Source organism: Bos mutus, chromosome 7 (assembly GCF_027580195.1).
Source record: "Bos mutus isolate GX-2022 chromosome 7, NWIPB_WYAK_1.1, whole genome shotgun sequence".
Lineage (NCBI taxonomy): Eukaryota > Metazoa > Chordata > Mammalia > Artiodactyla > Bovidae > Bos > Bos mutus.
Genome location: NC_091623.1, coordinates 100,638,165 through 100,782,343, shown reverse-complemented (window position 1 = coordinate 100,782,343; position 144,179 = coordinate 100,638,165). Strand labels below are relative to the sequence as shown.

Sequence of the window (144,179 nt, the reverse complement as noted above, 5' to 3'; positions counted from 1 at the left end):
TGATCCTTACAACAAATGCTCATTCTCCAAGGCCCAACCAAGCATCTACTTCTCCAGGAAACACTTTTTAATTGCCTCCAGCTGAGAAGTCTCCCCTCTTCAGCCTTACAGGTCACAAGATTGTGGTTCTTTTAGGCTTGGTTGTTATTCTCTGTCCCTAAGAATGGTGACCAAGGCTTTTTACCCCCAATGTCAGGCACTATGCCTGGTTCACTCTGTAAAAAGTTTGTGAGCACCACTGCTTACACTTGGTTCCTGGGAAGAAAATAAGGATTAGAAATCAGGGTTCTTCACTCCAGTTCCTCACTGTAAGATTTTTTCCTACTACACTTGTTTTAAGCTCAGACAGTTCAAGTCACTAGAGCCCTGTCTGGTGTTAATGATGCTAAAAATGAAGAGATGAGTGGATAGATGGGAGGAAGGAAGAAAGGATGGATGGATGGATGGATGGATGGACAGACAGTAGGATGAATGGTTGAATGAAAGAAGAAAGAAAGGATAACTGGATGGATAGATGAAATGAAGGAAAGAAAGAAATATAGATACATGATTGGATAGAAAGTGATAATGCAAGTATGGGAGGAAAAAGAAGGGGAGAAAGAAAAAAGGCAGGAGGATGAAGAAAGAGGAAACAGGAGAAAGTAGGGATGGAGGAATAGAAGGTAGGAAGGAGAGAGAAGGAAGAGAACTGTGACTTGGGTGAATAGGAAATTCAGGATTGATTTATTTAGAACCTCACTCGAAATCACACACCCCTCAGAAGATCAAGCATGGAAGACCTTCTCCACTGAGATTTTGCATTCCAGCCAGTAACCAATATTTCACATGCTGGATTAACCAAGGGCTCAGAGAAGTGAAAAGTTTATTCTTACAACCAAGAATTAAGTTCATCTAGACAGTCAAACTGGATACTCGGGACTCCAAGGCTAAATCTCTAAAGGACAATAAAATCAATCTTTAAAGAAGCATTTGCTTTCTAATCTATAGAAGAGACAAAGTTATAGGAGGCACAGAAGGTCAGTAAGGAAACAGAAGTCTTGCAATAAGCCAGGTAGACCTAATAAATACCTTTGTTATAAACCAGCTAGACCTAATAAACACCCATTTGAGTTAAGCAAACAGGATCAATTTTTGTTAAACTTATGTGCTTGGCCTTGGGACTTTCCCTCCCTGATGCTCTTGAAATGCTTGTACTAGGGCTTCTGAGACTCTTTCTGAGAGAGGAAAACACACTGGGGTGATCACGGCCCAGCCTAGAGCTGCTGCTCAGACCTGGACCATCTGTTTCCCTGAGTCCCTCTGGGTCTCCCCACCCCTGGGACACAGCCTTGGTTGCAAAAGCCCAGAACTGATCAGGCATTAAGTTCAAATGGAGACTGACTGTCACCAATTTGCAGCTACTGCCTCAGAGTGATGGTTGGGGGGGCGGGGGGTGGGGAGGTCCCCACTATCCTGGAGGCTGTGCAGATGGTAGGGGCCCAGCTCCAGCTCCTGGCCCAGAGGGCCCCCACTGCCCCAAGACAAGCCTTAAGACACAGGAAGCCCTGCCCTTGGTTCTGGGGACACAGAGATGAACCAGATGTGGGACTGTGTTTTCAGAGCTTCTAGACTATGTGGGGAGATGAAGCCAACAAACACTACAAAGTAGTGTGAAAAGTGACCAGAGCCATGTGAGGGTGTGATGGGGAGGGTCCGTGGGATCTCCAAGGAAAAGGAGTTGTTTCTAGCTGGGACTGGGTAAGGGAGTGTCCTAGAGATGGAGACTTGGAACTAGAGCTGGGCCTTAAATGTTTGGAAGGATTTTACCAAGCTAACAGAATAGCAAGAGCAAGGGCACCTGGTCCACAGGCCCACAGCAGAGGATGGATACATGTATATGTATGGCTGAGCACCTTTGCTGTCCCCCTGAAACTATCACAACATTGTTAATCAGCTATACTCCACTATAAAATTTAAAAACTTTTTAAAAAGGTCCATAGCAAATTTGGGTGCCAGGAACTTTCCAGAAGGGCTGCAGTGGGTGGTGAGTGAGGTGGGAGGAGGGAGATGGGGCTGGCGGGGCAGGAGAACTGAAGTCCAGCATGGCTTACTCAAGAGCTTGGCTTTAGGGTGAAGTGTGGGAAGACTTCGCAGGCTTTTGAGCAGATATCATCTGCATATATAATCTCTGTGTTTCCTTTGTACACTGGCTTGATGATCAAACTCCTCTGGAGGGCTTGGTAAAATGCAGATCCCCAGACCCAAATGCAGGCAATTTTGATCTAGTCTTTCTGGGAAGTGTGGGGGTATGGAGAAGGACAAGCGTGGTTTTGATCAGTACCTCAGATCAGAGCTCAGCCTCATGTCTTTCCAAGTCCTCTGTTTACCTCGTGTTAAAAACCTCTAGCCTTCAGTTGTGTCAGGGATTGGGGCAGTAGATAAACAAAGCATGGGGATATTTCCTATGGTGTGATGTGTGGGACGATCAACGGAGCAATATCTCCCATCCCAGTGACATCAACCCCAGTGAACCTGGCCCAACACTCACAGGGCTGCGATCAACCCCTCTCCCCCGCCACAGCCTCATGGGTGTTGGAGGGAGGCAGCCTGGCCAAACGGCACGAACTTTGGCCTGGTGTTGTTATCACTTTTCCTGAGAAACTCAAAAGTGGCCAAGCAATTCAAAGGTCTGTTATGACCTAGAGGACAAAAGTCAGCTCCAACCATTAGCCATTAATTACTCCTTACCACACCTTGGATGAGATCCTTGTCTCAGTTTTACAGACAGTGTTAGGGTTATTCTAACAGATATGATGTCTTAACATCCTCCCAGGTAGGCTTGTTCAGAGAGAGAAGGCTTCTAAACTCACAACCACTGAAGTTGTGAGTGCTCAGGTTGGAAGGGGTGCTCAAGGTCTCGACCAGCAGAGGGAAGATTTACACTTAAAACCAGGATCTCCATAACAACAACAAAATAGTAATTATGTGAGGTGAAGGATATGTTAACTGCGGTATTGTGGTGACATTTCACAATAATTACATGTATCAAATCATCACATTGTACATGTTAAATTTATACAATGTTATATGTCAATCCTGTATCAATAAAGCTGGTAATCAATAGTAAATCAAACCAATATTCTTCCTCTCCTGGCTATAACAATCAATATCAAAAACTTTTTAAAAGCTCTAGATTCTTTGTTTCAGCTATTCCAATTCTAGAGTCTCTCTCAAGGAATTAGTCCTCAGCACGGACAAGCCTTCAGACACAGAGGTGTTCATTGTAGAACTGTTCATGAGAGCCAAAAAACTAGATCAACCATGTCTATGCTGCTGCTGCTGCTTCTGCTAAGTCGCTTCAGTCGTGTCCGACTCTATGTGACCCCATAGATGGCAGCCCACCAGGCTCCGCCATCCCTGGGATTCTCCAGGCAAGAACACTGGAGTGGGTTGCCATTTCCTTCTCCAATGCATGAGAGTGAAAAGTGAAAGTGGGCTAGCCATAGATGAATTATTAACATTTACTGCATTGAGCTGTTGGCAAAGCATTTCACTAGCATTATCTTGCTGAATCCTAGCAGGAACCCTGTAAGGCAAATACTGATATTTAGCCCATTTTGTAGATAAGGAACAGAGAAGGCAATGGCACCCCACTCCAGTACTCTTGCCTGGAAAATCCCATGGACGGAGGAGCCTGGTGGGCTACAGTTCACGGGGTCGCTAAGAGTCGGACACAACTGAGCGACTTCACTTTCACTTTTCACTTTCATGCATTGGAGAAGGAAATGGCAACCCACTCCAGTGTTCTTGCCTTGAGAATCCCAGGGACGGGGGAGCCTGGTGGGCTGCCGTCTATGGAGTCGCACCGAGTTGGACACGACTGAAGCAACTTAGCAGCAGCAGCATCACCTCAGAAGTGTGAACAGAACAACAGAGCAGAAAAGCCACGACTGGGAAAGACTCAGAAAACAAATCTCAGAACAAAATTTCTAAATTGTTGGTCCCAGACCATGGCACAGACCAGGGAGGTTTTCCAACAAGTCTGGAGACAGGGAGGCTGGAGGTGTCTTTGTTTTCCTGTCCCCTCTGCAGGGTGGGGACAGGCAGCCAAACATTGAGTTCTCCCCACTGTCGCCATACAGGGGGACAGGGAGGGTGGTCCTGGAGCTGGCTCACTCCTTCATCTCCATCAGTTTCCCCCAACACCTGCATATCCCCTTCTTTAAAATGGACGGTTTAAAAAGGGACAATTAATGTTTGCTCAAAGGCAATGGCACCCCACTCCAGTACTCTTGCCTGGAAAATCCCATGGATGGAGGAGCCTGGTAGGCTGCAGTCCATGGGGTCTCGAAGAGTCGGACACGACTGAGCGACTTGACTTTCACTTTTCACTTTATGCATTGGAGAAGGAAATGGCAACCCACTCCAGTATTCTTGCCTGGAGAATCCCAGGGATGGGGGAGCCTAGTGGGCTGCCCTCCTTGGGCAGAGTTGGACATGACTGGAGCCACTTAGCAGCAGCAGTAGCAGCAACCTAACAAAGCATGAATAAAAAATTCTTTGGAAAACATTGTTTTTATTTGACTATAGCATACTATTTGTTCTTTAGTCACTAAGTCATGTTTGACCCTTTGTGACCTCATGTACAATAGCCCTCCAGTCTCCTCTGTCCATGGGATTTCCCAGGCAAGAACACTGGAGTGGGTTGCCATTTCCTTCTCCAGAGGTCTTTCTGACCCAGGGATCAAACCCACCTCTCCTGCATTGGCAGGCGGATTCTTTACCACGAACCACCAGGGAAGCCCATAGCATACTATTAGCATACTGTCAAAGTAAAAATCTTGTGCTTATTGGACAAATATACCTTCCAAAGAACCCCCATGTTCCTCCTAGAGAGGAATCTGAAGCACCTTGCTCTCTGCTGTGTCCTAATTCCACCAGTGAGTCCCAAGGGTTAAGGAGACCAAGATGGGGACTGGTGAACAGTTTGCCAGGCAGGAAAGGCCATCTGAGGGCAGCGGGAAAGGCCAGGCCCAGGGTCTGAGCCAAGGAGGCTGCAGAGAGTAGGGCCAGAGGGAAGGGTCCAAGGGCTGCTCGGAGGTCAAGGTCAGGTCAGCACTGCTTCATCAGCAGCTTGAAACTGGCAGCTTTATGTTGAAAAACTCAGTTAATTACAGACCTTTTCCAACATGGAATAATAGATGTCATTATAGAAAATTCAGAGGAGAAAAAAGGAAACGGGATGTTAAAAAACAAATGACCCTTTCTCTGATGCCTTTGTTTTACTGAAAAATATTTTATTGTAAGTATATTTTCCCTTTGAAAGTAAGCTAGGAGTACTCTGTGTATACTTTAAAGATTTCTGTGTTGTTTGAATATTTTTTTAAAATATCTGTCTAATTTATGTTAAGTAATGTCTGTTAATTTAGTAAATATAAAATAGGGCAGAAACTAATGAGTGTTTTTTAACCTAAATATTTTTTTTATTCTATGTTTCAGAAACTTTGTTTTTATGACATAAAGCAGGTATGCAGGAAAAAATATATATATCTTTGAAAATCCAGCTACCACATTCAAAAAGTACAGAGAGCAATTGTTATTGCTGTTGTTTAGTTACTAAGTCGTGTCCAACTCTTTTCCGACCCCATGGACTGTACCCTGCCAGGCTCCTCTGTCCATGGGATATCCACTCCAGGCAAGAATACTAGAGTGGGTTGCCATTTCCTTCTCCAGGGGATCTTCCTGACCCAGGGATCAAACCTGCATCTCCTGCACTGGCAGGTGGATTCTCTACCAATAAGCCACCAGGGAAGCCCCAGCTCCAGTTAATAACACTGTATTGTATAACCAACAAGGACCTACTGCGTAGTACAGGGATCTATACTCAATATCTTATAATAACCTATAATGGAAAAGAATCTAATACATAACATATTATATATGTGCGTATTTGAATATATATAATGTATATAACTGAATCTCTTTGTTGTACACCTGAAACTAACACAACATTGTAAATTAACTATCATATATTTCAATAAAAAATTTAAAAATAATCCTATATTGCATATTTGAAAGTTGCTAAGAGTGTAGAACCTAGAAGTTCTCAGGACAAGAGAAAAATATTTGTACTATATATGGTAATGGATGTTAACTAAACTTACTGTGGTAATTACTTCACATTATACACAAATATAAAATCATTATGCTATACACCTGAAATTAATATTATATGTCAATTACATCCCAATGAAAAATGTTTAGTTTTGATGAACTTCAATTTATTTTTTCTTTTGTTGCTTGTACTCAAGGTCATGAAGACTTACCCCCATGATTTCTTTTTTTAGGAGTTTCATAGTTTTAACTCTGTTATTTAGATCTTTCTTCCAATTTGAATTAACTTTTGTATATGCTGTGAGGTGGTGGTCCAACTTCATCCTTTGCATGTAGACATCCAGTTGTCCCAGCATCATTTGCTGAAGAGATTGTTCTTTCCCTCATTGAATGGTCTTAGCACCCTTGTTGAAAACCAACTGAAGATGCATAGATTTATTTCTGGACTCTCAATTCAATTCCATTTATCTAAATGTAGGTAATATTTATGCCAATAACATTGTTTTGATTACTGCAGCTTTGTGGTAAATTTTGAAATCAAGAAGTGTGAGTCTTCATACTTGTTTTTCTTTTTCAAGATTGTTTCAGCTTCTTGGAATTCCTTGAAATTTCATATGAACTTCATAATCAGCTTTTCCACTTCTAAAAACAGAATTTGTGGGATTTGAAGTTTTTTTTAGGGATTTCATTGTATCTGTAGATCGCTTTAGGGAGTACTATCATCTTAACAACATTATGTCTTCAACCCACAAATATAGATGTCCATTTATTTAGACTTCCTTTAATTTCTTTCAGCAATATTTTGTAGTTTTATTATACAAGTCTTGCATCTTTGTGGTTAAACTTACTCCTACATATTTTATTCTTTTTTGGTGCTATTGCACACAATTTTTTTCCAATTATTTTTATTATGGTAAAATACATGTAAAACTTATCACCTCATACATTTAACTGCACAGTTCAGTGGTATTAAATACATTCATAATGTTGTGATACCATCATCATCATCCAATTCCAGAACTCTTTTTATCTTATAAAACTGAAACTATATATTCATTAAATCATAACGCCTCATTCTCCCCTCCCCCACAGCCCCTGGCAGCCACTATCCTGCTTTATAATTGTATAATTTTGATTACTCTAGTTCAGTTCAGTTCAGTTCAGTCACTCAGTTGTGTCCGACTCTTTGCGACCCCATGAATTGCAGCACGCCAGGCCTCCCTGTCCATCACCAACTAACTCCCGGAGTTCACCCAAACTCATGTCCATCGAGTCAGTGATGCCATTCAGCCATCTCATCCTCTGTCGTCCCCTTCTCCTCTTGCCCCCAATCCCTCCCAGCATCAGAGTCTTTTCCAATGAGTCAACTCTTCACATGAGGTGGCCAAAGTACTGGAGTTTCAGCTTCAGCATCAGTCCTTCCAATGAACACCTAGGACTGATCTCCTTTAGGATGGACTGGTTGGATCTCCTTGCAGTCCAAGGAACTCTCAAGAGTCTTCTCCAACACCACAGTTCAAAAGCATCAATTCTTCAGCATTCAGCTTTCTTCAGAGTCCAACTCTCACATCCATACATGACCGCTGGAAAAACCATAGCCTTGACTAGACGGACCTTTGTTGGCAAAGTAATGTCTCTGCTTTTGAATATGCTATCTAGGTTGATCATAACTTTTCTTCCAAGGAATAAGCATCTTTTCATTTCATGGCTGCAATCACCATCTGCAGTGATTTTGGAGCCCCCCAAAATAAAGTCTGACACTGTTTCCACGGTTTCCCCATCTATTTCCCATAAAGTGATGGGACCAGATGCCATGATCTTCGTTTTCTGAATGTTGAGCTTTAAGCCAACTTTGTCACTCTCCTCTTTCACTTTCATCAAGAGGCTTTTTAGTTCCTCTTCACTTTCTGCCATAAGGGTGGTGTCATCTGCATATCTGAGGTTATTGATATTTCTCCCGGCAATCTTGACTCCAGCTTGTGCTTCTTCCAGTCCAGCATTTCTCATGATGTACTCTGCATATAAGTTAAATAAGCATGGTGACAATATACAGCCTTGACATACTCCTTTTCCTATTTGGAACCAGTCTGTTGTTCCATGTCCAGTTCTACCTGTTGCTTCCTGACCTACACATAGGTTTCTCAAGAGGCAGGTCAAGTGGTCTGGTATTCCCATCTCTTTCAGAATTTTCCACAGTTTATTGTGATCCACACAGTCAAAGGCTTTGGCATAGTCAATAAAGCAGAAATAGATGTTTTTCTGGAACTCTCTTATTTTTCCATGGTCTAGCAGATGTTGGCAATTTGATCTCTGGTTCCTCTGCCTTTTCTAAAACCAGCTTGAACATCTGGAAGTTCACAGTTCACATATTGCTGAAGCTTGGCTTGGAGAATTTTGAGCATTAGTTTACTAGTGTGTGATTACTCTAAATGACTCATATAAGCAGAATCACACAGTATTTGGTTACTGGCTTATTTCATTTGAACTTCCCTGGTGGCTCAGATGGTAAAGAATCTGCCTGCAGTGCAGGAGACCTGGGTTCAATCCCTGGGAAGGTAAGATCCACTGGAGAAGGTAATGGCTACCCACTCCAGTATTCTTGCCTGGAGAATTCCATGGACAGAGGAGTCCATGGACTTGTAGAGAGTCCATGGGGTCCCAAAGTGTCAGACACAACTGGGCAACTAACATTTTCACTAATTTCATTTAGTGGAATGTCCTCCAGGTTGTTGCATATGTCAGAATTTCTTTCCTTTTTAAGGCTGAATAATATCCCTTTTGCTTATCCATTTATCTGTCAACAGACACTTGGGCTGCATTCACGTGTTATCTGTTGTGAATAATGCTGCTATGAACATGGGTATACCAATACTTCTTGGAGACCTTGTTTTCAATTCTTTGGGGTATGTATCCAGAAGTGAGATTGCTAGATCATATAATAATAGTTCTCTTTTTAACTGTTTAAGGAACTGTCAAACTGTTTTCTGTAGCGGCTGCATCATTTTATGCTTCCATCAACAATACACAAACTTCATAATTTCTCTAACACAACTTATTGAATCAAAAATTTTTAACTTAACATGGACCTCTTTTCATGTTAATGGTATAGAGGACTACCTTATCACTTATGGCACTTTATGGATATATATAATATGTTTCAATAATCCCTTAATATCGGCTATCTTCTTAAAGCGCTAATGAATTTTGCAAATTGTCCTCCAAAAATGTCAGAACTCTGAACAGCAGTGGGTGAGGAGCCTGTTCCTTACGCAAGATCCAGATCGTTTTTCCCCAGTGTCACTTCCAGAGGAGCAGAATGGGGACCTTCACATACTCCTTCACAAGGCAGAAGCCCTGAACACATCAGAAACAGTACCATTCAATAGAAAGGTCTTCCTCTAGACCTAGAAGGGCCCTCAGCACATCTTTATTAGAATTTTTATTGTAAAGACAATTTGTCTGATTTTTGTTTTCATCTGTTACTTCCTCTAGACTGTAAGCTGCATGTGGCATGGGACTGTGTCTGGCTTGTTCGCTGTGAGTGCCAACGTCTTGCACAGTGCCTGGCACAGGGGAGGTGTCAGAAAAGGTTACTTATTATTAGGATGGGGTAGAAGACAGATTACCACAAGCTGAAATTCCCTGAGAATAGGAACAGTGACTATCACTGACTTTTGTGCCTCCAGGGCTGCCACAGCCTCTGGCACGGAGTGGCAAGTGCAGGGTTATTTGTCAAATGAATAAAAGAAAGTGCCTGGCTCTAGAGCGTCAATGGTAATAGCAGATCTGAAGATTTCCTAACCCAGCACTGTCTCTGCACTCTGCACCCTCTTACTTTTACTTGAATGTTTGTACTAGATTTCTGTCTTTATGGTCCCTTGGTTTCTATGCTTCAGCACAACAGCCGTATTTCTGCTGCCAAACAGACAAGCATGGGACATCACCTGTCAGCAGTTCTGAAGTTCCATCTCGCACTCTCAAATGATTTTTCAGTGGTGAGGACCAGGGCGGGAATTTCCCCATGTGTGCCCAGCCCTGGCCCATCTGTGCCCCCTTTGCTTGGATGATGTTCTGCGGGCTGGAGTCAGCATGAAAGCTATTTTTGACTAAGTGGCTACCTAATCTTACATAACCCTCAGCGATTCAGGCCAAGGTCATTCGGCTTAGTACATGAAAGACACATCACAGAGAGTGATTCCCCCTTCCCCAGAGCCCCTCCAGAGCTTGGGAGCTGCGAGGGTATTGCTAGTGGTTCTAGGTCTTCATTGAGGAGCCCAGCTAGGACCTCCTGAGCACAGCCCAACTTTGCTAAAAATCCAAGGGAAATCTTCCCCAATAACTGGTTTCCCGGTCTCTTTGGCACATGTGTGGAATTACAGAACTCAGGATGCAGGAAGTTTGAATACTCCCTCCCCCCGACCACCCAGTTCCTTCCCTAATGGGGGGATGCCTGAGCTGAAGACACTTGAGAAGCCCCATGAGTGGGGAAGATCTTTGTCTCACCTAGGGGAGAAGGGATAAATTCACACCCACATTTTAAATTTGTGCTATTGGAAAAGAGATAGAACAACAACATTCAAAGTCCTCTGGAATCTAATCCCAAATAGCTTTTCTATCTCATCAGCAAACCCTTAGCCAGAAGTCTGACCTGTCATAGATGCTCCCTAAATGCTTAGCGAGTGGAATTCACTGGCTGCTCCCTGAGACTTCCTGCTACACCCAATTCCCTGCCTCCTGCAGGTCGTACTGGTGGACTCTGCACTTTGTATGTGCTGTTTCCTTCACCCCATAAGCCCTTTGCTTCATGTTCCACCTTCCTGGCCCAGTACAAAGCCCAGTGCCTCCATACCACCATCAAGATCCTTCTACACAGAATGTGTTGTTCTTTGGTCTATATTTTCCTAGCTTGCCATGGACACTTCTGTTTTAAGCTTCTTATAACTGGTCAGGCATTCATCTGTTTCTTCTGCCAGACTGTGAGATCCTTGAGGGCAGGGTCTGGTCCTTAGTCATCACGGCATCTCCAGCACATATTGCTGGCTGGCACCCATTGGGCTTCCTGTAAATATTCATTTGTTGGATGGATGGATGACTGGAGAGGTGAATGAGGTCTGCAGTTCACAGAATTCTTTGCTTTTCAAATCCCCATGAGCTGGCTGAAGGAGAGAGCCATGAATGACAACATCCCAAGTCAATGTTCTGCACTCACAGAACCAATTATAACTTTTCTCTTTTCAAAAAATTAAATATAAGAAACGATTGGTGTCCACTGTAGAAAACACAGCACAAGTGCAAGAAAATCACTTTTAACATTTTAGAATATCTTTTCAGACATTTTTACTCCTATGTTTTTACAGAAATGGAGCCTCACTATGCTTACTGTTTTGTTATCCATTTCCATCACCAGTAGGTAGAGGATCACTGAGACTGCTGGTCCAGTTCCCTTTCCTGGGAAATGATGTTTTTCGTTTAATTCAGGAGCTTTCATTATGTCAAAGAGACCCCTCCCCAGTCTTAGTGGATTGGTCCAGAGGCAGGTCTTGATCCAGCTGGGCCAATCACAGTGCCTAGCTGCCCTGCCCACAATTGATTGGCTGTGATTTGAGCACTTGACCTAAGGTAGCCAATATATTCTTTGCTTGGGGTTCCTGGATTGAAGGTTAGAAACAGCTTCAGGTAGACTCTTGTGTTCCAAACCTTGCTCCCTGCTGTCTGGTCTGTAGTGAGAAAGTCAGTCTTGTACACAGGGAGAAGCAAACGTGGCAGATGAAGAGTGAGTCCTGGAGCTGAAACTGGATTCCATTTCTTAAGATCTGGCTACACTGTGGTCCTTCCCAAATCTTGAATGTTCAACTCTCCTTTGGATTCCATGGGCCAACAAATCCTCCCTGTGCCTTTCCCATTTTGAGATGGATTTCTGTCACTTTCCATTTTTTCACTGTGATAAGTAATGCTACAGTGAACATCCTCACAAATTCATCTTCCATGCATTATTTTATCAAAATGAGTTCCTCAATGTGGAATTGCTATAGCAAAAGGTTTTCATATTTGTTAAGCCTTTGTGGCACAGCTTTTGAGCCTCTTGACATTTTCTGACTATTGCTTCTTCCAGTGACACTGTCCACACCATCATTGGACGCCTTCATGGGATTATATTATCTTGGACTGAGTTGGTCCCAGTGAGTTTGACCTTCATTGCTCATTGGTGTGGAGGAGGGGGAGAAGGGGTATCCAAGTTTTGGCTCCAATCTGCCTATAAACCATATCCAAGTACTCTGCTGAAAAAGTAGGTGTGGAGTCAGTCAGGGGCTGGAGCAGTTTCAGAGGATTTTGTAAAGCCATGGACAAGTCCCTGAGGGCACAGTGGACACCTGGAGTGTAGACCAAAGAATGTCCAGCTTCAAGGTCACTGGTTGGGTCCCGAGGGTTTATTCCAGAAGGCCAGGGAAGAACATGGCTGTGAGGATGTCTGGCATCCAATGTCAGGGGACAGGGCACAGTCCTCAGTCTGGGAGGCCATGGAACAGATTTGTCAATGGTCCCTGTGCTGAGTTCTGGGCTCAAGAGCCAGGTACTCAAGCAGACAGGACCCGAGGCCAGGCTAAATGGCCTGTGCTGAGAACTCTTCCCTAAGTGCAATGGGAGCTTAGGAGGGGACAGCATGGCAAGATGCAAATCATTTCCCTCCGGGGGAAGAAGGGACAGATTGAATGAAGAAGTAACAGTGTGTTTCTGCCCCTGTGGCCTGTCCCAGTGGCCCACACTGGTGGAAACCTTCTCTGCCCATTACAGTGGGGCTTCCGACACCTGAACTCAGCCCTCCTGCAGTGTGAGCCAAATCCAGGGCCTCAAGCAGCCCTCTTGCTTTGGCTGATGCCCTTGTGTGTCACCCAGGCTCCCGGCCCAGAGCCTCCTCTCTGAGTGGATAAATATAGCACGTTCACGGAACAGCACACGCCTGAGTACATCCCTACTTTCCACATAAAGAAACAACATCCCCCCCGCCCCACCCCCACCTTGCCTCCCATACAGACAGGAATCTTTGTCATGAAATCAAATGGAATGAGATAATGGAACTGAAAGTGCTTTAAAAGGAAAGAGGACTAGAATGGGGGCTTTCAGTTTTGTTTTGTTATTTTTTTTCCTCTTAAGCAGCAGATTCTTTTTCAAATAAAATCTTACTGTACATCCGTTTATCCATCTGCTCCCGTGATGCAGCCTTTGGGGATATCTCACATTTCACGTGTCCAAAACTACTATCCTCTTTAAATCTGCTCCTCCCCTACCTTCTCATCTTCGTTCTGGTACTTCTTCTCACCCACGTGTTCATGCTGGAAGCTGGGGTCGGGGGCAGCCACGATGCCCCACACACTCTCACAAGCTGCCAGTCCCTCCCTATCACCACCCCTCCTGTGGGCTCTTCCCCAACATGTCCCTAATTCATTCTGAGCTCTCCATCCCTCCGCCATCCCTCTGGACCAACCACTACTTGCCTGGCCAAGCTCTACCTTGTCTCCCTCAGACTGCAATGCCCACTTTCTAGTCCAACCTTCATTGCTCATTGCGGGAGTGTGGCAGAGGGGGAGAAGGAGTATCTAAGTTTTGGCTCCAATTTGCCCATAAACCATATCCAAGTACTCTGCTGGAAAAAGTAGGTGTGGAGTCAGTCAGGGGCTAGAGCAGTTTCAGAGGATTTTGTAAAGACAAGGACAAGTGCCTGAGGGCACAGTGGACACCTGAGGTGTGGACAAAAGTATGTCCAGCTTCAAGGTCACTGGTTGGGTCCCAAGGGTTTATTCCAGAAGACCAGGGAAGAACATGGCTGTGAGGATGTCTGGCATCCAACATCAGGGGGCAAGGCATACTCACATAATGGCCATAGTGGAATATACACAGAGAGTCATGCATAAATTATAACCGTTAAGTTTGATGAATTTGCCTAAACTGTACACACCTGTGCAACCAACACCCAGCTCAAGAAACAGAACATCACCTGTACCCAGAAGTCCCCATATGCCCCTCCCCTTCAGTTCACTTCAGTTCAGTTCAGTTGCTTAGTCATATCCGACTCTTTTCGACCCATGGACTGCAGCACGCCAGGCCTCCCAGTCGTGATGCCCTTCCCTAGTCACCCCCATTACTCTCGCAGGACAATTACCATCCTTATTTCTAATATCATAGATTCATTTTGCCCCTTTTGGAACTTTATATACAAGAATCAATACAATGTGTATTTTATACCACTGTGTTTGAGAGATCCACCCACACTGTTCTCTATATAGTTACAGTTTGTTTGTGTTCGTTGCTGTATAGTATTCCATTGCTTAAATTATCATTATTTGTTCAGTCAAGCACTGAGAGACATTTGAGTGGTTTATAGTTTGAGACTTTCACAAAGTGATGCTGTCAATATTTTTGTCTTTGATGTATGTAAGTATGTATTTGTGTTGGGTATCAACTTAGGAATAGAATTGCCCCATCATAGATTATATGTATGTTCAAAGAGTGATATCTTTATAGCATAAGCAGATGGCAGCATTCCTTCACTTAAATCCTCCATGGCTTCCCGATGGCTTTAGAACAATGTCCCAATTTTTTATGTCAACTCACTTGGGCTTTGCATGCTCCACCTGCTCACTTCTCCCTCCCTGCCTCAAATCCTGCTCTTATACAAGGTGTTTTTCCACCAGACAGATGTTCTAGTCCATTCTTCCACCTTGCCAAGCTTCTTCCTCTGCCAAAGGGCCAACTTGTCTGATGTGCTGCAGTTGCCAACTGGTCAGTTCTTACTCATTCTTTATGTTGCTGGTCAGATAGAATATCCTCAGAAAGGCCTCTCCTGATTCACTAACGTAACTGAGCAATCACTGTTATTGTTTCTCATTGCCCAGCTCATAATTACCCAGAACTGGATGTGAAACTGTCTCATTGTTAATGACTGCCCACCCAGCAGACTAGGCAACAAGGGACTGGGATTTTCATGTTCAATGTTAGATCCTCAACACCTTGCACTAGGTAGGAACATAGTAAGGGGTCAATAAGTAACAATACTTATTGGGACTTTCCTGGTGGTCCAGTGGCTAAGACTCAGTGCTTCCAATGCAGGGGGCCTGGGTTCATGCTCTGATCAGGGAACTAGATCCCACATGCCGTAACTAAGAGTTCACATGCTGCAACTAAAGATCCCACATGCTGCAATGAACACTGAAGATCCCACGCGCAGCAACTAAGACTCAGCACAGCCAAATAATATTTAAAAATTAAAAATAAATAAATAGGAGCTTCCTTGGTGGCTCAGTGGTAAAGAATCCACCTGCCAATGCAGGAAACATTGGTTTGATCCCTGATCTGGGAAGATCCTACATGCCTCGAAACAACTAAGCTCATGAACCTGTATTGAGCCTGTGCTCTAGAGCCTGGGAGCCACAGCTACTGAGCCCATGTGCTGCAACTACTGAAGCCCGTGCACCCTAGAGCCCATGCTCCCTAAGAGAAGCCACCACAATGAGAAGCCCATGCACTGCAACTAGAGAATAGCCCCCACTCTCCATAACTATAGAAAAGCCCATGCAGCAACAAAGCCCCAGCACAGCCAAAAATAAAAATTAATAAATAAAAATTTTAAGATAAATAAATAAAAAATAACAACACTCTTACCTGCTCTGTAGAACTGAGGCCTGGTAGTCACACAGGGACCAGGGTGCAAATTTTGGCTCCATTACTCACTACTGTTGTACTGTTAGGCAAGTTACCTAGGTTCCCTGGGCCTCCATTTCCTCCTCTGGAAAACAGGAATAGTCTTGTAGCTTGAGAATGTATGTGAGTACATCACCTAACACAGTGTCGGCCACGTGGTGCTAATTAAACAGCGGCTTTCTATGCACCAGCTCTTTGAAGTCTCACCACAATCCCAGGGGCAGGAACTATTTTAAATCCCCATCTCATAGATGAGGAAACTGAGAAACTAAGGCCCAGGGAGGTTAAATACTTTGTCTAATCATTCTGGCTCCAGGCCCTAAGCCCTCCTTCATGACAGGGTGGGTGGTAGCATGTGAAAGATAATAAAAACAGAGGAGAGGGGCAGAGGGGAGCTCCAAATAGCCAACCCCACTCACTCCCACCCCTTTGACATCCATTCATCCCCATGAAACCCAAAGGTTAGGACCGCAGCATGGAAACCACTGGGTTACACAAACATCCGTGATTATTAATAGCTATGAAGGAAAAAATAGAAAGATCTGATTACAGAAAAAAATTCAAAGTTCTATATAACAAAAGACATCACAAACAAGGTCAAAAGAGAAATGAGCCTGTGGGAGAAAATATCTAAACTTCATACAACAAAGGTTTACTCTGCCTGTTATGAACATACTCCTGCAAATAAACTGGAAAAATACAAATGATCCAATGGAAAAATAGGCAAAGAATATGAACACAAGAGGAAATGACAGTGGTCAACAAACAATGTGTAAGCAGAGAAATGAAAATTAAATAATGTGCTCCTGCTTGTCTCCTAATATTAGCAAAAATGAAAAATATTGGTAACATTCATGCTGATGAGGGCATAAGAAAACTAACACTACAATACCCATCATTCAGCTGTAAAAATATTGGAACTTTTAGGAAACATTTTCTAAAATATTATGAGACAAGTAATATGCAACAACTTTCAGAAATTAAAGCAATAATCGATGGTGATATAAATAGATACAAGAATAGTCATTTCAACATTTCTGTAATAACAAGAACCAAGAAACACCTCAGTTGCATCAATAAAGTTATATATTACATAGCTATTAAGTGAGATAGATCCATACATGCCAACTTAAAATTATCTCTAAAATGAATAAAGTAAAAAAGAATGTCAAGGAATAATATCTATGGCTTTAATCTGTTTCACAGAAAATGAAAATCACCCCAAACACTTCTTAAAGCAGTTACTCAGTGTTCTGTGGTGACTTAAATGGGAAGGAAATCCAAGGAAGAGAGGATATATGTATACACGTAGCTGATTCACTTTGATGGACAGCAGAAATTAACACAGTATTACAAATCACCTATACTCCAATTTAAAAAAAAATAAGCGGAGAAAAAGAGTAGGAAAATCAAATTTCTAATTACGGTGTGTCAAAGGAGTCAGACTGGAGGGTTTTGGCTTAAGATATATCTTTAAGTCTAAATTGTTGCAATGAGCATAAATTTTATTAAAAATTAATTAATAAGCCCTGCTCATTAATAATGACTCAAGAAATACTGCCTGCCTGTCTATTCTTATAAAATCTTTCATGATTTAACATTTACTTTGCTTCAATTCCTACAAATAAGCTGCTGGATTGGAGAAGGTGTTAATTGTCTTCTGAACAACTTCCTCTGATTAACCTTTTGGCTTGCTCTGCTGCCCAGGCTCTCGGGAAAAAGAAACCTGATATCATTATTATTCTAAAAAGAAATCTATGTTCTGAACATACAGTACATGCACGCAGTAGAAAATTCAAAATGAACAAAAGAATATATAGTAAAAAGTGAGTCTTTTTCTCTCCCTAGTACCCAGCCACCCAGTTCTACACCATTTTCTTACATATCTTTTCAGAGATATTCTAGGCATATTCCAGAATGTACATGCATATAGTCTATTTTTTAGAACACTAATGCTGTACATAATGTCTATATACATGGATACATTTTGTGATTTCTTCTAGCCAGAGCCTGATTAGTTCCAAGGCTGCACTTCTTTCCTGCTTGAGAAGTCAAATTTCCATAGCAGTGGCGGTTTATCCATCCATTCATCCATCCATCAGTCTATCTGCCCATCCACCATTCACCCAATAGCATCCATTGACAAGGGTTTGGTGGCCACTCACTCTGCCAGGCACTAGGTTAGAAGCTGGAGATAAAGTGATGAAAAGATAAGGTCCTTGCTCTAACCCAGCTGGCCTTCTGTAAAAGTAACAAATTGTGTAGAAGACGACAAATAATAAAAGAAAACTAACATATTTCAGACAATGGAACATGCCTTGGAGAGACTCATTCTCAGTTAAGAGAGGACAGAAGGAGGAAAGCTAAAAAGGAGAAGGGAGTGAGAAACAGGGCTTATTATAGGTGGATGGCCAGAGAAGATCTCCCTTGTAAGGTGATGTTTAAGCTAAGAACTGAGTGACAAGAAGGAGCAAATGTTGCTGGTTTCCCTGCTTGATGACTTTAGCATGAGTGATTCCACAGGCAGAGTTTCAGCCTCATCTGAGTGGTGATGAGGGTGGGCTCTGAAGACCTGGTGGCATTCACTCGAACCCCAGCTCTGCCACTAAAAGCCAGGGAAGCCTTGGGCAAAATGCTTAAGCTCTCTGTCCCTCAGTTTCCTCACCTGTAATACAAGGTCATATAAAAGTAGTACCAGCTTAAAGGATCACTGTGAAAATTAAGCAGGTTAAGCAATGTGGGCTTCTCAGGCTGGCACAAAGAAAGTGATCAAAATATGATAAACTTAAAAAAAATTATGTTAGGTATAGCTCTCAGATGACAAGTCAAAAGCATGCTCTGTAAAAGAAGAAAGTCATAAAAGTTTTATGAAAATTAGAAATATTTGCTCTGTGAAAGACATTGTTAGGAGAATGAACAAAGAAGTTGCAACCTGGAAGAAAATGTTTGCAAATCACCTATTGGACAAAAGGCTTATATCCAGAATATACGAAGAACTCTCAAAACTTAGTAAGAAAACAATCCAATTAAGAAATGGACCAAAGACGTGACCAGACACTCCACCAAAGAGGATGCATTATGCAAAAACATATGAAAAGACATTTAACAGCGTTAGCCTTTCTGACGGGGAAGGCAATGGCACCCCACTCCAGTACTCTTGCCTGGGAAATCCCATGGATGGAGGAGCCTGGTAGGCTGCAGTCCATGGGGTCGCTAAGAGTCGGACACGACTAGGCGACTTCACTTTCACTTTTCACTTTCATGCATTGGAGAAGGAAATGGCAACCCACTCCAGTGTTCTTGCCTGGAGAATCCCAGGGACGGGGGAGCCTGGTGGGCTGCCGTCTACGGGGTCGCACAGAGTCGGACACAACTGAAGCAACTTAGCAGCAGCAGCAGCCTTTCTGAAAATGCAAAATAAAACCATGATGAGATACCACTACACACCTATTAGAACGGCTTAAGAAGATTCTGATGGGATTTCCCTGGTGGTCCAGTAACTAAGACTCTGTGCTCCCAGTGCAGGGGGTCTGGGTTCAATCCCTACTCGGAAACTAGATCCCACATACCACAACGAAAGAGCCTGCAAGCTGCAACTAAGACCCAGGTGCAGCCAAATAAAAAATAGTTGTTTTTTTTAAGAATCTGACCTTACCAAAATTAACAACAACAAAAAAGAATCCGACAATACCACGTGCTGACAAGATACAGAGAAACTACAGTCCTCATGTATTGTTGGTGGGAGTCCAAAGTGGTACAGCCACTCTGGGAAACAGTTTGGCAGTTTCTTATAAAGTTAAGCCTTTACTTTACATATGCTCATTCCTAGGTGATTACCCTAGAGAAGTGAAAACTTTTATTCACATACAGACCTATACACAAATAAGCAGCTCTATTCATAATCCTCAAAAACTACAAGTAACCCAAATGTCCATTAAGGGATGAACAGATAAATATACTGTGGTACGTCCATACTACTAGAGAGCTAAAAAAAACACTACGAACTCCTGATACATGCAACAGCTGAATGAACAGGAAAGGAGCCAGTCTCACACGGTTACGTACTACGTGATCCCTTTTATATGACATTCTTGAAAAGACAAAGCCTTGGAGAGCAATGGAGAGCAGATCAGTGTTGTCAGGGGCAGGTGTGGGGAGGAATGTGACTACAGAGGGACAACTCAAGTGGTCTAGGGCTGATGGAACTTACATGCATCCTGATTATGCTGATGGTTACACAAACCTCATGCACGTCAAAATTCATATAATTATACACCAAGTCAATTTCATCACATGTTAATTTTTTTAAATAAGAAAAATAAAAAATGATTAATGATACTGTCATTCTAACTCAGTCACACACTCATTTCCAATCTCTCCTCCCTCCTTTCTTCTCATTTTCTGTAGCCAGAAACTTCTTCAGGAAGAGGCACTTCTGTCCTCTAAATATTTTAAGACATCCTTAATAACTTAGGCTTCCCCCTGGTGGCTCAGGTGGTAAAGAATCCGCCTGCAATGCAGAAGACCCAGGTTTGATCCCTGGATTGGGTAGATCCCCTGGAGAAGGAAATGGCAACCCACTCCACTATTCTTGCCCGAAGAATCCCATGGACAGAGGAGTCTGCCAGTCTGCAGCCCATGGGGTGGCAAAGAGTTGGACACAACCAAGCCACTAACGATAACCTGGCTTTGTTTCTCTGCATACAAAACTAATACATTTTTCTTGGAAAGAAAAGAAAAAGGAAGGGAGAGAGGGAGGGAGTCAGGAAGAATTCAATCATTACAGAAATGTATGACGTAGAAAGCAAAAGGCATCAGGAATCCTGCCCTGCAGAATTAACCCCTGGGAGGAGCTTCTGCCAGAACCATTTCAAAGTGATTTTATACGGTTGTTTCCTTACAAGGTTCAGAACCCATATGGTGGAATTTCATTTGATTGATTGATTGTTCAGGGCCCTGGGGAGAATGACCTTGAAAGGTCAACATCCAGTCCATTCTCATACCAAGTCAAGCCTTTTCATAGCTGGATGAAGTCTAGGGTGATCTAGTTCATTAAAGGTCATCCAGTCCCTTCCTGTCCCTCTCTGCTATGACTCCTACAAGACTCCACCATGTCTCTCACGGCAGCCTGCTCCCCTCACCTTGAGCTCTCCCTCGTGCCCAGGCTACCTCATCCCTCTCACCCAGCTCCATTTGCAATCACTGTTTGGATCATCCAGTCAACGTGCAACAGATCACTCACTATCTGTTCCTTCCTCCCTTCTTTCAAAGATACTTGCTGAGCACATGGTATGTGTACTGTGCTGAGGCATAGGGATACCTCAGGAACAAGACCCACACAATTCCCACTCTCCCAGAGCCTCCATTCTAGTCACAGAGACGGCAGCTAACCACAAAATGATTCTAACACGTATTCAATAAGCATGTGCTAAAGCCTGGAAAATGCAAATACATGACATGGTGGAACAATCCCACCCAGGGCAGGCTTCCCTGAGGAAGGGCAGTTAAGCTGAGACCTGCAGGAGGAGCAGGAGTTGGCCAGGTTCACAGCAGAGGGAAGGAAATTGCTAATGCAAAAACCGAGAGGTCAGGGTGGATCCCGTGCGCCTTGGGGACCAGCAGGTGCTAGGGTCACAGCAGTGGAGAGGGCACAATGATTGCTCTCCAGGGAAATGTTTTGAGGACATTTGCCACTGGCTTTGTGGCCTTCCTTGCCCTTTCCTTCCCTTAAAGTCCTGCATCTGAAACAGAACGTTCCCTATAGGGCTTAGGGCATGGGATTTGGAATCGGGTCTAGGCTCCATCACTCCCTACACATGGACAAACAAGCAACAGCTTACTCTCTGTAAGAGTAAGCTCATTTCCCCCCACCTGTAAAATGTGTATGAAGCTGTAACATGGGAGGACTTAATGAGATAACCCACACAGAGTCATATAAAGTCATGACCACAGTGCTTGGTACCTAGGTTGATAGTAGCTAGTGTTATCATTATATTATTAGAGGCCCTGGCTTCTCTGGTGGCTCAGACAGTAAAGAATCTCCCTGCAATGCAAGAGACCCAGGTTTGACCCCTGGGTGGAGAAGCTCCCCTGGAGAAGGAAATAGCCAGCAATCCAAGTATTCTTGCCTGGAGAATTCCATTGACAGAGGAGCCTGGGGGGCTACAGTCCATGGGGTCACAAAGAATTGGATATAACTGAGCGACAAACACTTTCACTTTTCATTAGAGGCACCGTGGTGCCTGACCTTGGAGGTGCAGTCTATATAGTCTAACTCTATTCAACTCTATATAGTCAGAGTTCATACAGAGCCAGGGAGGGGCTCCCAGCCTCTGGATTCCTATAGAACCAAAGTCCAAGTAATGATCCCTTTGGAATGAAATTCTGTGAATCCATCAAGCATGTTTTGGGAGTGGACTTGCCTTTGGCTGGAGAGTAGAGGACAGGGAAGACCCAGAAATGTTCCTTAGATGACAAATGTGTGCCGCCAGTTGACATCAACCCACCCCCTTCTCCTCCTGCCCTGAAGGCTGACCTCTCATCCAAAGGATTCCAACAATGCCACTGGTAATGAGAGCCTCAAGAAGTCCTCTCTGGGCCGAGGAGTCACGGGTTCTGCCTTCCCAGAAAAGCACCTTTGCTCCAGCAGAAGCATGCCTTTGGACTGATAAAGACTTGCCGTGTCCAGTTATGGGTAGGAATATTGCAAGGGGGTGAAGCTATTTTTTGCCACATGCTCTATCTCTCCAGCAGGCATAGTGACATTGCTTGGGATCCAAATATCCTCAGCTGTAGAAGGTCACGGAGCTGAAGGCTAGAAGGTCTGGACCTCAAATAGCCAGGCTGGGGGTTGGGGATTATTTGCATCACTGGTTGGAGGGTCCTAGGACCTTGAGCTGTCATCCTTCCATCCTCTGGCCCAGCCCCAACCACTACCCACAGGACTTCTGTTGAACCAATTCCCCTGGGCCCAGAGTCTGGTGGCAACTGTTTATTTTTAGCCTGTGATTCCCTGAGAATGCGGGTGGGCCCCTTGGAGCAGGGGGAGGGAGAAGGGAGGAGGAAAAGTAACTTCAGGGCCTGGAGGACCAGGGAAGACACAGCCCACTCCAAGCCCTTAGCTCAGCTCTGTGACCGGCAGTCCTCTCTTGGTCCACCCCAGCTGAGGATCAGGTTGGACTCATGCCCCCGCGTTCCCCTTTTTCTCTTCCCTGAAGGCCCTAGAGACTCTGAGCTTTCCGTTCCTTTTTAGAGTCACGCTCCCCACATTGCAAGCCCTTGGTCCTTTGGGGTTCCCTTGCTCAACCACAGTGGGTGTGATACAGGACTCCTCAACACCTCCCTTCCTCCTGCCTCTGAAGAGAGGTCTCAGGCCCGTCTCCTTGGGCCAGCCTGGCACCAGTCAGTGTTTAATAAATATGGGTAAAAAATAAATGAATAAATTCGGGTAGACTGAAGGATGGGTTTCAGGGCTCCTCCATACAAGCAAAGGCCTGAGTAATGGAAAAACAAATAAGGGGAAGTTAGAGGGGATTAGAAACTTACAAAAGCCTTAAGTCATTGTCTCTGGCTCTAGTTCCTTTCTCCTTTCTGAGAAGTTCCCTGGAGCCCCTGGGCCCCATCTTTGTCTTGTAACCTAGAGGGAAATGCATCTACCCCTTCTTCCTCTTCACTCTACCTTCAGTCATCCCTGACAAAAGAGACACTGATGAGCTGACCTCAATCCTGGCACACACTTGCCCTGAGACCCAGGGCAAGAAGCCCTGCCCCCTGCAAGAAACTACAAAGCACTCTTGTGGGACTGTTGTGAAAACTAGTGAGGGTATGCGTAAAACAGCTGGCGTGTAGTTGGTGCTTAATAAATGGTGATTGTTGTATTATCATTAAATAAATGGTGCAGGACACCAAGCCTTTTTTTTTTTTTAATATCTTCTTTCATGGTATACCTGATCATTCTTCTTTATAGGGTACATTAATATTTTATAAGGCACTTTCACATCCATTAGCTCTTCTGATCCCCATACAACCCCTTGAAAAGGGCCAAGTTATTATTCCATGATTATTATTCCCATTATACAGATAAAACCACTCTCATTCCAGAAAACACAGATAACATCATCGCATTGTCAGTGTCTAATGCAGAGCCTGGCACAGAGTAGGTTCTCAAAACAAAACAAAGCAAAATCCTTCTGAAGGAATGGCCTATAGAATGTAACCCTATAGGCCATTTTGCCTTTCCTCATCTGTAAAATAGGGACTCATGCTGAAGGATAGCACAGGAAATTCAAAGTCTACGATTCAGGGACTTCCCTGGTGGTCTTGTGGCTAAGACTCTGCATTCCCATTGCAGAGGGTCTCGGTTCCATCCCTGGTTGGGGAACTAGATCCTGCCTGCCACAAAGATTATCAGAGATCCCACATGCTGCAGCTAAAGACCCAGCGCAGTCAAATAAATAAATATTTTAAAACAAAACAAAGTCTAGGATTCAGCTCCAAAGCAGGGCTTGGTCTTTTTAACAGGCAGAAGGGAGTGAGGTAGGTGTGGCACGTCTCTCCCAGAGGAGGTACTCACTTTTTAAGTTTTGGGAGAATAATTGAGAACAGCCTCAAACAGGGAGATGGTTATAGCTCATTCGTGGGAGAGCATCAGAACAGATTCCCCACGTCCCCATGTCCTGGGACTTCAGGTTCTCCAGCTGGAAGCTGAATTTTAGAAAGGAGATGGGCCTATGTGCCTATAGTCATGGGGAGCAAATCCCAGAGGAAGTAGGAAGGATTCTGGGGTAGAAGTTAAAATTTCCTCTAACATTGACACCATGGGGAAAAGAGTCTGCCACATTTGGAAGAGATGGGGTGAGGTGGATGAAAACATAGGAGAGAACTTACATATGCACCTTTTTAGGTCAAAAATCATTTTACTGATTTGGGGACCTAAAAATGTATTATGCATAAGTTGATTTTTGCTGCAAAGGATCATAATCAGTATATTACATTTCAAAGTATAATCTTTGTGGTCAGGCAATAACTATAAACCTGTGGCTTATTTTTAATTTATTTAATAAAAAAATTAATGGACATATAGCTGTTAAATTCTAGGGGATCTCTTCAGTTTGCCCATTAAGGAGAAGCAGAAGTCACTCACACTGAATTTCAAGAAAGCCTTTAATGTGTGGGAGCTTATGGTTTAAAAGAGATCACACAACTTTAAGAAAATTACCAAGACTGTGCAGGAAGAGAAAAACTCAACTCACTGATAACAGCACAGTTTCTCTTGAAACTGACCTCATCACTATGTGTATATTTTATTTTCTAGTGACTGCGAATCACATTTTTTTCCCCTCAGAATAATTAACAATGCTTTTAGATTCTTGAAATCGGAAATAAAGCTGATGCTTATTGAGCATCTACTATGTGGTAGATAATGTTGTGATGATTTTCCATGCATTTAAATTAATTTAATCCTTATCACAGCCCTGTGACAGAGGTACTATGATTATCCCCATTTTATAGATGAGAAAAGAAAGTTCAAGGAAGCAAAGTAATTTGTCTTAAGGTCCCATTGCTACCAAGGGGTAGAACAAAGATTTGAACCTAGGTTGGGAGTAAAGTGGCAAATAGATCAGCATGAACATTAGGCCCCAGTCAGCCCTTTCATTCAATCAAGTTACCTCCTCGCAGTGAACTTGGGCAAACTACCCACCTCTAGCTTCACCATCGCATGTAACCACATGAACACTCTTCTCCCCAGATCCTGCCCCAACAGGAACATTTGTGATTTAGGGAGCTGAGGAAAACATACCAATGCTCTTTAAATACTGCTTTTTAATTTTTTTTTAACTCAGAGCAATTTTTAACTCTTTAAATCTTTGTCTTAAAAGGATTCTTTCTTTAATCCCTTTTATGAGGTCACGTGCGTGATTAGTTGCTCAGTCATTTGTGACCCCATGGACTGCAGGCTCATCCGTCCATGAGGATTCTCCAGGCTAGAATACTGGAGTGGGTTGCCATGCCTTCCTCCCAACCCAGGGATCAAACCCAGTCTCCCACATTGCAGACAGAGTCTTTACTGTCTGAGCCACCAGGGAAACCCTTATGAGGTCGCAGGGATGAGAAAAAGCCTATTTCTAATTCCCTCCCAGCTCCCGACTTCTGTCGCTCTCACTGATCTGTGTGAGGAAGCAGAAAGTAGGATCCCATTTCCATTCCTTCGTTCCTTTAAAACTTACTAATGGAGTGCTAAACCCTATCCCAGGTGGGGAAGAACACAGATGGCTCTGCCCTCACCCAGTGAACCTTCTCGTGGGTGAAAACTGACAGTAAACAAGGGCACAAAGAGATGGACTAAATTACAGTGACCGTGTCTGTGCTGTGCAGGAAATCTCCTGTGGTTTGCCCTGGCAATGTCAGTGCCCAGTCAAGTTCACAGTCACCACCAGGGAATGGGTGGGGGCACATCCACCACCAAGACTGAAAGTTTCTAAGAGGAAGCCCCAAGCGAGGGGGCACAGACTTCCCTGTCTTGCAACACCAGCAATTTCTGGGTCCCAGAGGAGCTGTTTCCCCTCGTTGACCCACACTCGGGTCACCCTGCCCTCAGTGCCCGGGGACTGCCCAGAGACCACACCAGACACAGCTTTGCCTTCAAAACCTCCCTGTGGCTCAAGTTTCAGACATCCCTTCAGGATAGCAAAGCCTACCTGATAGTCTTTGGACAACTGATCTTAAGTGTTTTATTTGGGGGATTTTTTTTTTCCAGATTGGTTTCTTTGAAGAGCCGAAGAGGTCCCTGAAATAAAATGACATTTAATCGAAGCTCACACCTCTAACTCCTACCTTCCAGACGAGACCCAGTGGGAGGAACAGGGCGGAGGTCGCCACCTTTTCTAAGCCTGATAAGAGGACTGTCCTGAGAGCCAGCCCCCATTGGCCGGCACCTCGGAGTCCTGGAACATTTTTCCTCTCCGAGATGTGATGTCGGAGAAGGCAATGGCACCCCACTCCAGTACTCTTGCCTGGAAAATCCCATGGATGGAGGAGCCTGGTAGGTTGCAGTCCGTGGGGTCGCTAAGAGTCAGACACGACTGAGCAACTTCACTTTCACTTTTCACTTTCATGCATTGGAGAAGGAAATGGCAACCCACTCCAGTGTTCTTGCCTGGAGAATCCCAGGGACAGCAGGGCCTGCTTGGGCTGCCACCTATGGGGTCGCACAGAGTCGGACACGACTGAAGCGACTTAGCAGCAAGATGTGATGTTAAGCAATCCACACAACACCTGGGAGGGGGAGGACAGAGGCCCTCATCCCCATTTTCAGGAGCAGAGCAGGTCATTTGCTGACATCTGATTTCATGGTTCTAAACCCAGCACTCTTTTTATCATCACAGTGTTTCCCGACTTCCATCACTCAAGTCCTTCCTCTGACTTTTGCCAAATCCCTATATCACCTGGATACCCTGATTAATACATTTCTCAAAGCTGCCTGCTTTTCCCCTTTGGCTTAAATGCCTTTGTTTAAAAACAAAGCTTGCTATCACTGTTCTAATTGGAAATCTGGTTTCACTTACCGTAAATGGAAGGCAGCCATAAATACAAATGCAAGGAAATGTTAGCAAACCCCAGCTAGACTCTGTGGCCGGCTGAAGGCTCTGAGCCTGAGGTCTGCTCTCTCTTTATAAAACAGGGAGGGCAGCAAGCGTCAGAGGTGTTAAAGACAGGCTAGCTCCCAACTGAGGCTTTCTCCTGGAAGGATGAGGGAGAATTGAGAAAGTGATGAACTTTCTCGCCATGTGAGCCAGCGGACACTAGGCCGTGCCTATCTTGAACGCTGGCCACCGGGAGCACTTGCCTCGCCCCTGGGAAAGCCTGTGGTGCAGCACCCCTTCTTGGGGAAGAGAAGTGGCTCCCTTGCCTTGGCGCCCCTCAGTTTGTTTCCCCCGAGTGCCACCCCCAGCCACCCTGACCTGTCTGGGAGGCCATCTTTGCAAACCCTTTCATCTCTCTGCCTCCCCAGTGTGAGCTCTGTCCTAGGCCCCATCCCTGCCTACTCGTGTCCCAGCACAAGGTCTCTTCTCTCACCCATACCCTCACCAGGGGCCAGAACTTGGCAGAAGTGCTGCAACCCCTTTCGAAACACTCCCTTTTGCTTCCCAGACTCTCCACTGCAATGTGCCTGCCAAGCCAGCCTAGGGGCCTTTCTAAAGCTCAGCCAGACCTGTGGTGCTGCTTCCCTGCTAAAAGCCACTTTGTGTCTCCCACTACCCTCGGGATCAGGTCCTTCCTCCCTCACTCTTCCCCACTTCCCTACCCCAGTTCTAGGAATTCACCATGTTGGACTTCTTCATTTCCTTAGCAGTCTCTTCCTTGACTTGGGAATTTCATAAACAACATTCCCTCTGCTTCACCCACACATTCCTCCCATCTCCGATTCAACGTCACTCTCTCAAGGCAGCTGCTCCTGGTCTCCCTCCAGGCAGACCCCGCCCCTTTGATGACCCGTGTTTCTCCCCTGGCTCCCTTGAGCTCATGAGCAATTGGAATTACCTGTGTCTGTTTGCCTTTCTAGCCCAGAGTCTAGCAAAGTCTAGCATTATGTGGAGCCACATAAATGCTTGTTGATTGAATAGAAGGTTATTATTAATTCCCTGCACCTGTCAATCCCCACTCCCACTTTCTACCTGCCCTGCCTTTGTCTTCACCTAAGTTCTCCTTCTCCCAGCCTTGATATTCCAGGTCAATTCCCACCTCCCAGGAAGCCACCCTTACTGCTCTAGCCCAGACAAAATTTGCCTTCTATAGAAGCCCTAGCATTTCCTTTGTTGAATGAATGAATGAGACATATTATAAAAAAGGAGCAGTTTGAGAAATGGATGTCATTTAAAACTCACACTCATGGGAATGACTTCTATTTTTTAAGAGGGAAGGCATAATTTCTGTCAATGGAAGAATAAATTTCTAATGATTTCATTGGAGAGGCTGGTGGGAGACAGAGACAACAGGCTCAAATCACAAAGCCTTTTTTGGTTTTTCTTTGCAGTAAAGGTGAATTCTAAGAAGAAAGTCTCGCTCAAAATGTTACTTGTTTTTTTGGAAATAAATAACAATTTGCACATGGTACAAAATTCATGGACATGAACTTGGGCAAACTCCGGGAGATGGTGAGGGACAGGAAAGCCTGGTGTGCTGCAGTCCATTGGATCTCAAAGAGTCAGATACTACTTGGTGACTAAACAACAACAATTACAAAATTTAAAAAGCAGGTGGCCTTTCCTCAGCACGCCACATTAATGAATCTGAATGTTCGAGGAGATCAGCATACATATGCTATGCTATACTAAGTCACTTCAGTCGTGTCCGACTCTGTGTGACCCCATAGATGGTAGCCTACCAGGCTCCCCCATCCCTGGGATTCTCCAGGCAAGAACACTGGAGTGGGTTGCCATTTCCTTCTCCAATGCATGAAAGTGAAAAGTGAAAGTGAAGTCGCCTAGTCGTGTCCGACTCTTAGCGACCCCATGGACTGCAGCCTACTAGGCTCCTCCGTCCATGGGATTTTCCAGGCAAGAGTACTGGAGTGGGGTGCCATTGCCTTCTCCATCAGCATACATAGAGGTAGAGAATCCACTGTTCCTAATGACACAGTGATAGAAACTGTATTCCTAGGGGAGCCCCAAAAGGTGGAAAAGTGGACTCTAAGGGCAAGGGAGCAAGCACGCAAATATGGTTCTAGGGTCTGTGAATGGGGGTGGCCAGAGAGGAGATCTCAGGGTGGGTGGCCTAAGGACCTCCAGGCCCAGGGCTGGCCAGCGGTTAAGTCACCTTTGCTGCCTTATCGGCTACCAGACCTTTGGCCCTCAGATCCCTGGAGGGACAGTTCAGGGGGCAAACAAGGAAAGATGGATCTAGTCACCCTGAAATCAAACAGGCTCAGAGAGAGCAGGAACCCAGGGAAGACAACTACCCTGGGGACTTGCGGAAACCTTAGGAGGGCATCAGCCTTCCCACTGAGGAGGAATAGGGCTCCAGTCAATGGTATTTTCGGAGAAGGCGATGGCACCCCACTCCAGTACTCTTGCCTGGAAAATCCATGGACAGAGGAGCCTGGTGGGCTGCAGTCCATGGGGTCACTAAAAGTTGGACACAACTGAGCAACTTCACTTTCACTTTTCACTTTCATGCATTGGAGAAGGAAATGCCACTCCAGTGTTCTTGCCTGGAGTAATCCCAGGGACGGCACAGAGTTGGACACGACTGAAGCGACGCAGCAGCAGCAGCAGCAATGGTATTTTATCTCAAAGGACACATGACCTCAGCTCACACTGGAGTTATAAGCAGCCTTACTTTATATTATTATCTTTCTTGTTTATTGACACCAGGATCTCTGAGGCCAGAGAATGGGTCTCTTTTCCTCTGGTTCCAAGTCCCATTCCCCTCGCCAATAACAGTGAGCCCAGCACTGAATCCATTTTGGTGGCCACCTGTGACATTCTCATTGAGAGAGGACTGTGATTGTGATTCATATCAACCCCCAAACACACACACACACACACATCACCTGGAAACAGCCCAGGGAAGGGCAGAGGCACTGCTGGGCTGCCAGGAGCCCTGGTCCTAGCCTGGCCCCCACTACCGGTGTGCCACTTTGGGCAGTCCCAGGGCAAAGCCCAGGACTAATCAGCTCTTGTTGTCCACACCCTCCAATCAACAGCTCAAGGAAACACAAAGCCATTCTTATGGCTGCTGTCCTGGCTGGATTGTGGGAAGGACAAATAAGGCCATTTCTAAAGAATTCCCAACCTGTTCAGATATGAAGGTTATAACAGCCAGCGATTGGCATGAGTGGGGAAGTCCAGGAAAAGCCAGATTGCCAGGGCCCTTTGTAACTGCTTCTGCAGCTGTACTGATCAGGAACCAGCTCCAAGTCAAATATGTGTACAAAGAGGAGGCTTGAACCGCTTCTCTCAGCCCGGGCCTGGCCGTCTTGCTGCCTCCACTGGAGAGATAAGAAAGCAAAGACTCAGGAAAGTTAACACAGTCATGTGAACATCAACAGGGTAGTCAAGAATTAACTCTATTAGGCCAATACTCATTCCAGACTTCTGAAAGGCTCCAGGTGACTGAATTTCTGCCAAACTGAGGTTCTCATTACTTTCCAGGGAAAAACATTCTCCAAGTGATATCAGCATTATAATAATAGCGTGGGAAGGTTGGGGGCTTATGGGCAGATGAGCTAGCCATCAGCTTGGGATTCTAAATTCTTGACATGGCTCAATTCAAAGTTTTGGTTTTAATTATTTTGAAGTGAACCAGAATGCTCATGGCATGCACTGGTGTCATTTTGTTGTGCCCAAATTTAAATCATAGTTCCAGGAGGCTGGTGTCCTGGAAAATTAACAGTAAGTAAGCCCAGCCTGCTGCCCAGCGGCTACATTTCAACATTGCTTTGTTGTTGTCACATGTCATACACCCTGGAATTCTCAGGAGGTTATGTAAAGAAAAAAAAATTTTTTTGACTTTTTATAAAATGTGGTTTCTTGAAAAATAAGCCAAAATGTCGTGGTGATAGAAGGGAGGATTAAAAGAAGTAAACATTCCTGTTGTTTCTTAAGCCAGAAAGCAGAAGTTTTGGCTAAATTCAGAATAGGAGATTGGAACCAGCGGGAGTTCAGATCCTAAAACTGATAAATTCACCTTTTTCTCTAAACAGTAATTTTTTTTTTTAAAGCAACTTATAAAACCATTTCAAGTGATCAATGGCAATAGCAATAGCAACAGCAACAAAAACAACTCTTTGATGAGCAAAAGAAGAAACTTTTGAGAAGCTGAAAAGCATTTGATGTGTAGCGTGGAGATATAACCCTTCCCACAGAAGGCTCTGTACCCAAGAACTGTCCTGTCTTGTTTAAATGGAAGATCAAAGACTTCCCTGGTGGTACAGTGGATAGGAATCCATCTGCCAATGCAGAGGACACAGGTTTGATCCCTGGTCCGGGAGGATTCTACAAACTGAGGAGCAACTAAGCCCATGCACCACAAGTACTGAGTCCTGAGAGTTCCAGGGCCTGTGAGCCACAACTACTGAGCCTGAGTGCCACAACTACTGAAGCACCCAGAGCCCGGGCTCCACAACAAGAGGAGTCACCACAATGAGAGGCCCTCACACCACAACGAACAGTAGTCCCTGCTGACAGCAACTAGAGAAAGCCCAAGCAGCAACATCTTTTTAATTATCAAAATAAATAAATAAAAATAGAGGAGAATTAATTTTACACACACACACACAAAACATGTAACCCTTGTTGGAAATGGGATTCTGCAGGAAGGCAATGACCCGAGCAAAGTTTTCCAAACACACAGGTTTAGGGCTCATGAAGGTCTCCAGGTCTTAGTCTGGAGAAGACTGGAAGCCACTAAGGAGTCTTGCCTCACCATCAACTTGCTCATGCTTCCATTTTACCCCCACTCCCAGCCCATTCCAATCAGGATGTCATGGTGGCATGTCATCTAGTGGTTGAAATGATCACTGCAAGTAACTGCCTCAGGTTTCCTGTTTCGATTTTACTACACCTTATTTATTTATTTATTTAATGGATTGTTATGGGGTGCCAAATGCTGAGACTATAATAGAGAATATAGACATGGGCTTTCCTTTAGGAACCTTATAGTCTCCTGAGGGATCAGACACATAAAATAAAATACAAAAATAGGATCATGATATATGATAGGGAGCTACAGAACACTGAGGATGGGACACCTAAACTAGATCTACTTCCCAAAGGAAGTACCACCAACACTGGGACCTAAAGAATGAGTAGAAATTCATTAAACAAAGGAGGAGAAGGAAAGAGCCTTCCAGGCAAAGGGAACAGTTTGCCTAAAAGCCAAGTGTCAAGATTTCAGTTTCAGTTCAGTTGCTCAGTCGTATCCGACTCTTTGCAATCCCATGAATTGCAGCACACTAGGCCTCCCTGTCCATCACCAACTCCCGGAGTTCACCCAAACCCATGTGCATCAAGTTGGTGATGCCATCCAGCCATCTCATCCTCTGTCATCCCTTTCTCCTCCTGCCCCCAATCCCTACCAGCATCAGAGTCTTTTCCAATGAGTCAACTCTTAGCATGAGGTGGCCAAAGTAGTGGACTTTCAGCCTCAGCATCAGTCCTTCCAATGAACACCTAGGACTGATCTCCTTTAGAATGGACTGGTTGGATCTCCTTGCAGTCCAAGGGACTCTCAAGAGTCTTCTCCAACACCACAGTTCAAAAGCATCAATTCTTCAGCACTCAGCCTTCTTCACAGTCCAACTCTCACATCCATACATGACCATGGAAAAACCATAGCCTTGACTAGACGGACCTTTGTTGGCAAAGTAATATCTCTGCTTTGGAATATGCTATCTAGGTTGGTCCTAACTTTTCTTCCAAGGAATAAGCGTCTTTTAATTTCATGGCTGCAATCACCATCTGTAGTGATTTTGGAGCCCCCAAAAATAAAGGCTGACACTGTTTCCACGGTTTCCCCATCTATTTCCCATAAAGTGATGGGACCAGATGCCATGATCTTAGTTTTCTGAATGTTGAGCTTTAAGCCAACTTTTTCACTCTCCTCTTTCACTTTCATCAAGAGGCTTTTTAGTTCCTCTTCACTTTCTGCCATAAGGGTGGTGTCATCTGCATATCTGAGGTTATTGATATTTCTCCCGGCAATCTTAATTCCAGCCTGTGCTTCCTCCAGCCCAGGGTTTCTCATGATGTACTCTGCATATAAGTTAAATAAGCAGGGTGACAACATACAGCCTTGACGTACTCCTTTTCCTATTTGGAACCAGTCTGTTGTTCCATGTCCGGTTCTGACTGTTGCTTCCTGACCTGCATATAGGTTTCTCAAGAGGCAGGTCAGGTGGTCTGGTATTCTCATCTCTTTCAGAATTTTCCACAGCTTATTGTGATCCACACAAAGACTTTGGCATAGTCAATAAAGCAGAAGTAGATGTTTTTCTGGAACTCCATTGCTTTTTCGATGATCCAGAGGATGTTGGCAATTTGATCTCTGGTTCCTCTGCCTTTTCTAAATCCAGCTTGAACATCTGGAAGTTCACAGTTCATATACTCTTGAAGCCTGACTTGGAGAATTTTGACCATTACTCTGCTAGCATGTGAGATGAGTGCAATTGTGCAACAGTTTGAACATTCCTTGGCATTGCCTTTCTTTGGGATTGGAATGAAAACACCTTTTCCAGTCCTGTGGTCACTGCTGAGTGTTCCAAATTTGCTGGCATATTGAGTGCAGCACTTTCACAGCATCATCTTTTAGGATTTGAAATAGCTCACCTGGAATTCCACTAGCTTTGTCTGAAGCTTCCTAAGGCCCACTTGACTTCGCATTCCGAGATGTCTGACTCTCGGTAAGTGATCACACCATCATGGTTATCTGGGTCATGAAAATCTTTTTTGTATAGTTCTTCTGTGTGTTCTTGCCACCTCTTCTTAATATTTTCTGCTTCTGTTAGGTTGATACCATTTCTGTCCTTTATTGAGCCCATCTTTACATGAAATGTTACCTTGGTGTCTCCAATTTTCTTGAAGAGATCTCTAGTATTTCCCATTCTATTGTTTTCCTCTATTTCTTTGCATTGATCACTAAGGAAGGCTTTCTTATCTCTCTTTGCTGTTCTTTGGAACTCTGCATTCAGATGGGTATATCTTTCCTTTTCTCCTTTGCTTTTCACTTCTCTTCTTGTCACAGCTATTTGTAAGGCCTCCTCAGACAACCATTTTGCCTTTTTGCATTTGTTTTTCTTGGGGATGGTCTTGATCCCTGTCTTCTGTACAATGTCATGAACCTCCATCCATAGTTCTTCAGACACTCTGTCTATCAGATCTAATCCCTTGAATCTATTTGTCACTTCCACTGTACAATCATAAGGGATTTGATTCAGGTCATACCTGAATGGTCTAGTGGTTTTCCCTACCTTCTTCAATTTAAGTCTGAATTTGGCAATAAGGTGTTCATGATCTGAGCCACAGTCAGCTCCTGGTCTTCTTTTTGCTGACTGTATAGAGCTTCTCCATCTTTGGCTACAAAGATTATAATCAATCTGATTTCGGTATTGACCATCTGGTGATGTCCATGTATAGAGTCTTTTCTTGTGTTGTTGGAAGAGGGTGTTTGCTATGACCAGTGCGTTCTCTTGGCAAAATTCTATTAGCCTTTACCCCGCTTCATTCTGTATACTCCAAGGCCAAATTTGCCTGTTACTCCAGGTATTTCTTGACTTCCTACTTTTGCATTCAAGTCCCCTATAATGAAAAGGACATCTTTTGGTGGTGTTAGTTCTAGAAGGTCTTGTAGGTCTTCATAGAACCATTCAACTTCAGCTTCTTCAGCATTACTGGTCGGGGCATAAACTTGGATTACTGTGATATTGAATGGTTTGCCTTGGAAACGAACAGAGATCATTCTGTCGTTTTTGAGATTGCATCTAAGCACTGCATTTTGGACTCTTCTGTTGACTATAATGGCTACTCCATTTCTTCTAAGGGATTCTTCTTGCCCATGGTAGTAGATACAGTTCCAATTTGCCTTGATTCACGGACCTAACATTCCAGGTTCCTATGCAATATTGCTCTTTACAGCATTGGACTTTACTTCCATCACCAGTCACATCCACAACTGGGTGTTTTGTTTTTGTTTTTGTTTTTGGCTTTGGCCCCGTCTCTTCATTCTTTATGGAGTTATTTCTCCAATGATCTCCAGTAGCATATTGGTTGCCTACCAACCTGGGGGGCTCATCTTTCAGTGTCCTATCTTTTTGCCTTTTCATACTGTTCATGGGGTTCTCAAGGCAAGAATACTGAAGTGGTTTGCCATTCCCTTCTCCAGCGGACCACGTTTTGTCAGAACTCTCCACCATGACCCACCCATCTTGGGTGGCCCTACACGGCATGGCTTATAGTTTCATTGAGTTAGACAAGGCTGTGGTCCATGTGATCAGATTGGTTAGTTTTCTGTGATTGTGGTTTTCATGCTGTCTGCCCTCTGATGGAGAAGGATAAGAGGCTTATGGAAGCTTCCTAATGGGAAAGACTGACTGAGGGGGAAACTGGGTCTTGTTCTGATGGGTGGGGCCATGCTCAGTAAATCTTTAATCCAGTTTTCTGTTGTGTTCCCTCCCTGTTATTTGACCTGAGGCCAAACTATGGTGGAGGTAATGAAGATAATGGCGACCTCCTTCAAAGGGTTCCAGGCAAGCACTGCTGCACACAGTGCCCCCAACCCTGCAGCAGGCCACCGCCAACCCACGCCTCCACCGGAGACTCCTACCCTCACCCTAACCCCTAGTCTTAACCCCAAAGAATGCCATGAAGTTATTCTTTACTTTTTTTCTTCCGAGGCATGAGTTGCTCATCTCACATGACCTTGAGGTCTCTTTTCCTTCTGTCAGCAAAGAAGTTTTATAATCATTCTTAAGCAAGGGAAGAAATTCAGATCCTGCACAAATAAATAGGTCTGGGAATGCCAAACTCCTTTCTAAGCACAAAGTCCTTGATGAGGAATCATGGCCACTCTGAGGGTGAGGTCCTGGGAAATTGTGCATCTGCAGCCTCTGGGCATTTGTCGAAGAGGTAGCTTCCCAGATCCCACCTCAGGCCTTCTCAGTCCTCACTCAGAAGAGGCCAGCTGTGGAATGGTCACCGGTACCCCATGTGACCTGCTTACCTACCTATTCAGGTAGGAATTACAGGTACAGGGATCAAGTGCACCAACCTTGGGGTCAGTTCCCTCCACGGTTCAGTCTCAGTTCTGCCTCAACCTGCAAGTGGCTCAGCTGTTTGACCTTATGCCAACAACTTCATCTCCCCAAACACTGCATCCTCTTCTTCAAAAGGAGAATAAAAATCACAAAACCTACCTGATAGGATTATGGAGAGAAGTAGATGAGGTTGTAGATGCATGTAATTCACTTGGCACAGGGTCTGGCATACAAGAAGTACTCAATAAAGATTAAAAAACAAAGTCATGTCTTAGACCCCAAAGCAAAGGGCTTAAGGCAGCAGGCCTGGATAATCAGGAACTGGAATCTAAGATTAAACACACCCAGAGGAGTGGGTTGGTGCTGGGGACAAAGCAGGGGCCTCATGGCATCAGACATGTGACTCTGAGAGGAGGGTGAGAACCAGCAGTCCAGATGGGCAGTTCTCCTCTGGGCAGCTGGGAAAGGGCTAAGACAGGGGCCCAAGTGCACAGCAAACAGGGTAGAAATGAAATCTCTATGGAATAGTCAGAGAATCTGATAGTCTGATAGGAGGCTTGGCTCTGCCAGCTCTGAGTAGGAGTCACAATTCTTGCCACTACAAACCAGCCTAAGCTCACTTAATCTTGGGGTAGCTGAATCTAGTTTAAACAAAGTCATCAACCAGTCTCCAGTTCTCAGCTCTGCTTCCTTCTATGTTAGCTTTGTTGTCAAGCAGCCTTGCTCTTTGGGTTTTCCCAGGTAGCACAGTGGTAAAGAATCCACCTGCCAATGCAGGAGATGCAAGAGACACGAGTTCAATCTCTGGGTTGGGAAGATCGCCTGGAATAGGAAATGGCAACCCACTCCAGTATTCTTCCCTGTAGAATCTTATGGACAGAGGAGCCTGGCAGGCTACAGTCCATGGAGCCGCAAAGAGTCAGAGAAGACTGAGCTCGTGAGCATCTTAGGCTTGCTCTTTATCTTGACTTAAAAGTCAACCAGCAGTTCCACATGTATCTCCGCATGCAACCCCAGCAGAGAGACAACACCTCTTCTGCCATAACTCCAGCAAAAATCAAAGGTGACATTCATTAGCTTGACCTGGGTCACATGCCCATCTCTGAACCAATTACCATGAGCAGGAAAATGGAGTATTCTGATTGGCCAAGCATGAATCATACATTCAATCTGGAACCCAAACTACTGATACATGAACATAAAAAAGGATTCCCTAAATAAAACAGGGGCCTTGATTCTGGAAGAAGGTGTCAACCTAAAAACAAAACCATGAGAGTTTAGTTCAGAGACAAGGTATTTAATTAGGACCAAAGAACTGCAATTCGGGGTACACAGATTTAGATAGAAAAAAAATTAGTGTCCTCATGATAGCAAAGGGTCTCAGGATGTTTATGGGGAAAAACAGAGGTAGATGAGGTAAGCTGTTTTTTAAGAAGAGTTCACTGGTGCAAGTCAAGGTAATTCATCAGGTGAAGTGTTCATTGATAAAAGATGAGGTAAATCCAGATTTGTATTACTACTTCACTGGTCAGGTGAAGCAGTCACCAGGTAAAAGTTCACTGATGGATCGTTTCAACAGGACATTCTGGTTCTTCTGCTGATTTGGAATGTTGGTGGTTTTGTCCAGTTCAGAAGTACAGAAAACAGGACATGAAAGGCAGTTCTTCTGGAATGACTGCTTCAGCTTTATTTTACATGGCTCCAACTCATGTCATCTTTCATAGAGAAATGAGGACAAGAGGTGACCTTGTTTTGTCCCTGTGTGAGACACCCCTGTGGCCAGATGTCCCTGGAACTAAGGTACTCGGTCCCCTGAGCATCTGTCCAGTTCTGCAGCAGCCCCCACAGCTTGGTCCTCGGGCAGAGGATTCCAGCTGTGCTGGACAGCAGAGGGGAAGAGTCTCTCCCCCCAGAGAGCTATGACACCACAGATGGCACTTGCTGAGAAAGCAGTGCTGGGGAGAATGAGGCACAGCTGGCTTGCACAAGCCCTCAGCTAGATCCCCCAAGCGTCCTTCAAGAGAGTCTGTAAAGGACAAAAAATGAGGAATCTTATCGGGCGAGGGAAGTGGGGAGATGCTAAAATGCCTCTAGCACTCCAGAAAGCTAGGACTTCTCAACCACAGTGCCCAAAGCCCCCGGGTTGCTGGCAGCCTTGGACTGGGAGGGCACTAGGGATGATGCTCCTGTTCAGACACTCTTGCTCTTGTCCCTCCCTCCTTCCCTGGCTATCCTCCGCCCCCACCCCACTACCTTATGAACTGTGCAGGCCTGTCAGTGCACTGTCTCTCTCCTGACACTCGCCTCCTGGGCCTTTGTATTCATTAGGTGGCTCAGCGCCCATTGTGGGCCACATTCTGCACCAACTGCTGCAGTGAGTCCCTAGATGTAGCCCACAACTTCTAGGAACACACAGTTCTAGAAAGCGTGCATTCTTTACTTTTAACTGCACAAGTTAACATGACAAGTCAAGTTAGCTTGACTCTTGACTCCACCTTCCTCAGCCACTTGTCTTCACTCTCCCCAGCCAGTCACTCCCTCCAAGAAGCCTCAGTTATACATTTGATGTCTATCTGTTGAAACATTTTTCTACATATATACATCATAATATGTTTACTTGCAGAAGCATAAGCTAAGCCAGAAGTTAGTTTTTTTGTTTTGGTGACTGCTAAAAATTAGGTTCAGGAATGTCCCTGGTGGTCCAGTGGCTAAGACTCCGCACTCCCAACGCAGGGGACCTGGGTTCAATCCCTGGTCAGGGAACTAGATTCCACATGCCACATCTAAGAGTTTGCATGCTGCAACTAAACTCCCCTACACCAAAACGAAGCTCAAAGACCCCAAGTGCCACAGCTGAAAGAAAAAAAGCTTTGGCAAAGCCAAAGAAATAAATATTAGGGGAGAAAAAAGGTTTAAAAGGGTTTACCATGAAAGGCTTCCCTCCAACCCCATCCCTCAGCCAGGGATGAGCAATCCCCTTTCGAAGCAGCCAGCCAGGTCATCGGTTTCCAGTGCCTCCTCCCAGATAAGCTAGGCCGGAAGTTGACAAATCTTGTCTGGAAAGGACCAGATGATAAATATTTTAGATTTGGTGAGCTTATGGTCTCTGTCACAACTACCCAACTCTGTCAGTGTATTGAGAAAGCAACCATAGACAATACACTAATTCATGAGCATGGTGTGTGCCAATAAAGCTTTGTCTGTGAACATTGAAACTTGAATTTCATATCTTTTTTGTATTAATACTTCACTGGTCAGGTGAAGCAATCACTAAAATCAGTAAAAGTTCACTGATGGATCGTTTCAACAGAAGAAATAATACAAGAACACTGGAGTAGGTTGCCATTTCCTACTCCAATGCATGAAAGTGAAAAGTGAAAGGGAAGTCGCTCAGTCGTGTCCGACTTTTAGCGACCCCATGGACTGCAGCCCACCAGGCTCCTCCATCCATGGGATTTGCCAGGCAAGAGTACTGGAGTCTATTCACAGAAAAAACCACAAGTACCCATAAACATTCTTTCTCCTCTTTTTTCCATAAGGGGACATGCTATACACACTGTTCCGTATATTGATTTTCTCACTTGGTGATACATCATTTTTTAAAAAACAACTTTATTTATTTATTTATCAGCTGCTGGGTTTTTGTTGCTGTGAGGACTTTTCTAGTTTCGAGCAGGGGCTACTCTCTGGTTACAGGACTTAGGCTCCTCACTGCAGTGGCTTCTCCTTTTGTGGGGCACAGGCTCTAGAGCACAGGCTCAGCAGTTGTGGCATGTGGGATCTTCCTGTATCAGGGATCAAGCCTGTGGCTCCTGCACTGGCAGGCAGATTCTTTACCACTGCACTAAAGAGAAGTCCCATTATACATCTTAAAGATCATGCCATGTCAGTTCATACAGAACTTCATTTTTGCCTTTGGCATAGTATTACATTTTATTCCATGGTGGTACATTTACAATAACGTACTTATTGATGCATATTTAGGTTTTCTTTTGCTATTTTAGACAAAATTTCATTCAAAAAATTTGTATTTATTTGTATGTGTGGGCATTTTGAGCTTTATTGAGATACAATCCACACATCATACAACTCATCCATTTTAAGTGTACAATTAAATGGCTTTTAGTATATTTACAGAGCTGTGCACACAGCAGTGCATTCAATTTTAGAACCTTGCCATTACCCTCAAATAAATCCCTTACTCTTTAGCTGTCATCCCCTACAAAGTCCTAGGCAACCACTTAACTACTTTCTGTCTCTCTGGATTTGCCTATTTGGACTATTTATATGGAGTCATAAAATATTGATCTTTTGTGACTTAGCACAAAGTTTTCAAGGTTAATCCATGTTTTAGCATGTTATTGCTATTTCATTGCTATTTATGGCAGAATAATATTCTATTGTATGGCTATACCACATTTTATTTATCCATTCATCAGCTTTCGAGTGTTTCAATTGTTTCCACTTTGGGACTATTATGAACAATGCTGCTATGAACATTTGTGTACACATTTTTTTGTGAATATTTGCTTCCATTTGGGCCTCCTAGTTTTTACCACTAGAGTGCTAGTGGTAAAAACCCACCTGCCAATGCAGGAGATGCGAGAGACACGGGTTCGATCCCTGGGTCAGGAAGATCCCCTGGAGAAGGAAATGGCAACCTACTCCAGGACGCATGCCTGGAAAATTGCATGGACAGAGGAGCCTGGTGGGCTACCATCCATGGGAGCACCATTTTATATTCCCACCAGCAGCGCCTGAATTGCCAACATTTGCCATTATCTGCTTTTTTATTATAGCTATCCCAGTGGATATGAAGCAGTATCTTATTGTATTGCATACATTTTTTTAAGCCAAGTATATTGTTCTGAGATTTTAAAAATGTATTTCTATATCTTGGGCTTCCCACCCCACCCCTGCCCCATATATACATGTAGATCTTCTTTGTGGTTCTTAAATGCTAGGTAGTATGCCAGAGAAAAACTGGAGCCCAGCTCAGTCGTTCCCTCCTGATGGCTATCTAGGCTGTTTCCAACTTTTTATCAGTACAAACAGCATAGCGATGCACATTCTTGTTTTACATCCTTGTGCAGAGAGTAAGCATTTCTTGAGGACAGTCTTTGAAGTGGAATTGCTGGATGAAGAAATATGCACATGTGAATTTTTTTTAATGTCACAAACTATCCTCTGGAAAAACTCTACCAATTAACATTCTACCAATAGTGTATGAAAGTGTTCATTTCACTACGTCCATGCCAGCCCTGGATATTACCCCTTTCACTGGTGCTGCACCTAGTTTTCATTTGCATTTCCCTCATCAATGTGAGGTTGACTACAGGGCCATATCCCAACTGTGCTTCTCCTCCTCTTGGGCACCAGAGTGCTGCCCATTCATCTCTGTCTTCCATACTGCCAGCCCAGAGGTAAAAGAAGCACCTACTGATAAATGTTGGAGTCAGGCACTGTGACTTTTGCAGTCCTATCTGACAAAAATGTGTTCTGAGACCATACAAAATTTTACAGTGTTTTAGTTCTCCAAGATTTCATTGCAGATTTTAGAGCTTCTATCTGAGCTGCGCTGTCTTCTAAGCCTTAAAGAAATCAGGAATCCTTGACTCCTGGTCTAGAGTGCAATTTTTTAGTGAACAGCAGAACAACTTGAATACCTGGTCAGGCTGGAACACGGGAGTATTTCAAAACAGGTCCTAGGATCCTGAGGAACAAGAAAACTCTTTGGCTAGAAACCTCCTGATACCATCATTCAAATGGAATGGAAAAAAACCTTAGGGGTCATTTAAAGCTATCTTATTTGTATAAATCAGGAGACCAAGGCCCCAGCTAGAGAAGTGATTTGCTGCAGGTCACATAACTAGTCAAGAACAGAGCTGTGAGTGCAGCCAGGATTCTGATTCCAGGCCAGTGCTCTTTCCTCAAAACATGTGGAGTCAGAGAATTCACATCTAAACCCCTTCCAAAGCTCCTCTGCACCTAATTGGAGAGCATGACCTTTCTCAAAGCAGCACAGAGTGGGGATTAAGGGCCCTGTTTTTTGAACCAGACAGTTATACATTTAAATCCCAGCACAGCCACCAAGGTTTAGTAACTTTGCTCTTTGATCCTTAGTGTCTTCTTCTTTAACAGTTAATACTACCTACTTCAAGGATTATATTTGTAGTTATTATTATCTACCTTACAGGACTACATCAGATTTTGTTGTTCCATTGCTCAGTTATGTCTGACTCTGTTACCCCATGGATTGCAGCATGCCAGGCTTCCCTATCCTTCTCCAACTCCCAGAGGTTGCTCAAACTATGTCCATAGTGTCAGTGATGTCATCCAACCATCTCATCCTCTGTCATCCCCTTCTCCTCCTACCTTCAATCTTTCCCAGCTTTTTCTAATGAGTTGGCTCTTTGCATCACGTGGCCAAAGTATTGGTGCTTCAGCTTCAGCATCAGTCCTTCCAATGAATATTCAGGACTGACTTCCTTTAGGATTGACTGGTTTGATCTCCTTGCAGTCCAAGGGACTCTCAAGAGTCTTCTCCAACACCGCAACTCAAAAGCATCATTTCTTTGATGCTCAGCTTTCTTTATGATCCAACTCTCACATCCCTACATGACTTCTGGAAAAACCAAAGCTTTGACTAGACATACCTTTGTTGGCAAAGTAATGTCTCTGCTTTTGAATAAACTGTTTAGGTTAGTCATAACTTTTCTTCCAAGGAGCAAGCATCTTTTAATTTCATGGCTGTAGTCACCATCTGCAGTGATTTTGGAGCCCCCCAAAATAAAGTCTGTCACTGTTTCCATTGTTTCCCCATCTATTTGCCATGGAGTGATGGGACTGGATGCCATGATCTTAATTTTCTGAATGTTGAGTTTTAAGCCAGCTTTTTCATTCTCCTCTTTCACCTTCATCAAGAAGCTCTTTAGTTCCTCTTCACTTTCTGCCATAAGGGTGGTGTCATCTGCATATCTGAGGTTATTGATATTTCTCCCAGAAAGCTTAATTCCAGCTTGTGCTTCATTCAGCCCGGCATTTTGCATGATGTACTCTGCATATAAGTTAAATAAGCAGGATGACAATATACAGCCTTGATGTACTCCTTTCCAAATTTGGAACCAGTCCATTGTTCCATGTCCAGTTCTACCTATTGCTTCTTAACCTGCATACAGGTTTCTCAGGAGGCAAGTAAGGTGGTCTGGTATTCCCATCTCTTTAATAATTTTCCACAGCTTGTTGTGATCCACACAGTCAAAGGCTTTGGCATAGTCGATAAAGCAGAAGTAGATGTTTTTCTGGAATTCTCTTGCTTTTTCTATGATCCAACGGATGTTGGCAATTTGATCTCTGGTTCCTTTGCCTTTTCTAAATCCAGTTTGAACATCTGGAAGTTCTCGCTCATATACTGTTGAAGCCTGGCTTGGAGAATTTTGAGCATTACTTTGCTAGCATGTGAAATGAGTGCAATTTAAATGAGCCTAATTCAGTAAGCACTCATTAAACTGTGCCTTTAATTTTTCCCCTCTAACTGCCTCCTCTCTTGGGTGATTCAGCTATGAGGATATAAAGATTAATTTATCATAGCATAAAGAATTCCTGGTTCAGACTGCATGCAGTTGTTGGATCATGTGTCCCCCACTTTGTTATTTCACCTGGGTTGGCTTGAGTTGCCACCCCCCAAGTCATTCCTTTATTAAACCAACATTCACAGCAGAGGGACTGTCCACATCCTTGTTTATCTCCACTGTATAAATTAGAAGGAGCTGAGAACAGTGGTTTGGTTTGGTTTTGATCTCAGTGGTTCTATCAACCTTCACTGCTGTTAGAATCATTTGGGAGCATTACAAAAGCACCAGAGATGGACCCCATTCCTTCACTTACCCCTTTATCCTGATCAGATTGCTTAAAAGTTCCCCTGATGATTCTCACTGAAGTCAGGCTGGAGAGCTACTGTTCTACATGAGTGCTTCTCAACTTTAACATCCATCTGAGTCACCTATAGAGCTGGGCCCCTTCCAGTCAGTAGGTCTGGAGTGGAGTCTATGATTTGCAGTTCTTACAAGTTTCCATGTAATGTGGATGCTACCAATCTGGGGAACAGTGCTTTTTATTTTTTATTAAGTATTTGTTTATTTTTGGCTGTGCTCAGTCTTCACTGCTGCAAGGGCTTTTCTCTAGTCATGGTGAGCAGGGGCTACTCTTCGTTGCAGAGCATGGGCTTCTCATTGCAGTGGCTCTCATTACAGAGCACTGGCTCTAGTGTGTATGGGCTTTGGTAGATGTGGCCCATGGGCTCAATAGTTGTGGTTCTTGGGCTCTAGAGCACATGTTCAATAGCTGTGGTGCACAAGCTCAGTTGCTCCACAGCATGTCTCATCTTCTCAGACCAGGGACTGAACCCATGTCTCCTGCACTGGCAAGTGGATTCTTTACCACTGAGCCACCAGGGAGGCCCTGGGGAACACTCTTTGATAACCGCTGATATAGGTGAACCTGAGTGGACCTTTGGGTTTTTTTCCTTCCCAGCATCATTTTCCACTCTGGTAAGAGCTCGTGACTTGCCTTTAGTGAACTATGCATCCTCATATCTTAGGCCACAGATGTAAGTGGCCTCCCAACTTCAGAGGCAAGAACATGACCAATTCTGGCCAGTAAACAGAATCTGCACCCTGGCTCCAGCGAGTGATTGGTTCAGCAATGGGCATGTCACTTAACAGTCAAGTGAGAGTCAGCCCTGGTACTTTTGGTGGAACTCTTGGGAAGAAGCGCTAAGCTGGTAAGATGGAAGCCTGGGGCTGCTTGGGAAGAACCTGCCCAAGGATGAAGCAGGCAAAGGAGAGCAGAGGAGACTAGAAGAGACCAAGTCCTGATGATAACCTTCTTATCTCCTGGATCCAGCCAAGCCTGAATTCAGACCTAAATATTGCAGTTATCTGGGTCAATAAATTCCCTTTTGGTACATCACAGGGACTATAACCAACATTTTATAATACCTTTCAGTGGAGTATAATATATAAAAATATCAAATCACTATGTTGTGTATCTGAAATGAATATAACATTGTAAATCTACATTTCAACAAATAAATTCTCTTTTTAGCTTAGGCCAGTTTGAGGTAGGTTTTGTCATGTGCAGTTCAAGAAGTGCTGGGAATTACCTGGTGGTCCAGTGGTTAGGACTCTGTGCTTTCACTGCCAAGGGCCTAGTTTTGATTCCTGGTTGGGGAACTAAGATCCCGAAAGCCATGCCACTTAGCAAATAAAAGAAAGAGTGCTGCCTACATGGAATATCTAAAGTGCCTTCCCACCCAGAGACTGGGTGGGACTCCAGGTTCTATCCTGGTTGCTGCTCCCATTAGGCAATGATCTTCCAAAAGCCCCCAGAACGGAGCCGCAGAACTCCTAGAGGTCATTTAGTGCCATTCTCCTCCTTGTTTCTGTGGGGAGACCTGGGCCACAAGGAGGGGCGAGGTCGTGTCCTGAGTCATGCATACAACAAAGCCGAAAGGATATCAGATCTTGGCTCTGTCAATAAATCCACCCAAACCAGTGGGTGATAACAGCCACCAGTGCGATGCCAAAACACTGACAAGTCTCCTTCTCAAGGACACCCACGGAGGGACGGAGGCTCCCTCCTTCAGCATGAGAAACAGTGTTTCTGTGTCTCAGTTTCTCTAATTGCAGTTGAACAAACACAGAGGTAAATTCTATTGTTCTTAATAAAATGGAGTTTATGGAAATAGGGAAATTTTTTTTCAGGGGACAAATATGAGCAAAAAGAGGAAAATAAAACCCCCAGTAATCTCACCACTTGTGCCAACATTGACAACATTTGAGGAGCGTGTTCCTTTGTGTTTGTTTGCTTTATCTATAAAGATTTACATCAGGTAAGGTGGAGACTGGCCCTGAGAGACCCAAACTACCTTCAATCAGGAATGAATTGGGGTGAGTCTTAGAAGTGAAAGAGGAGGAGATTTCTTCCAGTCTTGGGGGTTGTATCAGACAGGGTTCTTCGTGCAAGCACCAGAAATGAGAGAGGAGGGGATTCTTTTGGAAGACCAATGGGAGCTTACATAATTGATAAAAGACTAGAAGAGCAGACTTGGGTCAGCAGGAGTTAAGGAAACTCTGAGGGTCAAGAAGAAGAAAGTAGGAAAACCGTCATTCACTTGATAGGGACATAGGTCAGGATGCTATCCGTGATCCACCATGGCTATTGCCACAAAGAGAATGACCAGAAACCATTCCTCTGTCCTTGCCAGAGTGAAAGTCTTGAGGAAAGAGCATTTGAGACCACATGTTCCCCGCTAGTTCATCCAGGTAAAAAGAAGAGGGACCTGATCTCTTTGACTTCAACTGGAGGAGGCCAGCCGTGGAAGGAAGGATTCAAGAAGTACTGCTCCCTCAAAATAGTCAGGGAGGGACAATTTTCCTTAATGAAACTAGGGTGCCCTGAGGAGGGGGATGGGTGGGGTACAGCCTCAAACCAAGAGTTACCTTCTAGAGAGCTAGAGAGGGGAAGAGCTTCAGGGCTGCTGCTTCTAGGGCCAGTTTATCACTGATGCTGCATATCAGTCTCAACCCACTACCCCAGCACACTGTTGACACACCTAGGAAATAAAGCAACCATTTTTGAGTGTAAGTGGAAATAAAGAGCCATAACATTGGGTGTCCAGGCTATGTGTCATAGGGTGTGTGCAAGAAAAGTTTCTTCCTTTTCCCAAATCCCCCTGGGAAGCACCTGCAGGACCAGTGAGATGGAATTTGCCTCCATCAATGAAGTGGTTTCCTTAGAGGGCAGGGGCTGTACCTGGTGCTGGGTATTGTTGACTGTGTGTCCCCAGGCTCTGGAGATGTGTTAGAGGAGCACTGACTGAGGGCAACCCAGCTGCCCGTTTTTAACAGTGTCCCCATGTGGCAGAATTCAGCAACTGCAGGATACACACCTGTCAGGCTTCCAGGTTTTTCTCCTTCAGGAGATGACAACGAGAACTGCCCCTTTGGACTAAGTAACTGCTCTGAGAAGGCAATAGCACCCCACTCCAGTACTCTTGCCTGGAAAATCCCATGGACGGAGGAGCCTGGTGGGCTACAGTCCATGGGGTCGCTGAGGGTCGGACACGACTGAGCAACTTCACTTTCACTTTTCACTTTCATGCGTTGGAGAAGGAAATGGCAAGCCGCTCCAGTGTTCTTGCCTGGAGAATCCCAGGGACGGGGGAGCCTGGTGGGCTGCCATCTATGGGGTCGCATAGAGTCGGACATGACTGAAGTGACTTAGCAGCAGCAGCAACTGCTCTGAGAGTTATCCTGGAAGGGAGGACCCCATGTTGGGGAGAGAGTCATTCTCAGAAGAGATGAGATGGGAACTCAAGTCATTCAATTTCAGTAGTAAAAATCACATGACATAGCATCCTTCTACACAAAACCCAATTCACCAAGATCCTTCTGGTACTGATCTCCTACTGGCTACAATCTATCCAGCTCTCCTTGAATCTGTCTCACAGTTTTCCATCATACATAACCATGGGAATAGCATGCATCTGCTTGTCCACTGTCTTGCTCAAATTTAGACGTACGTGCTAACTTGCTTCAGTCATGTCCAACTCTTGGCAACCCCATGGACTATAGCCCGCCAGGCTCCTCTATCTATGGGATTCTCCAGGCAAGAATGCTGGAGTGGGTTGCCATTTCCTTCTCTAGGGGATCTTCCCAACCCAGAAATCAAGCCTGCATCTTGTACGTCTCCTGCATTGGCAGGCAGGTTCTTTACCACTAGTGCCACCTGGGAAACCTATGTTGCTGTCATTTCCTTGTCAAAGAGGGACTTAAGGGGCTTACTGAAGGGAAGTGAAGGTACTGAATCCCTGACATTCAACGTCCCCTTAATTTCTGTGGGTAGTTTGTTGGAGACTCACATTGCACTGGAAGTTTGGAGTCTTGATCCTCGTCTCTAGCTCGTCCATTAACTTGCTGTGTGATCTTGAGCAAGTTGCTGGAGCTTTCTGAACTCCACATCCTTCCACATTGTCCACTTTAGGGGCTGTTCATTGGTTTGAAAGAAGTTAACATTGCAGAAACCTAGAAAAGACAAAACAAATAATTATTAACAACAAGTAATACGGGGAGATTTTCTGCTGCAGTACTGGCTTTTCTGTGTCTGCAGAGCTAAGGAAACAGGAAATAGGATTTTGGTTCAGAAAAACAGCTGTTAAGGGATATTTCTGTGTGTTGGTGTACATGTATTTGAATGTCCCTCCGATTCATATTTCTCTCTGGGTGTTCCTCTGTGTCTCTCTCTCTCCCCTTCCCCTACTCCTTCCGGACCTTTTCCCAGTCTTACCCCGGCCAGAGCCGAAGTGTTATCATGAGCGATAGTCCCCTTAAATCAGGTCTGCCCTGCCCTAATGGTTGCAGTAGGCAAGATCAGGCCAAGTCAAAACAGTCTCTGGGCTTTTCTGGCTCCAGACTTGAAAGACAGAGCTTTTCAGTCTCTTGCAAGTCCTAGTTAAACAGGACCTCAGTGTCAGATCAGGGCCGAGGAACTCCAGGCTGCTGTACTCGGCTCCTGAGGATTGGGGTGAAGAGACAGGAAGGGGAGGGGAATTTGCCAGCACTTGGAGACTGACAGCTTCTGGCCAAGGTAGGCAGCACTGATGCCACCAGCTCAGCCCTGCCTCTTGCCCACCCAGTGGCCTTCACCTGCTTTCTGCCTCTAGAGCCTCTGGGATCAAGACAAACCTGGGTGCAAATCCTGACTCCCCCCACCTATTCAGTATGTAACCTTGGGCAAGTCATCATTAACCTCTAAGAATTCGGTTTCTTTGTCTGGGAAATGAAGAGGAAAAGAGGTAAGGTGTAAGGACCGGGTTGAACAAGAGTATAGCATAGAGCAGGAGTCAGCCAATCATGGGCTGCCTACCAAATCTGGCTCACTCTCTATTTTTGTGTGACCCTGCAAGCTAAGAATTTGTGTTTGTGTGTGCTCAGTCATTTCAGCAGTGTCCTACTCTTTGAGACCCCATGAACTATAGCCCTCCAGGCTCCTTTGTCCATGGGATTATCCAGGCAAGAATACTGGAGTGGGTTGCCATTGTTTCTAAATGACTGGTGGTGGGGTAGGGAGGGGACAAAAGAAAAAGTAATATTTCCTGACTTTGAACATGATATGAAATTCAAATTTCAGTGTCTCTAAAGAAAGTTTTATTGGCACACAGTCACGCTCATTTATTAATGTGTTGTCTAGGACAATAGAACTGAGTCATTGGAACAGGGACTGTATGTGATACTCAATACCTAAAGTACTATCTGGCCCTTTACAGAAGAAGTATGCATACCCTTGGCACAGGTTTAAGAGTATAAACCACCTGGGTTCAAATCTCTGTTCTGTCACTTCCTAATTTCGTAACTCTGGGAAGGTCACTTAATTCATATGTGCCAGAATTTTTTCTTCTGTAAAATGCAACTAACAATTGTGATTAGAGGTTGTTTTCAGGATGAAATGAGTTAGTATTTGTAAAGCACCAGGACCAATGTCTACATGCAGTAATATGTAAGCAAACAAACAACATCATGTATATGAGGAATTAAGCAATGATTTTGTGTTGTGTATTTGGTTGGAAGGAAACTCAGAAGCAATGGTGGCTTTATCCTTGATACCGTCCTGGGCAACAGTTTTTTTTTTTGGTCAGAAACCTCAATAAAGAGGTAAGACAGTGGAATGCATGGAGGGTATGGTTGGGAGTAACTGGGGGAGGGTGGCATTGGACTCCTAGAGACCCTGTCAGGAACAAATGTATGGACTATACAGATAACAATTTGGAAGGCAAAGCCTATGTGTGGCTGATTACAGAGATACTAATGTCTGTTTTGTCATTTTTTTTGTGGGGGGGGTGGTTTTGCTGCTATTGAATATTAAAAAGAAAGAGAGCTGGTTTCTTATCTCCTCCTTGATCACCTCACCTCTTCAAGAGCAGAAGACTTTTGATTCATGTAGTCTTAAAAAGAAATTGAAGGGTGGAGGCAGTTCTGCCAAGGTGGGAGAGGGTTTGGAAGACTTGAGGTGACTGAGGAGACATGACCTGGTAGCAGCACATATAATATCCATTTTAATACAAAGCAAAATGTGCTACACCAAAGTGAGTACACTGTCAGGCCACATTAATAGAAGTAGGTATGGTAGAAAGAGGGCAGTTATGTCTTTCTACCTACTATGGGCAGCCCATTTCCTACCCTAGGCAATTTAAGAGAGATTAGAATAGATGGGAATCCACCTGCCAAAGCAGGGGACACAGGTTCGATCCCTGGTCTGGGAAGATTCCACATGTTGCAAGGCAACTAAGGCTGTGCAGCACAAATACTGAGCTCATGCTCTAGGGCCCTTGAGCCACAACTACTGAGCCCGAGTGCCGCCACTACTAAAGCCCGTGTGCCTAGTTCCAGTGCTCCAGTGCTCCACAACAAGAGAAGCCGTCGCAATGCAAAGACCATGCACCACAACAAAGAGTAGCCCCCACTCACCACTAGAGGAACCCTGTGTGCAGCAATGGGAGAAGACTCAGCACAGCCAAAAATAAATAAATTAATTAAAAAGCCGTCTACATTTGTTGGCATCCCCCACCTTCTTGTCAGTTGCACTGGGTTCCTCCCCACCCTCGTCATTCCTGGTACATAGGAGCAGTTGGTAAATGCCAGTAGCTCCCAGCTTCCAAACATTCTCAGTTATGCGGAACTCACCCACTCTTTCCTGTGAAAGGCGGGCCTGGAGGATGAATCCCATTGCAGATCAAGAATTCTACTTTATCAGTAGCTACAAAGACATTAACCTGATCCCTGGGCTTGGGTCGGGGCAGGGCGTTGGTCAAAGTTTAGCTTGTTTGGGAACTCTTGGAATCACCTGGCCTCAGGAAGTCCTGTGTTCCCCAGTGGTCTCAGAGAGTGAGTGGCCCATCTCAAAGTCTTCAGTGACCTCTGCCATGTGTCTATAGCCTGATTTCCTAGCCTTATCTCCCATTACTCCCCTCTATACTTGCATGACTCAGCCAAAGGAGAGCACAGTTCAGCTTTTTCAAAAGCACATGCTATATTAGTTGCTTTTTGGTTGCGAGGGGCAGAACGCCAACTCAGACTGGGTTGACCAAGAAAGGAAGACTCATTGGCTCATGTCACCAAGATGTACAGAGCTGTCTGGCATCAGGCCCAGTTGGATCCAGCACCTTAGGATCTCTCTATCTCATTCTCTCGGCTTAGTGTGAGCTTCATTTGCATACCAACTTTCCTTTAGGAAGTCGTAAAATGGTTACTGAAAGCTCTAGGCTCAAATCTGGAACTCAACAACCCTAGTATAAATAGAATTTCACTTCCCCAAGAGTTTAAGCTCAAGGCTCAGGAAGTGGCTCTCAGAAAACAGACTGGGGTTATTGTCCATTCCAAATCAAGTCCTGTGGCAAAAGGCACTGAACAGTGATTGAACAGGCTCAAGTCACATGCCCCAGGGTGCAAGGGAAGAGACCCCATTAACAGTTGGGAGTGGACTTCCCTCAGACAGTAAAGCGTCTGCCTGCAATGCGGGAGACCTGGGTTCGATCCCTGGGTCAGGAAGATCCCCTGGAGAAGAAAATGGCAACCCACTCCAGTACTCTTGCCTGGGGAAGTCCATGGACTGAGAAGCCTTGTAGACTACAGTCCATGGGGTTGCAAAGAGTCAGACATAACTGAGTGACTTCACTTTCACTTTTCCAATACAAGGATTACAGGTTCAATCCCTGGTCAGGGAGCAAAGTTCCCACATGCCTCTAAGCAAAAAAAAAAAAAAAAAAGAGTTAGGGGTACAGTGAGAGTCAGTGCTGCTTACACACATGATCTGAGAGTGGGAAAGGGTGATCCTTAAAGACAGTGTGCATTCTGTGCTTCAGAGGAGGGGAAATGGGTGATGGGCATGCAGTGGCACAGGCCCACAACCACACATGCTGTACCACTCCTTCTGGCAACCTAGTGAGCTAGCATTAGTCTGACAGAGAGCAAGGGAAGTAAAGCCAGGAGGGGCATCTCTGGATGTTGGCGGGTAAGTCCTGTGTTTCTTTAGGACACCTTGCTAGCTCTGGGAGGGGAATGGAGGGGAGGATGAGGAAGCCATGGGGAGGATTTTGAAATCTGAAAGTCGACCTTCCTGCAAAGATCATGACTAATGAAAAGAAGGATGCCTCTGGAGCCTGGGCCCAGAATCAGGGAGGAAAATCCAGGGAATTGGGGAGGAATCGTGGAGCAGACACTACCCAACACACTTCCTCCCCTTCCATCCTTCTCGAAGAGCCCTCTACTGTTCAGGTGTCCACTCAGCCCAGACTCACGGTGCATCAGATTGGTCCAAGCTTATCACAATGCCCCACCCTTCTTGCCAACAACTGAACTAAGTCTGAATGTGTGATGTAATTCTGACCAATGACCAGTGGCTTTTCAGAACCATTTTCTTTACAGACAAAAAGAAACACATAGGAAGACTCAGACCATCTCCCTGTGCTGGACATTGTCATGTTTGGAAGTGCAGCAGCTATCTTGTAGCCAAGAAGAGAGTCAGACGGAAGGCCTTGTCACTCCTGAAGAAGACAGACAAGAAAAATTGAAAGAACCTGAACCTTTGCTTATTACACTGAGCCCCCAAATTAATCAATCCTGGAATCATCCTACTTTGGGCTTCTTAGAGTGTAGTACAATAAATTATCCTTGTTGCTCAGGCCCATCACATTGGAGTCCTCTCTTACTGTGGCCACAGGACACTAAGTGACTCAGATAGGCTCTGATTATTGAAAGAGCTTCTGAAGAGAGAGGACATTTCCAACACTGGGTGTGGAGGCTCTAAGCATGTTGCACAGCCCCTCTGGAACACGTAGAGTAGTAGAAAAAGGATGTACTTCAGAGACTCGTACGCCTAGATTTGTCGCCTACTAGCTGTATGCCCTTGAATACATTCATTCACCACCTCACTAGGCCTCAGTGTTCTCATCTGTAAAATAGGAAGAATAACCTGTACTTCATCAAGCTGTTGTGAGGGTCAAGACCATGTACAGAGTTCTGACATATAATGGCCACATATGGAAGGATCACTTTTGTCTGTACATCATTGGACAAGGATCTCAATGATGTCCACACAATGATTGATAAAGTAGTGACCCTTTATCAGAACCCCCTCAGAAGCTTCTTGAAGAATCCAGATTCCTGGACTCCATCAATGGGAATCAAGAGTCAATAGATCCGAGGTGGGGTCTGTCTGTGTATTAGTCTGGACTCTTTCAGTCACAAATTGCAAAAATCCAACTCAAAGTGACTGAAGCAAAAGCCAAAAAAAAAAAAAAAAAAAAAGGGAGAAAGAAAACAAAAAAAGAAAATAGTAATTTATTGGCTCATGCATTTGAATAGCCCAGAGGAGTAAACTTCAGACATGGCTGGATCTAGGTGCTCATAACATGTTATGAGCTCACTCTCTCTCTCTTGTCATTCTTTGTCACAATTTACCTCTGTGTTGATTTCATTGTTAGCCAGCAGTTCCAGTCTGACAGCTACCAGCCTCTGAAAAAGAGAGTATCTTTTCCCCTACAGCTCTGCCAAAATCCTGGGGCTGCGCACTCCAGCCTAGTTTAGACGCCTAGGCAGATTACTCTGTGACTGGCCCAGCCTGGGTAACATGCTCACCCCTGGAGACCACCCAAACTCCGTGGGTCTATGTGAGGCAACAATAGCTCTCTAAAATAGGGGCTCTCCAGAGATAAATCCACGCACATATGGACACCTTATCTTTGACAAAGGAGGTAAGAATATACAGTGGATTAAAGACAATCTCTTTAACAAGTGGTGCTGGGAAATCTGGTCAACCACTTGTAAAAGAATGAAACTAGAACACTTTCTAACACCATATACAAAAATAAACTCAAAATGGATTAAAGATCTCAACATAAGACCAGAAACTATAAAACTCCTAGAGGAGAACATAGGCAAAACACTCTCTGACATACATCACAGCAGGATCCTCTATGACCCACCTCCCAGAATATTGGAAATAAAAGCAAAAATAAACAAATGGGACCTAATTAAACTTAAAAGCTTCTGCACATCAAAGGAAACTATTAGCAAGGTGAAAAGACAGCCTTCAGAATGGGAGAAAATAATAGCAAATGAAGCAACCGACAAACAACTAATCTCAAAAATATACAAGCAACTCCTACAGCTCAACTCCAGAAAATAAATGACCCAATCAAAAAAATGGGCCAAAGATCTAAATAGACATTTCTCCAAAGAAGACATACAGATGGCTAACAAACACTTGAAAAGATGTTCAACATCACTTTATCAGAGAAATGCAAATCAAAACCACTATGAGGTACCATTTCACACCAGTCAGAATGGCTGCATCCAAAAGTCTACAAATAATAAATGCTGAGAGGGTGTGGAGAAAAGGGAACCCTCTTACACTGTTGGTGGGAATGCAAATTAGTACAGCCACTATGGAGAACAGTGTGAGATTCCTTAAAAACTGGAAATAGAACTGCCTTATGATCCAGCAATCCCACTGCTGGGCATACACACTGAGGAAACCAGAAGGAAAGAGACATGTGTACCCCAATGTTCATCGCAGTACTGTTTATAATAGCCAGGACATGGAAGCAACCTAGATGTCCATCAGCAGATGAATGGATAAGAAAGCTGTGGTACATATACACAATGGAGTATTACTCAGCCATTAAAAAGAATACATTTGAATCAGTTCTAATGAGGTGGATGAAACTGGAGACTATTATACAGAGTGAAGTAAGCCAGAAGGAAAACATAAATACAGTATACTAACGCATGTATATGGAATTTAGAAAGATGGTAACGATAACCCTGTGTATAGAGACAGCAAAAGAGACACTGATGTATAGAACAGTCTTATGGACTCTGTGGGAGAGGGTGGGAAGATTTGGGAGAATGTCATTGAAACATGTGAAATGTCATGTATGAAACGAGATGCCAGTCCAGGTTCAGTGCACGATGCTGGATGCTTGGGGCTGGTGCGCTGGGAAGGCCCAGGGGATGGTATGGGGAGGTTGGGAGGAGGAGGGTTCAGGATGGGGAGCATGTGATTTTTTTTTTAAAATAAAATTAAAAAAAAAAATAAATAAATAAATAAATAAAAAATAAAAAAATAAAATAGGGGCTCTTTTCAGAAGAATAGGAAATGAGTGTTGAGCAGATGAACACGCTACAGATCTCACAATCTTTTTCACCAAGTCGTCTGGTTGATTCTGACGCACTTCTGAGGCAGGTTTGGGAATGACTGTTGAACAGATCACTGGTTTTAGGACTCACTAGAGCCATGGAAGGCATGAAGGCAGGAGGAGAAGGGGACGACAGAGGACGAGATGGTTGGATGGCATCACTGACTCAATGGACATGAGTTTGAGCAAACTCCTGGAAATGGTGAAGGACTGGAAAGCCTGGCGTGCTGCAGTCTGTGGGGTCGGAAAGAGTCAGACACGACTGAGCGGCTGAACAACAGAGCCACGGAATCCCTCTCTTCCTAGAAAATCTTAAACAGAAGCATATAAACAAAATAGACCCCAAAGTGGTCCTTTGGGGTGGAAAAGTGGGCTTCTATCATTCCCCAAGCAGCCCCTAAAGCCCCCTAAAAGCTCCCTGCTTTCACTGTTTGCTGAGGTCCCTTTCGCTCTTACCCTCCAGTCCTGCATTTGGGTGCAGTGGACTGGATGGGGTGGGGTGAGATCTCAAAGGGCTAACGTAACGCTGTCCCGCTTCCAGCCCCACCCGCGCCTCGGCAGTCAGTGCCAGAGGAGTAAATAGGGCCAGGAGGTGCCAGCGGCTGACTTAGGAGGTGCATCAGACATGCCACATCGGATGCTTCTAGCTTTGAAAGCCCATCCTGGCCCGAGGCCAAATGGCTTCCAGGGCTCTGCAGAGCGCTGGGCCCTGGGGCTGCGTGGGCGTTGATGACCTGCCTGTCTGCCAGTGACAGAGGGGATGGCGGCAGCACTGTGTCCGTGGTGGCAGGAGGAGACGCTGCGGGACACACTTGCTGGGGAGGCATGGTGGGGGATGAAGTCAATTTCACACTTTATTAGTCAGTCTGGGGCCAACTGAGGCCATCCTGAAACTGGGCTGAGGTCCCTCCTCCCTTTGCCAGCAAGAAAGGCCTTTATCGCCTGAAACTCTTCTTGTTGAAGGAGCAGTATTTTTTTTCCTCCTCAAAACCCCACAGCATTCAAACAAGGAGCTGGAATCCCTTTTGTTCTGCAAGAGACCAAGGCAGAGGGGTGAACAAATCCAGTGTGTGTGTGTGTGTGTGTGTGTGAGATGTGAGGCAGGGGATGTTGAACCATGTTGTTTGTTTATTCTTGCAGTCTTCCATTATCTATTCAACAGATTTTCATTGAGAGCCTACTGTGTGCCAGCAAACTGAAGCCAGTACTCAGTACAAAGAAACAAAGAAGGGAGCCTTCATTCATTACCCAGATTTCACTGAGCACCAACCAGGTACCTGACCCCAGGCCAAGCTCTGGGGATGCAGTGTGAATAGGCAGACATAGCCCTGCCCTCTTGGAGCAAAGGAGAGGCCCTCAGGTAAAAAGGCAATTTCAATAGAGAGGGATAAGGACCCAATAGAAGCATACAAAGAAAGAGCACCTGAACCAACAAAAGGAAAGCTTCCTGGAAGAATTGACATGCCACTGAGATTTGAAAGAGGATTCGGTAGGAGGAGAGGGGAATGGGAAAGGGTGCACCACCCAGGTGAAGGAGTGAGTGCGAAGTGGACCAGAGAGAGCAATGTAGATTGAGCTCAGCCAGAGCACAGATTTCAAGGAGAAGGAATGAGCAGGGGCCAGACCATGAAGCTGACTCTGGTGGTGGCTTTGTGAAGGAGGCCCCAGCCTGGGGGTTTGCTAGCAGTGGGGATTGTCAGAAGTGGGTGTCTTTGGGAGGTCTGAGGGACATCATGCTCTGGAGGGGGCGATCTCCTCTGGAGATCAGAGGTTGAGTACAGGGGACAAAGACTCCACTGGCAGTTAGATAAAGCTAAGTTCAGAACCTATTCATAATGCCTGTGACCTTCAGCAAGTACCTGTGCCTCCTTCATAAAATGCGACTCCATATCCATCTAATGAGATAGCAGTGCATGAAAAGCAGGTACACAGGGTATCTGTAAGGGACATGAAGGAGTTTATGAAGAGAATGGGAAGAACTCAAAAGTCAGTCCACACGAAGACATCTCAATGCAAGCCTGTCTGCTTTCTGTCTTCTTCAAAGCAATCACAGATCCAATGTTCTTTCTTTATAAACCAGGGTTGAGATCCTAGCTCTGGACCTCTCTCTGTGGCTTTTCTTATAGCCTCAGTTTCCTTGTCTGTAAAATGGGGATGACAATATCAACTTAGTAGGCTGTTGTGGGGATGGCCTGAGAAGATGTGTGTAAGTTGCTTAGCACAATGCTTAGTACATAGTAGGTGCTGACTAAACAGTCATTAGGGTTCTCATTAATATTCTCCATTCTTGTCATCACTCACACAGGAACCATGAGGACTTCCTTTGTACCAGATCCTGTGCTGGGCATCAGAGATGAGCTGAAAATAATAAAGATGTCTGTAAATATTTATTAAATGCTTATCTGATCTAATGACTTCTTATGTGTGTATATAGAGACATTAATTAATTAAGTCCCCATATCAACCCTATGCTGTAGCTACTATTATTGTCAACACCATTTTACAGAAGAGGAAACTGAGCTCAGGGTAACTGGGGAACTTTTCCCAAAGTCACACCATGGGTGAGGAAAGCTGGATTTGAGCCTGTCTAGTTTGGCTCCTGAATCCACACATGCTGCCAACCTGTCCCTTGAGGGTCAGCAGTCCAGTGAGCCACTCAGGACCCCCTTGATTATGAGTGAGGGCTGCTCCACATAGCGGTCAAGCACTGCCTGGGTTTGAAGCCAAGAGTCTGCGTGAGCATGAGCACGTTATTTAACTTCTCTGTTCCTCTGTAGAGCAAGCGACAGTAACACCCTCATAGAACTGTGAGGTGACAGCCTAAAAGAGACAGTGCCTCCAGAGAGCTTGGCCCAGTGCCTGGCGCACACAAGTGCTCGAGAATGTTGGCTACTATTTTGAAGTGAAAGGGGGATTTATGGGTACCTGTGAACAAACAAGCGACAGAAAGGACGGGGTGGCACTGACTCTGGGTGGGTCACTGAGAGACGTGAACCCCATCAGAGGGTGTCTACTGGTCTACCTGTGACTCTTTTGTCTCTCTCTTGCTCACTCATTCTCTACTGCTGTCCTGTTCTGTCCTTGTCTGTCTGTCTCCCTCTCCCCCACCCTCTCTCCTGTCTCATTTTCTCTCTTCTCTTCACATACTGGTTTCATTCTATTGGGACCATATTCCCAAGATATGGGACCATGAGTATCAAGCAGGGTTGCCAGTTAAATTCAGGGCACCTAGTTAAATCCGAATTTCAGATAAACTATGAATAATTTTTTTAGTACAAGCATGCTCCATTTGGGACATACCAAAGACTATTTGGATTTAGGACTGAATAAGATGGATAAGGCGATGGCACCCCACTCCAGTACTCTTTCCTGGAAAATCCCACAGACGGAGGAGCCTGGTAGGCTGCAGTCCATGGGGTCGCAAAGAGTCGGACACGACTGAGCGACTTCCCTTTCACTTTTCACTTTCATGCATTGGAGAAGGAAATGGCAACCCACTCCAGTGTTCTTGCCTGGAGAATCCCAGGGACGGGGAGCCTGATGGGCTGCCGTCTACGGGGTCGCGCAGAGTCGGACACGACTGAAGCGACTTAGCAGCAGCAGCAAGATGGATAAAAGGGCCTCTCAGGTACCTCAGAGGTAAAGAATCTGCTACCAATGCAAGAAACATAGGAGACGAGGGTTCAGTCCCTGGGTCAAGAAGATCCCCTGGAGAAGGAAATGGCAACCCACTCCATCATTCTTGTCTGAACAATCCCAGGGAAAGAGGAGCCTGGCGGGCCACTGTTCATAGACAGTCAGACATGACTGAGCAACTGAGCATGCATACATGCAAGATGGATAAAATCCTTATCTTTGGGGAGCTTACTTTCTAATGACGAAAGCAAACAACAAACAGATAAACAAGAAAATAAGAGGGAGGGGCATGGTCTATTATGACAGGAAGACAGGGTGATGAATAATGATTATTGGGGTCAGGGTGCAGAGGGTTGGAGACTACCCAGATGGAGTGGTCAGTGAAGGCATTGCTGAGGAGCTGACCTGTGTGGCAAGAAGCCAGCCAAGGGCAGATCTGGGACAAGAGTGTCCCAGGGAAGGGAAAGGCCAGTGCAGTCCCTGAGTCAGGAAGGAGCTTAGAGTAATTGAGGAATAGAAGGAAGCAAGCAAGTGTTGGCCGAATTACAGTGATCAAGGTGGAGGGTGGTACGTGATGCTGTGGGAGGGAGGCAGGGTCCGTTATGCAGGGCCGGTTAGGTCTGAGTAAGGAGTTTGGGTCTTGTTCAGATTTAAGCACAGGTGTGACATTCTCTAATTTAGTTTTCCGAAGGATCACTTTGTTCTATGGAGAGTGGGTGAGGGGGAAACACAGGGGTGGGGATTGAGAGAGTGTCAGGGGACTCCTTCAGGAGCTCAGGCAAGACAGGAGGCGTGGAGGAGGTGGAGAGGGGAAAAGTGGACTGGCTGGGAAGGTTCTGGAAGTAAAGTTGACAGGCCTTGTTGAAGGACTGAATATAGAGGGCTGAGAGGAAGAGAGGAAGTGGGATGAATCCTGGGTTTTTGGCATGAACAACTGAGAGAAGACTGCAGGAAGAGTGTTTCTGGGCTCACGGTGGCAGATTAGGTATTTGTTGGCACTTTCCCTTATAGGCGCCTAGGGAAGTGTGACAGGCTCTTAGGAGAGAAAGAGATACAATTCAAATTCCATAGTCAATTTTATTAAACATAATATATCATGTGCATATTGTAATACACGAAGAAAGACAAAAGGCACATGCGAAAAGTGCCTTTTCACAAAACTGTGAAAAGTAAATCTGGACCGAGTGCTTTTGGTGGAAAATCCCACGGACAGAGGAGCCTGGCAGGCTACAGTCCCATGGGGTCGCAGAGACGGACATGGCTGAGCGATTTCACTTTGCGCTTTTTCCGGTGGGGATGGGGACACCTGACTCCTAAGGGAAGTGCCCTGCCTTGGAGTCTCTGGCTCGGGAGGGGGCGCTGGGGGGCGGGGGAGTGTAGAGGGGAAGAAGATAGATGCTAAGGTTCTTCCAGTTGCGTACATGTCATTGTGTGTGTTTATGTTTGCTGCTCTGCCTTTTATCAGAGGGGTGGGAGAAGGGTGAAAAAGAATTTGAGAAAAAAATATTTAGAAATGTGGCAGGGAACAAAAGTCAGGAGAAAGTATATTCACAAAGCTGTATCAGCAAGGCTATCTCCACTGCTCTGCCTGGGCTCTGAGGACGCTTCCTGACAGGGTGGAGTAATCCAGGATGGCGCGCTCTAATCACCACGGAGTATCCGAGGACGTGGTCACATTATGTTCCCAGGGGGACAACCTTTGGCCTCTTAAGACATCCACTTGCTTTCTGTTTGGAAAGAGCTCACGCAGTGAAGGGGTATTTTTTAAGAGCCTGAGGTGGTGAAGGGTCAGGAACACAGATGTTAGAGCAAAGGTTGAATGTACTCAGAGCATTAGCCCAGAGAAGACTCGGGTTGGGGTCATAGTGGGCAAACCTTGGGAAGAATCCTTTGGAGGGGGTGGGAGTCAGCAAAACTGGCTGTGTCTCTGAGGATCATTCAAGCAGTGTTCCTATGTCACAGACACAGGGCTAATGCCTCCATGCTGCTGCTAAGTCACTTTAGTCGTGTCCGACTCTGTGCGGCCCCATAGACGGCAGCCCACCAGGCTCCCCTGTCCCTGGGATTCTCCAGGCAAGGACACTGGAGTAGGTTGCCATTTCCTTCTCCAATGCCTCCATGAAACAGTGCTAACGCCTCCATGAAAGATCCCATCTCGACATTCCAACAGCCCTTTGAGGTAGGACTATTTCCTGGTTTACCCACAAAGAGGAAAGTGAGGTTTTAGGGAAATGAAGTAACTTGTTCAATGAGGTCATACAGCTGGTGGGTGTGGAGTCGGGATTTGAATTTGGACATTTTTCAATGTGAAGTCTGGGCTCCTGACCCCCAGGGCCTCTTCGTCCCATACCCTCTCCATCCCAGCCCCTCGCCCACAGGCAACCCATCTTGTTCCTTAGGTTCAATCCTGTCCTCAGACGTGAGAGTTTCCAGCAGCTCTGGCCCCTAGGGCTCCAAATGAAGTTCCTTGTGCCCAGTGCTGAATCCTGCCTCCTGCCAGTTCCTGATTTTAGTGGACCTGATCGCTAAGTCCCCAGGGCCTAGTACTTGAACTTCAACCCAAAGACTGGTACCCACTCTCTGACCTGGCCTTGATATCTTTCCTGGCTGAACATGAGGTGATATTTGTCCTTAAGTGCACCATTGCAGTTCTGGACACCTACTATCTGTCCTCATATCTCTGGGGTGTGTGTCCTGGAATCACAGTGATCTCCCAACCTCACAACTTGTCACCCGACTTGACCCACTTCCTGGCCCTGGCAGCTGGGACTGTGTTGCCAGCCCCAGACACGCTCCAGGGGAGAGGCCTGGGTTTCACTGCAAACTAGGCACCAGCCTATTCCATGAAATGCCTACAGAATAAGGTCCACATAGGGTGGTTGCTGTTGAGATTTGTAGGGGTTATTTTTTGGTTTTTATTTTTCTTTAGCTTGCAGATCTTGAGAGCTTCCAATGTGCCAGCACTGGATTAATCATGTAAAGTGGATTCCCTCACATCACCCTCAAACAGCCCTCTGAGACATGAACAGAAGCTGCGGTGATTGCTATTACTGTACTGGCCTTTTCTCAGGCCAGAGACTCTGCTGATGTGCCCAGAATCACTGAGACCCCGGAATCAAGACAAGCAGGCTCTTCCCTGGCCAGAAGCCCCACCTCCAGTTCCTATCTCACTGCCCCTCCTGAGCCTGGGCCAGACTCAAGGCCCTATGGCTAGAAGGAGGTGACCCCCTCCTCCTGCATGCAGCCTGGCTCTGCTCTCACACAGTGACCCATGGGTCTCCTCTGGGTTTGCTTCTCTGGACCCTGTAGGAACAGCTTCAGCTGCCCCAAACAAGGGTTGATCTGCAGATTCTCACAACCACTGACCCTGAGCCTGACCCACTCAGCTGCTGTCTACAGCTGAACACTCTTTCAAGAGCTCTGGGTGGAGAGGGCCCAAACGTTCCCTGACCCAGAGAAGGTGTAGCAGACTTGGTGATGCTCCCAATCCCCTCTGAAGGCTGGGCAGCCCGAGGGGCAGAGGTATCTGGAGCCCCAGCTCCACTATCCACCACCTCCCTGTTCCCTTAGCCACTAAGCCACACAAGAGTCACTGTCCAGTCAGAAAGAGAACCACTCTATGCCTTTTGAACAGAGGGACATGGTGAGGGAGTTACACAAGTTAAAGAAGATCCTAGAAGCACCACAGGGATTAACAATAGCAAAAAGACATTCCAGTCTGTAGGTTGGAGGAACGCAGGGAAGCGGCAGTGTTACTAGTGCCGGTATCTGAAGCTACCTGACAGAAACTGGAAGCACAGCCAGGCCTTCCCAAGGCCAAGAGGGAAGGAACATCCAGTGGAAGCTGGAACTATGAGGAGACCAGCCAAGGCAGAGATGCAGCCTGAAACTGAGAGAGGGAGAAATATCTAGAGTTCTCCTCTCCTCCTTCCTGCCAGTGTCTCCCATTGGCCAAACATACCAGAAAATCAGAGGTCAGAGGAGCCTGGGAAATGTAGTTCTCTGTAGTACACAGCAGAGCTGGTCAGGGAATAAATGTGAGAGCAAGCAAGCAAATGACTAACCTCTGGAAATGTGAGCTGCTCAGAAGGGGTGGATGCAACTCCTACACCTGCTCTAGCCTCAATTTTTCTGAGGCTCTAGGCTGTTCCAAACCTTCAGCCCCTGAGCTCCCTTCCTATGCATAGGCCTCAAGGCTGCCCAGACCCCTGATGACAGATGCATGGGTCCAAGCCAGGGAACCCAGAACCACCACCCTGAGGTGCCCTGGAAGCATGGGAGCTGCCTGAGCCCTAACGGAACGGCATTCACTAGTGCTCCTGAACCCAGCATAAATCAGAGCCTGAGAGGACAAATCTAATCTCCCCCTTTCTTTGTTCCTGAATCTGCTACTGGAACCTCCAGCAAGGAGCTTTGGTCCCCAAAGCTGCTGGGTCTCCTGGGAACACCCTGAGAAGATGCTTCTGGATGCAAAGGGCCTTAAGCCTATGAGCAGAGTCCTGCTTCAGTGCACCTGCATGCCTGATAATCACCTGAATCCCTGAATCGCTGCCTGAGTTGTCCTGATGCAGTGAACTGCAGAAAGTCCTATCACCGGGGAGAGACAGGAGAATCTAGGACATTCCTGCCCGTGACTGGGATTGTCCTGGATGGGAATGCTGCCCACCCTGACCCAGATGCAGCACCAGGGATCCAGACCAGGGGAAGTCCCAAGAATGCCTTTGGGGTGTAATAGCAGCCTCTGAGGGAAGGGCTGGAACCAGGGAAGGGCCCTCACGAGCCAGGGGCTTCATCTACATAAGGGAGTGGCCAGGCCTTGTCACCAGCCCCTATACTGAGAGAAAGACAGGCCCTGCAAACCTTCCTCCAAATGTCATGTCATCTCCCCTCACATCCCCATAATAATAAGTATGTTTACTGAGTGCTAATGAGCCAGGCCCTGGCTCATTTCTTCCTCAAAAGAACCTTGTGAAACAGGTCCTGTGGAGATCCTCATGGATGGTCAGAAAATATGGCCCACAATCTAACAGAAGTTTGACGACAACAATAGTAACAATAGCATAAAAGAGAACAGTGCTCCCCAGAGATCCAAGGAGGAAAATTAATGTCTGATGAAGTAGTGAGTGAAGTGGAGACACATGAAGGGCTCTCACAGGAAATAGACATGAAGCTAATTCTTCAGAGGAGATTCTCCACCAGGGCAGCCAACCCACACTCTGGCAGAAGATGTACTGGGGGGGACCTTCTGTGACCCGCACAATCTCCACACAGAAGAGTTCACACCAAAAAACAAAACAAAACCCTGGTATTTGACTTCTCTCAAAAAATCAGAAAGCCTGGCACCATGCGGCCCTCATTCTGATGTGGCAGCACTGGCCGAAGCCGAGCAGCTGCAAGATCCTGTAGCTGGAGTGTGTTCGCGCTGGTCCATCACAGTCCCTGCCACTCCCTAGGGCCTTTCACCTGGCCCTTCCTCCCATCTGCACCACCTGCCTGACAGCCTCAGTATTTCAATTTGACCGGGGGCGTTTCCAGGCCCAATCTCAGCTGATAGAGCCCTGCTGCCACCTAGTGGTCAGAGTTCACAAGTTCCCTCACTACACAGCAGTGACACTCCCATTGTGATCAACCACCGTTCACAAGTGTTTCCTTCAATCCTCTCACTTGCCCTGTGAGAAGAGGAACTGCACACACTTTACAGATGAGAAAAACATCTAGGACACTCCAGCCCATGTCTTGGATTGCCCTCAATGGGAAAGGTGCCCACACTGACTCAGAAAAAGGAAGTTCAAAAATTATTGATAAGAAAAACAGAAGACCAAGGGGAGGGCTGGGGACCCTCATCAAACTTCTTCCCATGCAGAACCTTGTAGTAAATGAGTTTGCTACTTGCCTATGGCCAGGTAGGCCCTGAACTCAGGGGTTTTAAGGCCAAGTGCTGGACACTTACACCACGATGCTGCTTCCCTGGGCCTGAGAAGTCTTCCCTTTCCCCTTCCCCAATCCTGTGTGCTTAGTCACTCAGTTGTGTCCAACTCTTTGAGACTCTATGGACTGTAACCTGCCAGGATCCTCTGTCCATTCTCCAGGCAAGAACACTGGCATGGGCAGCCATGCCATTCTCCAGGGGATTTTCCAACCCAGGAATCAAACCCAGGTCTCCTGCATTGCAGGTAGATTCTTTACCACTGAGGTACCAGGGAAGCCTGGTGGCTCAGTCAGCTCCCCAATCCTACTTATCCACAAACCCAGCACCAGCCCCACTTCCTCCAGAAAGTCTCCCTGACCCCCTCAGCATCCCCAAAGCTCCTCCTTGTCTGAACATCTAGAAGCCTGGGCCGTAACAACTTCTGGGGCTGACAGCATTCTGCCCTGTGGTACCAGGTAATTGCTTGATGCTCATATGTCCTTTATAGCTGGATGGGAGATACTTGGAGGCAGGCTTTGGTGGTCCGATCCCATCTGGGTGTTATCTGAGCAACGTGTATTGAACATCTGTAACTTGAGGCATGTGACAGATGCTTAGGGAGATCCAGGGATGAACCAGAACTTGCATCCTAAACTGCAATCCCGGTGTGTCACTCTTCTGCTTGAAACCCTTTAGAGCCCCCTGACTGCCTTCACAATAAACCCCAAAGCTCCTTACCATGCACAGCTCACTAAGCCATCCCCCACTGCGCCCACCACCCCTACACACAGCATGTGTTTCAGCCTTACAGCATCTCAGTTCCCTGATGAGCCGTGCTTGCTCTTCTCTCTGGACCTTTGCACGTGCCCTCCCTCCCACCTTCATCTATTCCATTTCCCGTCAGCTTGGATATCACTTCTTTCAGGAAGCCCTCCTTAGCCAAGTCTAGGTCAGCAGCTGGCCCCGCCCCCGCTGGGCTCTGGTGGCACCTGTTATCACCCATAACAACTAACACTGTGTGTAACTGTTGCCTTGCCTGCCTCCTTCATCAGACTGTAGGCTTTGGGAGGGCAGGGCCCCGATCTTGGACTTCACTGCATCCCCAACAGCCAACTCCTGGAGGCACTGAAGGTATGCAGTAGACACTCATTAAACGAACACATGAATAAATGAGGTGCCCTTTTTATATACAGCAAGTGTCTAGTGAACAAAGGTCACACTGACTGGCCCTCCAATGGTGAGAGTCACACAAATTTCAGCGATATTTCATCTTTAAGACCTTTATTCCCAGCAGTTGACATCAGTTATTCACCAAGCTAGAACTCAGCACATTAACCAAGAATTTGCTCATCTTTTTGAGCATTGAGATACTGTAATCTGGTCCCCATGTCTAAAACTAGGTTGGAGCCCAAAAGGTTAAACTCCATTGCAGGGAGCAAGAGGCACCCTCGTGAATCAGTCTTCAATTCTTGGAAGTGTTGTTCAAGTCATAGGCAAATACCTTTGCGAGTCTAACATGTGATGGCCCAGCACTGAAATAAATAAGACACAGTGCAATGGTTCTAGGCATCTGGAGGGGAAAGGCACATTACACCGAGTCCTCTGGAAAAAATTCAGGCCATTCTCCATATTCTCAGTTGTGCATTTCCTCACCCTTCAGTGACTTTTAATCTCATTCCCTGGTATGAAAAACCACAACCCATGTGCTACTGAATACATTTTTATTTTCCTTTCGTGAGACAGATTTGGTTCCAAGTATATTTCGGTTTTCTTCCTTATGCCTACAAGAACATCCAGTTTTGTTCAGGTCCCTTTTAATGGCACTTAATAAATATACATTCTAGGACCTGAAAGAACAGGCTGTCCTGTTTCAAACCTCCTCTCAAGCTGCCTGTTTAAAGCATCTCAGCAAGTACAAAGTTAGGATGGGGCACATTCTAGGTCAGAGCTTGTGACCATTTCTGACCCTAGATCTATCTCGACCAGCACTGAGTGTCCAGGGCAGAGGTCTCCAACCCTGGCCACACACTGGAAGTACTTGAGGAGCTCTCTGATTTCCTGAGGCTGGGCCACACTCCAGACAAATTGCATCAGCATCTCTGAGTGGGAACCTTGCTTCAGTCATAGTTGAAAGCTGCCCCAGTGCAAACAGTAGGCTCTCAAAAGTACTGTAGAACCACACTGGTTCTACCACAGCTGGATTTCCTATTTTATTACCTGTTCTCCTGTGCTTCTTGTTTGCATCAGAAATCTGAGCAGGGAAGAGAAAGGAAAATGAGTCATAAGCATCTTAGAGTCAATTTTGTGCTGGGTGAAAGGTTGTGGGGACTGAGTTTCTCTTGCATTATGTATGCAGCCTTCATGCTTTCACAAGCCCAGAGGAGGTAAGTTATAGACTGTCTGACACAGACATGTATACACTTATTAAAGGCTCTCCAAAAACCAGAGATAACAATTTTAGGCACTACAGTTATATTACAGAGGCATTCTTGGACTTAAGTCTAAACTGTCACCTGTTTTTACATATAATCTAATGTGGATTTGTTCTGAAATTTGTCATTTGTTTTAAAAGGTACACTGAATCACCTTTTCTCTCTCCTGTGAGTCTTGCAACTTATCTGAGCCCAAAGCAACAACTTAGAAATGATGATCCAACAGCTGCTGCATCCAAATTTGCCCTGGTAGTCAGTCTTCCTTGAACAGGAACTCTTTTGAGAGGCTTCAATTTCTAGGTTCTAGAAAGGGATGACAATTAATGTGATCTCACCAAATTCAAAAGTTTGGTTACTTAGAATGCAGCACTGGGAGGGATCCTGGGTTTAAAGCAAAGGATGCCACACTGATTATTAATGTTGGTCATGGCCACGGGCATGGAGAGTGGCCAGTTGATGCCTGGGGCCATCCTGAGACCACTTCCTGCACATCCTGCAATTTTACTTTTATGTCACACTTTACGATTCACAAGGAGCTTCCACAACTTTGGCATCTCCTCATTCTCATCACAAGCCTGAGTTAGGTCTTAATAGATGTGAAAACTGAGGTTGTGTCCTATGTCTGAGGTTCCACAGCCAACTGACATCACCTCCACTGTGGCCTCCAGGCCCTCACCACCCTCCTGAAACCACCGGGGGTTCCCCTGGCTCCTTCTTCCAGAAATAGGAAACCAAGTCATTACCCACCCACCAGGTCTTTAGTTACCTGCTTCACAGTTTCCTCTGTGATTTGCATGGCTCTTTGTCCCCTAGTTCAGAGAACACAGCAGCAGTGTACAACTGCTGCCAACCTAACACACACCTCAACTGTACAACTTCACACACCCCACCTAACACACCCTCAAAAACCCCTCTCCCCTGGGGCAGCCTCTGCATTTGCCTACATACATTCCAGAATCGTGACTTGCTCACACCCACTCCAGGCCCAGCCAAAAGACTCCTGGGAACCTTTCTACTGCCCTGACAAGCCCTCGCTCCCTGCTAGAGAGGGGTCCTGTGTGTTCACTGCCCAAGGTAATTCAGCTCCCACTGTAGAGAAATAAAAGCCGACTGGTCAGCTATGGTGTCTCTATATCACAGGAAGGAAGTGAGCTGTCAGACCAGGCAGTTCTGGGCTTTCCAGGGGCCCTCCATGCAACCACATAGCACACAGGTAATGCTCATCTAGGTGACCCACTCCCGTGGACAGGCTGGGGCAGGAGCACAGGTAAGACTGGCCACAAGCAAATCCTGGCGCATCAGCTGGGACCTGCCATCCAGGGTGCTGTGACTCAGGTTGGAACGCCCTCTCCAGGCAAACATAATGAGCTGCCCTGGTTGGGGCCTTTCGTGCCCACCCACACCAGGCGTTCCGCAAGGCTCATCTCCCTCTTTTGGCTACCTTCTCCGTGCCCTTCACCCCACCCTGACCTGATCTCCCCATTCACCCCCACCTTCTCTTTGTTTCTTTTCCTTCCCAGGGTCACAGCCTCTAACCCTCCTGGAACATGGACTTAAAGGAGGGCACCCTAAGAAGGCAAACTCCAGCCCCACGGAGCTGGACTTGGGGCCCTGGCCAGGAAGCTGGAAGGCACGTAGCCCCTCTGTCCGTTTACTTCCACGAGGCTCCATTCTGGGTTCCCCTTCTTGTCCTGGGCCTCCAGCACAGTCACCCGCTGGCCTGCCTGCAGACTCACTTCATGGCTGCTTCTGGCCATGAAGGGGTACATGGCCACCACCTGAAACACATGGGGAATGACACAGAAGTGGTCAGGGCGAGAGCACGGACAAGCCCAACCCAGAGAAGCTGTTTACCCTCTTCCCTGACACCTGACTCAGTGGCTGGGCAGTCACCTCCCAAATGCGTCCTTTGTCCAAAGATGTCAGCTACTTCCACTCTGCTAATACCTAGTGGATGGCAGGCTCTTTGCCTGGTTTTGATTTTCACAGTTCTATAATTCTATTTCCTCCTTTTTTCAGATAAGGAAATTGAGACTCAGAGACGTCAAGGAACTAATTCAAAACCACAGAGCAGTGAAGCTGACCTGTCTGACCTCAGAAGGGGTGTTCTCAGTGCACTGCTGCCGTCCTACTGACTGGAAGACTCAGAGTCCCTTCCTCACTACCCTCCTCAGATCCAAGGGTGTCATCTGTCCAGACCAATTTCTCAGCTTGGTGTAGAGACAGGAGGGATGGTTGGGCAACTTTATTACTTTTTAGGTAAAGGGTCCCCCCAAAAAGACTATAATGGAGGGGAGGGCACTTAGGATAATATTTTACCTCCCTGGGCCTCAGTTTCATAATCTGTAACATGGAAGTATGATATCCTTCCCTCCAGGGAATCGTGGGAACTTAATGAATGAATGCCTGAGCCTGGTACAGAGTAAGGGCTCAACAAATGCAGGCTGCTTTGACTTCCCTGGTGGCTCAGACGGTAAAAGCGTCTGCCTACAAAGTGGAAGACCCAGGTTTGATCCCTGGGTCGGGAAGATCCTCTGGAGAAGGAAATGGCAACCCACTCCAGTATTCTTGTCTGGAAAATCCCATGGACGGAGGAGCCTGGCAGGCTACAGTCCGTGGGGTTGCAAGGAGTCGGACACGACTGAGCAACTTCACAACAAGTATTATATTATTTTGGCCATGCTGTGCAGCTTGAGGGATCTCAGTTCCCTGACGAGAGATGGAACCCAGGCCTCATGAGTCAAAGGGCCGAGTTCTAACTACTGGATGACCAGGGAATTCCCTGCTTCGGTTATTTCTACCATGACTTCTATTGTTTGGCTGCACTGGGTCTTTGTTGCTGTGGTTTTCTCTAGTTGCTCTGTCTCTCTAGTTGTGGTGAGTGGACTTCTCATGGAAGCTTCTCTTGTTGCAGGGCACAGGCTCTAGGATGTGCAGGCTTCAGCGGTTGTGGCTCCCAAGCTCCAGAGCACAGGCTCAACAGTTGTGGTTCATGGGCTCAGTTACCTCATAGCATGTGGGATCTTCCCAGATCAGGGGTCAAACCCGTGTCTCCTGCATTAGCAGGCAAATTGTTTACCACTGAGCCACTAGGGAAGCCCCTACCATGACTTTTATTACTATGGGCCAGGAATAGTCAGAGGCAACAGGGGACTGGAATGACCCCATGTGAGTCCCACTGAGCAGACCCACAAGCAAAGAGGAAGCAGCTGATGTCCCTGGGCTGATGGACAGCTGAGCTCTCCACATGATCCCCTAGGTGGGGGCTCTGGGGACACCATCCACACTGGCTGGCGATGGGGTTGAGTTGGGTGGCCAGCCTCCCTTGTGGGACCCTATGGGTCCTTTGCCGATGGGTAGGTGTGTCCAGCTGGAAGCTGCCCTGGTGTATCACTTCTAACTAATTCTCCTGGCACTGGCCTGAGAACCTTCTCAGCATGTGCCAGAGCTGTACATCACAGCTTCCACGGGCTTCTGTGCAGCCCTCCCTCAGCCCACTCCAGGCTCCCCGGCTATTCACTGCAAGCCTGGGCCCCTGGGCCTGGGCCTGGGTCCTTTCTGCTGCTCATTCATCACCTGTGGAGTTCCTCCTCCATAACTGTGCATGCTGCCTCCATTTACTGATGCTCTCACGTACCAGCCGCCAACTACCTCAATCAACCCTCACAACGACCCCACTGACCCTTTTCCCCCTAGGATTTGGCTCTGCAAAGCCTTCCCACCACTTATTGCTTTGAGATATAATTCACATACATACACTCCACCCTTTCAAAGTGTACAATTCAGTAGTTTTTAGTATGTTCTCAAGGTTGTGCCACCACCATCACTATCTAATTCCAGAACATCTTCATCATCCCAAAAAGAGACCCTAGACCACTTAACAGTCACTTTCCACTCCCCTTGCCCTGAGCCCCTGACAACCACTGGTCTACTTTCTGTCCAAATGTAACTGTCTATCCTACACAGTTTGAATAGAGAATTACACATTACATGGTCTTCTGTATCGAGCTACGTGTGGTAGTCTGTGTCAGAACGTCATTCTTTCTCTTGGATGAATAATATTTGAAATTGCATGGATACATCAGATTTTGTTTATTCTTTCATCAGTTGACAGACATAGGTTGTTTTCACTTAGGGCTGTTATGAATAATGCTGCAATGAACATGCATGTACAAGTTTCCCATGGCTTTTTATGAGAAAGACTGACACCCTTGCCAAGGCCACAGGCCCCAATGGCTGGGCCCACCTCACCTCTTCAACAGCACCTCCCTGCCCCTACCTTGCTGGCTCCCCTCAGTTTCTTACTAACCATTGTCTTCCCCAGCCCTGGGCCTTTGCATTTGCTGGGCATGTTTTCAGGGAAGCTCTTCCCATTCACACCCCTTTATCCAATTACTTCCTATTCATCCTTCAAATCTGAGCAAAAGCATGATTCTTTTCAGAAAAACCTTCCATAATCCTCTCCCTCACTTAAGGCTCTGGCACCTACCACCAACAGAACTTTAAGATCATTTATATGATTATTTTATTAATCACTGTTTCCCCCACCTCCTAGATTGTAAATTTGAGGAAGGCAAGGGCCAAGGTTGACCTCTGTTCATCATTGTATCTCTCATCTAACACAGTGCCTGGTGTATACTGAATAATTAATGCATGACTAAATGAATGAATGAAATAATCCCACTTGCTGTGCTTACTATAGAGTAAAGGACTAGCTCTCTGCTCTTGACATGGCAAGCACAAGAGTCTGCTTTCTCCAGGTACACGCCTGGCCAGGAAACTGGTATGGCCACTGAGCCCTGGCCCTGGCCCCTCCACAGGGTAGTAACTCTTCCTGACAGGATGACCCCTCTTCCAGATGGCCCCCACCCCTCTTCTAGGCTCACCTGGGTCACAGCTGGGACAGAGGGGACCGGGGCTGAGATGGGCTCTGGTGTCTGATGTTGGGAGTCTCTGTGAGGCTTCGCCTCCTCCTCACTGGGGACCACATGGTACACCTCCAGTTTTCCAGCTGGCACGTACCCTCGATGTCCTGCAGGACATACAGAATGTTATCTGGCTGTGGATCACCCCTTTCAGTGGTAGAGGAAGTCACCACCATTCATGGATGTGACTGCATCCAATACAGCTTCTCAGCACTACAGTGGACCTTGAAAAGGCATCTCAGAACATCAGAAAACCACTCACCCCACCCTGCGCTCACTCTTTCTAGCTTCTGCTTGTTTACCCCAGTGACAGGGAGTTCATTCCCCACAAAGCCAACCCAGTTCATTTGGAACAGCTCTGGCAGAGACAAAAAGTTCTTCCTTGGACTGGAACGAAAACTGTTTTCCTGGTGCTGGCACCTCTGGTCCCCTGTCCAAGCAAGGCTACTCCTCACTGCAGGACTGTCTTCCCAGGAGGCAGAAATTGCCTTTCCCTTCTCCAAGTGCCCCCCGCCCCTTCTTGGAATAGCTACCCCAGGGGTGTTCTGGCTGCAGTTACTGTGAATGGCCATCACCTTCTGAGAGCTTGCCTGGTGCTGAACTGCACTGGACCACCTGGTCTTTACATCAGCTCTCAAGGTCAGTATTGTTATTTCCATTTTATTGCTGAACCAACGGGGCTCAGAGAGGCTCCATAACTCTTCTGGGATTATGCAGTTATTAAAGTGCTGAGTTGGGATCCAAACCTGGTCTTCTTGATTCCAGGGGCCTTGTTTTAATCTTCATTCAACTCAAGTTTTTCAACTTGAGTCCAGAGTTTCCCCTTTTATGAATTTTCCCAGATCTGTACCATCTTTTTAATAAACTCACTTTTTAAAACTTAGTGTTGTACTATACATTGATAACAATGAATAAAATCATGGGTTTCTGTACTAGTTATATTTTTTCTAATATACATTAAAATGCTGAATTAAAATAAAGTATCTGAAGTGGGGAAAAACTGTCTGCAGATCCCCTCCCAATAGTCCTGTGTAACCGTCATCTGTGGATCGCATGCCCCTCTGTGGAAGACACTGGAGATACTGGGGCATCTCGTCCTGGGTTCATGGTGCCCCTTTCTTCCTGCCCTGCTGTCTCCTGGGGCCCCCACATCTGAGCAGCACACCCAGGGACCTGACCAGAGCAGAGGGAGCAGGACAACATCAACTTCATTCTCGATGTCAGACTTCTGTCCCCACAGTTGGGATCCAAGTGTTCCTTCTCCACATATCGCCATTCTTCAAGGTGATCCACAGAACTGCGTCTACACCAGTGACTTGTGAGGTCCCCAAGGCAGAGTCCTCGCAAGTCCTTGCCCTCCTTACACAGCACCCAGCACATAGTAGGTGCTTGATACGGATGATGCAACATATGACAACTTCTCTTTTTGGCATGTCATACACCACACTAAGCTGGCTATATCCCCAAGCCCTCCATGTTCACCTGTGTTCATTCCCACACTGGATCTGCATAGCCAGACCCCACCCACAAGAGCACCCGTGTCTCCCCACTGGCTCTCGTTGGGTGGATTTCCCAAAGGGCGGGGAAGTGCCCCCTGAAGTCCCACATACCTCCAGTGTCCACCAGCCATCGGCTGCTGTTGCCTTTGGTGTCCTTGTTTTGAAGGAGGGCTACGATGTGGCCCCGCGGCAGGGTCAGGTCCAGAGTCCCAGCCCCGCTGATGTTGCTTGTCACCTGGTACAGCTTTCCCGGGCCATACCTGCTCAGGAGCGCCTGCACCTGGCGTTCAGCCCCTGGAAGGAGTGGCTGGGAGAGGGAGAGAGACAGACACCAGTGCTGGAACTGGAGGGTTAAAGCTAACACCAGTGCTGGCCAACATGCTGACAGCCAGGAGTCCTGGGCCAAGTCTACCTCTGCTCCCCACAGACCCATCCCAGTCAGGGCAACAGCCTCCTCAACAACAAATGGATGCATCAGATGAGAAACACATGCTCTTAGTAATCAAAGGCATTTCAGAAGAAATGCATTCAGAAGAAAGGCATTTTAGAAGAAGCTTCTAAAATCCTTCTCTGGTCTAAATTTCTTGGGATTTCTAAAATCCTAAGTCCGTTTCTGAATCTCCCAGTTACAGAACTCCAAGACTGGGCCCTAAATTCTGCCCATAGCATTAAGCTAAGCTGTCCCACAGGAAAATGCCTTACACACATCTTTCAACACCAATGAGCAAGACTATGAGTGTCATGTCAGAAACAGCCCTTACTCACCTGGGATCTTAAATAGCCAGCACAGGGCTGACACATGTAGACCCCTCACACACGGGTGAACAAAGGAAATTCAGTGTTTTGTTCCATGGGTTTTGAGTCCACAAGCCTTTATCGAGCCGCCTACCATTTACAAGGCATGGTAAGCCTTGTGAGTGACAACAGAGTTTTTCTTTAATGGAAATTGCCATGTAGCTAAGGAGAATGATTCAGTGCACTTTCAGAGCATCTAGAAATTTGGCCCTGTCTTTGTTTTTTCATTCACTGCTTCCAACTAAAGTATTAACAAGAAGAGACTCAGATTGTCCCCTTTTGTAAAACAAAGAAGCTAAAAATATTGAATATAGATTTATTATATATCCTCTCTCACTAGATATATATGGATGGACATATATTCACTATATTCTATATGGCTATTTCCAGGTGGAGAGGTGCTAGATGTAGGGAGGTAAGCAGAGATGCCCTTTAGGGACACTTGGGCATGGACTCTGCCATCTCCCTTACTTCCAACAGGTTCCTGAATCAGGATCAAGAACCAGGAGAATCCCAGGTTTCTAAACAGGCCCTCAAACAAAAGTGTAGAGGCACAGTAGCTCTTTTTCAGAATGGTGGTGTTAATGCAAGTATGGGGTAGCAGACGTTTGTCTTCTTTCTCAAGTCTCTGCCCCTCCGTGTGTGAAGAACAGCAGCGCTCCCTGGAGGCGCTGGGGAGGCCTGCAAAGATCGCACTGGTTCTCTCATGTCCTGCGGGTGGCGCCACTCCTCTGGGATCTGTACTCGTAGCCAAATAAGTCATAGGAATTTGTAGGAAGGTGTGTGTCTGTGTATCTGTGTGAGTCTTGCAGGGGTACATGAGAGGAGAGATGGGGAAGCTGGGGGTGGGGCTGGGGTCATGGGAGTCCCTTCTCTTCCTACCAATTTGCAACACATCAGGACTATGATGTTCCCATTTCTTTCTATTTTTATGTATCTTCTCTTCTTTTTCCTGCAATCACCATGGCTTGCTTTTCCAATAAGAAAAAATGTTATTTTGTCTTAAGTAGAAGAAGATAGAAGTTTCCATGGCTCATCTGAGTGGCGACTCCGTTCTTGATTTCCTCCACCCTTCTTCCCCTCGGGTCGCAGAGCCCATGTAACAGCTCGAATGAGTCCTCTGCTGGGTATCTCAGGGTGGGCAACGAAGTGGGGACAGCTCACTCCCAGGAGGAGGCCACCACACTTGAAGTGCACACACCCCTGTGAGGCTCTTGGTGCAAATGCCACCTGTCTCTGCCCAGTCCTTCTGGGCTCCTTTAATGTTCCCCCATGTCTCTTGGGCCCCCTCCTCCCTTTGGGGGAATCTTGGACCTGTCTCCTGACCCTCACTTCACATCTCACATGTGACTGAATATAGTTTCAGTTTTCTCAAACCCAGGTTTCATCACTCTCTGAGAGCCCCTTTGCCCTTCAGCTACATCAGTTACTAAAACATACATAATATTTTATATATTCTTTTTAAAAATTTTTTAAGTTTATATATTTTTAAAATTATTAGGCTGATTTTATTCTTTCTTATGGTTTTGTCTTTTTATTTAATTGGAAGATAATTGCTTGATAATATTGTGTTGATTTTTGCCATACAACAATGTGTATCAGCTGTAAGTGTACATATATGCCCTCCCTCTTGAGTCTCCCTCCCACCCTGCCCATCCTACTCCATTATTTTATATATTCTTGAAGAATTCTTCAAGCAGACTGCAAGATACCCTTTCATTATATTTTAGAGGAAAACCATTTTACCCCCCAAAAAAGCCTTTGGCCAGCCAAAGTTCTGTCAACCACAATGCAGCTGAAACACTGTCTTTTGCAATTAAAAATTTCATAGCAAAAAGAAAATCTAAATTACTTCTAGTGCAAACATTTCATTTGTCCTGAATGCTCATATTTGAAGCAAGTTCTATGGGAAAGTGATGAGGAAACAAAGTTAATTTTGCTGAAAAATCTGAAGAAGTTGCAGGCTTCAGGGTGTTCATGCCACTTGTCTGTTGTGATGTCATTAAGAGCAAAATGTTTAGGTTATCTTCTTAACCTGCTTTTACACTTATCAACCATGAAGAGAATGTGTGTGTGTGTGTGAGAGAGAGAGAGAGAGAGAGAGAGAGAGATTTCCACCCCACCCCCACCCCCAGGTCACAAAAAAGAGAGAGGGAAAGGCAACGTGTTTCTGGGGTAACAGGGAACAACTGGGGAAAAAAAAGGGGAAGGAAATAGGGGGCTGACCTCACCCCACTGGCAGGTGAAGGACTGGCTAGTCTTTGAAGGGGAAGGAAGGACACTTACTTGTGTGGTGGGAGGTGGCAGCACTTTCTCAAAGTTCTCTTGAAAGGAGCGAAGCTGGTGACTGGTCTGGCCTAGTGCATCCTCCACCAGCTTCCTGAAGGCCGGCTCAGACAGGTGGTGGTGGGGGAGCTGGGGGGCACAGACACTGTCATCAGAGCCCTCCTTGGCAGAGAGGAGACCCTGACAGCCACACTCCAGCCCCAGCTGTGTTAGGATGGGCCTTTATGTCTTTGTCTTGGTTTGGCCTGGGTACTGCCCCACCTTCCTTTAAGAAAGCATCCCTCTACGGGGGTCCAGGGGTATTGTCCCTCCTGGTGCCTGGCCACAGGACTGGCAGTCACAGCATCCCTTTTCTTATCTACCGTGATTGGTCAAGGAGTGGACAATGGACTAGAGCAAGGCCATTCGGAATGTTCCCATCAGATTTAGTACATGAAGGCTGAGAGTGACAGGGTGATTCTTCTTTTAGATCCTGAGATGTTAAGGTAAACACCTGGAGCTGTTGAGAGCCACTCTCTCCCACCTTGCAAAAAACACCTGCTTGACAATAAAGCCAACCCAGAGAGGGAAACAGCCAGGAGATACAGTGCAAGCCAGAGCCTCAACAACATTGTTTGTTGGGTCTCCAGGTTACACAATTGTATAATATGTTCTTTATGCCTAAGCTGGTTTGGAGCCCAGGGAGTTCTGAATGATGCTCCATTCTGGGAACTTGGCCCTGCTGGGCAACTCTTGCATTTTCATCAGACAGTCTAGAAGTGACCAAGGCCCCACAGCTAACAGAAACATGTCCTCTCTGCTGGTCACCAAAACCACCAGGGCCTTTCCTCTGCCCCCAGGATGCAGAGAGATTGAGGTTCTACCATGTGGGCCTTTCCCAGGTTCCAGGAGACTGTCCAGGAGAATGGGACATGGGACATAGACAGGAAGCTGTATTCAATCATTAACAGGCCCTAAGATTCTACATTACAAGATCAATCGAGAAATGCCCTCTTTCTGGGACTTCCATGGTTGTGGTCCAGTGGTTAAGACTCAGTGCTCCCAATGCAGGGGGCACAAGTTCAATCTCTGGTTGGGGAACCCAATGCCACATAGCACAGTCAAAAAAAGAAAAAAAGGAATGCCTTCTTTCTGCTCTTATGAAGTTGACCTCCCCACTACAGTATCCTAGAATACTCCCCAGCCCTGCATAGCCCAGTGTAAACACAAGAGGGTCTGGCTGCCCTAGATAGAAGACTAGAGGGTGAGAAGAGAATGAGAAGATTATCTGATCAGATTTACCCTCTGCCTTCAGGAAAGAGAACAGCTTCTTTTTGCAGATGGTTTGGACTTAATTCAAAAACAGTGTCTGAGGATAGAACTCTGTACTAAATGCTGTGAGGGCCAAAAAGAAGAGAAGCTTAATGAGGGGAAACAGCTTCATCCATCACCTCAACAGGATGCAGGCTCTGATAAGCGCTTAGGAGAAGCACATCCTGAGGGCTGCTGGAGTACAGAGGATGGGGAGATGGGTTGTCCCCCCTGGAGAAAGGGGATTCTGAGAGCTTCATGGAGAGATTCATTCGCCCCTTATTTGTGGAGGTCCTACCACATGTCAGGCACTGTGAAAGGTATGGGGGAGACAGGGACGGACATTCTAGGCTGAAGAAGGAGTCTTAGCAAAGTGGCTGTGATCGTACTCAGAAGTGGTGGGAGGCTGCAGCTGCAGAGTGAGACTATGGGCTGGGAAGGTAGTGCTAAGAGTTCAGTTCAGTTCAGCTCAGTTGCTCAGTCATGTCCAACTCTTTGTGACCCCATGGACTGCAGCACGCCAAGATTCCCTGTCCATCACCAACTCACGGAGCTTGCTCAAACTTGTTCATCGAGTTGGTGATGCCATCCAACCATCTCATCCTCTGTCATCCCCTTCTCCTGCTACCTGCAATCTTTCCCAGCATCGGGGTCTTTTCCAGTGAGTCAGTTCTTTGCATCAGGTGGCCAAAGTATTGGAGTTTCAGCTTCAGCATCAGTCCTTCCAACAAATATTCAGGGTTGATTTCCTTTAGGATGGACTGGTTCGATCTCTTTGCAGTCCAAGGGACTCTCATGAGTCTTCTCCAACACCATAGTTCAAAAGCATCAATTCTTGGGCACTCAGCTTTCTTTATAGACCAACTCTCACATCCATACATGACTACTGGAAACACCATAGCTTTGACTAGACAGACCTTTGTCAGCAAAGTAATATCTCTGCTTTTTAATATGCTGTCTAGCTTGGTCATAGCTTTTCTTCCAAGGAGCAAGCGTCTTTTAATTTCATCTTTTAAGTAATGGCTGCAGTCACCATCTGCACTGATTTTGGAGCCCAAGAAAATAAAGTCTGTCACTGTTTCCATTTTTTCCCCATCTATTTGCCATGAAGTGATGGAACCAGATGCCATGATCTTAGTTTTCTGAATGTTGAGTTTTAAGGCAGCTTTTTGACTCTTCTCTTTCCCTTTCATCAAAAGGCTCCTCAGTTCCTCTTCACTTTCTGCCATAAGGGTGGTGTCATCTGCATATCTGAGGTTATTGATATTTCTCCTGGCAATCTTGATTCCAGCTTGTACTTCATCCAGTCCGGCATTTCACATGATGTATTCTGCATATAAGTTAAATACCCAGGGTGACAATATACAGCCTTTACATACTCCTTTCCCAATTTGGAACCAGTCCGTTGTTCCATGTTCGGTTTTAACTGTTGTTGCTTCTTGATAGATTTCTCAGGAGGTAGGTAAGGTGGTCTGGTATTCCCATCTCTTTAAGAATTTTCCACAGTTTGTTGTGATCCACACAGCCAAAGTGGTATCACAATGGTAAGGGTCGGGGGTGGAAAATTTCATCAGGATTTTTATGCAATAAACTGGATGGAGAAAGCTGAGCTGGGGCACATGAGGCACAGGAAACACCATGTGGAACGAGCAACACTGACATTTCTGCAGAGCTTAGACCCACAAGCCACTGAGCTCTGATGCTGATATCAGAGAGAGACTGAAGAACAGCTGAGTGTTCTTTCCTATACCAACCCCAGTGTTCAAAATCCTAAAATCAAAGTTTACACTTGGAAATTTGTTTAAGCCTCTCTGTGCCCTATTTATGCATTCAGCAGATGGCTGTTTTTAACAGGCTGTCGGGCATTGTGGTTCAGGCTCTAGAGTTCACCTGCCAGGATTTAAATTTAGCCATGAGCTATACGGCTTGGGCAAGCTGCTTAACATCTGTGGTCCCGGCTTCCTTTTGAAATGAGAATAATAACAATACCTACTCTGTGGGGTTATAGTGAGGATTAAGTGAGACAATATATGGAAAATGTTCCAAACCCAGTGTGCAGTAAAGGCTCACAGGGAGGCAGCTGCTAGAAGTAGTAGCAGGGGCAGGAACACCAGCTTGAAGCATTTACTCCTGACTAATGTAGAAGGGGCCCTGTCTCTTGTCACCTGCTTCTAATACACTCCTGGGAATGGCCCCAAGGCCTGTTATTTTCCCAGGCGAGCCTCCTGTGTTTCTGAGTCCCAGAGCCTGCAAGTGGCCTAGAGTCCCAGTTCTATATTACCCTTTGCTTCCATGGTCTGACTCTATTAAAGGAGGGAGAATAGGCATAAGAGAGATCCAGAAGGTCCCCATGGCCTCCTCCTGAGCACCTGGTAGCCTGTTTGGGAGGCCCAACTTCACTCCACTCCAGCCCCTTCCAAACAACCTGCTGAAGGGCTGAGGAGGCCCGTCCAGCAATTTCCCAGACACACCCCAGCCCCAGAAGCCTTACCTGGGCCAAGCTGTCCTCTGCCCTCTGCAGCACTTGCTTTGCAAGGTCCCTCTGGAGAGTCACAAATGTGCACAGGATCTGGCCGAGCCACCGCATGGCCAGCTGGTTAAACTGTGGGAGTTCAGCCACTAGCAGGGAGTTGAGTGCCTGGTACGTGTGCCGGGCTGCCTCCTCCTCGTAGGTCACACTGCCCACCTCCAACAGCTTCTCTTCCACCCTCTCAAAGTCCAGTAGTTTGTCCAGACGCTTCTTGATCAGGTTCTGAGGGCCTGCCAAGGCTTTGGCCAGGCTGCACAATGGCTGCCATACCTGGGCTTCCAGTTGCTGCTTCTGTGGGGAGAGGTGAGCTTGGGAGTTGAAGAAAGAAGTGGCAGAGGGTGGCCACAGGAAGCAGGAGCTTTGGAGAGAGGCTCCAGTGCCACTCTCACCAAACAGCTATGACCTCTAGCACGATATCTAACCTTTCTGGGCCTCAAGGTGCCCATCTGAGAAATGGGGACAATGCATGTAACAAGCTTAGCAGAGTGCACAGAACAAGTATTTAATATATGTCAATTCTTAATATGGTTACTGTGCAGAGATGTTGAAAAAATTTGGTATAGGATGGTGATCAAAACCATAGTCGTTGGGGCTGAGATCCTAGCTTGCCATTGATCATCTGAATGACCTGGGAGGTCACCCTTTCTGAGCCTCATCTACAGAATGGAGTTATTAACAGTATTTACCCTGTAAGCTATGTCGTGAGGATTAAATGAGTAAAGAATGTGAAGACTTTAGCACAGTGCCTGGCAGATAACATGGCTCAATAAACATTAGCTGGCCCTATTTTTATCAGGAAAATGCACTAATAATAATCTCCACCCTGCTGACTACCCAGGACAGTTATGGATGTAACCATCGAGGAAAGGGCCTCACTTCTAAATATGATTCTTATAGACTCTGCCACCTGCCTGAAAAAAAGAAGAGAGAAGTTCCACTCACAAACTCTGGGAAGGCCTGGAGCTGCAGGTCTCTTGCCAGGTAACAGTACTGTACCACAGGCCCCTCGGGGATTTCCAGATTGTAGTCCTGGGGCCGGAAGCGGAGGAAAGCCTAGATGGGGGTCAAAGGAGAACCAATCACAGCCCACTGAGACCATCTCACACCTGAAAGCCCCTCCACGACATCCCGGAAAAGGTTGCCCAGGCTGTCTGCACACCCTCCAAGTGTCTGCACACAGCTAATCTATCCTTGCACAACTCGGGTGATTAGAATCTTCTTTCTCTAAGCCCACATCTTTCTCCCTATTCCAGTGTTGCCTCCAATTCACACACTTCTCATTATCACACTTGTGAATTTTTTTTTCTGCCATGTCTGCTCCTCATGTTCTAATAATACTTTTCCTTAAATCAACCTAGCATCCCTATTTAAATCAGTGCATTAAAACAAACAAACAACAACAACAAAAAAACACCTTATGGGGAATTCCCTGGCAGTCTAGTGGTTAGGAGTCTGTGCTTTCACTGCCAAGGGCCCGGGTTCAATCCTTGGTCAGGAAACTAAGATCCCACAAGCTGCATGGCATGGCCAAAAAAAAAAAAACACCTTATGATCCTTCCATAAAGGAAAAGCCAGTAATAATTGCCATAAATAAGCATGTTAAAAATAACTGCTATAAAAACAATGCTATTAAATTCTGTCTGGGCGTCATGGCCAGCTGAAGGCTTCCAGCCTGAGACTGGTTCTGCTGGTTTATTTACATGCCAGCAAAAGAGGCTTTTCCTGGACTCAGGATTAAGAGAGAGAGTCAATTTCTTGCTATGGGATTTCATGTCAACCCTGTATCTGTCATGTAAATCCTGCATTCAGGGCAACACAGCCTTAATGCTTCTAAGTATCTGTTCTTCTCTGCAAAGCCAGACATGTCTCTTGGGGGCTTCTGGTTTCTCTCTCTCAAGGCCCCTCCATTCTTTCTCTGAGGGCCTTCTGCTTCTCACTCACTGTGCTGTTATCTTTCTGTGGGGACTGGGGCAAGATGGAGCAGGAATAAGCAGGGGGTGTGCCCCACACAGAAAAGCATAGAGCTACAACCTCTCTCCTTCTACACACTTCCAATAATGTCACTCCAAATCCTATTATCCAAAGAGCCTGTTCTCATCTGACTGAGCTGGTCTGTGCAAATGGATGTGACTGAGAACAAAACCACGCAAAAGGGACAGAGTGGATGGAATGAGTCAGCAGCGATGACAAGAACGAAGTGGGAATTTGGGCGCAAGGAAAGTAATGTGCTGGTTGGGAATGCAAACTGGTGTCCCTGTGGGCTTAATCTGGCATGCAAAAATGTATTTTGTTGGGCCCATATAACATTTAGATTCTTATTTAATTAGTTGCTTACATGGACACATCATGAGATTTCACCAAAAGGTCTCAATTTTCAGTTTTCTTCTTCCTTAAAATCAGAAGAACTGGCAGCATTGGGTCCACACTCCCATGCAGCAACAACTCCCATGAGACAGGGCATTTAATTTTATTTTATTCATTTATGCATTTATTCAGTCATTCAAACTCCAAATATTACTACATATTGAACTCTACCTAACAGTCTCATAAATAGACAATAGGCCTACACACCTATACACTTCAGTCAATAATATTCCCTGCCTGGTCCCTTTGAGCACCTGTTTGTCACTCCTGCTCTAGCACCGGTCTGGCAGGGTTCTTCCAGAGGACTCTGCTTCCAGTGAATTTGACTCTGCCCAGTGGGAACCCCAGTTCCTGAATACTCAATGAACTCAGAAGTTGCCCCAGCCAGATAACCTCTAGATTAAGGAGTGCTTCCCCAAGGCCCTTCTCTGGCCTCCAACCAGCAACTATTACGATCTCTTCCAATTGGTCCTTGAAGCTGGTGCCTTTATCAGGGGCTTGTTCAATGGGCCCTACGTACCTGTCCAGGTATCCCAGCCTGCCCCCCGCCCCGCCACACACACACACCATTATTTACCACAGGGTCCTCACCTCCAAATTATCCAGGTAAGCAGCCACATTGCTCTTCAGCTCGGTCACACACAGCGACACCCAGTGGAACCTCTCTTCTAAGTCATCAAATTCCTTGTCTTCCGTCTGAGAGTAAAGTTACGCTTATGAGGGCCGAGAACATCCACATAGGGGCAGTGTACACCTCTATCCCAAGTCCTTGCTAGGAACCACACACACACACCTTTCCACAGACCCGCATATCAGAGCCATTCCTCCAGTCTCCAAACTGAGTGGGATGGTCAGAGGCAGTGAGTGCGGCTTAGTGGTTTTGTATTCAGACCATGAAATCAGACACAAGAGCCCTGGTTCACTTGCTTCCTGTCTGTGTGAACTTAGGCAATTGTTTTGCCCTCTTGGAGCCTGTTTCCGCATCTGCAACATGGGGATAATGTGAACATTTACTTCTTTGTGTGGAACCATTAATGCCTGGTTCAGAGTAAGCCCTCAGTCAACCTAAGTTTCTACTAGTAGCTATTTGAGGCTGGTTCCTTGCCCAGGCCCAGACATAAGTTCTCCTATCTGCATCAAGGGGCTTTGCTGGTGGCTCAGAGGTAAAGAATCCGCCTGCAGGGCAGGAGACACAGGAGATTCAGGTTTGATTCCTGGGTCAGGAAGATCCCCTGGAGGAGGAAATGGCAACTCATTCTATTATTCTTGCCTAGAGAATACCACTGACAGAGAAGCCTGATGGGCTACAGTCCATAAGGTCGAAAAGACACAACTGAGTGACTGAAAACACACACACACCTGTATCAAGAGGCCCCGGAGAAAGAGCAGCACAAGGCGCAGAGGAGAGAGCCCACCCTGGCTATTCAGAATCAAGTGGAAGGACTTCCCTAACTTCCAGGGCAGGGGTGTGGGTTTGATTCCTGGTTAGGAAGCATCACTACAAACAAAGCTAGTGGAGGTGATGGAATTCCAGTTGAGCTATTTCAAATCCTAAAAGATGATGTGGTGAAAGTGCTGCACTCAATATGCCAGCAAATTTGGAAAACTCAGCAGTGGCCACAGGACTGGAAAAGGTCAGTTTTCATTCCAATCCCAAGGAAAGGCAATGCCAAAGAATGTTCAAACTACTGCACAATTGCACTCATCTCACAGGCTAGCAAAGTAATGCTCAAAATTCTCCAAGTCAGGCTTCAACAATACATGAAGCGTGAACTTCCAGATGTTCAAGCTGGATTTAGAAAAAGCAGAGGAACCAGAGACCAAATTTCCAACATCTGTTGGATCATAGAAAAAGCAAGAGAGTTCCAGAAAAACATCTACTTCAGCTTTATTGACTACTCCAAAGCCTTCAACTGTGTGGATCATAACAAACTGTGGAAAATTCTTAAAGAGAAAGGAATACCAGACCACTTGACCTGCATCCTGAGAAATTTGTATGTAGGTAAAGAAGCAACAGTTAGAACTGGACATTGAACAACAGACTGGTTCCAAATCGGGAAAGGAGTATGTCAAGGCTGTATATTGTCACCCTGCTTATTTAACTTATATGCAGAGTACATCATGAGAAATGCTGGGCTGGATGAAGCACAAGCTCGAATCAAGATTGTCGGGAGAAATATCAATAACCTCAGATATGCAGATGACACCACCCTTATGGCAGAAAGTGAAGAAGAACTAAAGAGCCTCTAGATGAAAGTAAAACAGAAGAGTGAAAAAGTTGGCTTAAAACTCAACAATCAGAAAACTAAGATCATGGCATCCGGTCCCATCACTTCATGGAAAATAGATGGGGAAACAATGGAAAGAGGGACAGACTTTATTTTTTGGGCTCCAAAATCACTGCAGATGGTGATTGCAGCCATGAAATTAAAAGATGCTTGCTCCTCGGAAGAAAAGTTATGACCAACCTAGATAGTATATTAAAAAGCAGAGACATTATTTTGCCAACAAAAGTCCATCTAGTCAAAGCTATGGTGTTTCCAGTAGTCATGTAGGGATGTGAGAGTTGGACTATAAAGAAAGCTGAGCACTGAAGAATTGATGCTTTTGAACTGTGATATTGGAGAAGACTCTTGAGAGTCCCTTGGACTGCAAGGAGATCCAACCAGTCCATTCTAAAGGAGATCAGTCCTGGGTATTCATTGGAAGGACTAATGTTGAAGCTGAAACTCCAATACTTTGGCCACCTGATGCAAACAACTGACTCATTTGAAAAGACCCTGTTGCTGGGAAAGATTGAAAGTGGGAGGAGAAAGGGACGACAGAGGATGAGATGGTTGGATAGCATCACTGACTCAATGGACATGAGTTTGAGTAAACTCCGGAAGTTGGTGATGGACAGGGAGGCCTGGTGTGCTGCAGTCCATGCAGCTGCAAAGAGTCAGACACAACTGAGCGACTGAACTGATCTGAACAGGAAGCTAAGATCCCACATGCCTTGTGGCCAAAATGCCAGGACATAAAACAGAAGCAATATTGAAATAAATTCAAACAAAGACTTTAAAAATGGCCCACAGCAAAAAAATATTTAAAAAACCAGCAAACTTTAAACAAAGGAATCAAGTGAGGGTGCCTACTCTGCCCCTTCCTGGCCTCAGTCTTCTCATCTCTGAAAGCAGTCTAAGACTCCGCCTCACCACCGCACCATCTTTCCCCTTGGGATGGCCGGCATACAACCCTTCCTCCAGTCCATTGCTCACCCTGGGAACGAGCCCCGCCTCCTGCTTCAGCAGCTGGCTCAGCCGGGTGGTCTTCTTGGAGAGGGTGTGTGTATTGATGCGAGCCAGTCGCTCCCGGAGGCTCAGCGGCTCCACCTTGGTGTACTTGGAGGCTGCACCAACAGAGGAAAAGGAGGCACAGGGACCAGAGCTGACCCAGGAAAGTAAGAGACCCTGACATCCCAGCTGGGCACCTCTTAGGCCCTCTTCTCAAACGTCAGGGTCACACTCATTAGAATGGCAAATCTTGGAGGTAAAACACGGGGCTCAGAGTCCTCACTGACTGAAGAGGTTCATACCAGCTTGATTTCTTGCGCCTCAGTTTCCTCATCTGTAAATGAGGCCAACCACTTCCCAGGATTGCTGGGAGATCACAGAAGATGATGGAAATGAAGCAAATGACTTAAGCTCTCATTTTACCCAACTGTGAAATGAGACTAACAGTGCCAACCTCAGGACTATCCTAAGGATCAAACAAAATAATAAGTGAAAAAAACAAGTCATAGCTACCCCTTAGTAAACGTTAGCTAAATTATCGTTACTATACTGTCTTAGTTGTGTAAGTTTTTCCTCTCCCTAGGACACTGTGACACTCTGCAGACCTTTCTGTTTTAGCAACTTGAGAGGCAACAATCTCCCCACTTTCTCCTCCTACCCTCATCCCTGATACATACACAGCTCTTTGCCTCCCAGTATTCATTTCTCCTTAGTATAGCAGCCATGTGGTTTGGATAAGAATGATTTCACTTTATTTCAGGGAGTGGTTGCTGACTGTTATAAGCCAATTCACACGATCCCCACTCCTTTACCACAATGACAGGTTCAAAGAAAGGCTTACAACCCAGGCATAAGCCAAACAGTTCATGGCATACCCCTAATCATGGCAACTGGTTCAGGGTGAGCATATGACTCAAATAAATCCTATTAGAATGAAGCTCCAGTTTAGTGTTTACAGCTAAGCGGAGAAAGGGTCCACATTCTCCTGGAAGGTGTGGTGTTCAGACGTGAGTCTTAGGACAGCAATAGCCACTTACTGTTATGAGGGAGGCCAGCTTGAAGAGGCAGGTGACACATAGTGAAGGTCAGAGACAAGAGAATTATAGGGAAATGACACCAGCTCCCAGACTAAATCCTACTTAAAGCCCACGTTACCTCCGGACTTGTAGGTTACATAAGTGACTGTCTTCCCTTTACTAGTGAAGCCAGTTTGAGGTGAGTTTTTTGGTTAACTAGAAGCATTCTCACTAATGTATCACCTAAATGCCCCAAGTCCTTACCCACTTCTTTGCGCCTCTTGTACTCATTGATGTTGGTGACCACATCCTGGAGGGCAGAGGTAGCCCTCTGAAGGACAGCGTAGGCACTGGCATCAGGGAGTGTGTTTTCCAGAATTTTCTGCAGCAGCAATGGGTATTTGGTAATCCTCTGCAGAGGAATTACCAGCAAGAAACTGAGTCCTGAAGGTCCCGCTTGCGGCCTGAGGGAGAAGGCTGGTGTTAAGTAGGTCAAGTCCACCCTTGGGGGCACCAAAGGGCCTGGGGTCTAGTCCCAGCTCTGCTATTTAACTCGCTGTGTGATCTCAGGCAAGTTGCCCTCCTTCGGGAGTCCTCAGTTGCCTCACCGGGTGCTGCTAGTTCTCACTTTACACTTTTCTGGACCTCGCTTCCCCATATGTACTAAATCCAAAGGTCAGTTCTCTGTCCTCAGCTTAATCGGTCTCTCAATAGCAGACACAGCAGACCATTCCCCTCTTTCTCAAAACACTTTCTTCTTTTGGCCCCAGAGATGCCCTTTGTCCTGTTTCTCTCACTCCACAGGCCACTCCCCTGGCTTCTCTCCAATGCTGGAGTGCCCAGGGGCCTCCTCTCTCCACTCACTCTCTTCCTGAGCTCCTTTAGTCCTACGGCTTTAAACACATGGCAAACCCAGATCTCCATTTCTTCTGCCCAGAGCTCCAGACTCACGGTCAACTAGCCTACTTGAGATCTCCACTTGGGTATGTCTCAAGCACAACTCCATCTGCTGGACACGCACATGGTATTTCATTTTAAAAAATGGTCCTGCTGCTTTAAAAAAGAAGCGCTTTTAAAATCACAGGAACTTGGGAAATCCCTGGTGGTTTGATGGTTAGGATTCAGTGTTTCCACTGCTGTAGGCCCAGGTTTAATCCCCAGTGGAAGAACTAAGATCTCACAAGCCTTGGGGCACAGCCCCCTCCAAACTTTTTTTTTTTTTTTAATCATAGGAATTTAATGTTTAGAGAGGTGTGTAAAGTATTTGAGGGTAAAGACTCATAGTATCTGTAATTTCCTTTAAATTACTCAGTATAAAATTAGATGCAGCAAACAGAAGGCATTTATACTTGCTCATTTCAGGTGACGGGTGTGTGTGTTCATTACATTATTCTATTTTTCTATAGGGCTTGAAAATTTTAATTTGAAAAAGGAAAATACGAAACACAGGAACTAATAGTGTCAAGGTCCCTTCCAGATGTACCATTTGATGCATAAATGATTATTTCTAGCCCCCTTCCTGATGATGTCTGGAAGTTGCAGAAAGAGTGCCCAAGTCCATGGCATCTGGGACAAGGCTCCAACAGTCTTTCTTTGATCACGACCAGTAGCCCTCAGACCCACCTTCTGAGAAACACGTGAGGGTTTCAAACATCAATGTCTAAGCATGCCTCCTTCATGAAGACTCACAAATACCTCTCATGACTATTATCTGGCTCTCTACAGTACCTTTGCCTCTTACTGTTCTTCCTATGGAAAAAACCTCCAGACCAAATGTCCAAGAAAGATCAGCCATAAGGCCTGGAACAGACAGAGCAGGTGGGAACTACCCCCTCCCTCCCATTAACTGCAGAAGGTTGGAACACAGGGGTTGAACTATCTGTCAGGATATGTCTGTGCTGACCATCTGCTCTCACCAAGGGTTTCCTAGTGCCTGGCTGACTGTGGGCAGGAGAGGTGGAAACAGTGGTCAGATATTTGCAAAACTCTGTCCTCTGGGCTTACTTTTCATGGGAAAAGGATAACTGCCTCATGGGGACAACTATTGCCTCACAAGTCAGAGATGACATAGGGCAGGGAGCCTTCAAAGAAATGATTACTTCTCTTCTCCACAATCATCAAGAACTGCAGAATTACAGCAACCTCTTTCTTTACAGCCTTTCTAAAGTAATTTGGAGAAAACTCTTTTTGTAGCCTATCAGATGGGCAATAAAAATTTAAAGACTTGGGACTTCCCTGGTAGTTTAGTGGTTAAGACTCTGTGTTCCCAATGCAGGGGGTATGGGTGCAATCCTGATTGAAGAACTAAGATTTCCCATGCCACATGGTGTGGCCAAAAAAAAAAAAAATTGAAAGACTCACCCAGAGTTGGATGAATATGGGGAAACCAGTCCTCTTACATTCTATTGGTGAGAGTATCAGTTGGTGGGATCTTTTTAGAAACTAATTTAGCAACTTGTGAAATATACAATTCCCTCAATCCTACTACAGAAATCTACCCACAGAAATATTAACTCAAGTGAGCATGGATAAAGGTAGAAGTTATTCAGCAATTCTGTGACAGTAAAATTTGGGAAACAACTCAAATATCCATCAACAGGGGATGAGCTGACTATAAGCTGCCCTGGAAAAGAACCCTATATAACCATTAAAGAAGAACGTGGTTAAAAGAGAAAAAAAAAGGAACATGGTAAAATAATTCATGGCTATGGTGAAGTGAAAAAACAAGTCCTAGAATCTAGAGTAGGAGTCCCTTAAAAATTCATTAATTCATTCATTCTTTCTATTTATCTAACCATCCATCCATCCATCCATCCAACATCTAGATTTTCCCATGGAAAGTCTATTTCTTACCTGTCTGTAAATACACAGAATCAAATTTGGATGGACATGTTAACTACTAGGGGGAGGCATGGGAAACAGGAAACCAAGGGGAATGGACTTATACTTTTTACTTTACATAATCCGTGTATTGTTTGAAACTTCCTTTTTTCAATAAGTATGTTATTTTCATACTTAAACAAAAAATGCCAATAAAGGAAAACAGATTATGTGTCTTCTCCCAACACTCTGCCTAAGTTGTTGTGGAACTGCGGGTGCTTTGTGTTAGACTGATCCACCTCTCCTCCCCACTGAAAGCTGTGCCATTAGACTGGTCTCCCTAAGGCAAAGCTTTCTGTGGCTGTAAGGACAAGCCTCTGATTCCATGGGCCACCAGGTGGGAAGCACTGCCTTAAGAGCTGCTGCTGCTGCTGCTGCTAGGTCACTTCAGTCGTGTCCGACTCTGTGCGACCCCATAGACAGAAGCCCACCAGGCTCCCCCGTCCCTGGGATTCTCCAGGTAAGAACACTGGAGTGGGTTGCCATTTCCTTCTCCAATGCATGAAAGTGAAAAGTGAAAAGGAAGTCGCTCAGTCGTGTCCGACTCTTAGCGACCTCATGGACTGCAGCCTACCAGGCTCCTCCGTCCATGGGATTTTCCAGGCAAGAGTATTGGAGTGGGGTGCCATTGCCTTCTCCAGCCTTAAGAACTAGGATAAACTAAACACCTCACCAACTCATCCACCCAAATAAAAAGTGGGAGGTAGCATATATTTTGGAATCACAAAGATCTAATGAGATGGTGCCATTTATCGTCTCTGGATATCCAGCTGGTGTGATCCTAGTCAGCCAGGCTCCGAAAGAGCCCCATGATCATCAGCACAGAAAGCCAGGATGACTGTTTCAGGAGGAAGGTGATTAATAGTTCTAGAGCAGCATACATAGTAGGAGCCCCTTAAAATTCATTCTATCTATCCATCCATCCACCCACCATCCAATGTCTATACTTTCCCGTAGGAAGTCTATTTTCTGTCTTCCTGTAAATACACAGAGTAAAATTGGGATGACCGAAAGGATGTCGTTCCTGCTGCAACATTAGACCAAGGGATTTCATTGAGGGCAATCTTAAAACCTGCAGGCTCTGGGGTGCTGCAGGCATTTAGTGGACAGGGTCCCAGGGAAGCAGAATATCCTGCAAGGACAGTCTTGCATTATGGAGAATTGTTCTACGTTTCATACGCCCCTCTCAACATTCAGAGACTGAATGAATGCCTTGAAACGGGCTGCAGTTTCAAGAACTGAGATATTTTTGTGACACCTGGACCTCATCCAGTCACATATCTTCACACTGGGAATTACTATGATACTACCTTTTGTAAATACAACACAGGCCATCTGTAAGAACATCATTCCTCATTTTCTCTGCCTCCCAGTATGTAATATTATCCCTACTTCAATTATGTTGTTTCCTTCTTTCTCTTATCATACACAAGGAAATCAAGTTTGTGTCATTCCAGGGTACACATATTCTCTGCTCTTTTGTTTTTCTGTACTTCGTGTACAGAATGGCTTCTGACTCTTTTTCGCTTATAAGCATGTGATTGCTACCGCAGTGGTGCCCAAGCATTTGCATACATTACATTATACATATTATATATTACATATGTAATACATATTACATTATTAGAAATTACCTTCCTTTTATTTCTCTTTTAATTATAGCTAAGCCATTATGTTTATTTTTTCAATTATGTATATGGGCAGGAGAATTTTTTTCAGAATGTAACTCAGGATGATAAATTTGTTATAAAAAGGGAGCACTGGGACTGAAGGAGCAGAGAACTACAGTGTGGTCTCAGGGAAGCATAATCCCTTCCTAACCAAGATAACTACCATAGCTATGGTCTTATTAGGGAATTACTGAGTATTACTTGCATGCAATGAGTCTACATGCAATGAGAAGGCAATGGCACCCCACTTCAGTACTCTTGCCTGGAAAATCCCATGGACGGAGGAGCCTGGTAGGCTGTAGTCCATGGGGTCGCTAAGAGTCGGACACGACTGAGCGGCTTCACTTCAATGAGTCTACATCCCCATGAGCTATTGCTTTTACTCCCACTCTACATGTAGGGAAACTAGGTTCTGAGACACTAAATGGCTCCTGCCAAGGTGAATAAAGAGCAGAGAGCTTGATTCGTTGCCAGGCTGCCTGGCGCCAAAGCCCATGAGAAATGTCTGGCCTAGTTCGGAAAGACCAGAGTACAGAAGATGTGACAAAGAGCAGCCTCTGTGCCAACTAGGGCCCCCACACAGTGCTTCTAACATGTCTGAACTAGATGCCAATATTTAACACTGCGGAGACTTACATCAAAGCTTCTGGTTTCTCTTGAAAGATCAGAGGATCTGGCCACAGTGGAATCATATTTCTACACAGCAACTGAGGTAGATGGTTTACAAAAAAATGGCTGCAATTACTTTACTCTCTGTATCTATACCCTTTGAACATGACGTTGAAGCTTCTCCCACCAAGAAGTGGGGACTATTTTTCCACCTCCCGAGCCTGGCACAGCATGCCAGTTCTAAGCCAAGATCTCAAAAGGCAGAGCTGAGTCAGCTCGTGTGTCCCACGTTCATAGGAAAGTCCAGCCAACATCAGCAAAGCTGACCTATGGTTGATCACAGACATGTGAGGGAGTTCAGCCAGGACTAGAAAAATCATTTACTGAGTCCAGCTAAATTGCTATCATGCACAAATGTGACCTTGAGAAATATTTGCTTTAAACACATTTTGGAGATGATTTATATTTTAAACCACTATATTTGGGGTGATATGCTATAGCAAAAGCTACTTGATGCAACAGTGATCAGCTGAAGCTGGGCTGCAGCTACACTCTATACAGGGACTGCTGGCTCTGATTTGCCACAGCCTCCATTACTCCCTTTTGTCTCACAGCTGGCGTCCTGCTTCCCTCATTTCTGTTACTTGCCTCACTCCTGTAGAAATGTATTTAGTGACCCTTACAAAAGCCTAAGTTTGTAAGATCCATGAAGGGATCAAAGGAATAAAAGAAAATGAAAGTGGGCTTTTTTTTTTTTTTTTTTTTTTAAATCATTTATTTATTTTAATTTGGCTGCACTGGGTCTTAGTTGCTGCATGTGGGATCTAGCTCCTTGTCCAGGGATCGAACCCAGGCCCCCTGCATTGGGAGCAGAGTCTTAGCCACTGGACCACCAGGGAAGTCCCGAAAGTAGGCTTTTTTGAAGGCTGGGAGGGGCTAGGACATGGCTACTTCAAAAGAAGGCTTCAGGGGGCACAAGAGCTAAGGATAGATAAGGGAGAGAAGGAAGAGAGATAGCAGGAGGATCCACATGAGATAATGCTAGCTTTAAAGACCAAAATCTACACTCTCTTGGGTGTAAACAGGAAATGCCTAAGTAAGATGAAATAACAATAATAACCTCTGTTCCTCCTATACTATTCTGATTTCCAGAAGATGGCCTTCATCTATCTTCATTTGGTAAGCTTGGGGAAGATATAGTTTTTTTTTGTTTTTGACCATGCTGCATGGCATGCAGCATCTTAATTCTCCAACCAGGTATTGAACCTGTGCCCCCTGCATTGGGAACATGAAGTCTTAACCACCAGACCGCCAAGTAAGTCCTAATAGAAGTCTTTTTAAATATATGATGATCCACTTTAATCATAAGAAGATAAATACAAAATGAAACATTACTGAGATGCCATTTTTCACCTATCTCAGTGGTAAACACTCTGAAGTTTCACAATGTACTCTGCTGGTCAGGCTGAGGGGAAACACCTTTATATTTGTTCATGGGAATATCAACCGGTATTACCTTTAGAGTGAGAAATTTTGCAATATTATCAAGATTATTAACACATACTTCCTTTAATCTAGCAATTTCACATCTGGAAATTTAACTTATAGATACTTTTATTTGCACCTCAGTAAAATAATATATGTTCGTGAATAATCACATAGCATTATCTGTAACGCTACAAAAAATAGAAACAAACCAATATCCATCAATAGAGAGCAGTTAAATAAACTGGAACAACCACATGGTAGAAGAATACATAGCCATTCAAAGGGCCATACGTATATATATTGAATTAGAAAGACCTCCAAGATATAGCATAAGTGAAAAAAATTATAAACTTTTATAAGAAGATGGGAAAATAAGAGTATATATTTAGATTTACTTGTATAGGTACACGGAGAAGGCAATGGCACCCCACTCCAGTACTTTTGCCTGGAAAATCCCATGGACGGAGGAGCCTGGTAGGCTGCTGTCCATGGGGTCGATAAGAGTCGGATAAGACTGAGCAACTTCACTTTCACTTTTCACTTTCATGCATTGGAGAAGGAAATGGCAACCCACTCCAGTGTTCTTGCTTGGAGAATCCCAGGGACAGGGGAGTCTGGTGGGCTGCCGTCTATGGGGTCGCACAGAGTCAGACACGACTGAAGTGACTTAGCAGTAGTAGTAGTAGTATAGGTATACAGAAACTCTACAAAGATCCATAAGGAATTTAAAAGTGGTTACCTTGACTTTGCAGGTAGTAGCAGCAATTGGATGGATGAAGGGACAGGGGAGATCTTTTGCTTTTACTGTTTAAATTCAGATGTTTTAAAGCTTTTAAACTGTGTTAAGTGTACCTGTTCAAAATTTTAATTTAAAAAATTTATTCTCTACATATCTCTATCCCGAGCTCCCACTCATTGGTGCCAGCTCTGGGCTGCGAGGCCCCTCAAGGCAGTTCTGATCCTTTTCTGTGGGGCAGGACTCCAGCCATCTATAGAAAGGTCTCCTCAGGTGGTGCAAGCCTGCTTCCTGCCACTGCTGCTTACAGCACATGGTTCCCACCATCTCACTGCCCTCCCTATGATGGGCACAGTGCTGTTCACCAAATGTTTCTGCTTTTCCACCTCTGAACACATGGCTGGAAGGCATGCCCTCCTGGTACTGGATGAAGTCAGGTGATTAGTTCTGGACTCTGAATTATGAGAAGCAATGGATATTACTTCTGGCCTGGAACATTTAGTAACCAGTGTGAGACCCTCCAGAGTTCTTTGTTCCTTGCCAAGTCACCGGCCATGTTCCAGACAGTGGCTGGTGTCAGCTTCAGTTCCAGAGTGAGCATGACACTGGGAAAACCCCCAAGTTAACCCACATTGGAGCATAAGGAAGGTGGAAACCTCATTGGCTGAAACCACTAAAAGAGTTGGGGGTTGTTTGTCTCTGCAGCATAGCCTAGCCCAGCCTGACTAGGACACTCCTGAAAGAGTGTGAGCAGCCCCAAGCTAGGGTGAGACTTTAACAGCCCCTGACCTTGGCATCCATAGGGATCATTCTACTCACAGCACTGCCTCAATGATGCCCTGGATCTCCCGCTGCAGCTCTGGCTCCTTCCGGTAGGTCTCTACCAGCAGCAAGGCCTGTTCGTAGCTGGCACAGTACACCTTATAGACTTGCTCCAACTCCTCTTGGAATTCCAGAAATGCGTTACCTGACAGTGAAAAGGCAACAAGTTCTCAAAAGCGTTTCTGCATGTCCTCTTGCTTAGAAGAGGGAGGCTGTGAGTGACACAGCTAAGCGCTTTAGCTCTGACGTAAGACTGCCTGGCTTAACCAGCACTGTAACCTTGGGCAAGTCACCTCATCTTCCTCAGCTCCCACTTTTTCATCTCACTTTCAAAAGGCTGCTGTAGGATTAAGTGACACAATGATGTAGTATGTGTGGTTAATAAACAGTATCTATAATTACAGCAATAATATTGATAATTCTCACATTTGGACAATGCTTTATAGTTTACAAAACACATTCATGTTATATCTTTATAATTACCATGTATGGCAAGTACAATTCCAAACCCTGTTTACAAAGACACCCTACAGCACAGCATGGATAGTCAAAATGTGGGCTTTGGAGTCGGAGAGAAGTAAGGCCAGATCTCCAGCCAACCCTTTCCCAGTAGCATAGTCTAGGGTGAGTATCTTATCCCTCTGACCCTCCATATTTTCATCTATAGATGGGAATACAAATAGTACTCACCTCCAAGTGTTCACTGGGATGATTAATTTTAAAAATGCACATAAAGCACCTGACACAAACTTCATTTCCCCAAAACTTACCAACTACTTATCTACTGACTGTGTATGAGGCACTCTTCTAAGTTCTTTGAATGAAATAATGACCCTGCCTCATGGGGCTGATATTCTCATGGGGAAGACAGACAATAAATGAATATATTTATTTATATATTACATATGCAAGACGATCCAACCAATCCATCCTAAAGGAGATCAGTCCTGGGTGTTCACTGGAAGGACTGATGTTGAAGCTGAAACTCCAATACTTTGGCCACCTGATGCGAACAGCAGACTCATTTGAAAAGACCCTGATGCTGGGAAAGACTGAGGGCAGGAGGAGAAGGGGATGACAGAGGATGAGATGGTTGGATGTCATCACCGACTCAATGGCCATGAGTTTGGGTAAACTCCGGGAGTTGGTGATGGACAGGGAGGCCTAGAGTGCTGCATTTCATGGGGTCACAAAGAGTCAGACACAACTGAGCGACTGAACTGAACTGAACTGATGCCAGGTAGTGATGAGTACCACAGATTTAAACAAAGCCAGATAGAGAGTTAGAGGTATCACTGTGGTCAAGAATCTGCCTGCCAATGCAGGAGACACAAGAGACGTGGGTTCGATCCCTGGGTTGGGAAGATCCCTTGGAGTAGGAAATGGCAACCCACTCCAGTTTATTCTTGCCTAGAAAATTCCATGGGATAGAGGAAACTGGCAGGCTACAGTCCATGGGGTCGCAAAGAGTCAGACATGACTGAGCAACTAAGCATACACACAGGAGATCTATTTAGGAAAGACCTCCATAAAGATGTGGATGTTTATCACAGTCCAAAAGAATCCATCCCTGGGAAAGTCTGAGGGAAGAGCAGTGCCAGGCTTAGGGAAGGACAAATACAAAGGCCTTAAGGCAAGTGAATGCCTGACATGCAGGTGACACAGAAGGCAGGTGTGGCTGGAACACAGTGAGCAAGGGCACAAAGTAGAGAAAATAAACAGGAAACTGAAGCCAGATTATGTACGGCCTTGAAGTAAGTAAATACCTGAAGTAAGTAAATACTACACTTACTACTAAGTGTAGTAAGGTGTTCAGGCTTTATTCTAATGGTGGCAGGAAGTAACTAGAAGGTTTTGAGCAGGGGCAAGAATGATCTAGTTTTTGTTTTAAAAGGATCACGCCCATGCTCAATTTCAATAGCACTTACACTAAAGTTATAACAATACAAGAAAGACCGGCAGTCCCCTGCACACGAATGACACACCAAGTTGTAACATTCTATATTTTAAAAAAAACAGAAACTTATGAGATTAGTTACTTACTGGGGAGACAGAATGGGATGGAAAGAACAGGGAATGGGGTAGGACAGTAGGGATGAGAGGGGAACAGTGCTTTACTGAATATACCTTCTTATATAGTTCTGATCTTGGAACCCTGGTAATATTTTACATACTCCCAAAATAAACATACAGCTGAGACCAACCAGGATGTGGAAGGAACCCCAAATAGAATACAAACAATAAGGAATGAACCTAATTCTATTACAAATGAATAACATAACCACACCGAAGGGTGTATGAAAAAATTAACATAAGTATTTTGCACAAAAGTACAGGCTAGTAATTTTTATTAAAATATAACCAAAAAAAAAAAAATACTCTAAGTGACTACTAACTTCGAACACATAAGTAAATATACTGTAGATAATGGCAACCATTTCTACCTGTCACAGAAAGATGCTGCAAATAAGAAAAGAGGAAAGATTAGAATGAACCCTGAGATACTGGACTGGAATTGGAGGTATTAGTAGGAACTCATGGTTTTATGTATTTTAAATATATAAATATAGATGGGCTTCCCTGGTGGCTCAGTGGTAAAGAATCCAACTGCCATTGCAGGAGATGCAGGTTTGATCCCTGAGTCGGGAAGATCCCCTGGAGAAGGAAACGGCAACACACTCCAGTGTTCTTGCCTGGGAAATCCCAGGGACAGAGGAGCCTGGTGGTCTATAGTCTATGGAGTCGCAAAAAGTTGGACATGACTTAGCAACTAAACAACAACATAGATGGACAGATATAGAAAGAAATGGAGATATGTGTACATGCGTGTGTTGGTATATATACACGTATTTCCTAAATATCAGCTAAGAGGACCTAGAAGCAATGATACCCGAGGAGTAATAAGCACACCAAAGGTAGGAACCAGGTTTCCCAGGAGAAAAGCTGATCGCAAGGATAGGGCAGGAAAAATACAAGATGAGCTGAGAACACCTTGTGGTGTCAGAAAGCAAGAAAGTGCTCACACATTGTTAGAGACACATTAAAAGGACACAGGTGTCAACTGGAAAGAGCTCCCTATGGCCAAAGCTGGTAAAATTTGAGCAACAAAATGAATAACAATAGTACTGGCTTCTGACTCATGGAATAAAGCAAATATCCATGAGTTTATACTTATATAAAAGTTGAATAAAGAAACGAATGGGTACAGCACAGGGAATAGAGCCAATATTTTATAACTATAAAAAATCAATAACTATAACCATTAAAAATTATGAACTGGTGCCACAACTACTGAAGTCCACACAGCTAGAGCCCATGCTCCACAACAAGAGAAACCACTGCAAAGACAAGCCTGAGCATAACTAGACAGAAGCCAACAATCACCTCAACTGGAGAAGGCCTGCATAAAGCAATGATGATCAAACACAGCCATAAATAAAATAAATTAATAAAAATTGTGAATCACTATGCTGTACAATTAAAACATATAACACTATAAATCAACTATACCTAAAAATTTGAAAACTAAAAATAACTTTAAAAAATGAATGGAAGGGACATTTCTTGCTTATAGAATAAGAATTAATAAATGTAGGTGGACAGGGGAATTGGGGGCAGGTCAAAGCCTTTGACTGTGTGGATCACAAAAACTGTGGAAAATTCTGAAAGAGAAAGGAATACCAGAACACCTGACCTGTCTCTTGAGAAACCTATATGCAGGTCAGGAAGCAACAGTTAGAACTGGACATGGAACAACAGACTGGTTCCAAATAGGAAAAGGAGTACATCAAGGCTGTATATTGTCACCCTGCTTATTTAACTTATATGCAGAGTACATCATGAGAAATGCTAGGCTGGAAGAAGCACAAGCTGGAATCAGGATTGCCAGGAGAAATATCAATAACCTCAGATATACAGATGACACCACCCTTATGGCAGAAAGTGAAGAGGAACTAAAAAGCCTCTTGATGACAGTGAAAGAGGAGAGTGAAAAAGTTGGCTTAAAGCTCAACATTCAGAAAACGAAGATCATGGCATCTGGTCCCATCACTTCATGGGAAATAGATGGGGAAACAGTGTCAGACTTTATTTTTGGGGCTCCAAAATCACTGCAGATGGTGATTGCAGCCATGACATTAAAAGACACTTACTCCCTGGAAGGAAAGTTATGACCAACCTAGATAGCATATTCAAAAGCAGAGACATTACTTTGCCAACAAAGGTCCATCTAGTCGAGGCTTTGGTTTTTCCAGTGGTCATGTATGGATGTGAGAGTTAGACTGTGAAGAAAGCTGAGTGCCGAAGAATTGATGCTTTTGAACTGTGGTGTTGGAGAAGACTCTCGAGGGTCCCTTGGACTGCAAAGAGATCCAACCAGTTCATTCTAAAGGAGATCAGTCCTGGGTGCTCTTGGAAGGAATGATGCTAAAGCTGAAACTCCAGTACTTTGGCCACCTCATGCAAAGAACTGACTCATTGGAAAAGACTCTGACGCTGGGAGGGATTGGGGGCAGGAGGAGAAGGGGACGACAGAGGATGAGATGGCTGGATGGCATCACTGACTTGATGGATGTGAGTTTGAGTGAACTCCGGGAGTTGGTGATGGACAGGGAGGCCTGGTGTGCTGCGATTCATGGGGTTGCAAAGAATCAGACACGACTGAGCGACTGAACTGAACTGAACTGAAAACAGTTAAAGTGGGTCAACTGCCTGGTGTCAAATAAAAACTAAATTTTCAGTTGTGGGCACACTGTAGTATATATAAAATCAAATGAAATGTTGTACACATGAAACTATTAATATATATTAAGAATATTATAAATCAATTTTAATGCCATCAATCAAGCAATATATGTAGAAGAAAAATAGAGTCCTAACCACTGGGAATTCCCTCTACTTAATTTTTCTGTAAATCTGAAAGTGCTGTAAAAAAAAAAAATGTCTATTAGAGCTATACTATATTGAGACTAAATCAGGAGTAAAACATGGAAAGAGGAATAGCTATTAAAAGGCTACTACAGGACTTCCCTGATGGTCCAGTGGATAAGAATCCTCCTTGCAATTCGGCAGACACTGGTTTGATCCCTAGTCTGAGAAGATCCCACGTGTCTTGGGGCAACTAAGCCCATGAGCTGCAACAACTGGAGCCCATGTGCCCTAGAGCCTGTGCTCTACAACTGAAGCCACGCAATGAGAAGCCTGTGCACAACAGAGAGTAGGCCCCACTCTCTACAATTAGAGAAAGCCCACGCAGCAACAAAGACTCAGCGCAGCCAATAATAAATAAATAAATGTTTTTTTAAAAAAGCAAGACTATTTGGATAGTGGTGAGGGTGAAGAGAAACGTATTAGTCACAAAAGGGCAAGTAAGCCACAGACCACAGGAAGCCCAGCTAAGCCTAAAGCCTACTGATGCTGTGTGTTGTACCTGTGAAATGTACCCGGCCCCCCTTGAGACAGGGAGTAACTGGACTAGCATGGTCCAGCTCTCAGCAAAGGCTCCCACAGCAAGACTACCACCACAGGAAGCAAAACCCCTCCCCAGTGCTGGTCAAGACAATGCTCAGAAAGAACTCCCTCGGGAGAAGCCCCCAGAACAAGGGAGAACGTGACCAGGAAAGACTACCCAAAACTGCAGTCAGGCAGAATGCATAGGATAGGGAGGTCAGCTAGCTGCAGAGATGACCTCACTTGGAGACAGCGTAGCCCTGAAACCTGGGGCGGTTCCCACATTCTTCTCTACTTAGGTTCTTCTGCAGGAATGTGACTTTTGCCAAAGAAACTGCATCACACCAGCATGGACAGGGGCAGGGGTGTTTCTATAACTGAAGGTGGAGGAAAGCAAACTTCCCTAGAGCATAGAGCAGAGCTGTCCAACAGGCAGGAATACAGGGACACCAAAGACTTATTTCTTCTCCTCTTGTCCTCCTTAGTCACAGGTTGGAAAGAAGTCACAGCAGCTAAGAGTTACTCTCAAAAGGCCACTCTACCTCTGGCTGGAGAAATGAGAAAGGGAGGCAGGATGTTGTCTGATGGAGCTGCTCAAATCATGACTCTGCCTTGTCAAGCTGTTTGACCTTAGGAAAGTTACTTAACCTTTCTGAGTCTTGGGTTTTTCTTCAATAAAATGGGGATGATAATGTTTTTGTTCAGTCACTAAATTGTGCCCGATTCTTTGGGACCCTATGGACTGCATGCAGCATACCTAGATCCTCTGTTGTCCACTAATAATAATAATCAATAAGTAACAAGGTCATGAGAATAAAAAGGGCTATTTCACGTTCAGTTCAGTTGCTCAGTTGTGTCCGACTCTTTGCAATCCCACGCACTGCAGCACGCCAGGCTTCCCTGTCCATTACCAACTCCTGAAGCTTACTCAAACTGATGTCCATCAAGTCGGAGATGCCATCCAACCATCTCATACTCTGCCGTCCCCTTCTCCTCCCACCTTCAATCTTTCCCAGAAGTAGGGTCTTTTCAAATGAGTCAGTTCTTTGCATCAGATGGCCAAAGTACTGGAGTTTCAGCTTCAGCATCAGTCCTTCCAGTGAATATTCAGGACTGATTTAGGTACCCATAGTCATGGCTGGCACCGAAATGGGTACTATTTTCATACAGATGGCATGAAACTGAGGCTCAGAGACGAGATGTGGGTGACAGAACCTTGCAAGTCAGATTCCAAAGCCCCTGTTCTAAACCACTTGACCTATAAGCCACGAGCCATATATGACTCCTGGGAACTTGAAATATGGAGAATCCCAATTAAGATGTGCTGTAAGTGTAAATGACACTGGATTGCAAAGACTTTGTACCAAAAAAAAAAAAGTAGAATGTATCACGAATAAGTTTTATACTAATTACATGTTGAAATATTATTTTGATATATTGGGTTAAATGAGATATATCATTAAAATTCATTTCACTGCTTTAGTTTTTTTAATGGAGCTACTCAATAGTCTTAAATTAAATTCATGGCTCACACTGCATTTCTTTTAGATAAGACTGAACTAGAACACGGTGCCTTCCAGTGACAGGAGCCCATGGGGGAACTCCACCGGGAGCTGCATTTGAAATCATTCATAAGAACACGGAACCTGACTCATTTGGGAAGTTCATGCCTGATGTCCAAAAATCTTTTAAAATGCTGTGGTATGGAACTGGGATAAGGGCCTCCCTTGCATAGCCGGGCCTGGGGGCTGAGAGAGGAATAGGAAGAGCTGGTTGAAACCAGCTCAGCCATGATTAAGCACAAAGTTGCACCTAGGAAAACAAAAGCCCGTGTGGATTCTCTGTATCTCTTTTTGGCTAACCACAAAGGGCAGAGGATGAGAAGGCTATTTTCTGTACACTCGGGAAAGGCCAGGGGACAGGCTTGACAAAATGTGGGGGGAGGGGCGGGGAGGATGACACATAAGATGCTCAGTTAAATTTGAACTTCAGATAAATAACGAAAGTTTTAATATAAGTATGTCCCAAGTATTCCATGGGATAAACTTAGTATAATTCAGTAAACTTAGTATAATTTTCATTGTTTATGTGAAATTCAAATGTAATAGGGCATCCTGTATTTTATGTGGCGAATCTATCAGGGAAACAGGGAAGCCAGGGAATGGAGATGTCACCAGGCATGGACAAAGTAGCATCTTAACTTTTTACAGGTTAAGCTGGAAGGCAGAGATGAACAGGTAAGGACTCTTAACAAGGAATTAGTTGAATCTCAAACCCATACCAACAGAAGATGCTGACCTCAGAGTCCCCACATCCCTGGAGCATCTTCAACCTGAGGCTGTAACAATTTCTACTCAAGGGACTTCCCTGGTGGTCCAGCGGCTAAGACTCTGCACTCCCAGTGCAGGGGACCCGGGTTTGATCTCTGGTCAGGGAACGAGATCCCACATACCTCAACTAAGAGTTCACATGCTGCAACTAAAATCCAGTGCAAATAAAATGTAATAAAAAATCTCACTCAAATAAGTGGTCACCATTAACAGAAATATAGATAAAGCGATAAAAGGTAAAAATATTACCTAGATACTGTTAAAAAAATCTTGTTCCTTAATTTTGTATTCCTCTATCATTTAAAGGAAATAGTCGGGCTTTCCTGGTGGCTCAGTGATAAAGAATTCACCTGTCAATGTAGGAGACATGGATTCAATCTCTGGTCTGGGAAGATCCCACAGGCCATGGAGCACTACGCCTGTGCATCACAACTCCTGAGCCTGCACCCATCTACCTTTCTGAGCCCATCCACCTTTGTCCTCTGACTCCACCTGAAAACATAGAAGTTTCATTAAGCAGCCCCAGAACAGGAGACAGGAAGGGGCTGCAGAAGTTTGAGGTTTACACCTACTCATTCCTCCTCCTTTATGTCTGGTCATCCTAACTATTTCAGAATCAGGAGTCCACCTCCATCTCTCACCTAGGTGAAGGTAAAACCACCAGCTGATCTCATTACTTCCACTCTTGCCACTCTTTCACAATCCACTGTACACAACTACCAAAAGGATCTTTGAAAAAGAAATCTGACCATATCACTCCCCTGCTCAAAATTGTCCAGTGAGGTCTCATCACACTTAGGAGAAAATCCACACTCCTAGAAGGCCTTGTAGGATCTGGTCCTTCTCTGCCTTTTCTATCCTATCTCCTATACTCTCCCCTCACTCATTGCCCTGGAGCCTCACCAGCCTTGTCCATCAAATATCCCAGGCTCATCTCTGCCAAAGAATAGGCCTCTGCATACCTATTTTCTCTACTCTGTCCAGATCATCTCATAGCTGGCTCCTCCCTAACAGGTCTCAGTTCAAATGTCCTCTCCTCAGGAGGCCTTCTCTTTTCTCAAAAGTTACCATATTTGTTATTCTTTAAATTACAAATTACTACTTAAAATTCTCCTGTTTATCTGTGTATCTTCTGTCTCTCTCACTCACTAACCCAAAAGAACAGATGATCAGACCCTCTGGTTGACTAGACCCTTCTGTTACCTCAGCACACAGCACAGTGAATGGCACACGGCAGGTGATCACTAAGCACCTACTGAGTGAATGACTGTGAAAAACCCTGGGATAGAGTCTCAGCCACACCACTAACTAATTATGTGTCTATCAGTATGTCCTCTCTGTCGTGAGGCCTCAGTCTCTTCGTCTATAGTGATGGGGTTGGGCTGGATATCATCTGAGGGTCCTGCCAGCTCTGACATGCTGTATTTCAGGGACTCCCAAAACAGCCTCTCATTGAGCTGCATCTCCCTGGAATGCTGGGGAAAGTACAGCAATGACCACATGCCTAGAACAATTCCACGGGAATCTCAGGCTGCCAACTGCCTGGTTTTTTGCTCACCGATCAGCTGCACTTGTTCTTCTTCCCTGGAGGCTGTCTCCTGTAGATCATGAAGCAGTCTGCTGTTCACCTTGATGATGTCATCAATGTTTGAGAACAGGACATCCAGATCTCCCTGTGGCAGCTAAAAGGAACAAAGACTCCGTGGAAGGTCGCTCAGGAGTTCGATAAGAGTGATTTTTTGGTAGGTTTCGGACAGTAGTCCAGAATAGTCACGCCATCGGGGTTCCATCTCTCTTGGGAAGACCGTTTCAGAGGAATGTTTGAAAGGACTTTGAAATTTTATAAGTTAGGTATTTTTATTACTCTAAGAGAAGAGAGGAAGAGATGGAGCACTCACCATGAAAGGAAAGCTGAACTGCGTTATCCTAGGTCTGCTGCCAACTATAATTTTTCTTCTCTCATTTCCCCATCTGCCATGTAAGTGTGGGAAGTTGGACTTCTTTCCAGCTCTGACACACTTGGCACCTACCACTATTACCTTTAGATACATTCTGAACTCCAGCCCCTATGAGCTAAACTGCACCACTGTTAAAAGGATGCAGGATATCTACATATGTTGACTGTGCTCAGTTGCTTCAGTCGTGTCCGACTCTTTGCAACTCTATGGACTGTATCCCACCAGGCTCCTTTGTCCATAGCATTTTTTACACAGGAATACTGGAGTGGGTTGCTATACCCTCCTCCAGGGGATCTTCCTAATCCAGGGATTGAACCCACACCTCCTGTGTCTCCTGCACTGCAGGCAGATTCTTTACTGCTGAGATGCCAGGGAAGCCCTATATAGGATATATATATAGATAGAAGCCCTGGATGCACAATCAAGTGGGAGAAGCTAACTGTAGAAAAATATCTAGAGTATGCTTTATTTTTGCTAAAATAAGTAACAATCTATATTTGTTTGTTTAATGCCTCCAGAGGAAATATCCCAATTTCTGGAGGGTAAAATAAGGGAGGGTTTTCATCTACATTATCTGCTTATTTCATTTATTCAATAAATAGTAATTGGAGTCCATTATTTATATGTCAAGAACTGGAATACACTGAACTATTAATAAACAGCCTTTCCCCTTATGGACCTTACATGCTGGGGGATAGTTGAAATTTTAGAAAGAGAGCCTATGTTATTTCTGAAACTGGGACGAAAAAGATGTAAAAAATGAATACTAAACTAGAAACCCATGTAATGATAACTTTTTCATGTTACCACCCTCTAAATGAGACAATTACAAATAGGTCACTTAAAACAATCTGTTCTAAACTAAATAAAGGGCTATCTTATCCATTAGCTCATTTAATTCTCTGAGGTGATTCTTCTCTGCCCAGTTAGCAGAAGAATATACTAAGACTGAGCAACTAACACTTTTTATATTAAGGCTCCAAGGTGTCAAAAGCCTTGCTGAAGGTTGCAGGGCCAGTAGTAGAAGTACCATGACTTCACATTCACCACTTTCCCCTCCATCAAGCCTGCCCCAGGAACAGATGTGAGGTCTCAGAAGCCGGGACCCATGTCTGCCTCTATAAAGACAAGCTGAGTGTGGTCCCACCCAGGTACCTGCTGCAGGCGGCTCCTAATGTCAGAGGCACAGAGCTGGAGCACGTGCAAGTAGGAGACCTCAGTGTCGATGAGTTCCCTGACAGCCAGCCTCTGCTGGAGCAAGGATCTGTCCTCAGAGAGTCGATCATCCCCATCTGGAGCACCAGTTCTAGAGGACAGAGCATCGTCCCCATGATTCGTCATGTCAGCAGGTTCTGGAAAGACAGACACATCCAGATTCACTTCTGGGAGCTCTACTGGAACATGCTGCCTTTAGTCCAGAGACAACTATTCACCAAGTGGCCTAAAAACATCTTTAGCTGCCTACAGAGTCAAGATGAACTATTTATTAGTATTTGAACAAATCTTATAAGGTAGAACACAGCTCAGATAATTGTTGACATTTTAAATTCATTTCCCAGGATTAAGACAATGTGTTTGCTTGGCTTTTTCTTCCTTTTTTGCTCCCCCACCGCCCCCCCATCCCACCCCCTGCAGCTCTCAACCCAGATTTCTTTATCTGGTTCACTGACTCTCTCACCCTCTTTCTCCCAACTCTTCCCTCCTTTTCACCTGCCACTACCCCATTCAGACCATACTACCTATCACCTTGACTATTTCCACAGCCTCCAGAATCATCTTTTCAAATCCAAACCCCTCTCCCACCTGCTGCCACCCACACCCATTCATCTTGTATACGCTCCCAGTGTAAACTTCCTGAAACAAAGCTTGTGATCTGGTATCCTCTGCCTCTGGCCTCATTTTTCCTCTCCCTGACACTCCAGTGAAAGAAAGTCACATGCTTTTCTCCATTCCTGCGTAGTCATTTCCTGCCTCTGTGCTTTTGCACCTGCTGTGACCCCTCCCATGCCTCTAGGCTCTGACATTCATCTCTAAGGCCTTTCCTGATCCTCCCAGCCAGATGTTCTTTTCTCTTCCATCTCTAAGTTTAAAAAGTACAAATGGCAATACTATGGAAAAGAAAAATCTCCCTACTACAAAACACCTAGAAATGCAAGATCAGCTATAACAAACTGCCTTTTCACTGGATGGCAAGTATTGCAAGAAAGTAAAGGAAATCAGCAGGGATCCCCAACCAGAGGGAATGGAAAACCAGAGCAGGAACAGCTAAGCTGATGCAGCTGTAGCCAAAGTGGACAGGGTGGGCAAAGAAGAGAGCACTGCCCAGCTCAGTGATTCAGAGACTTGGGCATTAGTGCCCAGGGAGAATCAGGAAACAAGCTCCTTTCCTCAAGCACACTAGAGAAATGGGGGAGTAGAAAAGAAATGCCCCTCTACCTACACAGAAAATGACAAAGATGTTTCTTCATCTTGACTTGGGTCCTGAGTAAAGGAAAAGTTCTTTCTGAAAACTCATAACAGGCCTGCTTTCACTGGATCGCAGGTTCAAATGTATACTACACATGTGTTCCAAGGAACTCAATGCTGAGAAATATGCCACAACAAAAAAGAAGTCCTGGACTAATGCTAGTATTAATACCCACAGAAAAACTAAAATGTCTCCAGGAGGATACATTCTTAATCTAGGCCACATGGTACTCCAAGAGATAACCCTGTCCTGAAGATGAGCTTAAAATCCAAAATTACAAGAACTCCAATGTAAGTGAGCATCATCAGAGACAGCAAGAGCAGGATTAGATCCCCAGAACATCAGACAATCAAACCGTCAGAAACTATAAAATAAGCAGGAAAAGAAAAGACACACAAAAAATAAAGACCTGTATGATTTTTTAAAGCACCAAGCAAAACTTACAGATGTTAAAAATTTAGTCTTCAAAATTAAAAACTAAATGGACACTTTAAATATTTAGAAAGAGAAATAGGAAAGGAGCAGATAGATATGAAGAAATTATCCAGACTGCTAAAAAGAAAGTGAAAATCATGCAAAATACGAAAGAGAATTAAGGGATCTGGATACTGAAATAAGGTCATGTACCAACTCTGTGTTCCAGGGGACAAGAATAAAGAGAGTGAGAAGAGGCAATATATGAAGAGATGAGACTAATAATTGTCCAGAATTTATAAAAGATATTATTGGTTAGATCTAGGAAGTACAAGTCCCAAGCAGGGTAAGTTTTTTTAAAAAAATCAAATCTAAACACACTAGGAGGAAATTTCAGAATCCTGAAGGCCTGGAGAATCTACCTTATAGTTTCCTTGTCAGGAAACTATGTTCTACCAAAATAAAGAAATAAATCACACAAAAAAAGACATGAGATACAGGAAACTGGTAACCTAATATGTGAGAGAGACCAAGGAAATTCCCAAGATAGATCAAAAGAAATCCTAAGTTTGACTGTTGGTGACAGACAGCAAAAAGTCTGGGCTAGATACTAGAATGTCTTGAGGACAAATTTACTGAAACAGCAGAGAATATGGTCCTTATTTAGGCAATTACATAGACAATACATGGTGAAACTAAGAAATAAACCAACAAACAAAAAAATTATTAAACAAGATTGTGCAGAAAAGATAAAAGTAATGATGCGTCACTACCTGATTCAACTATAAATAGAATCTACGAGGTAATAATGCAAGTGATCTAATTCATATTATGTACTGAGAGGACAAGGTGTTGGAGAAGGAGTCAAAAAGAGCTAAAGTCTAATCCTCCATAGTGAGAATCAAAGAACAATGCCTAAATTGTACTGCTCAAGAAGGAACAGTACATGTGTGCAATCAGCTAAAATCAACAGTAGGAACTGCCTGGTAGTGCCTGGAGAAGGCAAGAGAAGAGGACAGGGTGTTTTTTATAACAAACACTGTACAACAGAATTACCTGTTTCTCCTTCTCATCACAAATGTAGAACTATCCATCTCTTTAAATTATATGCTTTTATAGCTTTGAAGAGGTTTCCCAGGTGATGCTAGTGGAAAAGAATCCGCCTGCCAATGCAGGAGACAAAAGTGATGTGGGTTAGATCGCTGGGTTTGGAAGAGCCGCTATAGTAGGAAATGACATCCAACTCCAGTATTCTTGCTGGAAAATTCCATGGGCAGAGGAGCTTGGTGGGCTACAATCCATGGGACTGCAAAGAGTTGGACACAACTGAGCGCACACGCACACACACACACACACACACACACACTGCTGTGAAGTGAACTAAAAATTAAATAATGAAGGACAGAAGTGGTACACACCTAACAGAAGAAGGAAAGTTATGACCAACCTAGACAGCGTATTAAAAAGCAGAGACATTACTTTGCCCACAAAGGTCCGTCTAGTCAAAGCTATGGTTTTTCCAGTAATCATGTTATGGATATGAGAGTTGGACTATAAAGAAAGCTGAGTGCTGAAGAATTGATGCTTTTGAACTGTAGTGCTGGAGAAGACTCGAGAGTCTCTTGGACTGCAAGGAGATCCAACCAGTCGATCCTAAAGGAAATCAGCCCTGAATATTCATTGGAAGGACTGATGCTGAAGCTGAAACTCCAATAATTTAGCCACCTGATGCGAAGAACTGACTCACTGGAAAAGACCCTAATGGTGGGAAAGATTGAAGGCGGGAGGAGAATGGGACGACAGAGGATGAGATAGTTGTTGGATGGCATCTCCGACTCGATGGACATGAGTTTGAGTAAGCTCTGGGAGTTGGTGATAGACAGGGAAGGCTGGCATGCTGCAGTCCATGGGGTCGCAAAGAGTCGGACATGACTGAGCAACTGAACTGAACTAAACTGAACAATTAAACATAAGAAAAAGTGAGAATTTCTCAATTTTGCTGGAGATCAATATTCCAAAATAAATTATATTCCTGTGCAAATCAACAATTTTCAAGAGTTCATTTAAAGAAAAATAGCAGCATAAGAATAAAAAGATTCAATAACAACGTGTTATTTATTCCTTCCTAAATATCTTAATTTAACAAAAGATGGGGAATTCCCTGGCGTTCTAGTGCTTAAGATTCCAGGTTTTCACTGACATGGCCTGAATTCAGTCCTCGGTCGGAGAACTGAGATCTCACAAGCCACACATACAATTAAAAATAATAATAATAGGTGTAACAAAATCTTTATGGAGAAAATGATAAAGCTTTATCTAAATATATTTAAGAACTAACTAAGAATTTAAGAATTCCCTGGGGGTTCAGCAGCTAGGACTCTGAGCTTCCACTGCTGAGGGCCCGGGTTCAATCCTTGGTTAGGGAACTAAGATCCCACAAGCCATGCAGTGCAGCCAAAAACAAAATCAAGCAAACAGAAACATAACGAGATACCATTCTATGTTGAAGAGATCAGCAAAATATGAAAATAAAATGTTGGTGACTCTGTATGAATGGGAAATCTCATATACTGATATGATGATATAAACTGTTGCAACCACCCTAAAGAGCAACTTGGCAATATTTAGAAAAGTTGAAAATTCACAAACTATCAGGCCAAGGAGTGCTACTCCTGGATATACCCCCACCTCTGAGAAACTTCTCCATATACACACAAGAAATATAGATGGGAATGTTCACTGCAGTACTGATGAAATAACAAAAAATCAGAAAAAAACATAAATGTCTCAATGCAAGTGAATAAATAACTTGTGGTATAATCACATAATAGAATTCTGAACAGTAAAAAAAAAACTATAGATTCATGTATCAACATGGATATACTCACAGATGTTGTAAACAGGAAAAAATATATATATAAGCAAGTCCCAGAAGGATATACAGTGTATGTGTTAGTTGCTCGGTGGTGTCCGACTCTTTGCAACCCTATGGACTATAGCCCACCAGGCTCCTCTGTACATGGGATTTCCCAGGCAAGAATACTGGAGTAGATTGCCATTCCCTTTTCCAGGGGACCTTCCTGACCCAGGAATCTAACCTGGGTCTCCCGCACTGTGGGCAGATTCCTTACCCTCTTTACCTGGGAAGCCAGAATAATACTATTTCTTAAAAGTTTAAAATGTAAAAGGAAAAAAAATTAAAAAGTTTTTAAAAGTTTAAAATATGTGAAATAATGCTAGATTTTGTTTAGGGACAAATACATGTAGCATAGGCATTAAATACTTTGTAGATGTAATTAGCAATAAATCCAGGTAATTAAAGAAATTTTCACATATTGAGGTATAGGGAAGTCATTCTGGCTTATACATGATTTAACTTGATTTTCTGCTACCTAAAATGGGCTGTTTGTGACTTTTCAGACATACACTGTCATATCTGCTTTAATTATTGAAGAAAATGGCACAATGACCACAAGTAAAGAATGTCTATGTTAAGGATTAAATGCCTCCTTTCCTGGAATACCAATGTTGGTATGCCTTCGATGATAAGACTCCCTCCCCAGGAGCCAAGGTCATACTGACTTACTGTGAACATGCTGATCTGTTGGACTTTTTTCTTTAATAATTTATTTATTTATTACTGTGCTGGGTCTTCACTGCGAGGGGCATTTCTCTAGTTGTGGCAAGTGGGGGCTACTCTCTAGTTGCAGTGCTCTGGCTCCTCACTGCAGCGGCTTGTCTTGTTGCAGAGCACAGGCTCTGGGGCACGTGGGCCTCACTAGTTGCGGCACCCAGGCTCTAGAGCACAAGCTCAGTAGTCACGGTGCACAGGCTTAGCTGCTCTGCAGCACGTGGGATCTTCCTGGATCAGGGATCAAACCTGTGTCTCCTGCACTGGCAGTTGGATTCTTTACCACTCAGCCACCAGGGAAGCCCCTGATCTGTTTTTTCTGTAACCTTGAAGGAGTATATTCCTGACCTCTTTGATGTTCTTTATTCTGACATAATAATGTAAAACTGTGCTGCAAACCATGCTTCTCTGCAGCAGCTCCTCAGAGTTATCTGAGGGGCTGTCTCCTAGGCTAAAGTCCTCAGTTTGGCTCAAATAAAACTTCTTATTCCTATTATATTTTGTTTATTGATTTATTTCCATCAACACAGGATAAAAGTAACCTCTGCAAAGGGAGCTAGAGCAATGGAATTGGGAAGAGTATCAAAGGGGAGAGGCTTTTTAAGTTAAAGTTTTAATTTTGAGATAACCAGAGATTCACACACAGTTGTAAGAAATAATGCAGAGGTTCTATGTGCCCTTTACCCAACTTCCCCAATGACATCATCAGGGAAAACTACAGTACACTGTCACAGCCAAGATGCTGACACCAACATCGCCAAGATGCAGAACAGTTCTTTCTTGAGGATCCTTCCTTCATGTTGCCTTTTTACCCACTTGGTTGCAGCCCCATCTCATCCTTGCTGCTGCTGCTGCTGCTAAGTCGCTTCAGTCGTGTCCGACTCTGTGCGACCCCATAGACGGAAGCCCACCAGGCTTCCCCATCCCTGGGATTCTCCAGGCAAGAACACCAGAGTGGGTTGCCATTTCCTTCTCCAATGCATGAAAGTGAAAAGTGAAAGGGAAGTCGCTCAGTTGTGTCTGACTCTTAGCGACGCCATGGACTGCAGCCTACCAGGCTCCTCCACGCATGGGATTTTCCAGGCAAGAGTACTGGAGTGGGTTGCCATTGCCTTCTCCGATCTCATCCTTAATATCCAGCAAATAAGAATCTGTTCTCCATTTCTGTACTCTCATCAGTTCAAGAATGTATGCAGTGTTGATGTATGGCAAAAATCATCACAATATTGTAAAGTAATTATCCTCCAATTAAAAAGATAAATAAAATAAAAAAAAAGAATGTATGTAAGGAGTTCCCTGGTGGTCTAGTGGTTAGGAACTGGTGCTTTCACTGCCTGGCAGGAGTTTAATCCCTGGTCAGGGAACTGAAATCCCACAAGCTGGGCAGTGTGGCCAAAATAAATGAATAAATAAAATTTCATAAAAAAAAAAAGAATGTATGTAAATCACAGAGTATCTATATGTGAATTACATAATATATAACCTTTTGGGACTCACTTTATTCACTCAGCATAATTCCCTAGAGATTGATGTAAGCTGTTGTATGTTATTAATAGGTCCTTCCTTTTCATTGCTGAATATCTAAGATGTTCTATTTTTTTAAAAAAACTAAAGCAGATATGACAAAAATGCCAAAATTAAACAAAGCTAGGTAGTAAGAACATGGGCATTTGTTATTTTGTTCTCTGCTGTTTTCTGAACAGACGAAATAGTTCCTAATATTTAAAGTGGCATGTGTCCCATTCAGCCTTGTACTCGGGTTACCTAGGGCTATGCCTCATCTAGACACTAAGCTCCTGGAGACAAGATAAGCACCCATTTATTGTGTCTTCCTCTCTGTCTCACAATGCTGATACATATATGAATATGTATTTGCATACATGAATGCTCCTTTTCATGTATTAGTAGCAGAAGTTTCTGTCCTGACACTGACCCATGGATCAGATAACTTATACAGGTGCTTGGCAAGAGCAAGGTTGTTCAGAAGGCAGAAGGCCCAGAAGAGCCTGGAACATACATGTCTGATGCATAGCTCTAGTCCAGCTCCTGAATGCTGCCTGTGGCCCACTAACCTGTCCCTGGCCTGAATCACTGACATTTATCATCCAGAGCATTGCTTCTCTAGAAAGATTCCGACAGGATTTCAAGAGACCTATTAAGTCTACTCTGAACTGTTGCTAAATTAACAAAGCGAAAGTGAAAGTGAAGTCACTCAGTCGTGTCCGACTCTTTGCTACCCGTGGACTGTAGCCCACCAAGCTCCTCTGTCCATGGGATTCTCCAGGCAAGAATACTGGAGTGGGTTGCCATTTCCTTCTCCAGAAGGAAAAGCCATAAGTAATACTTCAAGCCTTAAGTAATACTTCAAGCCGTAAGTAATACAAAAGCCGTAAGTAATACTTCAGAGAGAACTGCTCAATATTTAAAATAGCACTTACAGTAATTGCAATCTAGACCTCCCACCAGGCCTGGGACACTCTCTCAGAGCAGCATCTTGTTGTTCTCTTAGTTTATATCCCATGTAATGGAAAGAAGCACATTTTTATTTCTTTAAAAATATTATATATTATTTGGCAATGAAAAGGAATGATGTACTAATATGCGCTATAACTACAATAAATGAATCTTAAAGACATTACGCTAAATGAAAGAAGTCAGTCACAAAGGACCACGTATTTGATGATTCTGTTTCTATGAAATGTTCAGAATAGGCAGATCTATAGACATGGAAAATGGATTAGTAGCTTACAGGGCTGAAAGCATAATGATTTGGAGTGTAGTGGCTGGATTTCTTCTGCGGATGGTGAAATGTTCTAAATTTATTAGTGGAGATGGTTGCACAACTCGGCAAATATACTAAAAACCACTGATTTGTACAACTTTAAATGGGTGAATTATATGATGTGAATTATAACTCAATAAAGCTGTTACCTACCCCATCAAATTAGGAAACACTGGCAAGGATGTGGAGAACTGCATCTCTCGTACGTTGCTGATGGGATATAAAATGGTGCAGCTACTTTGGAAAATAGTTTGTCTGTTTCTTTAAAAACTAAAACATACACTTAATAGCAGTCGCACCCAGGGCATCTATTCCAGAGGATGAAAACTTACGCCTATACAAAAACCTGTCTACAAGTGTTTGAGGAAGTTTTATTTGTAAAAGCTAAGAACGAAACAATCAAAATGTTGCTTTAATAGGGGGATTTAATAGGTAAGGATAGCTAAAAAAAAAAAAAAGTGGTATATCCAGTATCACAGAATACTCAGAAATAAAAAGGGATGAACTACTGATAGACTGCAACAACTGGATGGTTCTTGAGGGTATCATGCTGCCTGAAAAGAACCAACTTGAACAGCTTACTGTGTGATTTCATTTATAAAACATCTAAAATGATAGAGAAAACAGAGTAGAGATCGCCTGGTTAGAGATGATGGTGGAGGGGAGGTGGGTGTGACTATAAAAGAATAGCACAGGGAGAATTTCCTGGTGATAGAATACATCTGTATTATTGAAGTGGTGGTTACAGAAATCTACAGGTGATAAAAGGACATCTAAAATCAAACACGTGAATTATATCAAAGCCAACTTCCTGGTTTTGACATGATGTTACATTGAAATAAGATGTAACCATTGGAGGAACCTGGTGAAGATATACCTAACCTCCATACTATCCTTGGAACTTCACTCTTGACCTATAATTATTTCAAAATAAAAAGTTAAATAAACAAAGTATTAGATAGCTTAAGTTAGCCACTATCTTTGCAAATGCAGCTTAAAAGCCTAGGAGAGCAGGATGGGTGTCTCTCTTCTACTTCTTGGTCTGGTCTGATAAAGAGGCTTGTCCTGGAGAATACATTTGGGAAAATATGCCTTTCAATAGAGTCTAGTCTATGCTCAGTTCTGAGATCTCCTTGATGTCCTGTGATAGACAATTAAGAACTAAAGATAAAATCACTCTAGTACATGAAGTAAAGTGAAGTGAAAGTCGCTCAGTCATGCCCGACTCTTTGTCCATGGAATTCTCCAGACCAGAATACTGGAGTGGGTAGCCTTTCCCTTCTCCAAGGGATCTTCCCAACCCAGGGATCAAACCCAGGTATCCCGTATTGCGGGAGGATTCTTTACCAGCTGAGCCACAGCAAAGTTCAAGAATACTGGGGTGGGTAGCCTATCCCTTCTCCAGCGGATCTTCCCAACCCAGGAATCAAACTGAGGTCTTCAGCTTTGCAGGAGGATTCTTTATCAACTAAGCTATGAGGGAAGCCCCAGTCTAGCACACAGTAGGTACCAAAAGAAAAGTGTTTGTTGAATGTTATGCAGTGATGGCATCTGAATCTAGGATAGGATAAAACATTTAATTCTCTTCTCTCCTCCTCTGTACACACTGGCACAGAAAATTTGGGCATTCACACATTCATTCAACAAATATTTGGAGCAGCTATTTCCAAAAATCCTATTGTTAAGGATTTTTCTGGGTTATGAGGATACAAATAAAGGGGGGAAAGGGGGTTCTACAATAAGGGTAGGGCATTTAAAATATCTGGTTATTTGTTCCAAGGTTCATTCCACTAAAAGCAGAGGGACTGAGTAAATGGACATCTTGGTCATTTCACCCCTTTAAAGATAGAAGTACCAGGGGAAATGAGGGACTTCACTTGCGGTCCAGTGGTTGGACTCCAAGCTCTTATTGCAAGGGGCCCAGGTTCAATCCCTGGCCAGGGAACTAGACCCCACATGCCATAATTAAGAAGTTCACATGCTGCAACTAAGACCCAGCACAGCCAAATAAATAAATATTAGAACAAAACAAAACAAACAAGGGAAATGATACTCTGAACCTAATTCTGACCAGTCAGAAGTGAATGGAGAAATGGAAGTAAGCAGGTCCCAGAAGAAAGTTCACCCTAAAAGTTCCTTCAGAAAGTAAAAATGTCATGGCAGGAAAAGATGAACATCCATCAGTCTTCCACCTCAAGTTAGAGAGGGAGGTCAATTTAAACATTCAAGGGGGAAAAAAATAGATATAAAACCTCTAGGGATTAGGGCTCATGGGCAGGCTAACAAAGAAAAAGTTAAACACCACACTAACAAAAGACTGTTGAAGAATAAAGGGAGGAAATACCTATAAAAATGAGAATGGCAACAGAGGGATCCTGGCTAATGAGCCTCATTTATACAAGAGTCAGAGTGGAGGGTCCTGTACAAAGAACTTCCAGAACTCTAAAACCCAGAAGGATCTGGGATTAACAAAACTAATTCTGTAATTCCAAAGTTCTGCCCCTACTATGATTGCCAACTAAATTTTAACATTCATGTTCAGAAAAAGTAAAAACTAGGCACATTGTTTGATGACTTTGTTTTCCTCTTCTTAGCCCTAAAGAGTGACTGCAGGGGTCACTCTTTTAAGATTAGGAGCCCAGACCCTGGAGCTAAAAAACCTGATTTCAAATTCTGATTCTGCGATCAATCCATGTGGCCTTCCTAGGATAACTAAATAACCTTCCTTATAGGGTTGTTATAAGATTTCATAAGAATCCATGTAAAGTGTTTAGCAGAGTGCCTGTTATGTAATAAGCTTTCAAGAACAGTAGCTGTTGTTTTTGTTACTATTATTGTTAAACAGGAAAGATTAGCATGACCGTGGATCAGAGGAATGACGTCTAAAGACACTTGGCTGATCACACTGAAGCAGATGGTGAAAGCACCTAATCATGATGATTATAATAAGAACTACATAGCAGAGTATGACTGACGATGCAGCTAATACCAATGAAACGGAGCTGAGAGATGGAGAGACCATGAGACTGAGCCCTGAAAGCATTGCTTAATCCAGCCATGATGGAGAATGATTCCCTTTGGGTTTGTTTTTTTTTTTATATGAGCTAACACATTTTCATTCCCCACCCCACTTTGGCCTAACCCACTCTGAGTTGGGTTTCTGCCACTCGAATAAAACAGACAGTCTATCAGCCCTTGGAAAGGGAAACAGAGATCACTTGGAGCCACCACAGGTTAACAGAAAAAAGACAAACAGGTCATGCCAGACTATCCTCATTCCTTTCATGAAAGTCGACTAGATCAGTAGAGCAAAGGAATACCATAAGCTAGTGGAACTGGACTAGGAAGTTATTGCTGATCTCTGATGAAATCCTTACAAATAAGGAATAAGATGAGATAATGGCATAAGATGTGGTGATGGCGGCTGGGGGAGAGGGGGAGGCAATAGGACAGTAATATGGACTAAAAACCAATAAAATACCCAATTCAAAGAGTGTTGATCAGTGTCAACCTCTGGGATCTTCCTTGCTTTTTTAAGGATATCTATTATTTCTTTTAGTGCTTCCCATCTCTGAAACCACCTGAATCTAAACCTCTACCACCTTTCTCCTGAATCAGTACAACAGCCTCCTGACCAATGCATAGCACCAGAGTGCAGTGGTCATTCTTTATGTTTTTCATAAAAGTGACTGTTTTACTTCTCTATCGAAACCAAGACAAGTCTTCTCTGACTCCCATCTCCCTTCCAAGGAACCACTCCCTTCCCCAGTAGATGCTCTAGATGCTCAATTAATTGAATTAATGAATGAATGACCTGGATGAACACTGGCAGAACAGTGATCAAATTGCCAATGACACTGTTACAAGTGAAGTTAGACACACAACTCTTAGAAACCACCACAAAGTTTGAGGTAAGGTAGAAGAACTCCCCTTGAATTTTATATTGTAATTATACGATACATATGCTTTATCTGGCTTTTTCCTTTCAGCAAAATTATTTTGACATTCATCCATGTTATAGCATGTATCAATAGTTCATTACTTTCTCCTGCAAGTAGTATACTACTACTACTACTACTACGTCGCTTCAGTCGTGTCCGACTCTGTGCGACCCCATAGATGGAAGCCCACCAGGCTCCCCTGTCCTTGGGATTCTCCAGGCAAGAACTGGAGTGGGTTGCCATTTCCTTCTCCAATGCATGAAAGTGAAAAGTGAAAGTGAAGTCACTCAGTCGTGTCTGACTCCTAGTGACCCCATGGACTACAGCCTACCAGGCTCCTCCATCCATGGGATTTTCCAGGCAAGAGTACTGGAGTCGGGTGCCATTGCCTTCTCTGGCAAGTAGTATAACATTATATAAATATACCATAGTTATCTACACACTGAATAAAATTTGGTTGGTTCTTGTTTCTCTATTACAATAAAGCTGGACCTAGGAATGCAACGTTTGTCACTTTTTTTTTAGGAATGCAATGTTTAGATTACAAGATAGGTGTATTTTTTTTAGTATTCATTTTATTTATTTGGCTGTGCCAGGTCTTAGTTGTGGCGGGTGATATCTAGTTCCCTGACCAGGGACTGAACCCTGGCCCCCTGAATTAGGAGCATGGAGTCTTAGCCCCTGGACCACCAGGGAAGTCCTGATGTATATTTTTAAAAGATGTCATACTTTTTAAAAAGTGGTTGTACCATTTTATATTCCCACCAGCAGTGTATGAGTTCTATAACCTCAACAACACTTGACGTAGCCAGTCTTTGCATGAAGGGTTATCTGCTTGTGGTTTTAATGTTCATTTCCCTAATGATCTTTAGCGTCTTTCCAAGTGTTTATCTGCCATCAATATATTTTCTTTGGCCATCATGAATTTTTTGTTTGTTTAAATTGCAAAAGACTTCCCTGGTAGTCTAGTGGTTGAGACTCTGAGTTTCCACGGCAAGGGGTACGGGTTTGATCCCTGGATGCGGAAATAAAATCCCACACGCCACGCTACATGACCAAAAAAAAAAAAAAAATTTACAAAAGAGGTTCTCATTCATTATATAACTAGACAAAAAATACAGATGTATGTAAATAATAGTCTCCACCTCCAACCCACACATAAGCAACCAGAGGTGCACTTACTAAGCATGCAAATTCTTTTGTTGTTGTTGTTGTATATTTCTTTTCAATTTTTATTTTGTACTGGGGTATAGCTGATTAACAATGTTGTGATAGTTTCAGATAACACCAAAGGGACTCAGCCATGTATATAAGTATCCATTCTCCCTCCGCCATACCCTTTCCATCCATGCTGCCACATAACATTGAGCAGAGTTTCATGAGCTATACAGTAGGTCCTCGCTGGTTATCATCCATTTTAAATATAGCAGTGTGTACATGTCCATCCCAAATTCTCTAACTATCTCTTCCCCTCATTCTTCTCTGCAGCAACCATAATTTCTTTCTTTAAGAGGCATGCAAATTCCTGCTCAGCTCTTGACAACTGTGATTCAGTAGGTCACAGATGGGGCATTTTGACAAGCCATCATGAATTGATTTGGTAATTCTGATGCAAGTGAGCTATAGTTTCTTGAGAAGGTCTGCTCTTACTCTTGTCCTCTTAACGAATAGTTGAAGGAAGGAAGTCAGTGAGTCTGAAGAGGCACATCCCTTCCGTACAGGGTGAGCCCATGTACCCTGTAAAGAAGGTGTACATGGACTGCCTTCAAATAAGAAACTTTGTCTAAGTGAATGAGTATATGTGCTCTGTTGTCCCATAGAGCACCAAGAGTTTGGAACCTAAAGATCAAATTAAAAAAAAAAAAAAAACTTTCTAAGAGAGTTACTTTGAAACAAAATTAGGCAACAGAGCCAGCAAGGTAACTGCTACTGCTACTGCTAAGTCACTTCAGTCCTGTCGGACTCTGTGCGACCCCAGAGACAGCAGCCCACCAGGCTCCCCCGTCCGTGGGATTCTCCAGGCAAGAACACTGGAGTGGGTTGCCATTTCCTTCTCCAATGCATGAAAGTGAAAAGTGAAAGGGAAGTCGCTCAGTCGTGTCCGACTCTTAGTGACCCCATGGACTGGGGTCTACCAGGCTCCTCCATCCATGGAATTTTCCAGGCAAGAGTACTGGAGTGGGATGCCATGGTAAGGAATTTGCCAAATTCACCAAGCTTGCAGAAAAAGGACTTCTCTGGGTTGAGAAATGACTGATTGGGGGTGAAGAAGAGAGTGGACAAGACACAGTCCAGGCATACACATACACATTCTCTTTCCTTCTCTCTCCCTGAGGAAAAACTGCCCTTTATAAATACACAGTGAGGAATGTAACCACCATACAGGTAGTGTGTGTCTTAACCCAAATTAAACAACAGCTATTTGCCCTAAGCCATACTTCCCTGCCTCTGTTTGCAAGGCCTAAAATGGTAGAGAAAGGAAACAACACGGTATTTGGAAAGGGCTGTTCCTTTTATAGATAAATTGCCCAGGCCCTGTCCTCATAATTTTGGATCCATAGATTTTAAAGAGCTTAAGCCTGTCAATAGGCTTTGGACAATCAAGCTCAGCAAAAGCCATTTTGCTTCAGTTACAGCACCCAAACAACCACCCTCCCTGATCAGTTAAATAAAAAGCCATTTATCTGTTCTAGAGCAGAATCAACCAAGGCACTGTTTTCCACAGCAAGCTACTGATCCAAGAGGGATCTGAGCCAACTGCCAAGTAACTCCTGTACCCTGGCAGGAACTCAGCTGAGCCTCCATTGGTGGGCAAGATGAGGGGGGAGCCCCGCTTCCCATGTATGTCCTCCTCTTTTTTCTCATTTAAAAACAATTATACAGATGCTGGCTCCATTCAAAAGGGGCATGTGAGGCCCAATAAACAGTCCTTGTTAGAATGCCTGCTGGTTTCTACCTTCAGCATTTGACCTTGGGTCAAATATTGAGTATAGTACATTATTCTAAATTTGTTGTTTAGTTGTTAAGTCCTGTCTGATCTTTTGTGGCCCCATGGACTGTAGCCTGCCAAGCCCTTCTGTCCATGTGATCTCCCAGGCAGGAATACTGGTGTGGGATGCCATTTCCTTCTCCAGGGATCTTCCTGACCCAGGGATCAAACCTGTATCTCCTGCATTGCAGGCAGATTCTTTACCACTGAGCCAGCTACCAGGGAAGGATTATTCTAAATAGGTGCACTCTTATTTAGGTTACCATCACCAAGGTATGTGCAGTCATTTGTAAGCCACTATAGGGCTGACTTTACATTTGTAAATTTTTAACTTGTAACTTTTGTTTTCTTTTACTTTGGATACAGCCCATTTTTCCCCAGTTCATCACCCTTTCTTAAATGGCATGGCTTTGACTCACTGGGTTGTGTGCACCAGCCCTTTTATTGATCATCCATTACTGTCAGGCACTGGACTTAATATTCATCTGTAGTCTGACAACAATATGAAAGATGAAGCAATCTTTCCTCCAGTTTACAAAGAAACCAGGGCCTTGGAATAGGTAAAGACTGTGCGAGATCAGGCAGCTAGGGGCCTCAGGACGCTGTCTCAACTCAGAGCAGGAACACTCCTTCACCAGCTGCCTCCCTTTAAAGCAAATAAACTGCTCTGAAACAGTGCAGCCTGAGGGCCAGCGTTCAGTCATTCCTCACAGCAGGAATGCTTCATCCTGCTGTCAAATCTGAAACTATGTAAGGTTATGTGTGAAACCTGGGAAGGAGACTCAGGTTTTTAAGGAGTCAGTGATCCCAAGAAGGTCACGAGCCACTGCCTGGGCAAGTGGTCAACTTACCCATTCTCTTAAGTTCGTGGTGCTTGCTGTCCAGGGAGTACTGCAGTGGGAGCCAGAAGTTCTGGCTTCCAGTCCCAGCCTTAGCACTATTTCTCTGAGGGCTCTTGGCCCAGGCAGCTCACCTACGGACCACAGATTTCCGTTCTCTTTTCCCCTGGCCTTGATTGCCTATTTATAAATATACTTTCCTTGTCAAGGAAAGTTTTTTTTTTTAACCATCGTTTGTATTATTCCATTGTTTTAACATATATGGACTCTCATTAAAAGTCCTCCCCAATTTTACACTGAAGCAGGGAGGGATAAACAGACATAAGGAACAATAATTCGTTTTTACCAAGCCAGCTTACCTCTCTGGGCCTCAGTTTTCCACCTGTAAACTGACCCAATTGGGTCAGACGTATCAGATTGCTCGCATTCCCACTAGGCTCAAGACACAAAGCTAACTACCCAGCAACCAGCAACCCGGACCGGCGAAGTCGCTCGCGCGCTCCCCCACCTCCCTTCCAGGATCTCAGCAGCAGCTGATTTCCCGAGAGCCTCCCTGGCCCTATCCTGCCATCCCAATCGCCCGAGTGGACTCACCGCGCTCGCAAGGTGCCAGCTCCCACGGGGAGCTCGGCTGCCCTGGGGACTGCGCAGCCAGGGTGGGAAAGACGCAGGACTCCCGGACCCGCGCAGCGCTGGAGCCTGCGCGCACTGTTCCCACAGAAGGCCCGGGCGGGCGCGGCTCTGCCCACTGCCTACGTGCGTGCGCCAGGAGGCGGCGGCCCTGGCTCCTGCCTTTGTTAATTGTCCATATGCAGGCAGGTTGTTTTCAGCTGGGTGCTCCCTAGAGCGGGCCCCAGCTGGGGCGACCCGGCGACAGCAGCAACAGCCGTGCGCTGGCCCGGAGCCAGAAGGAAGCCATGTAAGTGGGTGTCGGTGCAGCACCGGGTGACCCGCCCATCCGCCGTTTCTGTTAAGGCACCTACTCCTCCCGAAGGCTAGCCAGCCTCAAAACAGGGACAAGCAGTTAGGCCATCTGGTAGCAATAGTGACCCCAAGATCACTGAATATCTGTGCTCTCGCCAGAATCACCAAATTTTAGGGCTGGACCTTTATTTAATTCTCAGTGTTGACTGCCCAGGACTTCTGGGCTCCTATCCTAGCTCTCCTGGGAGCCCTTTGCGCAAACTTAGATAAATCTGCCAGTTTCCTGAGAAGGTAACAGGCAGGAAGACCAGGGGTCTCCAATCAGAGGAAATAGGCTGCAAGTGTCTTAAAATTCTGTGTTGCTATGAGGACACCTGGTTCCACCTAACCTTAACTTTTCTCAGTCCTTGAGCTAACCAATGCGTTTTTCTTATGGAAATGTTTTTCTTAAGCTACGTTAATGAAACTATGTATTTGCTTTGGAATTTGCCTTTCTTCAAAATTGTTCCACCGAAGACTAACTTTTGGCTGATAATAGCTCAACAAACCAGAATTCATATCAATTGTTTTAAGGCTGAGGGATGACGCGCCTTATGCCATCCTATCTCAAAACTGCATATTGTGAGAGGGGCCTGGTGAAGCTCCGTCAGCCTTGAGGTGTCTCTCTTATCTGATGAATAGCTTTCTAACAGACATAAAACAGCTTGCTAAAACTAGCAGGCGGGGGCACTCTCCGTCCCCCTTCTGATGTCTGTGTCAGAAGCGTTCTCTGTCCCTTTTTCACTTTAATAAAACTCTGCTATACAAAAGCTCTTGAGTGATCAAGCCTGGTCCCTGGTCCCCAAGCTAAATCTTCAGAGATCACGAATCCGACATGTTCACCGTAAGCTATCACTCCCTGCACCCGTTTCCTTTTCTGTGATTCATAGTAGTGAGCAGGACACTGAATGCACCAGGTATTCAGCAGTCAGCACCACAGACAAGGTCCCTGCCCTCTTGGGGTGAGCCGGATGATGAACACACACTTGAAAGTGATCATTACATGAAAAGTATGGAAAGTTTCATGTCAGGGCAACTAAGTCTTGTTTATGGAGTCATGAAAGGACCAGATTAACTTTTCTAAATCCTTCGATTCTAATATTCATTCTTATTCTCATGTAAATTTTATCATTATTATTAATGATAGCGCTAATGATATTGCTTACTCAGTGCCAGGTACTATACTAAACATTTTATTTGTATTTCCTCATCTATCAGATTCAAAACTTCTCTAAGAGAAAGGTATACTTTTATCATCCTCATTTAGAGAGAAAAATTGAAGCTAAAGAAAGTATAATAACTTGTCCACTATCACACAGGACCAGTACTCAAATTCAGACAGTCTGAGGCCTCAGATTGCTTAAGCACTACTCTACATCCACAAACATATGAAGATTAAAATGGTGGATTGAAGATTAAAATGAATGTGATGGATGAGAACAATAGAAGAGGAGGGGATGGTTTTAGTCTGTAGAGGAGAAAAGCAAAGTTGAGAGCTTTCTTAAAGAGTTTTCCATGGATCAGACTGCACCTGTATGACCTTCGACATCACCAGCCTGAGGAATGCTATTAGGGAGACAAATTGCAAATATGTGAGGGAGAACTTATCTACCAATCAGAGTGTTTAAAAAATGACATCAGTTGCATGGGGAGAGTGGGCATCCTGTCATTAAAAGTCAGAATTCAACCACAGAGGAATACTGGGGATGCTTCAAAGAAGAATACAAAAGTTAAAGACTAGTTTAGGTGATCTCTAAGTTTCCTTCCAATTCAGAAGGAAATCTGAAGAGAATTTGAGTCCTAGAGTGGTTAAGTGACTTTTTCAAAGTCACCCAGGGAGTGAAGACTTGATCCCCAAAACTAGTCTGACAGCTAGATCAGACTTCCAGTTTGTGAGTGAGAGTCTTGTGAGTGCTCAACACCTCACTTTATGTTCCTGTGTGTGTGAGACAGACCACTTATCCCAGGTGTCTGGGATCATCTGATTTACCTGTTTACTTTCCATTACTAATATATGCCCTTCTTCCTTGCTTGTGTTGAATTTTCTGATTTAAGAGAGAAATGTCAAACCTTCTGGACAGATTACTATAATATAGGGGTTCAAGAGGTAGTAGGGTTCCTACTTCCCTGGATTTAAGGAAAAGGAGAGAAGCTGGATGGTATTTTTATTTGATTTTTTAAAAATTCTATTTTAGGACTAAGAGTTATCTTGAGTTAAATTTCTAATGCATTGGCACTAATTCCCCATCTTTCATCCTAGTCACAAATATTCTGATGAGCAGAAATCTAGCTGTCAGCTTCAGAAGAGGTATTCTTTTCTCAGAGCTTTTGAGAGCTACTTTGTTTTGACTGGAAACTTCTAACAAAGGAATCCAATTGCCTTTTTGGATTGATTTCTAGAACATTTACAAAGAAATGGACATCACCTTATCCCCAGGGATACTAACTCAAAGATAAAGAGTTCCCTTCACTTCTACCCTCAACAGAGTGATAGGTTTTTTAATTTATTTATTTAAGAAAGTATATTAACCTGGTTCAAAATTTCAAAGTATGCTGTCAGGGCTACAGCTTATTGATCTTTGGATTCTTGTGCCTGGCATATTGCCTTGTACGTAGAAGGCATTGAATAAGTGATTGTTGACTGGGTGAGTGAACGCGTGTGAATTAAGAAGTTTTAGGAGATAGAGGGAACTTCCCAGTGGACCAGTGGTAAAGAATCTACCCACTAATGCAGGGGACATGGTTCAATTCCTGGTCCGAGAAAATCCACATGCCATGAGGCAACTAAGCATATGAGCCACAACTACTGAGCCTACACTTTAAAGCCTGTCCTCCAAAAGAGAACCCACCACAAGCAGAGGCCTACTCACAGCAGTGAAGACTCAGTGTGGCCATGAATAAATTAATTAATTAAAATTTTAAAAAGAAGTCATGGGAGGTAGAGAATAGGTGGTTTATGGTGGGGCAGCAGATATTTTCCCTGAGGTGCATGGGCTTTTAAAAGGAACCAAGACAGAACTCCCAGAACAGTTGCATATTTGACCATGACTTTATCCAGAGATCTGTAGTAAAAGCAGCAGCATCGGACTCTTTGGGCTTGAGCATTACCTAAATGGAGAAGGCGGTGGCACCCCACTCCAATACTCTTGCCTAGAAAATCCCATGGACGGAGGAGCCTGGTAGGCTGCAGTCCATGGGGTTGCTGAGTCGCACACGACTGAGCGACTTCACTTTCACTTTTCACTCTCATGCATTGGAGAAGGAAATGGCAACCCACTCCAGTGTTCTTGCCTGGAGAATCCCAGGGATGGGGGAGCCTGGTGGGCTGCTGTCTAAGGGGTCAAACAGAGTCGGACACAACTGAAGTGACTTAGCAGCATTACCTAAAGACAATGTACTAGTCAGTCTTTTGGCTGTACACAGCGAAAACAAATTCACTTTAAGTGAAGCAGAAAAGGAATTTACTTTTGGGGTAAATTGGGGAGTATTGGGGAGGTCAAAGAATCAATGGAAAGATTGATTCTAGAAAACCAAGCTAAGAATACAGGAGGCACCAGAGGCTGGGTGGCCAGACCCACAAAAGAAACCAGGCCATGGGGAGGATGCTGATGCTGGACACTGGCAATGCCCTGGGGACTGGGTGCCATAGCTGACCCAGCTGCCCTCGCTGCATGATGCTGAACGTTGCCACTACCAGAGCAAATTTTACACACTGCCTGCTTCTCTTGGTTCCTATCTCCAGAATCACAATCTTGGAAGGATGGGCTACTCAGTCAGGCTTGGTTCCCAAGCAGACAACAATCAGGGAGAACTGAGACCAGAGCCTTTTGGCTTCCATGAGTGAGATGTGGGGGCCTGCCCCCCACTGTGGCATGTTCCCCAAACTTCTAGAGGCAATTTGGAGGCTGGACTGCCAGGAATGTGACAAATGTCCACTATACAGTCTTCTAACATTTTGTAGGCCAGAATGGAAAGAAGCAAAAAGTATAATCTCTACAAAATGCTTAATACAGCACCTGAACTGAACTCTCAAAACCAGAAGAGGTGGCTGTCTTTTAGAGTTTCAGTCTCCTATATATATTTTAATTCTATAAAATTTACTACTCTAATTTCTACAGTAATAATAAAAATAGATGCTACTTGGACTTCCCTGGTGGTCCAGTGGTTAAGAATCCACCTTGCAAAAAAAAAAAAGAATCCACCTTGCAATGCAGGGGACACAAGTTCAATCCCTGGTTTGGGAAGATCCCACATGCCACAGGGCAACTAAGCCCATGAACCACAACTGCTGAGCTGCCTCGACCTGTGCTCTCCAACAAGAGAAGCCACTGTAATGAGAAGTCAGTGCACCGCAACTGAAGAGTAGCCCCCACTTGCCACAACTAGAGAAAGCCCACACGCAGCAATAAAGATTCAGTGCAGCCAAATAAAGTGAAAAAAAAAAAAAAAAGGTGCTACTTATTGAATGCCTAGTACATGCTAGAAATTTTTCATGGATTATTTCTAATCCTGACATTCTATATGATAGATATTATTTGCATTTTACAGATCAGGAAACTGAAGCTCAGAGAGATAAAGTAACTGGTTCACAGGTGATGAGCGCATAGCCAAGTCTACTCCTACTCCATACTTTCTCTCATCTGGTTGTTTTCTCCAAAGATTCCCATCACCATTCTAAAAAAATTCTACTAAATCCAAATGTATGTTTCTTGAATCATTTCTTCTATCTTCTGAGATATTGTCAGAAAGACAAGTCAAGAAATGATTGGTTGCTGGGTCTTTAGCAGAATTAAACTTTTATCAAATAGCAGGTTAGTATATTAACCTCATTACTAATACATAAAATATTTTATAACAAGAGTGTCTGCTTTATTGAGCCCTTATTGTAGGCCAGATACTCTGCTCAAGACTCAAGTGTGCACACTGAGTCTTGTTCGACTCTTTGTGATGCTATGCCCGCCAGGCTCCTCCGTCCATAGAATTTTCCAGGCAAGAATACTGGAGTGGGTTGCTATGCCCTTTCCCAGGGGATCTTCCTGACCCAGGGATTGAACCCATGTCTCTTTCATCTCCTGCACTGGCAGGCAGGTTCTTTACCATTAGCACTGCTTGGGAACCCCAGATACTCTGCTAATCAGCCCTAAAAGAAAAGTATTACCAACTTTTTTTTTTTTTTTTTAACAAATGAGAAACCTGAGGTTTAGAGTGATTCAGAAACTTGCCAGAAGGCCTTGCTGCTAGAAGTAGCAGAATTGGGACTGCAACCTCAGCAGGATAGCTCCAAAGCCTGCACTTCTTCCAGTGTGTCATACCCTCCCTGGGCCAGTTTGCTAATTTGTACTGAGAAACACTACTCAGTACCTCTTCTGTTTCTCACTCTTCCTTGTTTCCAATGGCTTCCCTGTGGGTTCCTGGCTCTTTGCAGGTATAATAACCCTTCTAAGGACAGAGCTGTTCTCTCTTCCCTTCCAGTTTTTCTAGCTCCCTCTTCCAATAGGCAAGACCATAACTTCCCTACACAGACCCAGTCTTGAGTTCTGGAATAGTCCTGTTCTTAATCTATAGAAAAGAGTCCCTCTAAATCTACTTTGCTGGAGCTCTATAGTTGATTATGTGCCTGAGTTCTAGCAATTGATTTTAACCCATTACCATCATGATTTGTTAGCCCAGTTTGGAGGAACATACTTTGCTTCTACTGTATTCTGTATATTAATTAGTACTTTTTTGGTTTGAGTATCAGAAATCCAATTCATCCACAAAATACAATATCCATCAGAAGAAAAGACCATCTCTGGCTGTGTGTCTCTTCAAGAGCTCGAGCATTCCAAAAAGCTCTCCAGCAGACTTTGTCTACATCATAGACTAGGATAGAATGTCCATAACTAATCATAACCTAAACCAATCACTGACTGGCTTATATGAAGGAAGATTCAACATTGGGCCAGCTCCCTTCTGAAACATTAGTCATGTACCCTTGACAAAATTGGAGTCTTACCCGAAAAGAGGAAAATTAAGAAGGAATGTTCTTGGGTAGGCTGCCAACAGTATATGCTGCAGGAGGGAGAGAGCAATTCTACAGGGAGCCTGGGGAGCCAAAGATAAGGTGACCCTTCCTGCTGAGTCTTTAAGGAGAATTCTTACCAAGCAGATAAAAATATAAAGGTAGAAAGGACTGCATGCAGGGCATAACAATATGCAACTACCTTGTGTTTTTCAGAAACTGCAATCACTTCATTGTAACGGGACTGAATGACACATATTTGGATGTGCAGTTACAGCCAGAACTGGCAAGACAGGCAGGTACCAGATCATGCAAGGCATGTATGCCACGCTAAGGAATTTATATTTCACCTGTAGGCAATGGAGGAGTCACTGAGGAATGAGGATAGCATGATATTACTAGAATTTTAGGGGACTTCCTTGGTGGTCCAGTGGCTAAGACTCTGCACTCCCAGTTCAGGGGGCCTGGGTTTGATCCCTGATCAGGAAACTGGATTACACATGCCACAACTAAGAATTCACATGCTTCAACTAAAGATCCTGCATGTCGCAAATAAGACCCATCACGGCCAAATGAATAAAAATAAAAATAAAAAAATTTTAAAGAATTAAAAAAAAGATTGGTAGCCTTCACTAAAGAAAAACCATCCTAGAGAAGGAACAGGCTGGGAACAAAGGTTTGGGGGCAAGTAATACAACCAGTTTGGAACTAGCTGACCCCTGTGGCTTAACCTAGTAAGGATATCCAGTGGGAAGATGGATATAAGGTTCCAGAAAAGAGAAATTTGACTTAGCAATATAGATTTGGAGGTCACTGGCATGTCTACTGTATAGGAAACTGCAAGAATGAATGAGATCAAACTAGGAAAATAGGAAGGTCGTAAACAAAAAAAAAAAGACTAAGGACAAAGACCTGGTGAAAACAGCCAAGGGGCAGGCAGAGAAAAGGGAGCCAGCAAAAAGACAGAAGGAGCAGTCAGATAAAGCTGGGAGGAGAGCTGGACTTTTATTAAACGTCCTTACAAACTACTTCCTTCAATTGCTGTGTTTCACCTGGTGTGTTTCACACTGCCAAGTAAAACTACAGTTGAAATATCTGACCGGTATCATCTCAAACATTGTTTGAATTATTGGAGTATCAGATTTTTATTCATAGGTTTCTAATAGGAGGTCCCTTCAGTCGGGTCAAAGCAATGCTTTCCTAAAAATTGCATGAGAAAGATATCTAGGAAAAAAAAAAAAAGAGAGAAAGATATCTAGGAGAAAAGGAAACTCCCTCTCCTGCAGTATGCACTCAGCCCTAGAGTACAGCCTCAAAGGCTTGCTGCCACGTATTTAAGAATCAGCAAGGGTAAGGGTATAACCACATTGCAAGAGTGTGAGTTGACAAAACCTATCTGACTCAGAAATCTCACTTCTATTAATTTATCCTAGAGAAATTCACACACAAGTGCACAAAGATATATGCATATAGTAGTGGTTTGTTACTTAAAAAAACTCAAAATGAAGAGCCAAAAACCACTCAAAAACTATCAATAGAAGAAAGTTAAATAAATTCCAGCATGTCCACACCATGCAATAAACACAACCAATTAAAAGAACAAGGTCCATGTGAAGAAGTCCATGCTATAGATAACTGAAAAAAGGCAGGTTTCAGTCATAGGAAGAATATGTATATATGTAAACCTATATTATATATACATATATTCCACTCAAGAATTCAACAACTATTATTGAGGTAGGCACTGAACTGGGACTACATTAGTGAACAATACAGAAAGAGTTCCTGTCTCATTGAGCAAGTGTTCTAGTAAAGCAAAGAGTGTGTTTGTTTGTCAGTAGCTTAGTTGTGTCTGCCTCTTTGCAACCCCATGGACTATAGTCCACCAGACTCCTCTGTCCATGGAATTCTACAGGCAAGAATACTGGAGTGGGTTGCCATTTCCTTCTCCAGGGGATCTCCCCAACCCAGGGATCAAATCTAGGTTACCTGCATTGCAGGCAGATTCTTTACCATCTGAGCTACCAGGGATATATATCACACGCATGCTAAGTCACTTCAGTCATGTCCAACTCTGTGACCCTATGGTTTGCAGCCTGCCAAGCTCCTCTGCCAAGCTCCTTGGAATTCTCCAGGCAAGAGTACTGGAGTAGGTTGCCATGCCCTCCTCCAGGGGATCTTCCCAACCCAGAGATCGAAACTGTGTCTCTTATGTCTCCACGTCTCTTGCATTGGCAGACAGGTTCTTTACCACTAGCAGCCACCATCTGGTGGCTCAGATGGTAAAGAATCTGCCTGCAATGCAGGAGACCCAGGTTCGATCTTTGGGTTGGGAAGATTCCCTGGAGGAGAAAATGAGGTTCCTCCTCAAGAAGAAAAGAATCCAGTATTCTTGCCTGGAGAATTATACAGACAGAGGAGCCTGGCGGGTCGCAAAGAGTCAGACATGACTGAGCAATTAACACTTTCACACTTTCTTCCATATATACATGTATATATATAATTTTAGAGACTAGTAAATGCTTGAAGGAAAATAAAGAGCTGAAAAGTAACTAGGTGTGGCAAGGGGGTATATGTAAGGGCCTATTTTAAATAATTTGGTTATGAAAAGTGTTTCTAAGAAGAGAACATTTTAGCAGTGACCTGAATAAAGTGAAGGAATGCATTATAGAAAAAGAACCAACAGGATGGGGTGGAAGGGTGGGGGGACGACAAAGAGAGAGATTTATTTTAATGAATTAGCTCATGTGATTGTGAATACTTGATAAATTCAAAATCTGCAGGGTAGACCAGCAGATTGAGACCCAGGAAGGGTTGCAAAGAGTTCCAAAGCTGTCTTCTGTAACTCCTTCTTGCTTGGGAGATGTCAATCTTTTTTCTATGAAGACCTTCAAATGACTGGATGCGGCCCACTCATATTATGGAGGGTATTTTGCTTTACTCAAAGTCCACCTACTTAAATATTAATTTCATTCCCCCAAAATACCTTCACATAAACATCCAAAATAATGTTTGAGCAAATATCTGGGTACTATGGCCCAGCTGAGAGAACACATAAAATTTATTATCACAAGTTCATCCCTTGTCAACCTGGCACACACATGCATCTCCTTAAACCATGCTGCTGCTGCTGCTAAGTCGCTTCAGTCATGTCCAACTCTGAGTGACCCCATAGATGGCAGCCCACCAGGCTCCCCTGTCCCTGGGATTCTCCAGGCAAGAACACTGGAGTGGGTTGCCACTTCCTTCTCCAAAGCATGAAAGTGAAAAGGGAAAGTGAAGTCGCTCAGTCATATCTGATTCTTAGTGACCCCAAGGACTGCAGCTTACCAGGCTCCTCCATCCATGGGATTTTCCAGGCAAGAGTACTGGAGTGGGTTGCCATTGCCTTCTCCCCTTAAACCATACTTATCTCCAAATAAAGACAATATCAAGGTCATACTTCCACCTACCATGATACATGTTGTATACAACTGAAAATATGTTAACTCTTTCCTCAGAGAGGAAGCAAAGTCCTTGTGTGATGTTTACTTTTCTTGACAATCTGTAACTGCTTTCTGCCATGTGAAAATACAAGTATGCCAACTTGGAAGAAGGCCTTCACCAGAAGCTGACTTTGCTGGAACCCAGATCTCAGACTTTCAGCCTCCAGATCCATGAGAGCCTCCAGATCTATGGTATTTTGTTATAGCATCTCAAACTAAGACAAGGAGAAGAAAGTTTTTCAACCAGTGATGCAAGAATAACTGGTTATCCATACGAAAAAGATATATCTTTGTTTTTTTTTTCTCTCTTATCCCCTTAACAGGTAATATAAGATGCACTAACTTTATATCATATGTGTTAGTCATTCAGTCATGTCCAGAGCATTCAAATATTAACAATGTTTGATCTTGTTCAGAAAGTACAATGTGTGTGTGTGTTCAGTCATGTCTGATTCTTTGCGACTCCACAGACTGTTGCCCACAGGCTCCTCTGTCCATGGGATTTCCCAGGCAGGAATACTGCAGTGGGTTGCCATTTCCTCCTCCAGGGGATCCTTCCCACCCAGGGATCAAACCCACTGAGTCATAGAGGAAGCCCCTGGTATTGTGCAGAAAGCACAATAGGTTTGCTCAAACTTCTAACACTTACTTGGCCCCTCAAATGTTATTCTAAGTTCCTCAACTCCAGCCCTTTCCTGGGCATTTAACAGTTGAATGCTCAGCTCCAACTAGCTGATTCTGGGCCATAGAAGCCAGCATATCCACAAGATGGCAGCATTGTATAATTATTGAAAACCATAATCTGGTGTGGATACTTGAACATACCTTTCTGAGGCATATTATGTGATCTGTTAAGTGGATATCTGCTTTTATATCTTTACTTAATCTTGAAATAAATGAGCAGTTTCCTTCCCAGGATGTTTTACAGTTCTGAGATGCATGGGCTAGAGAAATAAAAAAAGCAGATTCTTTAGAGTGAGAATAAAAATCTGAGTTCAAGTATAAAATGCACTCTTAAGTCATTTAGTGCACTTAGGCAAGTTAACTAAAATCTCTGGGGCTCAGTCACACCACCTAAAAATTTAAAATAATGAAATTATTTTCCCCAGAAAAACATTTTTTTTTTTTTGGCAGAAGATAAGATGGATAAGAACAAGACTGTATATAATGCTGTATAAACATTGAAAGTAATTATTACCTTGGCATGGGAAAGTCAATCAGAGTAGGTGCCATCTAGTAACTCAGTATCTTCAGGTTGATTAGAGGAATGATTCTGAGACCTTTAGAATAGCCTAGAATATTTTATTTCTGTTTTCTATGACACATCTTAAATGCCTGTGTTGGCGACCTTGTCAGAAGGAATCAACTACATAAAGAATTCAGATGGAGTAGTGTCATAGTTGTTACACTTGTCTTATTTTTGGTTTGGGCGATAACTGTTAAGTTCCTGTTTCAGCTGACAGCCTGTCTTCCTCCACCAGAAAGGTTAGAAACACCTCTGACTTGAATTGCCTAATAACAACAGCAGGATACATTTGTATAAGGTTTATGGCTTAAACACAGTGGTTTTACATATCCCATTTCAACTAAGCAGAAGGTATGGTAACCAGTGACATAGTGTGGGCCAAGAAAATATAAGCTAAGAAGGTCAAGAATTTGAAATTCTAAGCAACAAAAGAAAATATTAAAAATACAAGTTTCATATAGGTTAGAAGGGTCTATCATTTGCCTAGCCTAGAAGAACACGGATAAGAAGCAGTCTTAGGAGTTCAGATCAGGTTCAGGGTCTGAGAGAAAGTAAAGAGGGTCTGGAAAGTCTGACTGGGGACTAACATTTAAATACGTCAGTTGGCTTTAGAATATGAAAGAGGGAGAGGCAGAAGTAATTAACACTAGTGAGGTAAACGTATGCATCGCTGTCAAGGAGGGATGCTGCTGCTGTTAAGTCGCTTCAGTCGTGTCTGACTCTGTGCAACCCCATAGACGGCAGCCCACCAGGCTCCCCTGTCCCTGGGATTCTTCAGGCAAGAACACTGGAGTGGGTTGCCATTTCCTTCTCCAATGCATGAAAGTGAAAAGTGAAACTGAAGTCGCTCAGCTGTGTCCAACTCTTAGCGACTCCATGAACTGCAGCCTACCAGACTCCTCCATCCATGGGATTTTCCAAGCAAGAGTACTGGAGTGGGGTGCCATTGCCTTCTCTGTCAAGGAGGAATGACTGGAGGTAAATAATTGAGGTCAGGTAGCCAGGGTCAATGAACCAGTTGTACAGCCAAAGACTATAGGATTTGAGCTGTCAACTGGTTCACTGATCCTCGTAACATCAGACATGGAGGAGATGGGTGTCAGCCCTCAAAAGTGTAGTTCAGACACAGATGGAAGTCAGGACCCGGATCCTGCTTGAGCTCAAGTGACAGAACTCTGACGCCGAGAGGTCAGTTGAGCTGAAGATGGGCTGGGTCAATCAGCTGGAGGGGGATGATTTAAGTCAACTGTACATCCACTGAGGTAGTGACTGCTAATATAGTCCCTATCCAGATCTACAGCAGGCACCAAGGGTCTGAACAGGACACGCTAAGTGTGAGAAAGAACAGGGATTACTATGGATCTTAAGTGAAAGTGAAGTCGCTTCAGTCATCTCCGACTCTTAGCGACCCCATGGACTGCACCCTACCAAGCTCCTCCATCTGTGGGATTTTCCAGGCAAGAGTACTGGAGTGGGGTGCCATTGACAAAACTGGAACGGCTTCAATGCAGAAACCAAGGGGTTTCCAATGCCCATCGATAAAGATTTGCCCAAGCAAATTCTAGAGGACATGTACATAATTTCAAGAAGTGAGCTGCAAATGCAAGAGAGTTTGGGTCCCATTAATGTGCACCTTAAAAACAGAAGTTTCATAAACTTTCTTGAAAAACATCTGCTTCTCTTTTCCAGGATCTTAGGGAGTTCACAAAAGCTAGAGCTGTTGGGTAAGTCACCAGACCTCTCCAGAGCTTCAGCTTTCTCAGACACAAGATGAACACGTTACTGAAAGCTCAGTCTCTCTGTATGGTGCCGAATCTAATCTCGGAGACAGCTTTGGGTGATGCTTTAACAGGCAAAGGGAGACACACTGAGCGTCTGCCTCAAAAATCTATGTCTCAACCTGCGGAGGATATGATAAAGGTTTTATAACAATGGTTTAAGGGTGAGGTCTCTGACAAGATTAGGATGACAGTAGGGTTTGCACGCCCTTAATCTCATCTCACATGGTCCAGTCTCTAATCTTGATGAGATTCTCTAGTCCCTTTAATCTTGATTCAGATAGTTTCTTGGCTGCTCCTCCCTTAATTGGCAACTGGTTCGAATCTGCACTTTGGAACTCAGGGAAGGTCATGGAATCTTGCCTATACAAAACAGGGGACAAAAGGTCCTCTGTGCCTGGAAGCTCCACAGGGCCTTCCTCGGTTTCATATATAACAAGGGATGATTTACCTATCTCTAAAACTGGTCATGAAAAGTACAATTTAGCGTATGACAAATTACTTTATGAATTTTATGAGCCCTTTCTAGGGCTCTATAAATACAATTTGATTTCCTTTGCTTTGTGGATTAGGAGCCTACAATCCAGAGTTCTTTTTTTTCCCCCCAATCAGATCCTGGTCTCTGCTTACTGCAGAAAGTCGTCTTGCAGTGGTGTCAGGCTTGGCCAACATCAAATGAAGCAGCTGTTCGACTTTCTGTGATCAGTATCAGTGCTTCTTGGCATTAGCATGGAGAGATGAGAGTTAACAGGATGTGCTCTTAGGACCTGTTCTCAGGAATGGCAACTCAAGCATCTTCTGAACTGAGCCTCACAAAGAAAAGTAGATTACTATGGTGAGTAATAATGAGTCATTGGGAGCAGGGTTTCATGCCCTTGCTAATGAACAATGCAAGGGAAAAGAAAAGAGGCTGAGAAAAGGGACAGAGCAACGTCAGAAACCCCAAAACGCTGAAGAAATTCTTACAAATAAAAGGTAGCTACACAAATATCCCCAAATGCCATGCATGACAGTGCGTGTCCAGGAATTAATAGTTTGTTATTAAAATAGAAATTGTAAAATATAATTTGATAGGTAAATACTGCTAGGTCAGATAGACTGACCAGAACAAGGTAAATGGGGGTGAAGTGGGGAACTCAGGGGGAACCTAGGCATTTCAACTTACACAGTGCCCTTCAAGGTCTGGCCTTGGCAAGGTCTTTAACCTGTGCATTGAACATCAATGATTTGAATTTCCTGTCAGGACACATCTCTGGCATTCAATTATTACACTGCAGAAGGTTCATGGCAGACAAATGAGTTAAAGCCTCAGGCATTATTTCAAAGCAACTCTGAGAGGGAAGCGTTGGGTTGGTGGAAACAATCTTAAAGAGAATATGAAACAAATTTTCCTTGATTTTCACTGTTGAATTTCAACCTTGCCAAGAATAAGGCTGTGTTGAAGAGTTAAATCATTTTGTGCTTTCCCTGAAGAGAATCTAAGTGGGGATTTTTTTAGACTAAAAGGGACCTACAGAGGTCATTTAAGTAAGGCTCCTCTTCCACCTCCAGGGAGAATTATTTAATTCTGTTTCTTAAATATTTCAAATAAAAGATATTTCCCAAACTCTTCTAATTTGGGGATCTCTTCTGGTTTCTAACTATCTATCCATTGCCATGTGTTTCACTGTTAGAGAATTTTATTTTTCTGACAAATATTAAGGAGAACGGGTAAGGACCTGCCCATCAGGATGTTATATATTATCTGGATTTTAAGAAGCTACGACAGGAGATGAGTATATTAATTTCTTCCTTCTGCTTCAAAATACAGGAATCATCTTTAGTAAATAGTACAACGTTTCTTAAACCTATAAAGATCTTTAGTATCTGACTTCTCTTTTTAGAAACTACAACATGGAAGCCTCAGAAAACATTTAAGGTAGAGTCGTAACTAAGATTCAGTTCTTCTGAATACTTAGGTCAGATCAAGATACGTTTCCTTAAACTATTTAACCCAGCCCTTCAAAAGCCAAATAAAAGGATATTCAATCTGGCTTCTCCTGTCCCACCCCAAATTACTTTTTAAGAATAAAATAAGGGTCCACTACTCTAGTACTGTTTCCAGGATCTCTTGTTAAAGTTAGGAAAACTTCAGGTTCCTGGCTACTCTGAAATGTAGACGGCAACATTTTACTCATAATAGGTGGCAAAGGAGGCCTTCTCTTCCAAGGAAGCACAGTGAAATGCCTGACTTAGGCATTTAAAATACTTCTGTACTAAAGTCTGGGTTAATCTCACTTTTGGAACACTGACAGTTTAAGTTCTTCCCCATCGCTAAGACCTTGCATATTTATTTTTGTGAGAATAATTTTACATCTGTGGGAATACCTAAACTCATGCAAAATGAGAGATTTGAATATATATGAGATTATTCTGTTTTTCATACTTGGATTCTCAAGGCAAGAATATTGAAGTGGGTCGCCATGCCCTCCTCTAGGGGATCTTCCCAACCCAGGGATGGAACCCACGTCTCTCACATTACAGGTGGATTCTTCACTGTCTGAGCCACCATGGAAGCCCAACTCAAGCATTTAAAATACCTCTGTACTAAAGTCTGGGTTAATCTCACTTTTGGAACAGTGACAATTTGAATTCTTTCCCATCTCTAAGACCTGCATATTCATTTTTGTGAGAATACACTTTTATATCTGTGGGAATACTTGAACTCATGCAAAATATTAGAGATTTGAATATATATGAGATTATCCTGTTTTTCACACTTAGTTAACTATATTCTTGATTTTGAGGATGCTTTGATTGCCATTATTTCTAAATTCAGTTCCATTACTTCATGGCAAATAGATGGGGAAAAGTGGAAACAAGGACAGATTTTATTTTCTTGGGCTCCAAAATCACCGCAGACAGTGATTGCAGCCACAAAATTAATAGACACTTGCTCCTTGGAAGAAAAGTTATGACAAACCTAGATTAGATTAGCGTATTAGAAAGCAGAGACATCACTTTGCTGACAAAGTCTTTTATAGTCAAAGCTATGGTGTTTCCAGTAGTCATGTATGGGGCTTCCCTGGTGGCTCAGATGGTAAAAAATCTGCCTGCATTTCAGGGGACCCAGGTTTGATCCCTGGGTCAGAAAGATCCCCTGGAGAAGGGAGTAGCAACCCACTCCAGGATTCTTGCCTGGGAAATCCCATGGACAGAAGAACCTGGCAGTCTACAGTCCACAGGGTCATAAAGAGTCGGACACAACTGAGTGACTAACACACTCATAGCTGGTTTTTCCAGTAGTCAGTACAGATGTGTGTTGGACCATAAATGAAGGCTGAGCACCAAAGAATTGATGGTTTTCAAACTGTGGTGCTGGAGAAGACTCTTGAGAGTCCTTTGGACAGCAAGGAGATCAAACCAGTCACTCCCAAGGGAAATCAACCCTGAATATTCACTGGAGGAACTGATGCTGAAGCTCCAACACTTTGGCTACCTGATGCAAAGAGGCGACTCACGGGAAAAGACCCTGATGCTGGGAAAGATTGAGGGCAGGAGAAGGGGGCGACAGAGGATGAGACAGTTGAATAGCATCACCAACTCAATGGACATGAGTTTGGGCAAGCTCCAGGAGAGAGTGAAGGACAGGGAAACCTGGCGTGCTACAGTCCATGGGGTTGTAAAGAGCCGGACACGACTTAGCCACTCTTACAGGAAACTAATTTGCCCCCTTCCTTCAAATAAATCTACATAGCTGAAGAAAGCAATTGCTTCACCAATTGGGAACAAATGTGTCCTGCTGGCTGTGTCCATAAAAGGGACATTTTCAGTCTTATGAGTACAGACTTGTAAACCACAGATTTACAAAATTCTTGAGATTTTGAAATGAATGGGAAAGGGAGTAGGGGAGTTGTGAAAAAAGAAAAATCTAATTAATAACAATGACTAGTCAGAAAAGATAATCTTACAACCTCTTTCAAGGACAGAATGAAATGATAAGGATTTAAACTTTTAAGATAAATCTAAATAATGAAAAGATAGAATAGCCCACAAATTCTTATTCAATACTTATTCATCACAAATGACCAAAACAGAATTAGGAGTTGTTTATGATATAAGGGATTTTAAGACTTTAGCATTTCTAAAAACAAATTCTAACCAATTAATTCTGGATGTGGGCAAAGATTTAGCTATAGGAATATTCACTGAAATTGTTTATACTAGCAAGATTTTGGAAATAACTAAAATACTCCATTAGGATTGGTAAATGCAGTTCTAGCAATATGATACATATTTAATATGCAGACACTAAAAATCATATTTCAGCAGACATATATATATACCTATGGCTGATTCTTGTTGATGCATGGCAGAAACCTACACAGTATTGTAAAGCAATTATCCTCCAATTAAAAATTTTACAGTTTTTACAAAATCATATTTTGGAAAACTAGTTACAGAGAAATATGTCTGCAGCAAATCATTAAGTGAAAATCCCATCTTCAAACTGAATGTGCACTATGAGTACTTGTTGCAAATTTTTTAGAAATAAAATATACATATGTACACATGTTGTTGTTGTGGTTGTTTAGTTGCTAAGTCGTGTCTGATTCTTTTCGACTCCACGGAGTACATCACGCCAGGCTTCCCTGTCCTTCACTACCTCCCGGAGTTTGCTCAAACTCATGTCTGTTGTGTTGATGACGCCATCCAACCATTTTATCCTCTATTGCCCCCTTCTCCTCCTGCCCTCAATCTTTCCCAGCATCAAGGTCCCTTTCAATGAGTCAGCTCTTCACATCAGGTGGCCAAAGTATTGGAGCTTCAGCTTCAGTATCAGTCCTTCTCAATGAATATTCAGGGCTGATTGCCTTCAGGATTGATAGGTTGATCTCCATGCAATCTAAGGGGCTCTTGAGTTTTCTCTAGCACCATAATTCAAAAGCATCGATTCTGCAGTGCTATACATGTGTGTTGATAAATGCACACACATTCAAGATACATATAAATAGACACAGAACACACATTGAAAAAAATACTGGCCATTTATATACAGCAAATTAACATTTCATCATTATCTCTATACGTTTTTATTTCTTTTTTTTCTGATTTATCTAAATTTTTCAAATGAATACTTGTTACTTTTATAAGGAAAAGAGAATTCAACATTTGATATGTGTAAAAGTTCACTGGGTAACATATATGGAAGATACCAATTTTAGAATCTTGAAGCCATATGGGTCAAAACCACAGATGTGTTCAAAGAATTAAATTAATCGAGATAAATTCAGGGAGGCCTGGCGTGCTGCGATTCATGGGGTCGCAAAGAGTCGGACACAACTGAGCGACTGAACTGAACTGAACTGAACGCCATAAAAAGAAATGTTTGCAGAAAGTCTCAAAAGTGTTTGAAGTTGCTATCATAGATGCAGCTATACACTTTCATAAAAGCTTGTGAATAATGCAGAAGGGGAGAATAGGAACTGAGACCAGAAAGGAAGACAGAAATTGCTGCCATTGTCAAAGACTAGAAAAAAGACTGAATAGATCCAATAAGACATTTCTAATGTTCCTAAGTGTGCAGTCACCTCATTAACTCCCTTATCTGATACTGATTATACACAAAGCTCTGTAACAGTTAAAACACCTGAAGCAGCATTTGACATATTCTAAGCCATTCCATTTTTCTACTTATTGGTACCAAACAACCCTAGAGATGGACAGGTTGCCCCCCCACCTTTTTTTTTTAAATATTTATCTGGCTGCACAGTAGTCTTAGTTGTGGCATGCAGGATCTTGAGTTGCGGCATGTGGGATCTAGTTCTCTGACCAGGGATTGAATTTGGGCCCCCTGCATAAGGAGTACAGAGTCTTAGCCACTGGACCACCAGGAAGTCCTTGCCCTTATGTTTTTCTTTCTTTCTTACTGCAGCAATCTACACCTCTTATGCTTATCTTTATCACTTTACTTAAAACATACTCCGGTTACCAGTGACCTTTGCATAAACATTGTGGTTTAAAAAAGTTTTCAATTTATCTGGACATCTCTCTGAAAACAGAAGTAAATCAATCACCAGGGCATGATTGTTCCAATTCACTTTCTACCCTTTTAATTCTTTTCTTTCAGTTAGAGGTTGGGGTTCTAATCCTTCCTTTGCCACTAAGATCTGTACAATGTGGGGCAAGCCACTTTATCCTAGTTGGGCACAACTAAAATGTGTGAAAGCACTGTGTAGACTGCAAAACATTTAAAAATATGACTATTGGGAATTAGCTGGTTATCCAGTGGTTAGGACGTCATGCTTCCACTGTAGGAGGCACAGGTTTGATCCCTGGTCAGGGAACTAAGGTCCCACTCATGGCATGGGCAAAAAAAAGATTATTGAAATAGGTGATCTCAAAAATTTCATTCAAGGTCTTAAATAAATTATGAAAACGTGAAAGTGATAAGTCACTTAGTGGTGTCTGACTCTTTGTGACCACATGAACCGTAGCCCACCAGGTTCCTCTGTCCATGAAATTCTCCAGGCAAGAATACTGGAGTGGGTTGCCATTCCCTTCTCCAGGGGATCTTCCCAAGGATTGAACCTGGGTCTCCTGCATTGCAGGCAAATTCTTCACTGTCTGAGCCACCAGGGAAGCCCACTTTACACTATATTTTTGGTGAATTCAGTTGACCCAGGAGTTAGGAATTACATTTTGGCACATTGTAGAAGACTTCCTCTATTACGCTAAAACTGCTGCTGATTCAAAACAACAGAATGATTTATTTGTAACTAAAATACCACCCAAACAGGTAATCCTTCAATTACTGAGGCTGAAAGTTACCACTAACAACACTTCATTTTAGGAGAAGGCTGAAGTCGTAGCCAACACCTAAAACTTCCATTTCTACATTAAAAAACCCCAACTTTTGCCCTTCTTAACCTAATAAATTTAAATTTTAAGATTTTCAATTGAAATCACATCTAAAAAAGGCTATAACCACTGGCAATATTCCAGTACATTTTGCTGGAGTAGTGTCAGTGTTGGAATAGTGATTACAGAAGGCAGGAAACAAGTGAGGAGACACACCAAATATTCACATAAAACAACAGACTCTCCAGGTGAAAGGGCTTCTAAAAGTTATTTAGACTAGGGAGTCCCAGAGCTCGGCATTTCAAAAGCTTATAAAAGGTTTAAAAAGGGGGTGGGGTAAGGCAGACATAAAGTGTGAACATTTAGTTTTGCCAAACAAGGATATTAACAAAACAACCATCTACCATCAGGACCATTTTATAAAAGGGCACTTTAACAACACATACATAAGATAAAATCTCAGAAGCATAACTTGAAATTAGATAAATGAAAAAATGCATTATCCTGCTTTTTTCTAGGTATCTCATGGAAAACTTTGCTGGACTTGCCCCTGTCCACACAGAGACCTCTAGGAATCCCTAATCTGGTCCACTTCACGCATATCCTTATCCCCCAACCCCCAGCTGAGCATTTGTGTCCTCTCTACTGGGGGGGAAAAAAAATTCTTTAAATGTATCCTCCACCCCTTATATAGGGAACTCTTCAAGCTGAGGAATCCATTAAATTTTGGATGGCTGTGGTAAAAAAAAATCAGCAGAATAATAGCTATCTTTGGAAACTTGAAAAATTCAGGATGCTTAAACTTGACTTAAAAACAAACAAACAAACACCAGAATCCTGACAGCAGAGAATTTAAAGTAAACCAGACACACGTAGAATCACCAAAGGAGGCTGTCCAACAGTGCTGAATTGGGAGTCAGGTGGCTTGGGTTTTGTTAGTGCGAAAACTTCACGTTAAATCTTAGTCTTTTTTCCGTTATCAAATTCAAGACATTTAGGTCAGAGCTTTATGAATACAAATATTTAAGCCAGAAATAAAGTACCATGTAGGAATTCCACTTAAGATATCTTCCAGGATGAACCCCATTACTACTTGATCAGCTATCAAGGCTG

General features: G+C 44.3%; 1 protein-coding gene across 2 annotated transcripts; it reads right to left on the bottom strand.

Annotated features, from left to right (window-relative positions):
• Positions 1-66,255: 66,255 nt before the first annotated feature.
• ARHGEF37 (Rho guanine nucleotide exchange factor 37) lies at positions 66,256-123,640 on the bottom strand. 2 transcript variants are annotated; one of them, XM_070374615.1, is made up of 14 exons: positions 123,348-123,640; positions 109,628-109,734; positions 106,846-107,042; positions 105,291-105,414; positions 95,952-96,099; positions 88,014-88,213; positions 86,719-86,849; positions 84,050-84,154; positions 82,037-82,147; positions 81,056-81,385; positions 77,275-77,403; positions 74,305-74,500; positions 72,656-72,801; positions 66,256-69,547 (listed from the first exon to the last, which is right to left on the bottom strand). In XM_070374615.1, exons 3-14 carry the CDS (start codon positions 107,029-107,031, stop codon positions 69,338-69,340), a joined length of 2,016 nt encoding a protein of 671 aa, XP_070230716.1. In that variant the 5' UTR covers positions 107,032-107,042; positions 109,628-109,734; positions 123,348-123,640; the 3' UTR covers positions 66,256-69,337. The 2 variants fall into 2 exon arrangements, with proteins under 2 accessions (XP_070230716.1, XP_005895405.2); XM_005895343.2 differs by lacking the exon at positions 109,628-109,734 and having other exon boundaries at positions 66,257-69,547.
• Between the last annotated feature and the right edge of the window lie 20,539 nt (positions 123,641-144,179).

Bases quoted from the DNA above. Each gene is read 5' to 3' on its own strand.
- ARHGEF37 (XM_070374615.1), bottom strand. From the start codon at position 107,031: ATGACGAATCATGGGGACGATGCTCTGTCCTCTAGAACTGGTGCTCCA. The intron at 72,802-74,304 runs GTATGTGGGACT...TATGTCCTGCAG, and splicing joins ATGGCTGGTGGACACTGGAG to GACATCGAGGGTACGTGCCA. The intron at 69,548-72,655 runs GTGAGCCTAGAA...CATGTGTTTCAG, and splicing joins CTGTCCCAGCTGTGACCCAG to GTGGTGGCCATGTACCCCTT.